The 101,735-nt window shown below is 48.5% G+C and overlaps 3 protein-coding genes across 5 annotated transcripts; 1 reads left to right on the top strand and 2 right to left on the bottom strand.

Moving 5' to 3' along the window:
* Nucleotides 1-6,860: 6,860 nt before the first annotated feature.
* Nucleotides 6,861-30,482, bottom strand: ccdc124 (coiled-coil domain containing 124). The gene is made up of 5 exons (XM_072482352.1): nt 30,417-30,482; nt 15,319-15,491; nt 10,468-10,657; nt 9,134-9,245; nt 6,861-7,195 (listed from the first exon to the last, which is right to left on the bottom strand). The coding sequence occupies exons 2-5, from the start codon at nt 15,475-15,477 to the stop codon at nt 6,994-6,996; spliced, it is 663 nt and encodes a 220-aa protein (XP_072338453.1). The 5' UTR covers nt 15,478-15,491; nt 30,417-30,482; the 3' UTR covers nt 6,861-6,993.
* A 4,126-nt stretch (nt 30,483-34,608) lies between these two features.
* On the bottom strand, nt 34,609-86,463 carry LOC140395026 (colorectal mutant cancer protein-like). Of its 2 annotated transcripts, XM_072482349.1 has the most exons (16): nt 86,309-86,447; nt 83,281-83,449; nt 81,514-81,683; nt 76,407-76,549; nt 73,910-74,061; nt 70,197-70,403; nt 68,266-68,409; nt 67,920-68,068; nt 59,708-59,848; nt 55,395-55,501; nt 49,466-49,622; nt 46,428-46,725; nt 40,188-40,367; nt 39,441-39,514; nt 36,879-37,001; nt 34,609-35,879 (listed from the first exon to the last, which is right to left on the bottom strand). In XM_072482349.1, the coding sequence occupies exons 2-16, from the start codon at nt 83,284-83,286 to the stop codon at nt 35,705-35,707; spliced, it is 2,226 nt and encodes a 741-aa protein (XP_072338450.1). In that variant the 5' UTR covers nt 83,287-83,449; nt 86,309-86,447; the 3' UTR covers nt 34,609-35,704. The 2 variants fall into 2 exon arrangements, with proteins under 2 accessions (XP_072338450.1, XP_072338451.1); XM_072482350.1 differs by lacking the exons at nt 81,514-81,683; nt 83,281-83,449 and having other exon boundaries at nt 86,309-86,463.
* On the top strand, nt 85,862-101,023 carry babam1 (BRISC and BRCA1 A complex member 1). 2 transcript variants are annotated; one of them, XR_011936096.1, is made up of 9 exons: nt 85,862-86,493; nt 88,517-88,575; nt 90,246-90,366; nt 90,740-90,818; nt 93,121-93,145; nt 94,123-94,252; nt 95,768-95,837; nt 99,242-99,328; nt 99,944-99,985. XR_011936096.1 is itself a non-coding variant. In XM_072482351.1 (8 exons), exons 1-8 carry the CDS (start codon nt 85,894-85,896, stop codon nt 100,142-100,144), a joined length of 1,302 nt encoding a protein of 433 aa, XP_072338452.1. In that variant the 5' UTR covers nt 85,869-85,893; the 3' UTR covers nt 100,145-101,023. The 2 variants fall into 2 exon arrangements, 1 of the variants encoding a protein (XP_072338452.1); XM_072482351.1 differs by lacking the exon at nt 95,768-95,837 and having other exon boundaries at nt 85,869-86,493; nt 99,944-101,023.
* The last annotated feature ends 712 nt before the right edge of the window (nt 101,024-101,735 follow it).

The raw sequence follows: 101,735 nt of genomic DNA, 5'->3' as shown, positions 1-101,735 counted from the left end.
TCTGGTACGGCCGCATTTGGAGTATTGCGTACAGTTCTGGTCACCGCATTATAGGAAGGACGTGGAGGCTTTGGAGCGGGTGCAGAGGAGATTTACCAGGATGTTGCCTGGTATGGAGGGAAAATCTTATGAGGAAAGGCTGATGGACTTGAGGTTGTTTTCGTTGGAGAGAAGAAGGTTAAGAGAAGACTTAATAGAGGCATACAAAATGATCAGGGGGTTAGATAGGGTGGACAGTGAGAGCCTTCTCCCGCGGATGGAAATGGCTGGCACGAGGGGACATAGCTTTAAACTGAGGGGTAATAGATATAGGACAGAGGTCAGAGGTAGGTTCTTTACGCAAAGAGTAGTGAGGCCGTGGAATGCCCTACCTGCAACAGTAGTGAACTCGCCAACATTGAGGGCATTTAAAAGTTTATTGGATAAACATATGGATGATAATGGCATAGTGTAGGTTAGATGGCTTTTGTTTCGGTGCAACATCGTGGGCCGAAGGGCCTGTACTGCGCTGTATCGTTCTATGTTCTATGTTCTAGATGTGCCATAGAGAGCATCCTATCCGAATGCATCACAGCTTGGTATGACAACCAAGATCGCAAGAAACTGCAGAGTGTGGTGAACTCAGCCCAACGCATCACTCAAGCTTGCCACTCTCCCACTGATTCTGTCTACACCTCCCGATGCCTCAGGAAGGCAGGCAGCATCATCAGAGACCCCTCACACCCAGGCATTGCTTTCTTCCAGACCCTTCCATCAGGCAGAAGATACAGAAGTCTGAAGATCCGCACATCCAGACATAGGAACAGCTTCTTCCCCACAGCTACTAGACTCCTCAACGACTCCCCCTCGGACTGATCTGTTCCCTGTAAGAACACTATTCACGACACCCTATGCTGCTCTTGCTCATGTATTTGCTTTGTTTGGCCCCTTGTTCCGCACTGTAACCAATCACTGTTTTGTTGATGTACCATTTGTCAATGTACTCTTTGATTATTCTTTTTGTCTACTATGTACGTACTGTGTACATTCCCTTGGCCACAGAAAAATACTTTTCACTGTACTTCGGTACAATCAATCAATCTGTCGCTGGGTCAAATTCCTGGAACTCCCTCCCTGCCAGCAGTGTGGTTGTACTTATACCACATCGACTCCAGCAGTTCAAGGAGACAACTCTCCATCATCTTCTCAAGGGCAATTAGGGATGGGCAATAAATGCTGGCCGAGCCAGCGAAGCCCACATCCTGTAAAAGAATAAAAAAAGTTAGAGCTAAATATCCCTCCTCTCCACCAACCCCAAATAGGTCCGAAGTGTAATGGAATACTCTCCACTTGCCTGGATGAATGCAGCTCTGACAACACTCAAGAAGATTGATATCTTCCAGGACAAAGCAGCCCGCTTGATTGCTCCTCCTTCCACAAACATTCAAACCCACCACTGGCGAATAGTAACAGCCATGTGGACCATCCTCAAGATGCACTGCAGGAACTCATCAAGGTGCCTGAGTCAGCGCCTTCCAAACCATGATCACTACCATCTAGAAGGACAAGAGCAGCAGATACCTGGGAACCCCACCACCTGAAGGTTCCCCTCCAATTGTTCACCATCCTGACTTGGAAATATATCGACCGTTCCTTTACTGTCGCTAGAGCAACATCCTGGAACTCCCTCCCTAACAGCACAGTGGGTGTACCTACACCTCAGGGACTGCAGCGGTTCAAGGAGGCAGCTCACCACCTTCTGAAGGGCAATTACAGATGGATAATAAATGCTGGCCTAACCAGCGACGCCCACATCCCATAAATTAATTTTTAAGAATGCAGATGTGAATTAGGGCAATCCATCTGAAGCTGGACTTTGCAGCTGTTTTCCGATCATTGGGGGAGGTTGTAGTGAAGAGAGCCAAGCATCTCATAGCAAGTCTGTCACTTTGCATTCTGCTTTGATGCTCAGTGGTCCATTAATAACTCAACGCCCAGTAAATCATGTCACGTTTCATATAATATATATTTATTTAGATATATATATATTAGTTGAGACCTCAAGCAATGTCCTGACATACATATCCAGGAATTAATGGAGATATTTTCAGCCTCTTTCTTATTCAACGTCTCATTCACAGCCAGCTCGTTCCAGGCGATAAAACAGGAAAGCAGCAACAAGGGCAAAAGGACTCACACATGAACCGAATGGCAGCTATTCTGTATTTGGACCAGGAAATCGGTTCCATTACTTCACTGATTAGTTTACAATAATTCCGCAGAACAGTTCCGACATTCTTTCCCACTTTTCTACCCCATACTCTGCAGACTGCAATTTTACTCTGTATCTAACCCTGTGCCGTACCTGTCCTGGGGGTGTTTGATGGGGACAGTGCAGAGGGAGCTTTACTCTGTATCTAACACTTGCTGTACCTGTCCTGGGAGTGTTTGATGGGGACAGTGTGGAGGGAGCTTTACTCTGTATCTAACCCCGGTCTGTACCTGTCCTGGGAGTGTTTGATGGGGACAGTGCAGAGGGAGCTTTACTCTGTATCTAACCCTGTGCTGTACCTGGCCTGAGAGTGTTTGATGGGGATAGTGTGGAGGGAACTTTACTCTGTATCTAACCCTGTGCTGTACCTGCCCTGGGAGTGTTTTTGGGGACAATGGGTCCCTGAAATAAGGACAGGCTTCCATTCTGCTTCCTCAGCATGCCTCGTTTTGATAATTTACCAGAAAATTCCTGGATTTGAACTGAAGATTGTGTTTCAGTTTTGTTTCTGCCTGATTTCAAGTGCCTGTTCATTTGGCATCCACATAATGACAATATCACACACAAAGATCAGTTTGTTCGCCTTAGTATTTAATTTCATTTTGGAATCTGTACACACCAAACATCCTCCGAGCTCTCCACTTCACCCCCCCCCCCCCCCACCCCCCCCACCCCCAGTGAGATGTTCCACAATTTTGACCAAAGCAATTACCTTATCCTTTGCAAACCAGTTGCATTCTGAATTTTGGCAACACTTGACGAATTTATGGGCTTGTTTCCGACCTCTGCCCATTCCATGGGTGGGATTTCCCGCACCCATCCCGTTATCCGATGGCTGAGGCGGCTCGCCATTGGGATCTTCGGATCCCACTGATGTTTCTGGTGTTTTGCGCGTGTGTGTGTGTCCCCCGCCCCGCCGCTGGTGACCCCGCCACAGGGGGTCACCTTCGGTCGGACTGGATGGTCCCTCTGGCGGGGAGGGCCAGATAAGCTCGCCCATCAATGTATACGTGGTTATCCATGCGCTGCTCCTCAACCACATTGTACAGATTCAAATCAAGTGTCAAAAAAGATCCAGCACTCTTCGGGACTAACACAGCAAATAAAAAAAATAAAAAACATCCAACTTAGAGACAGTCACCAAACAAGTGCCCAGGTTTTGGGGGCGGCAGAACGAGGAGCAAGTCTGGACAACAGTAAACGCTGACAGGGTGCTGGAGGAATTTGCGAGGCGTGGGTGACAGCCCAAAGAGATCTGGGCAGACGCAGGTCTTACTTTGGATTGGCCTCACCTAGAATCTGGAAGTAAAGTCAGCTCCCCGCTATCCTCATGAGACCCCGGTGATTTAGGATGGCCAATAGATTCTCAGCAAAGTTCCAATCGCAACTCAAAGCCTCCCCCCCCTCACTCTTCATCCCCCCCTCTTCATCCCCCCCCCAACTCTTCACCCCCCCCACTCTTCCTCCCCCTCCCCTCATCCCCCCCACTCTTCACCCCCCCTCTTCATCCACCCCCACTCTTCATCCCCCCCACTCTTCCTCCCCCCTCTTCATCCCCCAACTCTTCACCCCTCTTCATCCCCCCCACTCTTCCTCCCCCTCCCCTCATCCCCCCCACTCTTCACCCCCCCTCTTCATCCACCCCCACTCTTCATCCCCCCCACTCTTCCTCCCCCTCCCCCACTCTTCATCCCCCCTCACTCTTCATCCCCCACTCTTCTACCCCTCCCTCTTCATACCCCCCTCTTCATACCCCCCCACTCTTCATTACCCCCCCTCACTCTTCCTCCCCCCTCCCCTCATCCCCCCCACTCTTCACCCCCCCTCTTCAGCCACCCCCACTCTTCATCCCCCCACTCTTCCTCCCCCCTCCCCCACTCTTCATCCCCACTCTTCTACCCCCTCCCTCTTCATTACCCCCCCACTCGTCATACCCCCCCACTCGTCATAACCCCCCCACTCTTCATACCCCCCCCACTCTTCATACCCCCCCCACTCTTCATACCCCCCCCCACTCTTCATACCCCCCCCACTCTTCATTACCCCCCCCCCCCACTCTTCATACCCCCCCCCACTCTTCATACCCCCCCCCACTCTTCATACCCCCCCCACTCTTCATACCCCCCCCACTCTTCATACCCCCCCCACTCTTCATACCCCCCCACTCTTCATACCCCCCCCACTCTTCATACCCCCCCACTCTTCATACCCCCCCACTCTTCATACCCCCCCCACTCTTCATACCCCCCCACTCTTCATACCCCCTCCACTTCATATACCCCCCCACTCTTCATATACCCCCCCACTCTTCATTCCCCCCACTCTTCATATCCCCCCCACTCTTCATATCCCCCCCACTCTTCATATCCCCCCCACTCTTCATATCCCCCCCACTCTTCATATCCCCCCCACTCTTCATATCCCCCCCACTCTTCATATCCCCCCCACTCTTCATATCCCCCCCACTCTTCATATCCCCCCCACTCTTCATATCCCCCCCACTCTTCATATCCCCCCCACTCTTCATATCCCCCCCACTCTTCATATCCCCCCCACTCTTCATATCCCCCCCACTCTTCATATCCCCCCCACTCTTCATATCCCCCCCACTCTTCATATCCCCCCCACTCTTCATATCCCCCCCACTCTTCATATCCCCCCCACTCTTCATATCCCCCCCACTCTTCATATCCCCCCCACTCTTCATATCCCCCCCACTCTTCATATCCCCCCCACTCTTCATATCCCCCCCACTCTTCATATCCCCCCACTCTTCATATCCCCCCCACTCTTCATATCCCCCCCACTCTTCATATCCCCCCCACTCTTCATACCCCCCCACTCTTCATATACCCCACTCTTCATATACCCCCCCCACTCTTCATACCCCCCCACTCTTCATACCCTCCCACTCTTCATATCCCCCCCCCACTCTTCATATCCCCCCCCCACTCTTCATATCTCCCCCCCCACTCTTCATATCTCCCCCCCCACTCTTCATATCTCCCCCCCCACTCTTCATATCTCCCCCCCCACTCTTCATATCTCCCCCCCCACTCTTCATATCTCCCCCCCCACTCTTCATATCTCCCCCCCCACTCTTCATATCTCCCCCCCCACTCTTCATATCTCCCCCCCCACTCTTCATATCTCCCCCCCCACTCTTCATATCTCCCCCCCCACTCTTCATATCTCCCCCCCCACTCTTCATATCTCCCCCCCCACTCTTCATATCTCCCCCCCCACTCTTCATATCTCCCCCCCCACTCTTCATATCTCCCCCCCCACTCTTCATATCTCCCCCCCCACTCTTCATATCTCCCCCCCCACTCTTCATATCTCCCCCCCCACTCTTCATATCTCCCCCCCCACTCTTCATATCTCCCCCCCCACTCTTCATATCTCCCCCCCCACTCTTCATATCTCCCCCCCCACTCTTCATATCTCCCCCCCCACTCTTCATATCTCCCCCCCCACTCTTCATATCTCCCCCCCCACTCTTCATATCTCCCCCCCCACTCTTCATATCTCCCCCCCCACTCTTCATATCCCCCCCCTCCACTCTTCATATCTCCCCCCCCCCACTCTTCATATCCCCCCCAACTCTTCATATCCCCCCCCACTCTTCATTACCCCCCCACTATCTTCATCCCCCATCCACTCTTCATCCCCCTATTCACTCTTCATCCACCCCATTTCTCAGACTCAGCCAATGATAGCAGATCTCCAAAAACACAGCCACCGTTTGACCTCCCAATGTCAGAATCTATAATTGCCCGACGCGTTGATTTGCAGAGTCCTGGGGAAATAATGTTCAGCCTCAATATCTGGGAAGGAATTGCAAAGGAGCTCATTAACCAACTTCATTGAAGCTTTAGGGAGAGGTTTCCCCTCACACATTTCATGCTGCAACCAATAGAATAGAAAGTCAATGGTGCATCCTCCCCACCAAACCCTTCAAATAAAATCAAACTTCAGCAGCTGTGACCCTGAAAACCCCAACACTAACCAGCAGCTGACGTCTGAACTCCTTCAACTACCCTGACCTTCCCCCAGCACCGACCACCCACTGACCCCTGAACTCTCCATATATCAACCATCCGCTGACCCCTGAACTCCCACACCAGCCACCCACTGACTCCCCCCAAACGAACCACCAGCTGACCTCGGAACCTCAATCATCTGTCCAAGTTTATCTTTAAATTGGGAAATAAAATGCAAGTTTGGATTGGCAACACATACTCTCCAGACACCGGTCAGGTCCTTGAACTTGCCACGCATGTGTCAGCTGTAAATCAGGGTCAAATCTCCCTTTTACCCCTCCCCACCTAGGCTTAAATCCCAATTCCCTCCCCGCAACCCCCATGTCAAGTGCAGGTGATCTCCTAGCTGGGGATACATGTTTTGCTGCCTTGCCCAGGGAATCAACACTGATCTTGAAACCAGTGCTGATGTTTCTGGCATGGGGGATTGAGGATGGAGGTGGATGGAGGGTGTTTGCAGTGGAAGGTATGTTTTGGCAGTTACAAATACACCGGTCACAGCTTGGCAGCAAAGGATATCTGGGCTGTAAACTGATGGTTGATAGGGAAGCTCAACCACAGGCATAGCCAGGCAAGTTTATTTTATTTGATGCTGTATCTTTTTTGAATGACGATACCCAATTGATATCACATTCACACTACCAGGTCAAAGTTCACACTTAGGTTAAAGTTCACAAGAGACGTTTTCTCTTGGGCTTGCTACTTGGTGTTGTAGGCTCCGTGGAGCTGGTTCATCGGGTTCTCGGGCGATTTCATCCACTCCTTCTTCAGCATCTGCTTAAACTGAGACAAGCGCATGTTGGGATTCTCCATTTTCAATCGCGCCATGTTTGCCTCTTCGAAGGTGGCGAAGGCAGCTCGTAATCGTCGTTCAGGGTGATGGTCCACACTCTGACCCGTGCTAGAGACAGAGCGGTGACAATTAATAAGTGTACATTTTTGCTCTGAGAGCACATGAATACAAGCATTTGTAAGTACGCATGTGTGTACACATGTATGTGAATGTGTGTGCACAAGGATGTGTACATGTGATGTGTGTGCATGAATGCATTGTCAGTGTGTGTGTGTGTGTGAGAATGGGGGTGTGAGAATGGGGGTGTAATCATGAGTGTGTGTGCTGGTGCATATGAGTGCAGGTTTGTGCAAGGGTGCAAGTGAGTGAATTTGTTACTGCGTGAGCGTATGTTTGCGTGAATGTCTCATGTATGCCAGCGTGCGAGTAAGTGCAAGATTTCTGCTCTTGTTATTCGCTGTTTTTACCACCAGTCATTTAGTGCATTGAAAAATCAGAGACGAGAGAGTGCGGAATCAGGAAACCTGATCTCCAAGTCCACAGTGGAGTCACTAGGGTTACAGCAGAATAAAAGTGATAGACTTTGAGGGGCGGAGGCGGGGGGGGGGTTGAAGACAGATTAGTGAAATCAACAGAATTTAACACAGAGGTGTGCTTGAAGGAAGAATTAGCAGGAGCAACATAAATGAAAGATAATTTAACAGAGAGACCCGGGGTGCGTGTAACAAATCTTTTGAGGCTGGCATGGCCATTTGAGAAAGCGACTTAAAAAGAAATTGGATCCTTGGTTTCATTATTAGAGGAAAAGAGCACTAAACGCAAAACTTTCATAAAAACATTGCCTCGGTCTCAGTTGGGAGTACTGTGCTCAGTTCTGGACACTGCACTTCAGGAGGAAGGTCAAGGCCTCAGAGAGGATGTCAGTGGAGATTTACCAGAATGAAGTCCCTCATCCTGGTACCAGTTATGTAGAGACTGAAGAAGCCGGATTGTTCTCCTTGGAGCAGTGAATACTATGGGAGATTTAATTAAGGTTTTTGATAAGAGTAAATAAACAACTTTTCCACTGGCAGGAGGATCAGTGGCTAGAGAACACAGGTAAAATAACTGGCAAAATCTCCATGAGGGGTATCAATCCGCACAGTGATTTATTGGGATCTGGAATGTGCTGCCTGATTCAGTAGCTTTCAAATGCTTGAGGGGGAAACATTTGCAGCACTGTGGGGGAAGAGTGTGGAGTGGAATTAATTGAATCTGTCTTAAAGAGCCAACAAAGCTTAACCTTCAGAATCCAGGTATCGTTCTGGTAAAGTTACACTGCACTCCCTCCAAGGCCAGAATATCCTTCCTGAGGTGCGGTGCCCAGAACTGTTCACAGTGACTCCGGGTGTGGTCTAACCAGGGTTTTATGTAGCCGAAACAAGACTTCCACACCCTTGTACTGTAGTCCTCTAGAAGGTAGCATTGTGGTTAGCACAATTGCTTCACAGCTCCAGGGTCCCAGGTTCGATTCCTGACTTCGGTCACTGTCTGTGCGGAGTCTGCACATCCTCCCGTGTGTGCGTGGGTTTCCTCCGGGTGCTCCGGTTTCCTCCCACAGTCCAAAGATGTGCGGGGTTAGGTGGATTGGCCATACTAAATTGCCCATAGTGTCCAAAATTGCCCTGAGTGTTGGGTGGGGTTACTGGGTTATGGGGGTGTGGACCTTGGGTAGGGTGCTCTTTCCAAGAGCCGGTGCAGACTCGATGGGCCGAATGGCCTCCTTCTGCATTGTAAATTCTATGATCTAAGTGGGTAGATGGGTTGAGAAATATGGGGATGAAAGGTGGTTGAAAGGGTTAATCTGGGAGGGCGAGGCAGGTTGGTTGGGAAGGAGTACAGGCCTCTTCCCACCCCAAAACCCCCGAGCTTTTTGTCTGACTGCCAAAACAGTTTGAGGCTATTTCTGACCTGTGCTGCGTCCCTCACTTGCACGACGCATGATGTTTAAAGCCAGGAAGGATATTGCCGATCCTGCTGTAAATCAGCCGACAAAACAGAACTCACCTCAATGCAGCAATGGCATCCTCGATGGTCCTGGCATCTACATCATCCTCGTTGGGTATAATGTGATTAATATTCTCTTCCAATGGCATCTCTAGGTGGCTCAACGGTTTCACTGCAATTCAAAAATCAATAACTACCAACAATCAGACCCTGTTTATGACAGGTCACTTTAACGGGGGGGGGGGGGGAAAAAGACATGAAATTCCCTTACTCGCTTCACTGTAAGAATTAATATTGTGCCGATCAGAGTGAGGGACGTTAATGTTGGGGAAATGTTCCCTGAGCAGGTAATGCACGATTTAAGAACAGAATAAAGCTCTCTCTGTTCGCCTCACACTGGGTCATCTATCTTATTTTGCCTGATGCTTTCAGAAATATGCTGAGGTGAATCAGTCGAGGAATCCCAGGAACTATGTTCCTGTAGAGGTTCTGCAGACACATGAGTAAATGCATTCTATCATCAGAAAGTTGAGGCAGCTCGATAAATCATTCAATGTGAAGAAAGCAATGGTTCCTATATCAGGCCAGACAGAGTAGTTGACGCACCCTCTGATGAGTGTCGGATGGAGTTACTTAGTACACCGATGCTTTTCTTTAAATTTAGAGTACCCAATTATTTTCTTTTCCAATTAAGGGGCAATTTAGCGTGGCCAATCCACCTAACCTGCACATCTTTGGGTTGTGGGAATGAGACCCACACAAACACGGGGAAAATGTGCAAACTTCACACAGACAGTGACCCAGAGCCGGGAGGCAGCAGTGCTAACCACTGCACTACCGTGCCGTCTCGGTACACACTGATGCTTCACCTTTCGCATCTGAACTCAAATCCACCCAGACTAAGTCCTGCATCGAGGAAACAGCGCTGAACCCTGCCGCTAAACAACTTGCATTTATTTGGCGCTATTAATGTACTAAAGTTTCCAAAGGAGTTTCACAGGTGGGTCGTCCGTTTGACAGCGAGCCTAAGGAGACAGGGCGACAGGTGATTGAAAGCTTGAGACAGTGCGATTTCCTTCTAAAAGGGAGGAAATTCCAGGGCTTAGCCCCAGGCAGCTGAAGGCACAGTTGCCAATGGTGCGGCAATGGAAATCTGTCTAGCACAAGAGGCCAGAGCTCGAGAGGCGCAGAGGTATTGGGGGATGTAGGGCTGGAAAAGGACAAAACCACAGCAGGAATTTGAACACACAATTGAGGTGTTTGTGGATCCAAGGCCAGTGTAGGCTTGGGGGGGCTTACATTGTGACAGGGAATGTCACGCCTGTCCCAGAAAGGGACTGCCAAACTAATTTGAGTGTGCAGCAAGAGATCGATCCCAGGCACTACCACAATACCTTTTACTTCCTCTGTGCTTTGCTCTACATTTTCCTTTTTAATGGTCTCCTCGATCTGGGCCCGTGTTATCTTCGCTGGTATTACTGGTTTGGAGGCCTTTAGGTTCATGCTGCCTCCCTCCTCTTCCAGGAGTCGTTGGGTCTCTTTCTTGCGCTCCTGCTGGTCCACTCGCTTCTTCTCCTTTTCGACCTGTGAACAGAGGCCAAAAGGGGAAAGGTCGAAATGTCAATCGGCTAACAAGACAAAGGTGCAACAGAGGTCTCGAGGTCAACATGCACCGCAAAGGTCATTGGACATGTGGCTCACTTGACTTTTGTGGGGGGGGGGGGGGGGGGGGGGTGGAATAAGGCAGTCTTAAACTCCAAACAGTAGCAAGTGATAAAGGCAGAAATAAAGAATCCAAATAATCAGGACCTGCATCTTGTTTAAGATAAACGTAGAGAAGGTGCTTCCGACTTGTGCGAAAGCCCAGAATATAAAAAGCGACATCAATAAATCCAATCAGGAATTCAAGAGAAATTACTTTACCAGAGAGTGGTGGGAATGTGGGACTCGCTGCCATAGGGAGTGGTTTGGGTGACTAGTATGGATACATTTAAGGGAAAACTGGATAAACACATGAGGGAGAAAGGGTTAGAAGCACATGCTGATGATGATGCGGAGGTGATGGGTCGGAAGGAACTCATGTCGAGGATAAAGACCAGCAAAGATCACTTGGGAAGAACGGCCCGTTTAATGCTGTAAATTTAACTGTAATACTTTCATATGAAAACAGAGTACCTAAGGCCCTCTCCTACATAAAGTTCCTCTGGTCTCCGGCATCGTTATCATGTTGAGTATAAACAATGCATGGAATGGAAGATCTTCAACCACAAGATACAGAAGCAGAATTGGGCCAGTTGGCCCATTGAGTCTGCACCGCATTCTTCCACCTTCCATCTCAGGCATACAGTCTCCCATCAAACACTCCCAGGACAGGTACAGCACAGGGTTAGATACAGAGTAAAGCTCCCTCTACACTGCCCCCATCAAACACTCCAGGACAGGTACAGCACAGGGTTAGGTACAGAGTACAGATCCTCTACACTGTCCCCATCAAACACTCCCAGGACAGGTACAGCACAGGGTTAGATACAGAGTAATGCTCCCTCTACACTGTCCCCATCAAACACTCCCAGGACAGGTACAGCACAGGGTTAGATACAGAGTAAAGCTCCCTCTACACTGTCCCATCAAACACTCCCAGGACAGGTACAGCACAGGGTTAGATACAGAGTAAAGCTCCCTCTACACTGCCCCCATCAAACACTCCCAGGACAGGTACAGCACAGGGTTAGATACAGAGTAAAGCTCCCTCTACACTGCCCCCCATCAAACACTCCCAGGACAGGTACAGCATGGGGTTAGATACAGAGTAAAGCTCCCTCTACACTGTCCCCATCAAACACTCCCAGGACAGGTAAAGCATGGGGTTAGATACAGAGTACAGATCCTCTACACTGTCCCCATCAAACACTCCCAGGACAGGTACAGCACAGGGTTAGATACAGAGTAATGCTCCCTCTACACTGTCCCCATCAAACACTCCCAGGACAGGTACAGCACAGTGTTAGGTACAGGATAATGCTCCCTCCAATTAATCTCAATGTGTCCTCGTGCCTTTCTGGAAGGAGCTGCTCCTACTTGACTCTGAGATATTTTACATACTGCCTCAGTCCCTCCAAGCAAAGTGATGATTTGGTGCTAAATTAATTATTATTCATACGTGGGAACCAATGAAAAGATTGAAACTGTTCAAACTTATTTCACGTTCTCCCACGTATCCTGGGGCCAATATTTATCCCTCAAAATTGCTGCTAAAAGAGATTAACAGGATATTATTGCTTCACTGTGAGTGGGAGCTAGCTGTGTGCAGGTTGACTGCTGTGTTTTCCACATTACAGCAGGGACTACACTTCAAAGAAGTACTTCATTGGCTGTAAAGCACTTTCGGACATCCTGAGGTCTGTAAGCCGCTATAGAATTTCAAGTCTTTCTTTGTATGAAAACAAATTGGGGCTGGATCATTCCTGGGTGAATTTTAACTTGGTGATGGAAGCAACAAGCAGGGACGTATTGCCGGAGGATGGGTTAGCGATTCTAGAAGGGCAGAGTGCCCAGTCTAGGTTAGATTGCACCTTTTTAATTTGGTGAAGAGGAAATGTGGAGAGGGTTTGTTGGAATCTGCATTGTATATTCATGAAGGAAAGGATCAGTTGCACAAAAGGTTGGACGTAATACGAGACTCCTCTCCCGGATTCACTACTTCTTAAAACCCAAGGCTATGGAGTGATTAAGGAAAAGCACCGGTCAAAGCTCATTAGTATAACAAGGAGCACAAGGGGCAGCTTCCTGAAAAATTCAAGAGCGACATGGTTAGAGGATCAGCATTAGTTGTTTACTGTAACATGGAGCCAGCTACTGCTGCACCTTGCGATATCCGAACTTGATGGGACAGCCACTCTACTCTTAGCCTCCAGCCCGGGAACGGGCAGAATAAGTGCATCGCTCACTCCGTTGCTAAATTATCTGTAAGAAGTCTCACAATACCAGGTTAAAGGCCAACAGGTTTATTTGAAATCACAAGCTTTCGGAGCACTGCTCCTTCATCCGGTTTCATCAGATTTCAAATAAACTTGTTGGGACTTTAACCTGGAGTCGTGAGACTTCTCACTGTGCCCACTCCACTCCAGTGCCGGCATCTCCACATCATGGCTAAATTATCAGACTGTACATCCGACATCCAGCACTGGATTAGCAGGAAACTCATTCAATCAAAAACTAGGAAGACTGGGGGCGGCACGGAGGCACAGTGGTTAGCATTGCTACCTCGCGGCGCCGAGGACCCAGGTTCGATCCTGGCCCCACACATTCTTCCCGTGTCTGCGTGGGTCTCACCCCCACAACCCAGAGATGTGCCTGGCAGGTGAATTGGCCACGCTAAATTGCCCCTCATACTTTAATTTTTTTTTTAAACTAGGAAGACCAAAGCCATTGTTTTCAATTCTCATTTCAAACTCCGTTCCCTGGCTACAAACCTCATCCCTCTGCTTTGCGGAAAGGCAGTCTGTTCGCAACCTCAGTGTCATGTCTGATCCCGAGATGAGCTTTCACCAGATTCATGGCACCACTAAGACTTTTTAAAATAAATTTAGTGTATCCAATTCTTTTTTTCCAATTAAGGGGCAATTTAGCGTGGCCAATCCACCAACCCTGCACATCTTTGGGTTGTGGGGGGTTAGAACCATAGACTAGGGGAGAATGTGCAAACTCCACACGGACAGTGACCCAGAGCCGGGATCGAACCTGGGTCATAGATTTCATAGAACTTACAGTGCAGAAGGAAGGCATTCAGCCCATCGAGTCTGCACCGTCCCTTGGAAAGAGCACCCTTCTTAAGCCCACACCTACACCCCATCCACATAACCCAGTATCCCCACCTAATCTTTTGGACACTCTGGGGCAATTTATCACGGCCAATCCACCTGCACATCTTTGGACTGTGGGAGGAAACCGAAGCACCTGGAGGAAACCCACGCAGACACGCCGGAATTGAACCCTGGAGCCGTGAGGCAGCAGTTCTAACCACTGTGCCACCGTGGTGCCCGTGGCATCACTAAGGCCACTTGTTTCCACCTCTGTAATATCTCCCAGCTTTAACCTTCACAACTCATCTGCAGCTGAAACCCTCATTCAGGCCTTCAATGTCACCAATAGTTGAAGCAGCTCTGCCACCCAGTGGCCATTGCCTACAGCTGCAAATATTCACAACCTGACATGCAGTTAATGATACTGTAAACCCAATATCTGCAGCAGTGGGTTTTCTTAACTGCCTCGGGTGTTTCAGATGTGCTGCCTCTTGGGTGTTTGTATGTCACAGGCAGCCTGTGCTAAAAATACTCTGCAGCTGACAAGAACGGGCTTACATTTATATAGAGTTGCGCCTTTCATCGCTTCAAAGCAGTTCGGAGACAACAGGTTTTTAAAAAAGATTTTTTAAGTTGTTATGCAACGCAATTATGGCAGCCAAATGGTGCACGGTAAGAGCAGATAGATAATGATGAGGATGTTGGAGGAGGATGGTGTGGGTCAACTGTGTCACAGATAGAAAATGAGTGAGTATTTTAGAGTTCCTGGTTGAGAATAAATAGACATCAGGACTGTGTGTGGGTTTTGGGGGGATTTCACCTTCCCTTCTTTGAAATAACATCTTCTGGTCTTTCACTTTTCATCCAAGAGCGCAGATACAGCTTCAGTATAACATCTCATCCAAAAATGGTGCTTCCTGCAGTGCTGCACCCTCTCTGTATTTCTACTGTCTTGGGAGTGTTTGGTGGGACAGTGCAGAGGGAGCTTTACTCTGTATCTAACCCCGTGCTGTACCTGTTCTGCGAGTGTTTGGTGAGACAGTGTAGCGGGAGCTTTACGCTATATCTAACCCCATGCTGTACCTGTCCTGGGAGTGTTTGGTGAGACAGTGTAGCGGGAGCTTTACCCTGTATCTAACCCCATGCTGTACCTGTCCTGGGAGTGTTTGATGGGGACAGTGTAGAGGGAGTTTACTCTGTATCTAACCCCGTGCTGCACCTGTCCTGCGAGTGTTTGGTGGGACAGTGTAGCGGGAGCTTTACTCCGTATCTAACCCCGTGCTGTACCAGTCCTGGGAGTGTTTGGTGGGACAATGCCACACTGGGTGAGAACAGTTAACTTCACAGACACTGGAAACTGGGCTCACTCGGTGTGGGGCTCAGCCTGGAACAAAAAAACAAAAAGTGTGAGTTTGATGGGAGATTTGCGACCAGATAATGCACCTTTCGCTGCTCTTTCCTCGCCACGTGTTTGTCATCATCTTTCCAGTAAGCGTCTTCAAGCTCCTGCTGCCGCTTTGCATCCGCTGCTGCCTTCTGCTCTGCTTTCCGAGCCCGGGCAGCTGCTGATTTACTGTTTTCTCCCTGAAACTTCTTGGGCATCCCTCCGCCGCCACCTGCCAAAAGGAAGGGAACAGGATTCAGACCAGAAATACCGGGGCTGGCAAGATAACAGGGAACACTCTTTTGTTGTGTTGGGCACAAAATCAGAGTCATGACCACACAGCATTTGCTTAGAAAAGAAAGACCTGCATTTTTATAGCGTTTGTCATAGGGGGCGGCACGGTAGCACTGTTGCTTCACAGTGCCAAGGACTCCATTCGATTCCCGGCTTGGGTCACTGTCTGTGCGGAGTCTGCACATTCCCCCCCGTGTCTGCGTGGGTTTCCCCCGGGTGCTCCGGTTTCCTCCCACAAGTCCCGAAAGACGTGCTTAAGTGAATTGGACATTCTGTATTCTCAGTGTACCCAAACAGGCGCCGTAGTGGATTTTCACAGTAACTTCATTGCAGTGTTAATGTAAGCCTACTTGTGACAATAAAGATTATTATTATTTTCCATCAACCACTAAATGTCTCAAAGCGCTCTGCAGCCAATGAATGCTTTTGAAGTGTACATAGAACAGTACAGCACAGAACAGGCCCTTCGGCCCTCGATGTTGTGCCGAGCTTTGTCCCAAACCAAGATCAAGCTATCCCACTCCCTGTAATTCTGGTGTGCTCCATGTGCCTATCCAATAACCGCTTGAAAGTTCCTAAGTGTCCAACTCCACTATCACAGCAGGCAGTTCATTCCACACCCTAACCACTCTCGAGTAAAGAACCTACCTCGGACATCCCTCCTATATCTCCCACCCTGAACCTTATAGTTATGCCCCCTTGTAACAGCTGCATCCACCCGAGGAAATAGTCTCTGAACGTCCACTGTATCTATCCTCCTCATCATCTTATAAACCTCTATCAAGTCGCCTCTCATCCTCTTTCGCTCCAATGAGAAAAGCCCTAGCTCCCTCAACCGTTCCTCATAAAACCTACCCTCCAATCCAGCTGTAGTCATTCCACAAATTCCTTTTCTTGCATCCACTACCAACCTGATTTTCCCAGTCCACCTGCATATTGAAATCCCCAATGACTACTCGCAGTTGTAGGAATCATGGCAGCAAATTTGGAGACTGCAAACCCTCACGGCAACGTGCTAATGACCAGATGGTCTGAATGTACAATGTTGATCAAGGGATAAATGTTAGCCTGAACACTGGGGGAGAAGCTCCCCCTGCTCTTCTTCAACATTGAGATCTTTTACTTTCACTGCAGTGGACAGACTGGTTTTAATGTCTAATCTGAACTACCACCTCCAACAGACAGGCTCAAGCCACACAGCAGGATTTGAGCACAGCATTTAAGACTTACACTGCCTCATTACTGCAACGGAATGTCAGCCCTGGATTCAGTGCTCAAGTCGTGAAATGGAGCCCGAACCTGGAATCGCATGACTCTAGAGGCAAGTGTGATACCAATTGAACAACAGCCGGTATAAAACAGCCAAAATTAAAGCAACCACACAGATGGGGAGGTCCAAGAGGATGTAGTGGCATGCAGAATGTGAAGTCATCCCAAGCCCGCCACAACTCACAGGGAAGGGGTCAGGAAATGCCAGATCCAGAAGTTTTAAAAAACAAGGAAGTTGTCATTGTTATGATCCCAGCTAATGTTAGACTGTAACTTTTTTTAAAAATGTATTTTTATTACAAACATGTATCAAAACAGGACGGTGCAGACTCGATGGGCTGAATGGCTTCCTTCTACTGCAAGTTCTATGAAATCTATGAAACACAAACACCACGGGAAACACACTTCCCAGCTATCAACTATAGAGTCGTACAAGTTTTTCCCCTTCCCCCCACTCCACCCCCTGCATAGAACAGCTCCTCAAACAGACACAAATATCACCCACCTTTTCTCAAACCCCTCTGCAGAGCCCCTTAACTCATACTTTATCTTCTCCAACAGCAGGAAATAGTACAGATCACCCAACCAAGCCGCTACCCCCGGTGGCGATGTCGACTGCCACTCCAGCAAAATTCGCCGCCGTGCAATCGGAGAGGCGAAGGCCAAGACATCCGGCTTCTCTGAAACCTCAAATATCGCCAAAGGGTCTGGGTCCACCTCCTCCTCCAATATCCTGGCCAAGACCGCGAACACTCCTGCCCAGAATCTTCCCCAAACGTGTGCGCGTGATTCACTGGCCCCCGCCCACATCTCTCTCACTCATGCTACCCCCTGGAAGAACCCACTCATTCTCGCCCAAGTCATATGCACCCTGTGCACCACCTTAAACTGTATCAGGCTCATCCTTGCACAAGAGGATGCTTACCCTAAGCAGTGCCTCACTCCATACTTCCCAATTGATCTCTCCTCCCAACTCCCCATCCCATTTCTCCTTGATTTTGATCGATTATTATTTTTGGTTTAGCAAGGTTGATGAGTTGCAGGACTGCCGATTAACTTTTAACAAAAGAATAAAATATTTATTAAACAAGAAAAGGTTAACTCGAATGCACTCCTCCTTTGCCCCAGCTATATCTTTATAAGGATAACACTCAATACTAAATATGTCTTATCCTCTAATGTTCTAACGTTTGAAGTACACAGTCCATGTGAACCAATAGGTGAAATGTGGTCAGACACACCACACTCTGAAACCAAGTGACAGACATCACCCAAAACAACTATGTGGATTTCTCATCAAATTCCAGCCCCCTCCCCGCCTGCCGAAATGCTTGTCGCACTGTGATCTAACTGGTCTCACTAGAACTCTGGCATTCGCATGAGGATTTCTAAACTCCACTCTCGAAGAACACACTTTGGAATTTTTTCCCACACAAGGCTCTTCTGAGAGTTGATTTCTTTTGGGTTATTTGCTTCCAGCTGAACTCAAATGCTCCTGCTTTTCAGTCTCTTTTTTTACCCCCGTGATTGCTTTTATGTCATAAACCCTTAATTACAATTCAGGCAAAGTTGAAAGTGAAACTAAAACCTATGGACATGCAAGCATTTTTGTTTAAGCTGAAGTTAACGGAAGTTTTAACCCTTTCTTAGCACACAAATTAAGCTAAACTTATACCGTATTTCCGATACTCACAATACAAATTACTTAAACCAGCTCTATTTCCAAACATAGTAAACCTTTTTTAAACCACTGGGTTTGATCCCCGCTGGATGATGTCCAAATCTAGGCTTTAAGAAGGCAAAGGGCTTGGAGAATATGCAGAGGAGATTTACTAAAACAGCACTAGGGATGGGGAACTCAAGTTATAGATTTAGATTTGTCACGTGTACCGAGTTACAGTGAAAAGTATTGTTCTGCGTACAGTCTAGGTAGATCGTTCCATGAATGAAAAACATAGGATATAAATACACAATATAAATACATAGACATTGGGCCACGCATCGCACCCCCCCCTCCCTCTCCCCCCTCCCCCCTCTCTCCCCGAGTTCAAATCTGGAATGCATTACCTAAAACTTTGGCGAAATCAGATTCTATTGGAACTTTGAAAAGGGGGCTAAATATGAAACATTGAAAATAGGAGCCATTCAGCCCTCGTGAGCCTGCTCCACCATTCAGTATGATCATGGCTGATACTCTATCTCAACACTATACCTCTCCACGCTTTCCCCATAGCCCTTGATGCCTTTGAAGAGGATCAATTTGCAGGGTTATGTGGAAATGTTTGGGGTGAGGGACTAAATTTGACATCACAGACAATGTTGTATTTATGTGCTACCGTTAAGATAGTGAAATAATCAACAGCAGACTGATGATTAGTTATTTTTGTTCATAGAAATTTAGAGTACCCAATTAAGGGGCAATTTAGCGTGGCCAATTCACCTACCCTGCACATCTTTGGATTGTCGGGGTGAAACCCACGCAGACACGGGGAGAATATGGGAACTCCACACGGAGAGTGACCCAAGGCCGGAATCGAACCCAGGTGCTCAGCGCCTTTGGCAGCAGTGCTAACTACTGCATCACCGTGCCGCCCGACTGATGTTTAGTCAGGTGAAAATTTGAGAAAAACAGTATAAAAATGCAAGTCATACCCCGACCTGCTGCCGGAGAAGAAACTCCAGGAAACATAGCACAGCCGGAGGTCAGAAAGCATAGAATGAGTTGGCACTATTGACAAATTAGAGACTGAAAGTAGAAAGGGTGGGTCCAGACGAGAAAAACACAAACCGTAGAGAATCTTACTCTGCTGTGCAAACAATATAGATCAAACATTGTGAAAGAAATGGAAAGTATAGAGGAGATGGATAAAACAGAATTTTACGGGACGAGGCCATTCGGTCCTTTGTGTCTGTGCTGGCCCCAGTGCTGTACTCCAGTGCTATACAGCGACAGACCCGTCCCCACCAGTACTGTACTCCAGTGTTATACAGTGACAGACCCGTCCCCACCAGTACTGTACCCCAGTGTTATACAGTGACAGACCACTCCCCACCAGTACTGTACCACAGTGTTATACAGTATCAGACCCCTCCCCACCAGTACTGTACCCCAGTGTTATACAGTGACAGACCCCTCCCCACCAGTACTGTACCCCAGTGTTATACAGTGACAGACCCCTCCCCACCAGTACTGTACCCCAGTGTTATAGTGACAGACCAGTCCCCACCAGTACTGTACCCCAGTGTTACACAGTGACAGACCCATCCCCACCAGTACTGTACCCCAGTGTTACACAGTGTCAGACCTGTCCCCACCAGTACTGTACCCCAGTGTTGTACAGTGACAGACCCGTCCCCACCAGTACTGTACCCCAGTGTTATACAGTGACAGACCCCTCCCCACCAGTACTGTACCCCAGTGTTATACAGTGACAGACCCGTCCACACCAGTATTGTACCCCAGTGTTACACAGTGACAGACCCATCCCCACCAGTACTGTACCCCAGTGTTACACAGTGACAGACCCATCCCCACCAGTACTGTACCCCAGTGTTATACAGTGTCAGACCTGTCCCCACCAGTACTGTACCCCAGTGTTGTACAGTGACAGACAAGTCCCCACCAGTACTGGACCCCATTTATACTGTGACAGACCCATCCCCACCAATACTGTACCCCAGTGTTATACAGCGACAGACCCCTCCCCACCAGTACTGTACCCGTGTTATACAGCGACAGACCCCTCCCCACCAGTACCGTACCCCAGTTATACAGTGACAAACCCATCCCCACCAGTACTGTACCCCAGTGTTATACAGTGACAGACCCGTGCCCACCAGTACTGTACCCCAGTGTTATACAGTGACAGACCCCTCCCCACCAGTACTGTACCCCATTTATACAGTGACAGACCTGTCCCTACCAGTACTGTACCCCAGTTATACAGTGACAGACCGGTCCCCACCAGTACTGTACCCCAGTGTTATACAGCGACAGACCCCCCTCCCCACCAGTACTGTACCCCCGTTATACAGTGACAGACCCATCCCCACCAGTACTGTACCCCAGTGTTATACAGTGACAGACCCGTCCCCACCAGTACTGTACCCCAGTGTTATACAGTGACAGACCCTCCCCACCAGTACTGTACCCCAGTGTTATACAGTGACAGACCCCTCCCCACCAGTACTGTACCCCAGTGTTATACAGTGACAGACCCCTCCCCACCAGTACTGTGCCCCAGTGTTATACAGTGACAGACCCCTCCCCACCAGTACTGTACCCCAGTGTTATACAGTGACAGACCCCTCCCCACCAGTACTGTACCCCAGTGTTATACAGTGACAGACCCCTCCCCACCAGTACTGTACCCCAGTGTTATAGTGACAGACCAGTCCCCACCAGTACTGTACCCCAGTGTTACACAGTGACAGACCCATCCCCACCAGTACTGTACCTCAGTGTTACACAGTGTCAGACCTGTCCCCACCAGTACTGTACCCCAGTGTTGTACAGTGACAGACCCGTCCCCACCAGTACTGTACCCCAGTGTTATACAGTGACAGACCCCTCCCCACCAGTACTGTACGCCAGTGTTATACAGTGACAGACCCGTCCACACCAGTATTGTACCCCAGTGTTACACAGTGACAGACCCATCCCCACCAGTACTGTACCCCAGTGTTACACAGTGACAGACCCATCCCCACCAGTACTGTACCCCAGTGTTATACAGTGTCAGACCTGTCCCCACCAGTACTGTACCCGTGTTATACAGCGACAGACCCCTCCCCACCAGTACCGTACCCCAGTTATACAGTGACAAACCCATCCCCACCAGTACTGTACCCCAGTGTTATACAGTGACAGACCCGTGCCCACCAGTACTGTACCCCAGTGTTATACAGTGACAGACCCCTCCCCACCAGTACTGTACCCCATTTATACAGTGACAGACCTGTCCCTACCAGTACTGTACCCCAGTTATACAGTGACAGACCGGTCCCCACCAGTACTGTACCCCAGTGTTATACAGCGACAGACCCCCCTCCCCACCAGTACTGTACCCCCGTTATACAGTGACAGACCCATCCCCACCAGTACTGTACCCCAGTGTTATACAGTGACAGACCCGTCCCCACCAGTACTGTACCCCAGTGTTATACAGTGACAGACCCGCCCCACCAGTACTGTACTCCAGTGTTATACAGTGACAGACCCCTCCCCACCAGTACTGTACCCCAGTGTTATACAGTGACAGACCCCTCCCCACCAGTACTGTACCCCAGTGTTATACAGTGACAGACCCCTCCCCACCAGTACTGTACCCCAGTGTTATACAGTGACAGACCCCTCCCCACCAGTACTGTACCCCAGTGTTATACAGTGACAGACCCCTCCCCACCAGTACTGTACGCCAGTGTTATACAGTGACAGACCCGTCCACACCAGTATTGTACCCCAGTGTTACACAGTGACAGACCCATCCCCACCAGTACTGTACCCCAGTGTTACACAGTGACAGACCCATCCCCACCAGTACTGTACCCCAGTGTTATACAGTGTCAGACCTGTCCCCACCAGTACTGTACCCCAGTGTTGTACAGTGACAGACAAGTCCCCACCAGTACTGTACTCCAGTGTTATACGGCGACAGACCCATCTCCACCAGTACTGTAGCCTAGTATTATACAGCGCCAGACGCCTCCCCACCAGTACTGTACCCCAGTGTTATACAGCGACAGACCCCTCCCCACCAGTACTGTACCACAGTGTTATACAGCGACAGATCCCTCCCCACCAGTACTGGACCCCATTTATACTGTGACAGACCCGTCCCCACCAATACTGTACCCCAGTGTTATACAGCGACAGACCCCTCCCCACCAGTACTGTACCCGTGTTATACAGCGACAGACCCCTCCCCACCAGTACCGTACCCCAGTTATACAGTGACAAACCCATCCCCACCAGTACTGTACCCCAGTGTTATACAGTGACAGACCCATGCCCACCAGTACTGTACCCCAGTGTTATACAGTGACAGACCCGTCCCCACCAGTACTGTACCCCAGTGTTATACAGCGACAGACCCCTCCCCACCAGTACTGTACCCCATTTATACAGTGACAGACCTGTCCCTACCAGTACTGTACCCCAGTTATACAGTGACAGACCGGTCCCCACCAGTACTGTACCCCAGTGTTATACAGCGACAGACCCCCCTCCCCACCAGTACTGTACCCCCGTTATACAGTGACAGACCCATTCCCACCAGTACTGTACCCCAGTGTCATACAGTGACAGACCTGTCCCTACCAGTACTGTACCCCAGTTATACAGTGACAGACCGGTCCCCACCAGTACTGTACCCTAGTGTTACACAGCGACAGACCCCCTCCCAACCAGTACTGTACCCCCGTTATACAGTGACAGACCCATCCCCACCAGTACTGTACCCCAGTGTTATACAGTGACAGAACGGTCCCCACCAGTACTGTACCCCAGTGTTATACAGTGACAGACCCTTTCCCACCCGTACTGTACCCCAGTGTTATACAGTGACAGACCCATCCCCACCAGTACTGTACCCCAGTGTTATACAGTGACAGACGCGCCCCCACCAGTACTGTACCCCAGTGTTATACAGTGACAGACCCATCCCCACCAGTACTGTACCCCAGTGTTATACAGCAACAGACCCGCCCCCACCAGTACTGTACCCCAGTGCTATACTGCGACAGACCCCTCCCCACCAGTACTGTACCCCAGGGTTATACAGTGACAGGTCTGTCCCCACCAGTACTGTGCCCCAGTGTCATACAGTGACAGACCCTTCCCCAACAGTACTGTACCCTAGTGTTATACAGCAACAGACCCCTCCAACAGTACTGTACCCCAGTGTTATACAGCGATAGACCCCTCCCCAACAGTACTGTACCCCAGTGTTATATAGCGATAGACCCTTCCCCACCAGTACTGTACCCCAGTGTTATACAGCAACAGACCCCTCCCCAACAGTACTGCACCCCAGTGTTATACAGCGATAGACCCTTCCCCACCAGTACTGTACCCCAGTGTTATACTGCGACAGACCCGTCCCCACCAGTCCTGTACCCCAGTGTTATAAAGTGACAGACCCCTCCCCACCAGTACTGTACCCCAGTGTTATGCAGCGACAGACTTGTTCCCACCAGTCCTGTACCCCAGTGTTATACAGAGACAGACCCTTCCCCACCAGTACTGTACCCTAGTGTTATACAGCGACAGACCCCTCCCCACCAGTACTGTACCCCAGTGTTATGCAGCGACAGACTTTTTCCCACCAGTCCTGTACCCCAGTGTTATACAGTGACAGACCCATCCCCACCAGTACTGTACCCCAGTGATACACAGTGACAGACCCGTCCCCACCAGTCCTGTACCCCAGTGCTGTACTGCGACAGGCCCCTCCCCACCAGTACTGTACCCCAGTGTTATACAGTGACAGACCCCTCCCCACCAGTACTGTACCCCAGTGTTATACAGTGACAGACCCGTCCTCACCAGTCCTGTACCCCAGTGTTATAAAGTGACAGACCCCTCCCCACCAGTACTGTACCCTGGCGTTATACTGTGACAGACCCGTCCCCACCAGTCCTGTACCCCAGTGTTATACAGTGACATACCCCTCCCCACCAGTCCTGTACCCCAGTGTTATACAGTGACAGACCCTTCCCCACCAGTACTGTACCCTGGTGTTATACTGTGACAGACCAGTCCTGTACCCCAGTGTTATACAGTGACAGACCCCTCCACACCAGTACTGTACCCCAGGGTTATAGTGACAGACCGGTCCCCACCAGTACTGTACCCCAGTGTTATACAGTGACAGACCCGTCCCCACCAGTACTGTACCCCAGTGTTATACAGTGACAGACCCGTCCCCACCAGTACTGTACCCCAGTGTTATACAGTGACAGACCCGTCCCCACCAGTACTGTACTCCAGTGTTATACAGTGACAGACCCGTCCCCACCAGTACTGTACCCCAGTGTTATACAGTGACAGACCCGTCCCCACCAGTACTGTACCCCAGTGTTATAGTGACAGATCCATGTTGTACAGTGACTGAACTCTGAAGTACTTTGTAACAACTCAATGGTGTGAAGGACTGTGTTTTAATGAAAGTTTGCTTTTTGAACGTAAAAATACTGAACAGAAGAGCATGTGACGCCCCAACACTGGTGCTAATGTGCTTATGTTTGGAATATATTGCGCACTGCTTTCTAATCCGGATTGCTTTCACTGACAAATGCTTACTCATCTCCTTTGTGATATTTTAAACACCATATGCCTTACAAACATTGTTAAATAAATTCAGCAGCTTTGTTAAAATCCCCCATTGTAAGACACACCTGGATGTGGTGTTTGCCTCCAGTATGGGCTTCCTACCACATGTCTGCACCATCACCATGATTGTCCGCTCCCACCTCTGTAACATTGGCCAGCTTCATGTTTGCCTCAGATATTCTTCCTGCTTAAACCTTCATCCGTGCCTTTGTTACCCGAGGGTTTGACGATTCCAATACTCTCCTGATTGGATTGGCCTCCCATCTTCCATTCTCCATAAACCTGAGCTCACCCAAAACATTGTTGCCCCTGCTCTTACTCGCGCTAAGATTTGTCCATCCGTCATTCCCGTGCTTGCTGATCTATAGTGACTCCTGGTTAAGCAACAACTTGAATGTGAAATTCACATGTTGTTTTCCAAATCCCTCCATGATTGCTCCCTCGCTACCTCCTATTTTGACCTCTTGCAATTTTAATTGCTCCATTATTGGAGGCTGTGTCTTCAATTGCCCTGGAATTCCCTCCCTAAACTTCTTCCCTCTCTCCTCCTTTAAGACACGCCTTAAAACTTACTGCTTTCACCATGCTGTTGGTCATCTGATCGAATATCTTCCTTTACGGCTCAATGTCAAATTTTGTCTCAGTGCCCCCTGTGAATCACCTCAGGGTGTGAAAGGTGCAATACCAATGCGACTTATAATACAGAGTTATTGAATTGCTGCATCAGACTTCAGTCTCTTGTTAGAAAATGGGATCTTGCTCCCAACCTCCATGCAAGTCTCAAGGAATTGCCAGATTTGCATTGTGAATACGAATTAAACCTGGAACAGAAAGCCAAGGCTGGTATTTCACAGCGGAAGGACCTTGTCAATCATGTATGTTAGGCGACTCATTCTGAGAGGCCCAGAAGGTAACAAATGAAATTGTACGGTCTCACTCCTGCAGTTAGGAAATTATTCCTGGAAGATTTAAAAACACATACTTTTTAAGTCTTTCTCTGCTTAATTCAATATTTCTTTCTCTGCTTTTTATTTAGTTTCTGTGTCTAATCTGACACGATTTCAGGCTACTCCAACCCTTTCGCTCCCAGGACAATATTTGCATTTTTTTCATACTCAAGGGGCTGATGTGTAAATTCCAGAAAGATAAAAGTTTGGCAAAACAATGAAGTGAATTTCAGAAAAAGCTGAGGTTCTAAGGGAAGAAACAATTGCTGGAACTAGTTTAAAGTAATGTCGTAGCAATAAATTGAGTTTTTAAAAAGTAAAAGCAATAAAAATGACCAGAATGTTGGAGGTTCAGTGTGAGGGCACGTGCACTCACCCCCAGCCACTCACTCTTTTAACACCCACACTTACAGTCACCCCAACACACGGTCACCATCCCTCTTCTTCTTCCCATCCCCCCCCGGTCACCACCAATTAGAGGCTGTTTCGCTCGCTCAATGCTGCTAATAGGTTCCCTAGTCAGCTTATCTGCAGCAATCGCGGGGCAAGAACCAGTCTGCGGTTGGAGGAGCAGGTCCAAGAGGAATCTTGCATTGAAACTCAACTGGTTTACAGGAATTTGAAAAACATGCCTCAGCGGAGCAGAGTGGCTTCGGAATCTGCACCCCAGCCTCTGAGATCTGATTTCCTTCTCTATCTTTCTTATGTTTCTTTCTCCATCCTTCAATCTCATGGGCTAGGAGACCTGCTAATGGTCCTGTTGTTTATGAAGATCTCAGATGCCCTATTAACACACCTCCCGCAAGTTACACTGCAAATGTAGAGCTGATGGGAGGCAATTAATATCCACTTCACAAACTGACTATCTCCAGCAAAATCTTGAGCATTGTTTGACTTCTATATATTAATAACCTTTAAAATAACAAGACCCAATAAGACCTCTCCTGAGCCTTATATCTCCAACATCAGCACTTGGAGCGAATGAAACAAAGTGTCTGCTTCATCATTCAGATTCTGATCTAAAGCTTAGTTGGCCCGTCAATTATCTCCATCTTTGTCTACTTCTGTCTGATTATGTGGAACACCAGGAAGCGTTTTCTACTTTACAGGCACAAAACAAAAACTAGCTCTAGTTTTGGAAATTTGCTGCAGAACCTGTTCTCTACAAAGCACTGTGCTGTGGAATCCCAGAATTACTTAAGGTCTAAGATACAGCACTAAGAGAGCAGAAAGAAAGACTTGCATTTTTATAATGACTATTGTAATTTCACAATATCCCATTACAGCCTCCCATATGAAGCGTAGACACTGTTGTAATGTAGGAAACACTGCAGCCAATTTTTACACAGAAAGCTCCCACAAATATCTAGTCATTGATTTTTTTACAGCACAGAAAGAGGCCCTTCGGCCCACCATGTCTATGCCAGCCATCAAGCACCAATCTACTCTAATCCCACTTTCCAGCACTTGGCCTGTAGCCTTGTATTCTACATTTCAAGTGATTATCTAAATACTTGTTCCCACCTCCATCTTCAGACAGTGAGTTCCAGATTCCTAGCACCCTCTGGGTGAAAACGTTTTTCCTCAAATCTCCTCTACATCTCCTGTCCCTTACCTTAAATCTATGCCCCCTGGTTATTGACCCCTCCGCTAAGGGAAAAAGTTCCTTCCTATCCACCCTGCATGTGCCCCTCATCATTTTATACATCTCAAGAGGTCCCCCCTCAGCCCTCCCTGCTCCAATGAAAACAACCCCAGCCTATCCAATGTCTCTCGATGGCTGAAATGCTCCAGCTTAGACAACATGCTGGTGAATCTCCTCTGCACCCACTCTCGTGCAATCACTTCATTCCGATATAGTGCGGCGACCAGAACTACACACAGCACTCCAGCTGGGGCATTTTATACAGCTCCATAACCTCCCTGTTCTGATATTCAATGCCTCATCGAATAAAGGCAAGAATCCCATATGCCTTCTTAACCACCTTATCTACCTGTTCTGCTGTTTTCAGGAATCTATGGACATGCACCCCAAGGCCACTCTGGTCCTTTGTACTTCCTAAGGTCCAACCAATTATTGTATATTCCCGTGCCTTATCAGTGATCCCAAAAATGCATCACCACACACTCTTCAGGGTTAAATTCCATTTGCCACTGTCTGCCCAGCTAAACAGCCCGCCTATGTTGTCTGTAATCTCAGACTTTTCTCCGCGATATTTACCACAACATCAATTTTTGTGTCATCTGTAAACTTACTGATCATACCTTCTACATTCACATCCAGATCGTGAATATGCACTACAATCAGCAAGGGACACAGCACCGATCCCTGCAGAACACCACTGGACATAGGCTTCCAGTCACAAAAACAAAATTTGACCATCACCCTCTGTCTCCTGCCACTAAACAAATTTTGGATCCAATTTGCCAGGAATCCCATGGGATCTTAACTCCCTGACCAGTCTCCCATGCAAGACCTTGTCAAAAGCCTTACTGAAGTCCATGTACAGTAAGAAGTCTTACAACACCAGGTTAAAGTCCAACAGGTTTGTTTCAAACATTAGCTTTCGGAGCACTGCTCCTTCCTCAGGTGAATGAAGAGGTATATTATATACCTCTTCATTCATCTGAGGAAGGAGCAGTGCTCCGAAAGCTAGTGTTTGAAACAAACCTGTTGGACTTTAACCTGGTGTTGTAAGACTTCTTACTGTGCTCACCCCAGTCCAACGCCGGCATCTCCACATCATGAAGTCCATGTAGACCAAATAAACTGCAACAATCTCATCTACACACCTAGTCATCTCAAAAAATTCAATCAAATTTGTAGGACATAATTTCCCTTTGGCAAAGCCACGCTGACTATCCTTGATTAATCTATGCCTCCCAAGTGGAGATTCAGTCGCTCAGAATTTTTTCCAATAGTTTCTCTTCCCCTGAAGATAGACTCACTGGCATGTAATTTCATGATGTGGAGATGCCGGTGTTGGACTAGGGTGAGCACAGTAAGAAATCTTACACCAGGTTAAAGTCCAACAGGTTTGTTTCGAATCACTAGCTTCCGCAGCACAGCTCCTTTCACCCGAGGATGTAATTTCATGTTATATCCCTACCACCCTTCTTGATTAATGGTACCACATTAGTTGTCCTTCAGTACTCTGGCACCTCTCCTGTGGCCAGAGAAGATTTGAAAATTGTCAGAGCCTCTGCAATCTTCTCCTTTGCAACCCACAACAGCCAAGTTTACATTTCATATGGGCCATGGGATTTATCCACTTTTAAGCACACTAAATTATAACTCCTCCCTCACAATGTTAATTTGCTCAAGTACATCACAGTCCCCCCCCGCCTGATTGCTATACCTCCACCATCCATGCAAAGTACTCATTTAAAACCGCCCCCATTTCTTCAGGCTTCGCACAGATTCACGTTAGTGCCTAATGGGCCTGACTCCTTCCCTGGCATTTGTCTTGCCCTTAATATACTTATAAAACACCTTTGGATATTCATTTAATTATTTTTTTTTCCAATTAAGGGGCAATTTAAAGTGGCCAATCCACCTACCCTGCAAATCTTTGGGTTGGGAGGGTGAATTCCAGTACTGGACCCGAATCCTCACCACCGTTAACCAGCAGCGCTAGCCACTGCGCCACTTTGCTGGCCTAATATTCTTTTATTTTACATGCCAATAATGAAATATGTGTAATCAGTGTTAATGATGTTGATTGAGGGAGATTGGGGGCAACTCCCCTGCTCTTTGAAATAGTAACCATGGGATCTTTAACTTTGCCCGAGATGGCAGACAGGGCCTCAGTTTAACACCTCATCTGAAAAAGGCACCTCCAACAGTGCAGCGCTCCCCAACACCACTTGGGAGTGTCAGCCTGGACTATGAGCTTAAGTCTCCGGAATGGTGCTGGAACCCACAGCCGATTGACTCTTGAGGCGTGGCAGCAACCCGGTGAATAATGCTGAGCAAGTCTGAGCTGCAACCAAGAGGGGGAGCTCACTGGTGGCCAGACGTGGAGGAAGGGGCAGGAAGACCCCTCGCCTCCCTGCGCCCTGACTGCACCACCTTTGGCATCTTGTAAAAACTGATGGGGGTCAGAAAGGTAGTTCCCATGCCAACCAGTGCCATGGCAGTGATGAAGCAAAGAAGGATCTGAGCTGAGCCCATCTGATAACCATGGCAAAAACTTGCCCTCCAGAGTGGGGGGAGGAGGGATATTAGAGCTAAACCTGATGGTACAGCAAATTATCCCAAAAGAGTGAAGTTAAAGGTTAGAATTTGGACGTATCGACAGGTTAAATTACTCACTGACTCAAGGCACCTCAGCATCCGGCAGCTGACCTCCTGTCACTGGCGCCTGTTGATGACGACATGACGCTGTCTATTCTGCTGCCGGCGCGCGCAATAACCACAGCCCAATCAAACAAGGCTTTTGTTCTCATGCGCGTCTTCAACTGATCAAAGCAATAAAAAGAAACGCAATAGGCTGTTTTATACCTGGATGTTTGTTATAAATTTGTGCTTAGTCCTCCTGAAGGTAACGAGGTGGCGCGCAAATTTGGGTCCTCAGGGAATCCGCGGCTTCGTCGGTGTGGTCATCTTTGTGAGGGGCAGGTCTGAAAGAAGCCGCCATGTTGGGGAATAGGCGGCCATCCTTTTGAGAGACGGGGTCTCCGAGGGAAGTCGCTGTGCCATCGCATATGCAGCCATCTTTGTGGGGGGCACCCAGGGAAGCCGCGATCCTGGGGACTGGCGCCGAGCTTTGTGAGGGGCAAGTTGCGAGCAAATCGCCATGTTTATGAGGGGCAGTGTATGGCGTCTTACAATATGTTTAAAGTATATCTCTGAATCACTTATTCACAACTTCAAATGAAATATATTGCCCCTCAACTGAACCTTTTTATATTCTATGTGTTTCTAATTGCTGGTGACATAAGATGAACAACTTCCTATTGTAAAAATTAAATCAAAAGTTTGCTTTTGCTAAATAAATGAAAAAAAACCTCGAAAAGAATGATCAACATCGGTCATATTTTGCTTCCCTTACAACAAATAGATGTTTCTGTTCCATTGAAAGTTTTATTTGAGCACTTCCGGTCGTTTCGCCCCGCACAGAGATGGCGCCCATTTCAACAAACTTTATTGACAGCGGCACTGGCCTCGCCCTGGCTGGAGATGGAGAGGACAATGGAGGAAGACATGAGCAAGGGCGATGCACAAGAGGGCTCCAGGCCTCCCTGCAGCAATGACACCAAGAGACACAAGGAGATGGAAAATGTAGCCCTTCAAACAAGCCTCAACCTGGGCCACGGGAAGGCTGGGGACGAAGAGCAGAGGCCAACCCAAGGAGAGCCAGAGGAGAGCAGACATGGGCCAGAGGGGGAACTGGAGCTCACTCAAACAGACCACCTCAACAAACGCCTGCTCACCTCCTTCCTGGAGAAGATCAACCAGCCCAACTTCAACTTCCCCAACCTGCAGCAGCTCAGTAACCAGCCTGAGGACTCCAACAAGATGCAGGAGGATTGGTGAGCACCAAGAGGGAGAGCTGGACGTCTGGCTCCCAAATTAAGCTCTTGTGGGTCATTAAAAAATCTTTATTCCTTGAGGGGGGAGGGGGGGCTGATGTTCCTTTGGACTGAGCAAGACAACAACTGCAGCCCATGTCCGAAGTGAACTACTTAAACTTATCAACTGTTTGTGTACAGATGCTCAAAAATCCCACAGCAAAGTGGCTATAGCCAATGGATAACTTTCACACCACAGTTCACAGATGGGTATCAGAAGACTTATGAGATTCCTTTTCATCTTGAATGTCTTGCCCCTCGATCTGTTTCCAACCACTTTATAGTTTGGGTCACTGGATCCAATTGCTGAATGCTCCAAGGGGTAGTTTTAAAGTTTTGCCTGTGTTTTTTAAAATATGATTTTAATATTGTATTTTCATAAGCAAAGCTCCTGAAAGTTTGATCATTTTTGCGGAAAAGTCACAATAATAAATGTTTTATCTAGTATTTGAAGCTCTCCATTTTATCAAATGAATTATTAGTTTGATCTGATGAACACTTTGCTTTTAAGGTGTTTTGAGAGAGTACATGGGGGTAAAATGTTTCCGAGGCGTCTGCTGTGGCTCAATTGATGGTGTACTCACTTGAGTCAGAAAGTTGTGGATTCAAGACCCATTCGAGGCCTTGAACACACAACTCCAGACTGACACTAGTGCAGTACTCCCTGGTATGTTTCAGATGAGATGTTACATCAAGATCCTGTCACTCAAGTGGATGTAACTTATTTTGAAGAAGAACAGGAGAGGTATCTGAGGGCCAGTATCAACCCCTCAATCAAGATCTTAAAAAACAGATGTTTGGTCATTTGCGGTTTGTGGGAGCTTGCTGCGCACAGATCTGTTGCTGCATTTTGTACATTACATCAGTGTTGTACATCACTTCAATGTTCTTGTGATGGTGTTTGAGGGATATATGTTGGTCTGAGGACACCAGGAAAAACTGCCCTGCTCATCTTTAAAATCGTGCAATGGAACCTTTTACATCCATCCCAGTAGTCAGACTAGGCCTTTGCTAAACATCTTGTTGGAAAGCCAGCACCTCTGACAGTGCAGCACAGTGTCAGTCTAGCATTTTCGTTTTGCAAGCTTTTGTTTCCCTTGTTATTAAATTAAACCTCAGGTTATAAACATTTTTATAATTATAAAAATGGTCATGGGAGTGAGGATTTAACTGGAACATGTGCCATGGGCTCACGGTTTAGATCGCAAGGTGGTTCTTGATGGAATGTGTGAGTAGGCGGCACGGCAGTACAGTGGTTCGATTCCCGTCTTGCGTCACTGTCTACGGATTCTGCACGTTTTCCCCGTGTCTGCATGGGTTTCGTTCCGGGTGCTCCGGTTTCCTCCCACAAGTCCTGACAGATGGCTTGTTAGGTGAATTGGACATTTTAAATTCTCCCCTCAGTGTACCAGAATAGGCGCCGTAGTGTGGCGACTAGGGGCTTTTCACAGTAACTTCATTGCAGTGTTAACGTAAGTCTACTTGTGACAATAATAAAGATTGTTATTATTATTGGAGAGGAAGCTGCAGCTGAAATCCCTCGCGAGCTCTCCAAATCACTCAATTATTCTGACCATGAGACAGCTCAGCTAATCCAACACTCAACATCCAGACAGCATGGCTGCTCCCTCACTGGCACCCAGAGAAACATACCATCTTTCTTTATCAACTCACTCCAATTAACCTAGCAGTAGGTTCAATGTAGAGAGGAGTATGCACCTCTGGATCATTTTCCTTAGAGCAGAAGAGAGATGGTCTAAATCAGCAGGAGAGTAAATAAGGAGTAGGTGTTTCCAGTGGCAACGAGCTCCGGAACCTGTGGGGAGGTGGTCTAGTGGTTATGTCATCCAGCGGCCCAGGACAATGCTCTGGGGATGAAAACCGAGAATGCTGGAATGACGCAGCAGGTCTGGCAGCATCTGTGCAGAGTTTCTCTCTTCCCAGATCCTGCGAGACCTGCTGGGGCTTTTTTCCAGCATTCTCTGTTCCTATTTCCGATTTCCAGCATCCACAGTATTTTACTTTTGTTTCATTGATCTAGGGACTGGTGGAATTTAAATTCAATTAATAAAATCTGGAATTGAAAGCTAATCTCAGTAATGGTCATCAAAGGGCAGCCACGGTGGCGCAGTGGTTAGCACTGCTGCCTCACAGCGCCGAGGTCCCAGGTTCGATCCCGGCTTTGGGTCGCTGTCTGTGTGGAGTTTGCACGTTGTCCCCGTGTCTGCGTGGGTTTCACCCCCACAGCCCAAAGATGGGCAGCGTAGGTGGATTGGCTACGCTGAATTGCCCCTTAATTCGAAAAAATGTATTGGGTACTCGAAATTTATTTTGAAAAAGTAATGGTCATCAATCGTTGTAATAACCCATCGGGTTCACTAATGTCCTTTTAGGGAAGCAAATCTGCCGTCCCTGCCTGGTCTGGCCTACCTGTGATTTGCTGACCCACAGCAACTGCCCTCTGAAAATGACGCGGCAAATCACTCGTTTCTATTAATTTTTTTAATGAATTTAGAGTACCCAATTATTATTTTTTTCTAATTAAGGGGCAATCCACCTAACCTGCACATCTTTGGGCTGTGAGTGTGAAACCCACGCAGGCACGTGGAGAATGTGCAAACTCCTCACAGATTGGGCCGGGGTCGAACCCGGGTCCTCAGCGCCGTTGGCAGCAGTGCTAACCACTGCGCCGCCGTGCCCCCCCCCCCCCCCCCCCCCCCAAAATCACTTGTTAGGAATGGCGTCAAATGCTGGCCTCGCCCAGTGGCGCCCCGTGAAGGAAAAAAACAGAGAGGGACACAGATTTAAGATTCATTCCCAAAAGCACCAGAGGGAGGAGGGAAGTGTGGATGGTGAGGAAAAATGTATCAATCCAGCAGGTTGTGATGTGGAATGTCTGAAAGAGATGCAGATTCAATAATAACTTCTGAGGATAAATGCTGAAAAAGGGAACATTTATTGGAGAGTGCGACTAATTCAATAGTTTTTTCCAGAGTTAATGCAGACACAATAAGCTGAATGGCGGCCTCCAATTCGATTGTGTAAATACAAAAGAAAATGGAGAAAAGAACTTTGGAGGTGGCAAGGAATCTATTATTTTTTTAAAATAAATTTAGCGTATCCAATTCATTTTTTTTTCCAATTAAGGGGCAATTTGGCGTGGCCAATCCACCTGCCCGGCACATCTTTTGGGTTGTGGGGGTGAACCCTAAGCAAACACGGGGAGAATGTGCAAACTCCACACGGACAGTGACCCAGGGCCGGGATTCAAACCTGGGACCTCGGCGCCGTGAGGCAGCAGTGCTAACCACTGCGCCACCGTGCTACCCTAAGAATCTATTATTTGTTTGTGCACAATCTCCCTCTGAATCCTCGAACATCACTTTAGTTGTGTACCTGAATTTGGGGTTTTAATTTTGCACTTGGATTTACAATGGAAATTTGCACACACCCAAAAGTTTTAGGATTAACTTTCCTATAAATTGTGAGCATTTAAATTCTTCCATAGGTTGTGGGATTTGATGCGATCAGATGCCCCCTCTGAAAAGTTACCCAACCACGTCATAAACCCCTTGTAAAATTTATATAATTTACCTGAATTATACGAAGCCTTAAAAGAGTATCTCACGCCTATGGCGACTGAGGAAGGTTGGTAAAACAATCGTAGTATGAAATCACTTTCGTGCAAGACTGAAGTAGACCGATAGAGATCTCATTGGAAAGTGAGAGCTGGGAAACCGATTTACCCGAGATTCACAATGAGCTTTGGGAAAAGCACTGAATGAAAAGAGACCATTCAGGCAATTAAATCCAATCCTTACCCAGTTAGGATGTGCTCTGCCCTATCATGGATTCCACCCAACCATGTGATCTCCCCCCACAGTCCACGTACACTCTTTTCCCCTCGTGTGGAATCTACCCATCCATTTCACCCCCTCGAGGGTAGGTTCTGTGTGAATGCTCTCTCAACACCAAAGATTTTGACAAACGTTTGTGGAAATGCAGATTGTCCTGATTCTGAGATCTCTGTTACAATGGTGTGCCGTTGGCATTGTCCAGCTCCTCTTGAAGCCTCCTCGCTTTGCCCTCCAGAGATTGTATCTGCGCAGCCTGTCGCTCCGACATGGTGCTGACCTGCGACTCTAGTTTGCTCAGCTGGTTCTCGTACTTCCTCTTTGTGTTTCTGTACGCAGTTGACAAGTTGCTGCCCCAAGGAAATGAGAGTTTTAATCAGAGCAATTATTCAATCTGATCATTCAATTCAGAAACTACACAAAATGGTTGGTGGACAGGTACAAAAATATCTTAAAAGGCGAGCATTCCATTAGCTTTTATCTAAAGGAAATTGGAATATAAAGGGATGACATCATTGTCTAGAGGAACTGTGTTCAGTTCTGGGCAATGCACCTCACAAAGGAGATATTTGCCTTGGTAGGGTGTGCAGCACAGATTCACAGTGATACCAGAGCCAAAAGGGTTTAATTATGAGGCCAGGTTCAATAGATTAACCTTGTATCCCCTCGGGTTTAGAGGATGAAGGGGCGACCTATCAGAGATGTTTAAGATGATTAAAGTATTTGATAGGGTCAATAGAAACTATTTCCTCTGGGGGGGTGGCCAGAACAAGGGGACAGAATTTTAAAATTTGTGATGTCAGCAATTGCGTCCACACATAATAGTGGAGTAGAAATCTGGAACTCTCCCGCACTCCCCTCAAAAAGGCTGGGGGGGGTCTGAGACTGATAAATGTTTGTTGGGATACCGAATGGCCTCCTTCTGCACTATAGGGATTCCATAATTTTAGAGGGATTAAGGATTACACCACCAAGGTGCAGGGGGTGGGGGAAGTGAATATACAGATTAACCATGATCTAATTGAATGGTGGGACAAGATAGAGGGGATGAATGCAGATTCCTCCTGTTCCTGTGTAGATTCAGATCCAGATTACTGGACATAAGGATTGAGAAGAGTGGGAAAGAGAATGAAAGATCGAAGGAAGTGAAGTCTGGTTGAACCCCTGCCCCTTGGTCCTCATCAGCTGCTGAGCTTGTTGAACTTGGCAGGAATAATACCACCCTCTCCATGCTCAGACCTGCAGACGTCGTGCGGTTCGACCACTGCTAGAACATGATGCATAGTTCTGGTGTACATAAAAGATAAGCAGTCCCCTTTTTAGCCCATTCACCCTGTTTCCCCAGATACCTGTATGTTTTCCTCAGCTCACTGATTAGTTCCTCGGACTGATCCTTCTCAATATTATTGTTTCTTATCAGTTTTTCCAGTGATGTCACCAGTTCCTCGATATGTTCTCTCAGCTGTTTCTCTCTGTGAAACAATTCACATCAGTTTTACTCATGAAACTTTCACAAACATCACGTTAAACACAGCAACCGTACTCAGTGAGTGGCTGCCCAAGAGTGGGCCTGTATCTCACACTGTCCCCATCAAACACTCTCAGGACAGGCACAGCACGGGGTTAGATACAGAGTAAAGCTCCCTCTACACTGTCCCCATCAAACACTCTCAGGACAGGTACAGCACGGGGTTAGATACAGAGTAAAGCTCCCTCTACACTGCCCCCATCAAACTCTCCCAGGACAGGTACAGCACAAGGGTTAGATACAGAGTAAAACTCCCTCTCCACTGTCCCATCAAACACTCCCAGGACAGGTGCAGCACGGGGTTAGATACAGAGTAAAGCTCCCTCTACACTGTCCCCATCAAACACTCCCAGGACAGGTACAGCACAGGGTTAGATACAGAGTAAAGCTCCCTCTACACTGTCCCCATCAAACTCTCCCAGGACTGGTATAATTTTTATTCAAAGAGCTATGGGTCTTTATAACATTCCCAGTGCAGAGGATCATCACTACTTTGTATCAGCTTTTTCTTTTTGTTTTATATTGCTCCTCATCCTTTGGTGAGCAATGACTTCAGCCTTTGCAGTATTTGGTCGTGGAATATTTCTGCTCCGATACTGGATGTCAGACAAGCATTGTGATAAATCAGAGGCAATGGAGGGGTGAAGAAAGTGACCTCCTCCTGATGTTCGGGAACATATTCAGAATGGAGCAATACGGAGGGTCAGGAGAGGTGATGGAGAAGGTAGGGTTAAGCATCCTGAATAAATCAATGGTAGTTCAGCTGGGAGCTACATATAATGTCACCCAGGGACAGACTGTGGGGGAACGGTTAAGGGCAACAAGCTGACTTACTGCCTCGCTAATAATGGTCACCTTACTCTGTACTTCCTTTACACCGCTGGAGAGGGCAGGATAACCCTCAAGGGAATGCAAATAACATTCAAAATTGAGAGATGTTAAGAGCCCAGCTGGCCATTCAAATATCCCCCGCACACAATGGTGACCTCTCTCTCCTCTCCCCTGCCATTTAATCTCCTTGGGGAGGACACAAAAATCTCAAAAAGCAAAAGCCAGGGCCGAATTGGGAATAATTACTTGGGAAAATTCTCTCTTGGCCCTCTCACGCAATGGAAACCTGTACAGATCACATGGAGCAAATGTTATCGACCTTCTCTGTGGTGCAATCTCTGCTCCAGTCAGAAACAGTCCTGCTCCCTATGGAAGGTACAGAGTCAGCAACCAACACTGCAATCAGTAAGTAAAAGTCACTCCAACACAAGTGCCAGGTGATGACCATTTCCAACAAGGGACAGTCTAACCACCTGTTGATTTTCAATGGCATTACAATAATTGAATCTCCTGCCATTATCATCTTGGGGGTCATCATTGACCAGAAACTGAACTGGACTAACAATATGAATACTCTGGTTACAAGAACAGGTCAAGAAACTGGGTGTTCTGCAGAGAGTAACTCACCTTCTTGAACCGCTACAGTCAGTCCATGGTAGGTACACCCAGAGTGCTATTAGGGAGCTCTAGCATTTTGACCCAGCAGCAGTGAAGGAACGGTGATATATTTCCAAGTTGGAAAATGTGTGGCTTTGAAGGAAACCTGCAGGTGATTGTGTTCCCAAGTACCTTGTTCTTCTCGATGACAGCGGAAAGCTTGAAAAGAGCTGTCGAAGGAGTCTTGGTGAGTCCCTGCAACGCGTCTTGTCGATGTGTACTCACAGCTGCCACTGTGCACCAGCATTGGAGGGAATCATAGAATTTACAGTGCAGAAGGAGGCCATTCGGCCCATCGAGTCTGCACCGGCTCTTGGAAAGAGCACCCTACCCAAGGTCCACACCTCCACCCTATCCCCATAACCCAGTAACCCCACCCAACACTAAGGGCAATTTTGGACACCAAGGGCAATTTATCATGACCAATCCACCTAACCCGCACATCTTTGGACTGTGGGAGGAAACCGGAGCACCCGGAGGAAACCCACGCACACACGGGGAGGATTTGCAGACTCCGCACAGACAGTGACCCAAGCCGGAATCGAACCTGGGACCCTGGAGCTGTGAAGCAATTGTGCTATCCACAATGCTGCCGTGGATGTTTGTGGACGGGGTACCAATTATGTGGGCTGCTTTGTCCTGGATGGTGTCAAGCTTCAAAAGTGTTGTTGGAGCTGCATTTAGGGGAGGCGGTGGCATAGTGGTGATGTCACTGGACAAGTAATCCACAGGGTCAGGCTCGTGCTCTGGAAACTTGAGAAGTGCCTCCAGTCTGTTCTGACTCAGAGTTTAAACTCCCTCTCTAATAAACTGGGATAATCAATAGGTACACTGTCCATCTCTATCGTGATTTAATTTGCGGGTCACCTCAACATCTAGTATATTCTGTGCTTACCGTGTGGAGGCTGCAGTGAGTTCAGACACTCGCTGGTCACCGCAGATTGCAAGAGCTTCTGATGGTGGAGTCTCCTGAAAATGGAGCAGAGTCAATCAGACCTTGACTAGAAACTCAATTAAGAGTATACAATTCTGACTGCTCTGATTTTATTTTGTTGTTTTCACTTTCTTCCTGCCCTTGATATACGATCTCTGACTGGGACCCACTGGGGGGTCCAGCAGTCAACTGCGCCAATCTCGTCACGTGGCCAGGTTTTGTATGCCAGACCAGTTGGCAGGATGTCTTACCGAGCATCCTGTCAAAGCCACAGGCCGAAACGCTCACACTTGCTGGCAGATAGTGGTCAGGAGCAGGAATGCTGCTGCAGCATTAATCGGATAGCTGGATGCCGACTGGTATCTCTGTCCATAGAATTTACAGTGCAGAAGGAGGCCATTCGGCCCATAGAGTCTGCACAGGCCCTTGGAAAGAGCGCCCTACTTGAGACCACACCTCCGCCCCATACCCGTAACCCAGCAACCGCACCCAACCCCTTTGGACACTAAGGGCAATTTAGGATGGCCAATCCACCTAGCCTGCACATCTTTGGACTGTGGGAGGAAACCGGAGTTCCCGGATGAACGGGGAGAACGTGCAGACTCTGCACAGACAGTGACCCAAGCCGGGAATCAAACCTGAAATCCTGGAGCTGTGCAGCTACCGTGCTAACCACTGAGCTACCGTGCTGCCTCTCTATGGACGTACCTCCTTGACGCAGTCCGCGATGGACTTCCCTTGCAGACACTCCTCACGCTCTGCTTGCCAATGTGCGAGGAGGAGGATTGCAGCCACCTCTTGAGATTCCTGGGATCGCAGACTCTGCTCCAGGTCCCTCCTCTCCTTCTTCACCCAACTCAGTTGACCTTTCAGCCACGACATCTCATCCTGATAATTCATCAAGGAGGAGCAGGTCACAGAGACTCAATATATACTTAGACATGTGATAACAAATATATACTTAGACATGTGACAAGTAACTAGGACAATGAAGAGCAAAGGTCACCCAGATTCGACAATGATCATTGTAAGAAGGGCATTGACCCCCTTTAATGTTTTCCACCCCCTCAAACCGCACTACGATCCCCCTGACTGTTACTGAGATACAAATTCCACCAATCACCTTGCACTACTTCAGCCATGTGTCACCTTGGCTCAGTTGGTTCCACTCTCGCTTCTGGGCCAGAAGGCCACGAGGCTTTAGCGAGTTAAGCCCCCAATGTAGGCTGCATGATGAGTGCCAGTGCTGACGGGAGTGCTACACTGTTGGAGGCGCTATCTTCTGGATGAAATATTCAACCGAGGCCCTGTCTTCCGTCACAAATAGGCATTTAAGATTGCATGGCACTGTTGGACAAGAATGGGGGCTTCCCCCTTTTGTCCTGGGGCTAATATTTACCCCCCCCCCAACTGTATGTTGCTACGTTGAAGTATGTTTGGAATAAAATATTACTTTTTTAAAAAAGTCATAAAGGGGTTTTGATAAGTAAATAAGGAGAAACGAGAGGGTTGGTAAACCAGAGGGAGACAGATTTGAAATAATTGCCAAAAGAACCAGAGTACGATGTGAAGAGAAAGCTTTTACACCAAGTTGTAGTGAGTTGCTAAGACCGGACTGTGCTGCCTGAGTTGCTGAGACCGGACTGTGCTGCCTGTAAGGGCAGCAGAAGCAGATTCAGTAATAACGTTCATAGTGCTGGAGAAACACAGCAGCTCTTCCCCGGAACTGAAGCAGAGTCACACTGGACTCTGGTTTCTCTCTCCCTCGGACGCTGCTGGGGGGTTTTTCCAGCACTTTCTGTTTTTATTTCAGATTTCCAGCATCTGCAGCATTTTGCTTTTTCATTGAAAAGTGAATTGAATTGCAGCAAGTTGCAGAGCTGTTGGGGACGGGGCGGGGTAGTGGGAGCTGGCATCGGCACCATGCACCGAATGGCCTCTTTTTCTGCTGGAAGCTTCTACAATCCAATCGGAACAGGAGGAGGCCATTCAGCCCCTTCATCCTGTTCTGCCATTAATTTAGATCATGGCTGATCTGAATCTAAGCTCCGTTCACTCAGCTTGGTTCCGTAACTCTTACCCAACAAATTTATCAATACTGATAAATTATTGATTTATCATAGTTTTAGGTGCTAATTGATGTAGTAGAGAGGTAAAAATTATTTAAAGTCTCTTGACTGTGGGAATCCAGACATTGTTTCAGTCAATGTTTCACACAATGGCAGATGGTATACTTGTTGGAAGGGGCTGTATGTATAGTGCTGTTACTAGGGAGGGGGGGGGGGCAAATGTTCTGCTGATGGGGGAGGGACATTCGCGGTGGGACAATAGGAGGTCGGGGGCGGAGGCTGCCGGTGGCGGGCCTGCAGATGCGTGTGGCGCGGGCTGGAGACTGGCCCAAGAAAGGTGATGGCTGATCCGGGGGGGGGGGGGGGGGGCAAAGCCCCCCAACCAGGCTGATCACCTGGAATGTAAGAGGGCTAAATGGGCCGGTTAAGAGGGCACTCGTGTTCGTGCATTTGAGGGGACTGAAGGCGGACGTGGCAATGTTGCAGTAAACGCACCTTAGAGTAACTGACCAGGTCAGACTAAGAAAAGGGGTGGGTCGGACAGGTTTTCTGCTCGGGGCTGGACTCTTAAGACTAGAGGGGTCGCAATCCTGATTAATAAGCGAGTGTCATTCGAAGCGGGAAGAATAATTGCGGACGTGGGGGGTCGGTACATTATGGTCAGTGGAAAGCTGGAGGAGCTGCCAGTGGTAATCGTGAATGTGTACGCCCGAATTGGAATGATGTGGAGTTAATAAGGAGGATGTTGGCGAAGATCCCGGACCTGGATTCGCACCAGCTGGTTATGGGGGGGACTTCAACACAGTCATTAATCCAGGGCTAGACCGGTCTAGCTCAAGGACAGGCAGGGTGCCAGCAATGGCAAAGGAGCTAAAGGGGTTTATGGAGCAGTTGGGGGGGGGGGGGGGGGGGGGGGTAGGGGGGTAGACCCATGGAGATTTGGGTGGCCGAGAGTGAAGGAGTTTTCCTTCTACTCGCACCTGCATAAAGTGTACTCCCGGATTGACTTTTGTATCCTGAACAGGGCTTTACTGACGGGGGTAGTGGACACTGATTACTCAGCGATCGTGGATCATGCCCCGCACTGGGTTGACCTACAGGTGAGCAAGGAGAGTAGCCAGCACCCGCACTGGAGGCTGGACATGGGACTTTTAGCTGATGAGGAGGTATGTGGGCAGCTGACAAAATGTATCCAGAACTATCTGGAAGTCAACGACACGGGGGAAGTTCCGGCTGTGGTGGTCTGGGAGGCGCTGAAGGCGGTGATTGGAGGGGAGCTGATCTCGATACGGGCCCACAGGGAGAAGGCAGACAGAGCAGAGACGCACCGACTGATAAAGGAAATACTACAGGTCGACAGGAGGTATGCGGAGACCCCAGAGGCAGGGCTTCTAAGGGAACGACGGAGGCTTCAGGTGGAGTTTGGCTTGTTAACTGGAGGGAAGGCGGTGGAGCAGCTGAGGAAGGCGAGGGAGGTGATCTATGAATATGGGGAGAAGGCCAGTGGAATGCTTGCGCAGCAGCTTAGAAAGCGGAAGGCGGCCAGGGAGATTGGGAAAGTAAGGGACAGGGATGGGAACCTGGTCGGAGATTCAGCTGGGGTCAATAAGGCGTTCGAGGAATTCTACAGCAGACTATGAGTCGGAACCCCCAGCTGGGCTGGAGGGGATGAGGCAATTCTTAGGAGGGCTGAAGTTCCCGAAGGTTGATGAAGACTTGGTCGAAGGGCTAGGGGCCCCGATCGGGTTGGAAGGGATGGCAGATATGCTGAAGACCATGCAGTCGGGTAAAGCCCCGGGACCGGATGGGTACCCTGTGGAGTTTTACAAAAAGTTCTCTGGGATGCTGGGGTCGCTGCTGATGAGGACATTTAATGAGGCAAGGGAGAGATGGGGGGCTTCCCCCGACGATGTCACAGGCCACTATCTCATTGATCCTGAAGCGGGATAAGGACCCGGAGTTATGCGGGTCCTATAGACCGATCTCGCTACTAAATGTAGACACCAAATTGTTAGCTAAGGTCTTGTCCTCAAGGATTGAGTACTGCATCCCGGACGTGATTGGGGAGGACCAGACGGGATTTGTTAAGGGGAGGCAGTTGGCGGCCAATGGAAGAAGGCTGTTGAATGTTATCATGATGCCCCCAGAGGGTAGGGACATAGAGGTAGTGGTCGCAATGGACGCAAAGAAGGCATTTGACCGGGTGGAATAGGATTATCTGTAGAAGGTACTGGGGTGGTTTGGATTTGGGCGGGGCTTCATTGACTGGGTCAGGCTGCTGTATCAGGCGCCCGCGGCAATTGTTCGGACGAGCAGGCTGAAATCGGACTATTTTAGGCTGCACTGGGGGACGAGGCAGGGGTGCCCCCTCTCCCCGCTGTTGTTTGCACTGGCCATAGAACCGCTGGCAATTGCACTGAGAGCCTCAAAGGGCTGCAAGGGACTGGTCCGGGGGGGGGGGGGGGGGGGGAGGTGGAACACAGAGTCTCGCTATATGCGGATGATTTGCTCTTTTTTGTGTTGGACCCATTGGAAAGGAAGAAATTATGGGGATTCTGGGCGATTTTGGCCGGTTTTCGGGCTACAAATTGAACATGGGGAAAAGCGAGATGTTCGCGATCCAGGCAAGGGAGCAGGAGAGGCGATTGGGGGAGCTGCCGTTTAGAGTGGTAGGGGGAAGCTTTCGGTAACTAGGCATTCAGGTGGCACGGGAATGGGAACAGCTGCACAAGCTTAATCTGGCCCGACTAGTAGACCAATTGAAGGAGGATTTTCGGAGGTGGAACATGCTCCCGCTGTCACTGGCTGGGAGGGTACAGACAGTGAAAATGACGGTTCTCCCGAGATTCCTGTTTGTGTTTCAGTGTCTCCCCATCTTTATTCCGCGGTCCTTTTTTAAACGGGTCAACAAGGTGATCTTGTGATTTGTATGGGCAGGTAAGACCCCGCGAGTTAAAAAGGGGATGTTGGAGTGCAGCGGGGGGGGGGGGGGGGGGGGGGGAGTGCGAGCTGGCATTCCTGAACTTTAGTAATTATTACTGGGCGGTGAATATAGCCATGATTAGGAAGTGGATGGTGGTGGGGGGGGGGGGGGAGGTTGCGGCCCTGAGAGTCTGGCGGCAATGGAGGGGACATGTGGGAGCAGAGGGAGCATCGGTCTGGTCCCCAATTTGCAATAATCACCGGTTTACCCCGGGGAGGTTAGATGGAGGGTTCCAGAGGTGGCAGAGAGCAGGGATCGAGAGGATGGGCGATATGTTTATAGAACGGAGCTTTCCTAGCTTGAGGGAACTGGAGGTGAAGTTTGAACTGACGCGAGGGAATGACTTTAGGTACCTGCAGGTCCGGGACTTCCTACGCAGGCAGGTCTCAACTTTCCTGCTCCTACCACCAAGGGGGATACAGGATATGGTAGTTTCCAGAGTGTGGGTGGGAAAAGGGAAGGTTTTGGATATTAAAAGGAGCTAATGAGGTCAGAGGAGACACAGACCGAGGAGCTGAAACACAAATGGGAAGAGGAGTTAGGAGGAGAGTTCGAGGATGGTCTCTGGGCGGATGCATTGAGCAGAGTCAACGTGACCACAACATGTGCCAGGCTCAGCCTGATACAATTTAAGGTCGTTCATCGGGCTCACAGGACAGTGGCCCGGATGAGCAGGTTCTTTGAGGTGGAAGACAGTTGCGCAAGGTGTGCAGGAGGACCAGCGAACCATGTTCACATGTTTTGGACATGTCCGAAGCTTAGGGGATTCTGGCAGCGGTTTGCGGACGTCATGTCCAAAGTATTGAAAACAAGGGTGGTACCGAGTCCAGAGGTGGCGATTTTCGGAGTGTCGGAAGATCCGGGATTCCAGGAGGAGAAAGAGGCAGACGTTATGGCCTTTGCCTCTCTGGTAGCCCAGAGACGGATACTATTAGCTTGGAGGGACTCAAAGCCCCCGAAGTCGGAGACCTGGCTAACTGACATGGCTAGCTTTCTCTGTCTGGAGAAAATCAAGTTCGCCCTGAGACGGTCAAAGTTAGGGTTCGCCCGGAGGTGGCAGCCGTTCGTCGACTTTGTTGGGGAAAATTAACCGTCAGCTGGGGTGGGTGGTGGGAGGGGGGGGGGGGGAGGGGGGGCTGGGGGGTAGTTTAGTGTAGAGTAGGGAGTTAGAAAATGTGGGACATGTGAGAGAGGATGATGGCTTTTGCACTATATTTATAATTGTATATACACTGCTTCTTCTGTTACTGTTATAAAACCATAAATACCTCAATAAAATGTTTATTAAAAAAAAATGTTTCTCACAATTAATTCCAGTGTATTCAGCAATAAAAATGTGTCAACTAATCAGTTACAGCAAGGTCTCTGGGCCGAGCTGCGGGGTAAGAAACATCTCCAGTAATTTTCCTAAGACTGTGCACGCAGATGCTGAGCTAGTCTTGATAGACACCAGTCAATCTTAAGTAATGTCCAATGCTTGATTAATAAATCATCCTCTAAGTAACGGACAACCATTTGAACAAACCAGGAGGTCTCGGCTGAGAATTAGAAACCAATGAGAGCAAATGAGGGATTAAACATGAGATAAGGATTCCCTTAAAAGTAGGACCTCGTGGTCGAGGTCTTGCTCCTGAATTCCTGCATTCCTGAATTCTTGAATCATCTATCTGTTTTTTGTGTTCGTGATTTCTTTATGTTTTTTGCCATGCGTTCGATCCTTTCATGTATCGTTTGATATTTCATTTCTAAAGTTTTGATTCAGTTCTTAACCAAGTGCAATCAAATGACTAATTAGCAATAAAATCGTATTTTGATACCTCCAATCAATCGGACTATCGACTCTTATTAGAAGGTAAAATAAGATCCCCAACAAATACCCTCACCAGGGGCACTTACACGGACGGTCACAAGTTCTTGCAGAACTTCCTTCTTCGTCTTCTTACGTTGGTGAACCGCCTTTGGTGACGGCGTGCTGATGCCAGGCACCACCAGACCCTGTGCGGCCGCTCCAATCTCGCTGCTTTGTGACCTCGCCTCACCATCCCAGGGTTTCGGGAGGTAGTGCTTCAGATGGGGAGGTGTGTCTCCCAGTTCCAGGACGGTCAGCATTACCGCGGCACAGCTGACTCGGAGACCTGTGACGTCTCTTCTCCGACGAGTTGTAGCTTCATCAACGTCCGGCTCCCCTGCGATACTGAAAGGCCCGCAAGTTAGAATGTAAGAATTAAATCTTGAGTAGCCCATTCAGCCCTTCAATCTTTTTTTTTGTTCGTTTACAGGATGTGGGTGTGGCTAAACTAGGCCAGCATAGGTTGCCCATCTCTAATTGCCCCTGAGAAGGTGGTGGGGTGAGCCACCGCCTTGAACCGCTGCGGTCCATGTGGTGTAGGTGCACCCACAGTGCAGTTAGGGAGGGAGTTCCAGGATTTGGGCCCAGCAACAATGAAGGAACCGCAATATATTTCCAAGTCAGGATGGTGAGTGACTTGGAGGGTGTAATAATTCCAGCAGGTGCAGAGTGTACGGCCAAACTGGTTTACTTTAAATTAAAATAAAGCTGCTATCGCGACACACACAACAACCGTCCCAGCCCAAGACTACCGGGAACTGCCGGCCCGGGTCTGGGAGCCATATTTAAACATCCCACCAACGAACCCCAGCTGGGGGGGCCTCCGCTCGCTCACCACGGGAACTCGTATTCTGCAAAGTCAACAGGGAGATCAATCAGCGATCGCCTGGGGTCCCCGTGTGGGTTAGCACAGAGAAGAACCTGCAGGCGGTGGGGTTCCCAGATATGTGCCACCCTTGTCCTTCTTGATAGTAATGGCCTTGGGTTTGGAGCCTTGGTGAATTACTGCAGTGCATCTTGTAGATGGTACACACAGCTGCCACTGTTCCGTGGTAGTGAGGGGATTGAAGGAGTATCAATCGTGGGGCTTATTTGTTTAATCACCAAAGTTGCTGCTCTCCTCCAAATCCGGCCTATCGCGCATCCTCAATTTTAATCTCTACACCATTGGTGGCCATGCCTTCAGCTGCCTCAATGTTTGGCTCGAGATTTCCCTTCTTAATTCTCTCCAAATATCGCTGCTCCTTTAAGATGCTCCTTAAAACCGATCCTCTTTTTACAGGCAGGGGACCAAGAAAGAGGGATAGGGGACCTACCGCTGAGGAGGGCGGAGGGGAGCTTTCGGTATCTGGGGATCCAGATAGCCAAGAGTTGGGGGCCCTACATAAACTGAATCTGACGAGGTTGGTGGAGCAAATGGAGGAGGACTTCAAAAGATGGGACATGTTACCGCTCTCCCTGGCGGGTAGAGTGCAGTCGGTCAAAAGGGTGGTCCTTCCGAGGTTTCTGTTTGTGTTTCAGTGCCTTCCCATCGTGATCACCAAGGCCTTTTTCAAGAGAGTAGGTAGGAGTATAATGGGGTTTGTGTGGGCGAATAGGACCCCGAGGGTAAGGAGAGGGTTCCTGGAACGAATTGGGACCGAGGAGGGTTGGCGCTGCCAAACCTAGGGAGCTACTACTGGGCAGCAAATGTGGCGATGATCCACAAGTGGGTGATGGAGGGAGAGGGGGCGGCATGGAAGAGGATGGAGATGGCGTCCTGTAAAGGAACAAGCCTGAGGGCGTTGGTGACGGCACCGCTGCCGCTCTCGCCGACAAGGTACACCACGAGCCCAGTGGTGGCGGCAACGCTAAGGATCTGGGGCCAGTGGAGACAGCACAGGGGTGCAATGGGAGCCTCGGTGTGGTCCCCGATCAGGGGTAACCACCGGTTTGTCCCGGGGAAGATGGACGGGGGTTCCAGAGCTAGCAGCGGGCGGGGATTAGAAGAATGGGGGGCCTGTTCATTCATGGGACGTTTGCGATCCTAGGGGCACTGGAGGAGATGTTTGAGATACCCCCGGGAAAGGCCTTTAGATATATGCAGGTGAGGGCGTTTGTGAGGCGACAGGTGAGGGAATTCCCGTTGCTCCCGGCACAAGAAATTCAAGACAGGGTGATCGCGGGTGTATGGGTCGGGGAGGGCAAGGTGTCGGCAATACACCAGGAGATGAAAGAAGAGGGGGAAGCGCTGGTAGAAGAGCTGAAGGGTAAATGGGAGGAGGAGCTGGGGGAGGAGATTGAGGAAGGTCTGTGGGCTGATGCCCTAGGTAGGGTTAATTCCTCCTCCTCGTGTGCCAGGCTCAGCCTGATATAATTTAAGGTGGTTCACAGAGCGCACTTGATGGGGACGAGGTTGAGTAGGTTCTTTGGGGTAGAGGACAGATGTGGAAGGTGCTCAGGGAGACCGGCGAACCATGTCCATATGTTTTGGTCATGTCCGGCACTGGAGTGGTTCTGGAGAGGAGTGGCGGGAGCAATATCTCAGGTAGTGAATGTCCAGGTCAAGCCAAGCTGGGGGCTAGCAATATTTGGAGTAGTGGACGAGCCGGGAGTGCAGGAGGCGAAAGAGGCCGGCATTCTGGCCTTTGCGTCCCTAGTAGCCCGGCGAAGGATCTTGCTAATGTGGAAGGAGGCGAAGCCCCCCAGCCTGGAGGCCTGGATAAATGACATGGCTGGGTTCATAAAGCTGGAGAGGATTAAGTTTGCCTTGAGAGGGTCTGCGCAGGGGTTCTACAGGCGGTGGCAACCGTTCCTAGACTATCTCGCGGAGCGTTAGAGGAAGATCGGTCAGCAGCAGCAGCAACCTGGGGGGGGGGGGGGGGGGGAGGGGGGGTGGTTATTGTTTGTAAGGGAGAAAAATTGTGTTAAAAAACTTTAATAAATATATATATTTTTTTAAACCGATCCTCTTTGGCCAGGTTTTTGGCCAGTTGTGTTGACATCTCCACGTTTGGCTCCTGTGAAGCACCTTGGGACGTTTTACTGTGTTGAAGGCAATAAGAAAATGTAAATTGTTGTTGAGACACACAGTATTGAATCTCACCTGCACTGCGTGTGTTCTGGCAGGGCCTGATGTTGAGGATCAGCAGCCATTGAATAAATAACATGAACGTTCTCCGCTGGTGTTCCAGCATCAGCTGCGGGCACGCCTTCTGTGCCCTGACTGCCAAACCTACCAACGTTGCCCATGCTCCAATGTGCTGAAGAGAAAGTGGAGAAAAACAATAAGTCGTGACAAGCTCCCCAACCACACCCCAGAAACAACAACTTGTGTTTATCTGAGAGAGACAGAGAAAGAAAACTCGGCGAGAGGTTACTACACCCATTGTGTCAATGCCAACTCTTCAAAGTAACTAATAAAACATCCAAGGGTATTTCACAGGAGCATTATCAAACAAAATCTGGATTCCACTGCTCTTCTAAATATAGTAGCCTTGGAATATTTGACGTCCCTCAGACTAACATCTCAGTCAAAAGATAACCCCTGTGACAGTGCAGCACTCCCTCAGTACTGACCCTCTGACAGTGCAGTACTCCCTCAGTACTGACCCTCTGACAGTGCAGCACTCCCTCAGTACTGACCCTCTGACAGTGCAGCGCTCCCTCAATACTGACACTCTGACAGTGCAGCACTCCCTCAGTACTGACCCTCTGACAGTGCAGCACTCCCTCAGTACTGACCCCGACAGTGCAGCACTCCCTCAGTATTGACCCTCTGACAGTGCAGCACTCCCTCAGTACTGACCCTCTGACAGTGCAGCACTCCCTCAGTACTGACCCTCTGACAGTGCAGCACTTTCTCAGTAGTGCAACACTGTCTCAGTACTGACTCTCTGACAGTGCAACACTCCATCAGTACAGACCCTCTGAAATTGCGATACTCTCTCAGTACTGACCCTGTGACAATGCACCACTCCCTCAATACTGACCCTCTGACAGTGCAGCACCCCCTCATTACTGACCCACTGACAGTGCAGCACTGTCTCAGCACTGACCCTCTAAACGTGGGGCACTGTCTCAGTACTGACCCTGTGACAGTGCAGCACACCTTCAGTACTGACCCTGTTACAGTGCAACGCAGCCTCAGTACAGACCATCTGGCAGTACAGCAGTACTCAGTACCAACCCTGTGACAGTGCAGCACTCGCTCAGTTCTGATCCTCTGACAGTGCAGCACTGTCTCAGTACTGACCCTCTGACAGTGCATCACTCCCTCATTACTGACCCACTGACAGTGCAGCGCTCCCTTAGTACTGACCCTCTGACATTGCAGCACTCCTTCTGTACTGACCCTCTGACAGTGCAGCACTCCCTCAGTACTGACCCTCTGACAGTGCAGCACTTTCTCAGTAGTGCAACACTCTCTCAGTACTGACCCTCTGACAGTGCAGCACTGTCTCAGTACTGACCCCGACAGTGCAGCACTGTCTCAGTAATGACCCTTTGACAGTGCAGCGCTCCCTCAGTACTGACCCTCTGACATTGCAGCACTCCTTCTGTACTGACCCTCTGACAGTGCAGCACTGTCTCAGTACTGACCCCGACAGTGCAGCACTCCCTCAGTATTGCCCCTCTAACAGTGCAGCACTCCCTCATTACTGACCCACTGATAGTGCAGCACTCACTCAGTACTGACGCTCGGACAGTACAGCACGCCCTCAGTACTGACCCTCTGACAGTGCAGCACTGCCTCAGTACTGACCCTTTGACAGTGCAGCACTATCTCAGTACTGACCCTCTGACAGTGCAGCACTGTCTCAGAACTGACCCTTAGACAGTGCAGCACTCCCTCAGTACAAACACTCTGACAGTGCAGCACTCCCTCAGTACTCACCCTCTGACAGAGCAGCACTCCCTCAGTACTGACCCTCTGACAGTGCAGCACTCCCTCAGTACAAACACTCTGACAGTGCAGCACTTCCTCAGTACTCACCCTCTGACAGAGCAGCACTCCCTCAGTACTGAGTCTCTGACAGTGCAGCATTGTCTCAGCACTGACCCTCGAACGGTGCAGCATTGTCTCAGTACTGACCCTCTGACAGAGCAGCGCTCACTCAGTACTGACCCTCTGACAGTGCAGCGCTCCCTCAGCACTGACCCTCTGACAGTGCAACACTCCCTCAGTACTGACCTTCCGACAGTGCAGCACTCTCAGAACTGACCCTCTGATAGTGCAGCACTCCCTCAGTACTGACCCTCTGACAGTGCAGCACTCCTTCAGTACTGACCTGTCGACAGTGCAGCACTCTCTCAGAATTGACCCTCTGACAATGCAGCAGTTCCTCAGTACTGACCCTCTGACAGAGCAGCACTTCCTCAGTACTGACCTTCAGACAGTGCAGCACTCTCTCAGTACTGACCCTCTGACAGTGCAGCACTGTCTCAGTACTGACCCTCTGACAGTGCAGCACTTCCTCAGTTCTGACCTTCAGACAGTGCAGCACTCTCTCAGTACTGACCCTCTGACAGTTCAGCATTGTCTCAGTACTGACCTTCTGGCAGTGCAGCATTCCTTCAGTACTGACCCTCTGACCGTGCAGCACTCCCTCAGCACTGACCCTCTCTCTGACAGTGCAGCACTCTCAGGACTGACCCTCTGACCGTGCAGCACTCCCTCAGCACTGACACTGTCTCTGACAGTGCAGCACTCCCTCAGTCCTGACTCTCTCACAGTGCCGCACTCCCTCAGTACTGACCCTCTGACAGTGCCGCACTGTCTCAGTACTGACCCCGACAGTGCAGCACTCCCTCAGTATTGACCCTCTGACAGTGCAGCACTCCCTCAGTACTGACCCTCTGACAGTGCAGCGCTCCCGCAATACTGACCCTCTGACAGTGCAGCACCCCCTCATTACTGACCCACTGACAGTGCAGCACTGTCTCAGCACTGACCCTCTAAACGTGGGGCACTGTCTCAGTACTGACCCTGTGACAGTGCAACGCAGCCTCAGTACAGACCATCTGGCAGTACAGCAGTACTCAGTACCAACACTGTGACAGTGCAACACACCCTCTGACAGTGCAGCACTCGCTCAGTTCTGATCCTCTGACAGTGCAGCACTCCCTCAATACTGACCCTCTGGCAGTGCAGCACTCCCTCAGTACTGACCCTCTGACAGTGCATCACTCCCTCATTACTGACCCACTGACAGTGCAGCACTCCCTCAGTACTGACCCTCTGACAGTGCAGCGCTCCCTCAGTACTGACCCTCTGACATTGCAGCACTCCTTCTGCACTGACCCTCTGACAGTGCAGCACTCCCTCAGTACTGACCCTCTGACAGGGCAGCACTGTCTCAGTACTGACCCCGACAGTGCAGCACTCCCTCAGTAATGACCCTTTGACAGTGCAGCGCTCCCTCAGTACTGACCCTCTGACATTGCAGCACTCCTTCTGTACTGACCCTCTGACAGTGCAGCACTGTCTCAGTACTGACCCCGATAGTGCAGCACTCCCTCAGTATTGACCCTATGACAGTGCAGCACTCCCTCAGTACTGACCCTCTGACAGTGCAGCACTCCCTCAGTACTGACCCTCTGACAGTGCAGCACTTTCTCAGTAGTGCAACACTGTCTCTGAACTGACCCTCTGACAGTGCAGCACTGTCTCAGTACTGACCCCGACAGTGCAGCACTCCCTCATTACTGACCCACTGATAGTGCAGCACTCACTCAGTACTGACGCTCGGACAGTACAGCACGCCCTCAGTACTGACCCTCTGACAGTGCAGCACTGCCTCAGTACTGACCCTTTGACAGTGCAGCACTATCTCAGTACTGACCCTCTGACAGTGCAGCACTGTCTCAGTACTGACCCTTAGGCAGTGCAGCACTACCTCAGTACAAACACTCTGACAGTGCAGCTCTTCCTCAGTACTCACCCTCTGACAGAGCAGCACTCCCTCAGTACTGACCCTCTGACAGTGCAGCACTCCCTCAGTACAAACACTCTGACAGTGCAGCACTTCCTCAGTACTCACCTCTGACAGAGCAGCACTCCCTCAGTACTGAGTCTCTGACAGTGCAGCATTGTCTCAGCACTGACCCTCGAACGGTGCAGCATTGTCTCAGTACTGACCCTCTGACAGAGCAACGCTCACTCAGTACTGACCCTCTGACAGTGCAGAGCTCCCTCAGCACTGACCCTCTGACAGTGCAACACTCCCTCAGTACTGACCTTCCGACAGTGCAGCACTCTCAGAACTGACCCTCTGATAGTGCAGCACTCCCTCAGTACTGACCCTCTGACAGTGCAGCACTCCTTCAGTACTGACCTTTCGACAGTGCAGCACTCTCTCAGAATTGACCCTCTGACAATGCAGCACTTCCTCAGTACTGAGTCTCTGACAGTGCAGCACTTCCTCAGTACTGACCTTCAGACAGTGCAGCACTCTCTCAGAATTGACCCTCTGACAATGCAGCAGTTCCTCAGTACTGACCCTCTGACAGAGCAGCACTTCCTCATTACTGACCTTCAGACAGTGCAGCACTCTCTCAGTACTGACCCTCTGACAGTGCAGCACTGTCTCAGTACTGACCCTCTGACAGTGCAGCACTTCCTCAGTTCTGACCTTCAGACAGTGCAGCACTCTCTCAGTACTGACCCTCTGACAGTGCAGCACTCCCTCAGTACTGACCCTCTGACAGTGCAGCACTGTCTCAGTACTGACCCTCTGACAGTGCAGCACTTCCCCAGTTCTGACCTTCAGACAGTGCAGCACTCCCTCAGTCCTGACCCTCTGACAGTTCAGCATTGTCTCAGTACTGACCTTCTGGCAGTGCAGCATTCCTTCAGTACTGACCCTCTGACCGTGTAGCACTCCCTCAGCACTGACCCTCTCTCTGACAGTGCAGCACTCTCAGGACTGACCCTCTGACTGTGCAGCACTCCCTCAGCACTGACACTCTCTCTGACAGTGCAGCACTCCCTCAGTCCTGACTCTCTCACAGTGCCACACTCCCTCAGTACTGACCCTCTGACAGTGCCGCACTCCCTCAGTACTGACCCTCTGACTTTGCAGCGCTCCCTCAGCACTGACCCTCTGACAGTGCTGTATTCCCTCAGTCCTGACCCTCTGACATTGCAGCACACCCTCAGTACTGACCCTCTGACAGTGCAGCACACTCTCAGTACTGACCCTCGAACGGTGCAGCGCTCCCTCAGTACTGACCCTCTGACAGTGCAGCGCTCCCTCAGCACTGACCCTCTGACAGTGCAACACTCCCTCAGTACTGACCCTTTGACAGTGCCGCACTCCCTCAGTACTGACCCTCTGACGATGCAGCACACCCTCAGTACTGACCCTCTGACTTTGCAGCACTCCCTCAGTACTGACCCTCTGACAGTGCAGCACTCCCTCAGTATTGACCCTCTGACATTGCAGCACACCCTCAGTACTGACCCTCTGACAGTGCAGCACTCCCTCAGTACTGACCCTCTGACAGTGCAGCACTCCCTCAGTACTGACCCTCTGACAGTGCTGTATTCCCTCAGTACTGATCCTCTGACAGTGCAGTGTTCCCTCAGTACTGACCCTCTGACAGTGCAGCACCCGCTCAGTACTGACCCTCTGACAGAGCGGCACTCCCTCAGTACTGACATTCTGACAGTGCAGCACTCCCTCAGTACTGATCCTCTGACAGTGCAGCACACCCTCAGTACTGACCCTCACACACACACACGCTGACGCACTATGGCATGATGGATCAGGATCTGAGGCAGAGGATGCACAGGTTCACAGCCCTGTGAGGAGTAGGATTGTCCTGTACCCACAGAGGGGAAGGAGACCCTCCCCCTTCCCAGCTACCCATGTCGCCCTCTGCTGCTTCACCTGGACTCACGACCTCCTCCCATTCTTCCAGCGAGCGGGATGTCTGTGCAGAAATTGATTATTTAAGTATTGTGGACCATGTTAACAGTGTTTCTCTGGTTAAGACCACAGTTCTCAGATGTGTTTCTTTGCTTTGCTTACCCAGCTCTTCTGAGTCCCAGCTTCCTGCCTCTAACTTTCCCCGCATGGAGCTCACTTCAGTTTCAACCTCAGCCAGTAGTAATTCATAGGCATCAACACACTCCTCACTACAGGAAACAGAGATTCAAATGGTCATTTCGACAAGAAGATCATTGAAAAGAGGTTATGTTAAATACGGGCAGCACTGTAGCACTGTGGTTAGCACTGTTGCTTCACAGCTCCAGGTCCCGGGTTCAATTCCCGGCTTGGGTCACTGTCTGTGTGGAGTCTGCACGTTTTCCCTGTGTCTGCGTGGGTTTCCTCCGGGTGCTCCGGTTTCCTCCCACAGTCCAAAGATGTGCAGGTCAGGTGGATTGGCCATGCTAAATTGCCCTTAGTGTCCAAAAATGTGAGGTGGGGTTACTGGGTGATGGGGATAGGGTGGAGGCGTGGCCTTAAGTAAGGCGCTCTTTTCAAGAGCCGGTGCCGACTCGATGGCCCGAGTGGCCTCCTTCTGCACTGTAAATTCTATGATCCTATCAGGCCATGGAGCGCAGTTTTGGTCTCCATATACCTTTGATAGATCCGGTCTCTATATTCAATAAACAAATTTTTAAAAAATAAATAAATTTAGAGTACCCAATTCATTTTTTCTAATTGAGGGGCAATTTAGCATGGCCAATCCACCTAGCCTGCACATCTTTGTGTTGTGGGGGCAAAACCCACGCAAACACGGGGAGAACATGCAAACTCCACACGGACAGTGACCCAGAGCCAGGATCGAACCTGGGACCTCGGCGCCGTGAGGCCACTGCACCACCATGCTGCCCAGAAAAACAAATATAAGGGCACGTGTGAATGTGCAAAAAGATTTACAAGGACAATATTAAAATTACGAGTTTATAACATCAGGATTGACTGAACAGGCAAGGGCATTGTTCTCTGGAAAAGAGAGGGCTCAGGAATGACCTGCTGGTGCTCAGACCAGGTTCGATGGGCCGAACGGCCTTTTCCTGCTCCTCTGTCTTATGGTCTTAACATCGGGTAAATGTAAGGAAAATGTTTCTACTTGTGCAGGAATCCGAACGAGCATCCTAAATATTGGATAGTCACTAATAGAGTTCCACGACAGTGGGAAACGCACCATCATGGCGATTGGTTGAGGAGACTGGTAAGAGGGTGCAGGCTAAACACACGAGGGAGAAAGGAATCAAAGGAAATGCTGATCGGGTGAGATGATAAGGGTATCGGCAGAGGTTCTGATGGAACACAAAAACCCAATGTTGGCGGGACTGGGCTGTAGCTCCTTTGAAAACCCGGCACTAAGGTTCCACACTGCGCAGCCTGGATTGAATAAATTGATCGGCGCGTGAGGGGTGCAAGTCTCAGATTCTCTGGGTCACCATCACTCTACAGAGTGATTGAGGGACAAGAGGCACGAACTAAGGTCCACAGTGGTTAGCACTCCTGCTTCACAGGGTCCCAGGTTCGATTCCCGGCTTGGGTCACTGTCTGTGGGGAGGCTGCACGTTCTCACTGTGTCTGCGTGGGTTTCCTTCCACAAGTCCCGAAAGAGGTGCTGTTAGGTGAATTAGATATTCTGAACTTTCCCTCTGTGTACCAGAACAGGCGCCGGAGTGTGGTGACTAGGGGATTTACACAGTAACTTCAATGCAGTGTTAATGTAAGCCTACTTGTGACACTAATAAAAATTATTATTATTAAATAGTCACCATCTAAAGTGACACCGCACGTGTGAGCACCTGGCTGAGGTGCCAGACAGAGGTCAGCAACCCAGGGAAATTCAGTGAGAGTCAATGCCATTGAGTGAATCGGAGAGTCTCACAGCGAAGGAGACCATTTCGCCCACCATGCTAGTTCCAGCGCTTCAACAAGCTTATCAAATTAGTCCCACTTGCGTGCTCCTCCCCATTGTCCAGGAAATGTTTTGTCTTCAACTGTTTATCCTAATCTTTGTTGAAAGTGATGATTGAATTTACTTCACCTTCCTCTAACTAGATTTAAAGGTTCTGCAGTTCACACCACTGCCTGAATAAAGAGAGAACTTGTATTTCTGTAGCGCCTTTCCCCAATTTAGGAGAAAGTGTTTAACAACTAATTAAGTACTTTTCTCAGGTGCAGACATTCTTGTAGGAAACTCGACAGCCAATTTCGACACAGCTAGGATTTCGGACAGAGGGATACGAACAACTGGAGAGTCGGCTTTTCAGTGATGTTGATTGAGGGGAAACATTTGCCAGGAACCTGGGGAAAAGTCCTCGGCTCTTCATTGAAACAGGGGCTGTGGATCCGTTTAAGTCCAACAGAGCAGACAGGGGGGGGGGGGGGGGTCAGAGTTATCATTTCAACTGAAAGTGGATACCTCCAATAGTACTGCACTCCCTCACTGCTGACCCACCGACAGCGCAGCGCTCCCTCATTACCGACCCTCTGACAGTGCAGCGCTCCCTCATTACTGACCCTCTGATAGTGCAGCGCTCCCTCATTACTGACCCTCTGATAGTGCAGCGCTCCCTCGTTACTGACCCTCTGATAGTACTGCACTCCCTCACTGCTGACCCTCCGACAGCGCAGCGCTCCCTCATTACCGACCCTCTGACAGTGCAGCGCTCCCTCATTACTGACCCTCTGACAGTGCAGCACTCCCTCACTGCTGACCCTCCGACAGTGCAGCGCTCCCTCATTACTGACCCTCTGATAGTGCAGCGCTCCCTCATTACTGACCCTCTGATAGTGCAGCGCTCCCTCGTTACTGACCCTCTGATAGTACTGCACTCCCTCACTGCTGACCCTCCGACAGCGCAGCGCTCCCTCATTACCGACCCTCTGACAGTGCAGCACTCCCTCATTACTGACCCTCTGATAGTGCAGCGCTCCCTCATTACTGACCCTCTGATAGTACTGCACTCCCTCACTGCTGACCCTCCGACAGCGCAGCGCTCCCTCATTACTGACCCTCTGACAGTGCAGCGCTCCCTCATTACTGACCCTCCGACAGCGCAGCGCTCCCTCAGTACTGACCCTCTGACAGTACAGCACACCCTCAGTACTGACGCTCTGACAGCGCAGCGCTCCCTCAGTACTGACCCTCTCATAGTGCAGCGCTCCCTCAGTACTGACACTCTGACAGCGCAGCACTGCCTCACTGCTGACCCTCCGACAGCGCAGCGCTCCCTCAGTACTGACCCTCTGATAGTGCAGCACTCCCTCACTGCTGACCCTCTGACAGTGCAGCACTCCCTCAGTACTGACCCTCTGACAGTGCAGCACTCCTCAGTACTTACCCTCAAACAGTGCAACTCCTCAGTACTGACCCTCTGACAGTGCAGCACTCCCTCAGTACTGACCCTCTGACAGTGCAGCACTCCCTCAGTACTGACCCTCTGACAGTGCAGTGCTCCCTCAGTTCTCACCCTCCGATTTTGCAGCACTCCCTCACTACTGACCCTCTGTAGTGCTGCATCTCCTCAGTACTGACCCTCTGACAGTGCAGCACTCCCTCAGTACTGACCCTCAAACAGTGCAGCACTCCTCAGTACTGACCCTCTGACAGTGCAGCACTCCCTCAGTACTGACCCTCTGACAGTGCAGCACTCCCTCAGTACTGACCCTCTGACAGTGCAGCACTCCCTCAGTACTGACCCTCTGACAGTGCAGCACTCCCTCAGTACTGACCCTCTGACAGTGCAGCACTCCCTCAGTACTGACCCTCTGACAGTGCAGCACTTCCTCAGTACTGACCCTCTGACAGTGCAGCACTCCCTCAGTACTGACCCTCTGACAGTGCAGCACTCCCTCAGTACTGACCCTCTGACAGTGCAGCACTCCCTCAGTACTGACCCTCTGGTTGTGCTGCACTCCCTCAGTACTGACCCTCTGGCAGTGCAGCACTCCATCAGTACTGACCCTCTGACAGTGCAGCACTCCCTCAGTACTGACCCCCTGACAGTGCAGCACTCCCTCAGTACTGACCCTCTGACAGTGCAGCACTCCCTCAGCACTGACCCTCTGACAGTGCAGCACTCCCTCAGTACTGACCCTCTGACAGTGCAGCACTCCCTCAGTACTGACCCCCTGACAGTGCAGCACTCCCTCAGTACCGACCCTCTGACAGTGCAGCACTCCTTCAGTACTGACCCTCTGACAGTGCAGCACTCCTTCAGTTCAGGAGACATTGAAAGTATCAGTCACATTTTGTGCTCATATTTCTGGGCTGAGACATGAACCCACATCCTTCTAACTTGGAGGTTGACAGGTTGGGATGAATGAGTCGCTGGATAGGATGAGTTGGGGGTGCAGGAAGTCAGCCTTACCTGTACTGCAGGGCCAGTCGGAGTGCGGTGCTGTTGGACTCATGTTTCCCCAGTAGCATGCTCAGTCTCACGCAGTCGCCCTTACATTCCTGCAGGACTGCTGACAGCTGTTCATTGTGGCCTTTCCAGTGGTCAATGCAGCTGCAGCAAAAGCAAATGTGACAGCAACAAAATAACGATTAAACTTTGCCCACTTCCAAAGCCCCTGCTTGGACACATCTCAGCCATTCCTTCATCATAGTTGTTCTGTAATGTACCTAACAGCACAAAGGGAGCATGTTCACATGTTCACCAGAGACTGCGTGCATTAAAATTGGGGAAAAAAATAATTGGGTATTCTAAATTTATTAAAAATAAATAAAAAGAAGATACATGGAGACAGTGAGGAAGGAGATGAGGGAGGTTTTGAGTGTGCTGGTGGAGGAGGCGGTTTCCCCGGTGAGGACGGAGGTGCTCACCGCAGTGGCGGAGGTGCGAGAGCAAGGGGAGGCGCTGAAGGAAGTGGAGGGGACGTTATTGCAGCACGGTGAGCAACTTGCCTCGGTGGGGAAGGAGATGCCGGAAGGTGATGGACATTAACAAGGATCTGCGAGGAAAAATGGAAGACCTGGAAAACAGATCCAGGCGACAGAATTTGAGGATTGTGGGGCTGCCCGAAGGAGTTGAAGGACCGAGGCCGACTGAGTATTTTGCCGCGATGCTGGCGAAACTATTGGGGGAGGGGGAGGACCCCTCCCGATATGAACTGGATCGGGCTCATCGGTCGTGGAGGCCTGTACCAAAGGCGAGTGAGCCGCCAAGGGCAGTGACTCTGTGCTTCTGTAGGTACAGTGTGAAGGAGAAGGTCCTGAGCTGGGCCAAGCAGAAGCGGGGGGTGCAGTGGGCTGGAGCTGGTATACGTGTATACCAGGACTTTACGGTGGAGCTGGCGAGGAGGCGGGCTGCCTTCAACTGGGTGAAGAGGGCACTGTACATTGGCAAGGTGCAGTGCAGCATTGTATATCTAGCAAAGCTGAGGGTGACTGACAAGCTCAGGGACTTTTATTTCGGAATGGCGGAAGCAGCGGAGGAGTTTGCGAAGGCAGAAGGACTGTGGCAGAATTGAGAAATAGCCATGTGCCGATGTAACCTCATAACTGTATTTTCTTCTTTTTTTGTTTCACTGCGTGCGGGTGTACGGGCTAAAGGAGCCAATGTTGTATATATTTGGACAACGGAAGTGATGGGACTTTCACTCGAAATGAGGGCTCTTTGGGGTGTAGGTGGATATGTGGGGTGTGTGTTATAAGGAGATTTCTGGGCTTTCCTAGACCCGGGCGGGGGCCTCCACGCTGGCCGGTTTGAGCCGGCCAGTGAACGGGAGTGAGGTGGGGGGAGGGGCTGCGGCCATCAGAGCCTGGCAGAACAGGGTCCGAGTGGTCTAGCCGGGGTGGAAAGTTGGGGGGAAGGAACCGAGGTTGGGGGGAAGGAACCGAGGTTGGGGGGAGGAGTTTTACAAGAGGCAGTGGACGGGAGGAGCTGGAAACTTTGGGGGGGGGGGGGGGGGGGCTGGTGTACAACTCTTTGGTATCATGTACGGTACTCTTTCAGAGGTTGGATGGCATTGAGTGTAGGGGGGGGTGGGGTGGGGGGGGGAGTGGACTCTATAGGTCAATGGTGATCATGGGCAGTCCCGGACTCCTTTTTCTTTTTCTCCTTTGTTTTTGTTGCCACCGTGGGAGGGTTTGTTTTATTGGATGCATATATTGACAGGTGGGCTGTTGTTTGTGGTGGTGGGAGGATGGGATCGTTGGTATTGTTAAGGGGATTGATTTTGTATTTGTTATCATTTACTGTTTGTGGGTGGGGTGTAAAGTTTGAAGGAAAATGTGAAAATGGAGAATAAAAACATTTTTTTTTTAATAAATAAAAAGAGCCAATTTAAAAAGGCCTACTTGAGTTAAAGAGTGAGTTTATTAGCTACTAAACACATGGAAAATAATAAAACAAACGCACATACATTCACACTGATTACAAATTAGAAGTGAATGCAAAAATAAGAAAAAGAGATATACAAATCAGACTTTGACTTGCCCGTGAGGAATAGGTGGTGAGACGGTTGTGGCCGTTTAAAATTCATGACTCCAGTAGCACTAACTTCGGCAGTTGAATAGCTGCTTTAGGGCGGCATGGTAGCACACTGGGTTAGCACTGCTGCCTCACAGCACCAGAGACCCAGGTTAAATTCCAGCCTTGGGTGACTGTTTGTGTGGAGTTTGTACGTTCTCCCCGTGTCTGCGTGGGTTTCCTCCGAGTGCTCCGGTTTCCTCCCACAGTCCAAAGATATATGGGTCAGATGGATTGGCCGTGATAAAAATGCCCTAGTTCCCAGGGATGTGCGGGTTAGGTTATGGGGTTAGGGCTGCGTGCTTGGGTGAGTGGGCATGGGTGGAGTGTTATTTCGAAGGGTCGGTGCAGATGGGCTGAATGGCTTCCTTCTGCACTGTAGGGTTTGAGAGAGAGAGTGAGACTTTTATATTTTCCTGCCAGATCAGGGCTGACTGCTGCTATCTTTCCTTGCACCTGTGTCACATGTTCTGACACACCGAGTGCCAGTCCACACGTCAAGCTTTGCACCTGGCTTTTTAATCTGACTTCTGTGTATTCCTGGGAGGGGAAAACCCACAAAATAGTTCTGGGGCATAATTTCCAAGATCTAATTCCTGCTGAGATGACAATCAGCTTCCATTGTCTCCACAGGAAATGGCAGTTGAAATTTGCATGGCTTCTTCCATTGGAATATCTGTTTGAGATAGGGCGTGACATTCCATTTTCTCTCTCGTTCTTTATATTATCCGCACAGGGGCCTCTCAGACAATCACTAACATCCTCAGAATTTACATCCTCAGCCATTTTTGACTTGTATGTCCATTTTAAAAACAACGTGACTTATTTAAAAGTCTTAATACGTCCGTACATAATTCATAGCTTTGCTCCACCATCATGACATACAAAACCTGGAGATAGAATAAAGAATTGAGGAGAATGGTGAGGAGAATGGTGATGTGGGCAGAATAACAGCAGATAAAATTTAACGTGGAGGAATGTGAAGTGATACATTTAGGTTGAAGAAGGGGAACAGGCAATATAAACTAAATGGTAGAATTTTAAAATGGGGGCAGGAACAGAGAGATTCCGGCAGTGTGTTCACTCAAATCTCTGAGGAGCGACAGCACAAGTTAAGAAATCTGTTTTAAAAAGTGTCATGTGAGAGTACCCTTTAAGAAATGGGTGTTTAAGAAATGTACCTTTAAGAAATGGAGCTGCTCACGTTACTGGAGTGATGTCAGAGTATGGGTGGAGCTGAGCTCCACTTCTGCTTTTTAGTTTCAGTTTGAGAAAGAGCTTGGGTGTGTCTGTGTTTTTCAGTGAGCTGAATCTGAAGTTAAAAGTGAGCTGCACTGCTGTTGATCTCTGCCATCCAAAGACTATCTGGGGATCATTTGGGTGAACTCAGAATTGTAAAAAGGTCTCAGTATTGGATATAAATCTAATGTGCTCCTGATTGAAGGTTTGTTAAGTCTTTTGGATGTTAAAAGGACAGCATACAGGTTATTTAGTGTTGTATTCTTTGGGGGGTGTATTTGATTTGCTGGTTGCTAAGATATTCACTGTTTGGTTTAAAAAGGTTAACTTGAGTTCATAGAATAAACATTGTTTTGCTTCAAAAAATACTTTTCCATTTCTGCTGTACCACACCTGTAGAGTGGGCCGTGTGCTCCCCATACCACAATCTATTAAAAGTTATGGGTCAGGTGAACTCCATGATACACCTTGGGGTTCTCTAAACCCTGGCCCATAACAAAAGCATTTGGGATTCTTGGCATAATTAGAGGCATAGACTAAAAAGACAAGAGAGTTACATTAAACCTGACTGGTTAGGCCTTGTCTGGAGTATTGCATTCAATTCCAAACACCACACTTTTAGCACAGTGGGCTAAATAGCTGGCTTGCAATGCAGAACAATGCCAGCAGCATGGGTTCAATTCCCATACCGGCCTCCCCGAACAGGCGCCGGAATGTGGTGACTCGGGGCTTTTCACAGTAACTCATTGAAGCCTACTTGTGACACTAAGCGATTATTATTATTATTATTATTATTATAAGGTGCAGAATGGTTCCAGACATGAGCAACTCAGACTGAAGTAGCTGGAATTGTCCTCCTCGGAGCTGGGATGGTTACGAGGAGATTTAATAGAGATGTAGAAAACTATGAGACTTTTCAATAGAGTAAATAAGGAGAAACTGTTTCCAGAGGGCAAGAGGGACACCGGTTTAAGGTTGTTAACAAAGGACCAGAGGGGGAGATGAGGAACTATTTATTACGCCCCCAGTAGTTCTGGGATCTGGGAATGCGCTGCATGAAAGTGCGGTGGAAGTAAATTGAATAACAAATCTCAAAAGAGAATTGGATAAATAAATGCAGAGATAAATATTACAGGGTTATGGGTAAAAAGTGGGGGAAAGGAATAAGTGGGGGGACAAGGGGACTAGTAAAGCAGCAGCTTGGTATGGCCAGACTCACAGAATCATACCTTAATGCCAGTGTCCCAGGCATTACCATCACCATCCCTGGGTATGTCCTGTCCCACTGACAGGACAGACCCAGCAGAGGTGAGGGCACAGTGATATACAGTCAGGAGGGAGCTGCCCTGGGAGTCCTCAACATCGACTCCGGACCCCATGAGGTTTCATGGCACCAGGTCAAACATGGACAAGGAGACTTCATGCACAGTGTTCCCTCCTCAGCTGATGAATCAGTACTGCTTCATGTTGAACAGCACTTGGAGGAAGCACTGAGGGTGACAAGGGCACAGAGTGTACTCTGATGGGGGACTTCAATGTCCATCACCAAGAGTAATGGGAAGCACCAGTACAGACCAGAGTGGCCAAGTCCTAAACTACTAGATTGAGTCTGCAGCAGGTGGTGATGGAACCAACAAGAGGGAAAAACATACGAGACCTCATCCTCACCAACCTGCTGCTGATGCATCTGTCTTTGCCAATATCGGTAGGAGTGACCACCACATAGTCCTTGTGGAGACAAGGTTATGTCTTCACATTAAGGATGCCCTCCATCGTGTTGTGTGGCACTAACATTGTGCAAATTGGGACAGATTTCAAACAGATTTAGTAACTCAAGACTTGCCACCCATGAGGCGTTGTGGACCATCAGCAGGAGCATAATTCTACTCAACCACACACTGTAACCTCATGGCCTGGCATATCCCCCACTCTACCATTATAAACAAGCTAGGGGATCAACCCTGGTTCAATAAAGAGTGAAGAGAGCATGCCAGGACCAACATCAGGCAGATCGAAAAATGAGGTGTCAGCCTGCTGAAGCTACAACACAGGACTACTTGTGTGCAAAACAACATAAGCAGCAAGTATTGGACAGAGCTAAGCGATTCCACAACCAACGGATCAGATCTCAGCTTTGCAGTCCTGCCACATCAAATCATGAATGGTGGTGGACAATTAGACAACTCACTGGAGATGGAGACTCCACAAATATCCTCACCCTCAATGATGGAGGAGCTCAGCACATCTGTGCAAAAGATAATGCTGAGGCAGTCACAACAATCTTCAGCCAGAAGTGCCAAATGGATGATCCAACTCTGTCTCCTCCAGATGTTCCCAGCATCACTGATGTCTTCAGCCAATTTGATTCACCCCACATGCTATCAAGAAACGGCTGAAGGCACTGATTATTGAAAGGCTATGGGTCCTGACAACAGTACTGAAGATTTGTGCTCCAGAGGTTGCCGCGCCCCTAGCAATGCTGTCCAAGAACAGCTATAACACTGACATCTACCCAGCTAGTGGAAGGTTTCCCAGGTGTGTCCAGTGCACATGAAACAGGACAAATCCAAACCAGCCAATTATCGCTCCATCAGTCTACTCTCGATCATCGGTAAAGTAATGGAAGGGGTCATCAAACGTGCAATCAAGCGGCACTTACTCAGCAATAACCTGCTCACTGATACTCAGTTTAGGTTCTGCTAGGGTCACTCAGCTCCTGACCTCACGACAGCCTTGGTTCAAACATTGGGCAAAAGAACTGAACTCCAGAGGTGAGGTGAGAGTGACTGTCCTTGACATCAAGGCAGCATTTGACCGAGAATGGCGTCAAGGAACCCGAGATAAACTGGAGTTAATGGGAATCAGAGGGAAAACTTTCCACTGGTTAGAGTCATACTTGGCACAAAGGAAGTTGGTTGTGATTGTTGGAGGTCAATCATCTCAATCCCAGGACATCACTGCATGAGTTCCTCAGGGGAGTGTCCTAGGTCCAACCATTTTCAGCTGCTTCATCAATGACCTTCCTCCCATCATAAGGCCAGAAGTAGGGATGTTCACTGGTGACTGCACAATGTTCAGCACCATTCATGACTCCTCAGACACTGAAGCAGTCCATGTTTATCTGCAACAAGACTGGACAATATCTAGGCTTGGGCGGATAAGTGGCAAGTTACATTCATGCCACAGAAGTGCCACACAATGACCATCTCCCCTTTACATTCAGTGGCATTATCATTGCTGAATCCCCCGCTGTCAATATCCTGGGGGTTACCATTGACCAGAAACTGAACTGAACTTGCCATATTAATACTGTGGCTACTAGGGTGGCACATGGCACAGTGGTTAGCACTGCTGCCTACAGCTCTGAGGACCCGGGTTCGAATCCCAGCCCTGGGTTACTGTCCACATGGAGTTTGCACATTCTCCTCGTGTCTGCGTGGCTTTCACCCCCACAACCCAAAGATGTGCAGGTTAGGTGGATTGGCCACGCTAAATTGCCCCTTAACTGGAAAAGAAATAATTGGGTACTCTAAATTTATTTTTAAAAATTAATTTTAAAAAATATTGTGGCTACAAGAACTGGACAGTGGTTGGGAATTCTGTGGTGTCATGTGAGAGTACCTTTATGAAATGGGTGTTTATAAATGGGTGTGTATATAAATATCTGTAGTGAGAGTACCTTTAAGAAATGGGTGTTTATTACTGCAGTGATGTCAGAGAGTGGGTGGAGCTGGGCTGTCTGTCAGCTTTTTACTTTTGTTTTAGGTTGTTTGCTGCAGGGTGTGTTTTAATTTCGTTTTCAGAGCTGGATAGCTGCAGTCACAGCCAGAAGGGGTATTAGTCTCTCTCTCTCTGTAATCTAAAACTGTAAATCAATCCTTTGGTGATTTAAAACTATTAAGTGCTCTCAGTAGTGACTTTAACCTGATGTGCTTCTGTTAAAAGTTCTTTCTTAAGTCTTATGGATGTTAAAAGTACAGCTTAAGGATTACTTAGTGTTGTATTCTTTGGGGGTTATATTTGAATTAATGGTTGATAAGATGTTCACTGTATGTTTTAAAAAGGTTAACTTGAGTTCATAGAATAAACATTGTTTTGCTTTAAAAAATACGTTTCCATTTCTGCTGTACCACACCTGTAGAGTGGGCCGTGTGCTCCCCATATCACAATCTATTAAAGGTTGTGGGTCAGGTGAACTCCATGATACACTTTGGGGTTCCCTAAACCCTGGCCCATAACAGTGGGAAAAAAATCAATTACTGATTCCCTTTCAAGCCTGTTCACTATTTACAATGCACAAGCGTTGGAATACTCACCACCTGTCTGGATGAGTGCAGCTCCAAAACCACTCAAGGAGTTCGACACCATCCATGTCAAAGCAGTCCACCTGAATGGCACCCCATCCACCACCTTCAAAATTCACATCCCTCCACCACCGACGCACAGTGGCACTATCTACAAGATGCACTGCAGCAACGCACCAACAGGTGCCTCGACAGCACCTTCCAAACCCATGATCTCTACCATCTAGAAGAACAAGAACAGCAGGTACATAGGAACACCACCACCTGGATGTTCCCCTCCAAGTCACTCACCATCACGACTTGGAAATACATCGCTGTTCCTTCACTTGCGCTGGGTCAAAATCCTGGACTCCCTCCCTAACTGCACTATAGGTATACCTACAGCTTGTTCTGCAGTAGTTCACCATCTTTTCAAGGGCAATTAGGAGTGGGTAATAAATGTTGGCCTATTCATTGTAGCCCGTATTCCATGAAAGGATCATTTTTTAAAACTTGCCCATAAAATATTTGAACAGGATTATGTGAGAGTCACAGTCATCCCAGTGCTCAGGTTTCCAGCTTACTTCCTTAGTTGATCCTCATCGATTTCTGAATCCCGGATCCTTCCTCTGGTCACATTGGGTCCATGCGCATGAAGGAATCGGAAAAGATCTTGGATGCTGGAGCAACTCTGGAATGACCGGGTTAATCGCTCGACCACAAACCTTGGATCCTGCAACAGAGGCAAGGAATGAAGGCATATATTCCGGGAATGAATGACTCTGGTTTCTGAAAGGACCGACTCACGGCCCATTCCCCCAGGCTGCTGTACAAAACCACAGCCAGTATCTTCAAAGTCACTGAAACTTTGATTATTCTGAAATGAACATTTCTCAAAACCCTTGTTCCCTTGATATTCCAGAGACTTACAGTGTCTACAATCGCCTCCAAATTGGTGTCGACAGTGCTGGATCCAGCTGTCATTGCGCCCATGATACTGGGGAATGGCCTGGGAAGTGGGGAGACCGTCACGTTTTGCTGCAGACTCTGGAGACAGGTGAGCAAATCACCAGCCTAACATAGGAACCAGAAACATCATATCACACACATGCACACATGTACACAGGAGCGCATATCCGCCAGAAAACACACAACATGCAAACTCATATAAACATGCAAAGCATTGAAAATATTGTTCTACAAAAACCTGTGAGTGCACTGATTTGGATTTGCAAACTGATGAGAAACTACCGGTCAAATCTTGATCGGATCGTGTAGAGGGAGCTTTACTCTGTACCTAACCCCATGCTGTACCTGTCCTGGGAGTGTGTGATGGGGTCAGTGTAGAGGGAGCTTTACTCTGTATCTAACCACATGCTGTACCTGTCCTGGGAGTGTTTGATGGGGTCAGTGTAGAGGGAGCTTTACTCTGTATCTAACCCCGTGCTGTACCTGTCCTGGGAGTGTTTGATGGGGACAGTGTAGAGGGAGCTTTACTCTGGATCTAACCCCGTGCTGTACCTGTCCTGGGAGGGTTTGATGGGGACAGTGTAGAGGGAGCTTTACTCTGTATCTAACCCCGTGCTGTACCTGCCCTGGGAGTGTTTGATGGGGTCAGTGTAGAGGGAGCTTTACTCTGTATCTAACCCTGTGCTGTACCTGCCCTGGGAGTGTTTGATGGGGTCAGTGTAGAGGGAGCTTTACTCTGTATCTAACCCCGTGCTGTACCTGTCCTGGGAGTGTTTGATGGGGTCAGTGTAGAGGGAGCTTTACTCTGTATCTAACCCCGTGCTGTACCTGCCCTGGGAGTGTTTGATGGGGTCAGTGTAGAGGGAGCTTTACTCTGTATCTAACCCTGTGCTGTACCTGCCCTGGGAGTGTTTGATGGGGTCAGTGTAGAGGGAGCTTTACACCATATCTAACCCCGTGCTGTACCTGTCCTGGGAGTGTTTGATGGGGACAATGTAGAGGGAGCTTTACTCTGTATCTAATCTTGTGCTGTACCTGTCCTGGGAGAGTTTGGTGCGGACAGTCTAGAGGGAGCTTTACTCAGTATCTAACCCTGTGCTGTAGCTGTCCTGGGAGTGTTCCATGGGTATTGTGTAGAGGGAGCTTTACTCTGTATGTAACCCCATGCTGTACCTGCCCTGGGAGTGTTCGATGCGGACAGTGTAGAGGGAGCTTTACTCTGTATCTAACCCCATGCTGTACCTGTCCTGGGAGTGTTTGATGGGGACAGTGTAGAGGGAGCTTTACTCTGTATCTAACCACATGCTGTACCTGCCCTGGGAGTGTTTGAAGGGGACAGTGTCGAGGGAGCTTTACTCTGTATCTAACCCCGTGCTGTACCTGTCCTGGGAGTGTTTGATGGGGACAGTGTAGAGGGTGCTTTACTCTGTATCTAACCCCGTGCTGTCCCTGTCCTGGGAGTGTTTGATGGGGACAGTGTAGAGGGAGCTTTACTCTGTATCTAACCCCGTGCTGTACCTGTCCTGGGAGTGTTTGATGGGGACAGTGTAGAGGGAACTCTACTCTGTATCTAACCCCGTACTGTACCTGTCCTGGGAGTGTTTGATGGGGACAGTGTAGAGGGACCTTTACTCTGTATCTAACCCCGTGCTGTACCTGCAAGTAGTTACCAGTTCCATTTTGAAAATTCCTATTAAATCTGCTTCCACTGCCCTTTCAGGCAGCGCCTTCCCGATCTCAGCGACCTGCTGTGAATTAATTTTCATTGATTCTATACAGTTTGTCATTGTGTGCTTGTGATACAGCACAGAAGCAGGCCATTCGGCCCATCATACTTGCACTGGGTGACGGTGCCTGGGGGCAGATGGGAAACATGACAGCAAATAACTTGCCTTCAGTCGGAGCTTGTCTCGTTCTTGCTGAATCCCACCGAGAGCAGCTGTGACTCGCCACAGTTCCTGATCCTTCTCGAGGAGTTGGTCTGCAAGGTGCTGATTTTTCTCTCTCAGACAATCCAGTTCAGCTTCCCACTGACTCCTCTCCTCCTGTAGCTCTGGGCTCAGGTCGACACCCAACTCCTGTTCCACCTCCTCGATCCTCTGATGTGGGGGGGGGTTTGAGGGGTGGGTGCGGTTACAGTGTCAGTAGCACAAGCATCAGTACACAGATTAGCAGAGTCATAGAATACCTACAGTGCAGAAGGAGGCCATTTGGCCCATCAAGTCAGCACTGACCCTTTGAAACAGCACCCTACCTAGGCCCAATCTCCACCCTATCCCCGTAACCCAAGCCACCCATTGGACACTTAGGGGCCAATTGATCAGGGCCAATCCACCTATCCTGCACATCTTTGGACTGTGGGAGGAAACCGGAGCACCCGGAGGAATCGGAGACTGGGGGAGAATGTGCAAACTCCACACAGACAGACACCCGAGGCTGGAATTGAACCCGGGTCCCTGGAGCTGTGAGGTAGCGGTGCTAACGCACCGTGCCACCGTGCCGTGGGTAATCCGAGCTCTTGCTTTTTAATGAATATCCCAGCTCTCCAGGGCCGGTGAGGGGAGAGGGGCTGCTCACAAACTTCAGTCGAAGCTACTGCCGAGGTTGGGGCAGGGCCACAGTGAGAAGGGGGCAACTGCTCCAAGGAAAACCAAAACAGCCCCCCCGCTCCCCAATCCCCAACCCCCCCTGGGTGCTGGGAGAATGGGAATGAGGATCTAAAGATCTATGTGCAGAAATCTTACATCAGAATAAGATGAGGCCATTCAGCCCCTCTATCTGTTCCCGCATTCAATGAGATCATGGCTGATCTGTGACCTAACTTTATATACCCACCGTTGTTATTCCCATGTTGATTAACAAACATCTATCAATTTTTAAATTATCAATTGATCGGGCACCAATTGTTGTTTTTGGAAGGCAGTTCCAAACTTCGACCACCCTTTGCCAGGAAAACCCTTTCCTAATTTCACTCCTGGAAGATTAAGCTGTATTTTCCAGACTCTGCCCCAGCCCTAGACTCCCCAACCAGCTGAAATAGTTTCCCTCCATCTACCCTATCTGTTCGCCTTAACATGTGGGGAAGCCTCAGGGCGGCACGGCGGCGCAGTGGTTAGCACTGCTGCATCACAGCGCTGAGGTCCCAGGTTCGATCCCGGGTCACTCTCTACGTGGAGTTTGCACATTCTCCCGTGTCTGCGTGGGTCACACCCCCACAACCCAAAGATGTGCAGGTTAGGTGAATTGGCCACGTCCCTTATTTGGAAAAAAATAATTGGGTACTCTAAATTTATCTTTTGAAACATTTCAGAGAACCCTAACCCGAGAATCGAAAGCAGAGGAACTGGCTATTCGCTCCAATTGCTTTGTGGTACCCCAGAGGCTCCTGTCACATGAATGACCTCCTCCAATCCTGCTGCCTCAAATCCCCCCATTCCCTTCTCCATGTTCTACTTCAAAGTGGTCCCTTAAATACACAATCTTCTCTACCTCAACCATGCCATGTGGCACTGAGCTCCACATTCTCACCACACTCTGTGTAATCACATCTCCTAAATTCTTCATTTGATATATTACTCACCATCCTTTATTGTCACTCCCTTGTACTGGCCTCTACCGCAAGAGGAGATAGCTTCTACAAACCTTCTCTGGTGCATAAATCCATCATTGGAAAGGCCTCTAACTGAATTCTCTTAATTATCACCTTTCCAGCCATTCCGAGTGACATTGGAGCAGTAATACTTCAAACAGTATACAGACACCTGACCCAGTCTGAAGAATTTGACCCAGTGTTCAGATCCCTAGCCCACTGCTTAAACCCCTGACTCACTGTCCTAACCCCTGACCCACTGTCCAGACCCCTGACCCAGCATCCAGACCACTGACCCAGCATCCTGACCCCTGACCTAGTGTCCAGACCCCTGACCCAGCATCCAGACAACTGACCCAGCATCCAGACCCCAGACCCAGCATCCAGGCCCCTGACCTAGTGTCCAGACCCCTGACCCAGCATCCAGACCACTGACCCACTGTTCAAACCACTGACCCAGCATCCTGACCCCTGACCCAGCATCCAGACCCCTGACCCAGCATCCAGACGCCTGACCCAGCATCCAGACGCCTGACCCAGCATCCAGACGCCTGACCCAGCATCCAGACTCTGACCCAACATCCAGACCACTGACCCAGCATCCAGACGCCTGACCCAGCATCCAGACGCCTGACCCAGCATCCAGACCTCTGACCCAACATCCAGACCACTGACCCAACATCCAGACCACTGACCCAGCATCCTGACCCTGACCTTGTGCCCAGACCCCTGACCCAGCATCCAGACCCCTGACCCAGCATCCAGACCACTGACCCAGCATCCAGACCCCTGACCCAGCATCCAGACCCCAGACCCAGCATCCAGACCCCTGACCCAGCATCCAGACCCCTGACGCAGCATCCAGACCACTGACCCAGCATCCAGACCACTGACCCAGCATCCAGACCACTGACCCAGCATCCTGACCTTGACCTAGTGCCCAGACCCTGACCTTGTGCCCAGACCTCTGACCCAGCATCCAGACCACTGACCCAGCATCCAGACCCCTGACCCAGCATCCAGACCACTGACCCAGCATCCAGACCCCTGACCCAGCATCCAGACCCCTGACCCAGCATCCAGGCCACTGACCCAGCATCCAGACCCCAGACCCAGCATCCAGACCCCTGACCCAGCATCCAGACCCCTGACGCAGCATCCAGACCTCTGACCCAACATCCAGACCACTGACCCAACATCCAGACCACTGACCCAGCATCCTGACCCTGACCTTGTGCCCAGACCCCTGACCCAGCATCCAGACCCCAGACCCAGCATCCAGACCCCTGACCCAGCATCCAGACCCCTGACGCAGCATCCAGACCACTGACCCAGCATCCAGACCACTGACCCAGCATCCAGACCAATGACCCAGCATCCTGACCCTGACCTAGTGCCCAGACCCCTGACCCAGCATCCAGACCACTGACCCAGCATCCAGACCCCTGACCCAGCATCCAGACCCCTGACCCAGCATCCAGACCACTGACCCAGCATCCAGACCCCAGACCCAGCATCCTGACCCCTGATCTAGTGTCCAGACCCCTGACCCACTGTTCAAACCCCTGACCCACTGTTCAAACCCCTGACCAGCATCGTGACCCCCTGACCTAGTGTCCTGACTCCTGACCCAGTGTCCAGAACACTGTCCCAGAGTGCAGAGCCCTGACCCAGCATCCAGACCACTGACCCAGCGCCCTGGCCCCTGACCTAGCGTCCAGACCCCTGACCCAGCATCCAGACCCCTGACCCAACATCCTGGCCCCTGACCTAGTGTCCAGACCCCTGCCCCAGCATCCTGACCCCTGACTTAGTGTCCAGACCCCTGACCCAGCATCCTGGCCCCTGACCTAGTGTCCAGACCCCTGACCCAGCATCCTGACCCCTGACTTAGTGTCCAGACCCCTGACCCAGCATCCAGACCCCTGACCCAGCATCCAGATCCCTGACCCAGTGTCCAGTCAGTGACCCAGTGTCCAAATGCCTGATCCAATGTCCAGACCCTTTGACCCTTACTTGAGTGACCAACTCCCAGTGGGCGAGCGCTGCGCCCTCTTCCTCGGCAGGGTCAGTGCAGGGATGTGGAATTTCCATCCTCCGGGTGCGCACTCTGTCCTCGAGTTCCGTCAGCACCTGGTGCAGTTTCTGTGACAGCTCACATGGTTCGCCTGCGGCAGGAAGCGGAGGAGGGGTGACAGCGGTGAGTGAGGAATGCGAGGCTGGACATCAGGAGCACAAAACCCAACCTCATGGTGGGAGTACACGCGTTTCACCACGCTTCAACCCTCAACAACTTACATTTATATAGCACCCTTAACATTGTAAAATGTTGTAAGATGCTCCACACAATGTTGTCAAACATACTGAGCCCCATAAGGAGATACTTGGGACAGATGAGAAAACATCTGGTGAAAGCGGGAGGCATTAAGGGGTATTGTAAAGGATGTACGATAGGGAAAGAGCAGGAGGGGTTTGAGGAGGGAATTCCGGAACTTCAGCCCAGGCAACTGAAAGCTTGGCCGCCAATGACGGAACAATGGAAACCGGAGATCTTGTAAGATTGTGGGGCTGGAGGCGATTCCAGAGATCGAAAGGGACAGATCCTGATCGGCTGGAATAAAGGCCGAAACAGTGACCTAGCTTCACTCTCAGAAAAATCAAAAAATATTTCAGAAATTCTCAACACTTTTTCAGTCTTCCTGTCAAGGGGGAACCACTGGAGTGAGTGTAGGTGGCTTCGAGTTGATTTGTTCCCTGTGGGGGATAGATACCAAACTGGCATCCACTATTCCAGTAACTGATCGTTGCGCCTAGTCATCTCCAGTTCTGTTCAGAATCATTCTCACTGGTTTACCATGTGGGGCTTGGTTATTTGACATCTGACACGGTCAAGGGGCTTAAAGTCGCAGGTGTGTGGTAGTCTGTGTTAGAAGGATTACGGTACCTGGTAATGCCGGAATACCATTGGTGGAGAATGTACTTGTTCCCATTGGTTAAGCTAGTATGTTAGCTCCGCCCTGCAAGGTGGGGTATAAGAGCCCGTGCCGCCTCAGCAGCTTTTTTCTGTACCTGCGCTGCTGGGGGAAACGTCTAGCGTATTAAAACCTTCAATTGTCTCCAATCTCGCTTCTGGAGTTAGTGATCGCGCATCAATTTAATACGCTAGTTTTTAAAGAATGGAGCTCCGAATCAAGCCGGAGTGTCTGCAACTCAGCCCCCACGCGGCAAACTCAGCGGCAACCTTCAAGCACTGGCTGGCGTGCTTCAACGGATATCTCGGGACGGCCGAAAACACACCCACGGGAGAACAGAAACTACAAGTTCTGCACTCGAGGGTGAGCCCAGAAATCTACACCCTCATCGAGGACGCGGACAATTTCGATGCCGTAATGGAGCTGCTGAAAGGACATTATATTTGCCCTGTAAACCTGTATACGCCCGACATCTACTAGCGACGAGGCGACAAATCCCTGGGGAATCACTGGAAGAATTTTACCCTGCGCTCCTGGTGTTGGGGAGAAACTGCAGCTGCCCGCAAGTTTCGGCGAGCGACCACACAGAATTTTGATCCGGGACGCTTTCGTTGCAGGTATGTTGTCCTCCCAAATCCGCCAGAAATTGCTGGAGAAAGAGACACTAGGCCTCAAGGAGGCACGGGCCCTTGACGGCTTCCTGGATGTGGCCTCCCGAAACACCCGCGCTTATATCCCCGACCGCGCGGCAGCCCCTTGGGCAGCGTGGAACCCCTCCACGGCCGACCCCAAGGCATCTCCCATCCCCCCCCCACAAGCTTGTGCTGCGAGACGGCTTGGCAACTCTGGGGGCCCCGCTGCTATTTCTGCGGGTTAGCCAAGCACCCCCGACAGCGCTGTCCGGCCCGTTCATCCATCTGCAAGGGATGCGGCAAAAAGGGCCACTTCGTGGCGGTATGCCAGGCCCGGGCGGTCGCTGCGGTCGCCTACATGGCGGGACACGAAAATTCTGGCCACAGTCTCTGCTCCATTCCCAGACACCTGCTTCAACACCAGGATTTGTTTTGAATCATCTGCCACAACGACAGGCTGAAATATGACACCATTGCAATTAATTTTCTATTTACCCTTTGCTTCTCAGCTTTTCATCCCCCGAGGCAAAGCCAGGTGATATGGGAATTTCTTGAAATTAAGCTTTCTGCTAGAAAATCTACTTACCCCTTTCCGAATATCCTACAGTCTCACTTTGGTCTTAAAGGGTACATTGCACAAAAAGAAAATACAGGCGTTTCCCAAACGGCATGGGTCATCAGAATAGCTAACTCCCACAAAAGCAACGTGATAACGACCATACAATCTGGTGTTGTGATATTGGTTGAGCAATAAATATTAGGACACTTTCTTCTTTGAAATCGTGCCATGTGATCTTTTTAATCCATCCAAATATGCAGATGAGGCCTTGATTTTAGGTCTCATTGAAACGTTAGCACCTCTGACGGTGCGGCACTCCCTGATGCTCATGGATGAGCTTGCCGACTGACCTGTGATCCTCGATATTTGACAAGGTTGTCCTGGGCAGTCAGAGTCCATGGGTTGATCTTGGTCTGAACACAGACACGTGCTGGTCTCCAGGTAGTGACTGTCACTGAGGTCCGAGCAAGTGTCCAGATATTCATCTTCCTCCCTGCAAAGAAAATAAAGGGGCTGGTTTAGCACAGTGGGCTAAACCGCTGGCTTGTAATGCAGAGCAAGACCAGGAGCGCGGGTTCAATTCCCATACCGGCCTCCCTGAACAGGCGCCGGAATGTGGCGACTAGGGGCTTTTTACAGTAACTTCATTTGAAGTCTACTTGTGACAATAAGCGATTATTATTATTATCAGTATCATTAAAGAAGTGATAAGAAGTCGGCAGAGTGACAGTGAGCAAAGTGCAGGGGTTCCGGGGTTCCTTCGAGACTGGTAACCAGCCATACTGAGTCCATCGGGATTCTGACCAAAATAACAAGATGCTCAGACTTGTTGGAGCACAACCTGCAGTAAGCAGCTTCCACCACAGGGGGCTGCTGTTTCTTGTGATCTTTGCATTGACCCGGCCGGTGGGCTGGGGGGGATCTTTGTGAATGCAGTTATCATTCTGAGCTTGTCACTACTGGTCAGTCAATCTCGGTCAGCTACTCTGTATTGGTCACTGCAAAGGAGAATGACAGTAAAAGTAGTTGGGTATATCAGGGGGAGTTGGCGGTTAGGGGTGGTCTTACTCAATGGGGATGGGATGGTTTATATTTTGCATGAGCGAGGGGTGGAGCTCCTGGTCAGATTCTTGCTGTCTTTCCTTTCTGTTGGACTCACCAAGGAGAGCACTGAACAGCAACTCTACCATTTCCTGTTGAATTTACCTGACTCCCCAAGAGCAGGTCAGAGGCTGGGAATTCTGAAGCAAATAACTCACGTCCTGACCCCCCCTAAAGCCTGTCCAGCATCTACAAGGCACAAGTCAGGAGTGGAATGGAATATCTCCACTTGCCTGGATGAGTGCAGCTCCAACAACACTCGAGAAGCTCGACACCATCAGGACAAAGCAGCCCGCTTGATTGGCACCCCTTCTACAAACATTCACTCTCCCCACCACCGATGCACAGTGACAGCCGTGTGTACCATCTACAAGATGCACTGCAGGAACTCACCAAGTCTCCTTCAACAGCACCTTCCAACTCTACCACCCAGAAGGACAAGGGCAGCAGGCACATGGGAACACCATCACTTGCGAGATCCCCTCCCACCCCCTCTGCCCCCAAGTCACTCATTCTCCTGATATGGAAATAGATCGAAATATACTGGCTGTTCCTTCACTGTCGCTGAGTCAAAATCCTGGAACTCACTCTCTAACAGCACTGTGGTGTACCTACACCACAGGGGCTGCAGTGGTTCAAGAAGGCAGCTCACCAGCACCTTCTCAAGGGCAATTAGGGATGGGCAATAAACGGTGGGTGAGCCAGCGATATCCACATCCATTGAATGATTTTTAAAAAGTGTCCAGTAGAGATTACTGCTTTCCCAGTGTGATTATTCCACTGTAAATTCTCGAATAGTCACTTGGTAGCACTTAATACATTAATGATCTGGAAGAAGGAACTGAAGGCACTGCTGCTATGTTTGCAGATGATACAAAGATCTGTAGAGGGACAGGTAGCATTGAGGAAGCAGGGGGGCTGCAGAAGGACTTGGACAGGTTAGGAGTGTGGGCAAAGAAGTGGCAGATGGAATACAATGTGGAAAAGAGAGAGGTTATGCACTTTGGAAGGAGGAATGGATGCATGGACTATTTTCAAAATGGGGAGATGCTTAGGAAATCAGAAGCACAAAGAGACTTGGGAGTCCTTGTTCAAGATTCTCTTAAGGTTAACGTGTAGGTTCAGTCGGCAGTTAGGAAGGCAAACGCAATGTTAGCATTCATGTCGAGAAGGCTAGAATACAAGAGCAGGGATGTACTGAGGCTGTATAAGGCTCTGGTCAGGCCCCGTTTAGAGTATTGTGAGCAGTTTTGGGCCCCATATCTAAGGCTGTGCTGGCCTTGGAAAGGGTCCAGAGGAGGTTCACAAGAATGATCCCTGGAATGAAGAGCTTGTTGTATGAGGAACGGTTGAGGACTCTGGGTCTGTACTCGATGGAGTTTAGAAGGGTGACGGGGGAATCTTATTCAAACTTATAGGATACTGCAAGGCCTGGATAGAGTGGACATGGAGAGGACGTTTCCACTTGTTGGAAAACTAGAACCAGAGGACACAACCTCAGACTAAAGGGACGATCCTTTAAAACAGAGATGAGGAGAAATTTCTTCAGCCAGAGGGTGGCGAATCTGTGGAACTCTTTGCCGCAGAAGGCCGTGGAGGCCAATTCACTGAGTGTCTTTAAGACAGATGAAAATGAAAATGAAAATCGCTTATTGTCACGAGTAGGCTTCAATGAAGTTACTGTGAAAAGCCTCTAGTCACCACATTCCGGCACCTGTTCGGGGAGGCTGGTACGGGAATTGAACCATGCTGCTGGCCTGCCTTGGTCTGCTTTAAAAGCCAGCGATTTAGCCCAGTGTGCTAAATCAGATAGATAGGTTCTTGATTAATAAGGGGATCGGGGCTATGGGGAGAAGGCATGAGAATGGGGATGATAAAAATATCAGCCATGATTGAATGCGGAGCAGACTCGATGGGCTGAGTGGCCTAATTCTGCTCCTATGTCTTATACAAAAGAACAAAGAACAAAGAAAATTACAGCACAGGAACAGGCCCTTCGGCCCTCCCAGCCTGCGCCGATCCAGATCCTTTATCTAAACCTGTCACCTATTTTCCAAGGATCTACTTCCCTCTGTTCGCCGCCCGTTCATATATCTGTCTAGATGCATCTTAAATGATGCTATCGTGCCCGCCTCTACCACCTCCGCTGGCAAAAGGTTCCAGGCACCCACCATCCTCTGCGTAAAAAACTTTCCACGCACATCTCCCTTAAACTTTCCCCCCTCTCACCTAGAAATCGTGACCCCTTGTAATTGACACCCCCACTCTTGGAAAAAGCTTGTTGCTATCCACCCTGTCCATACCTCTCATTATTTTGAAGACCTCAATCAGGTCCCCCCTCAACCTCCATCTTTCCAACGAAAACAATCCTAATCTACTCAACCTTTCTTCATAGCTAGCACCCTCCGTACCAGGCAACATCATGGTGAACCTCCTCTGCACCCCTCTAAAGCATCCACATCCTTCTGGTAATGTGGTGACCAGAACTGCACGCAGTATTCCAAATGTGGCCTAACCAAAGTCCTATACAACTGTAACATGACCTGCCGACTCTTGTACTCAATACCCCGTCCGATGAAGGCAAGCATGCTGTATGCCTTCTTGACCACTCTATCGACCTGCGTTGCCACCTTCAGGGTACGATGGACCTGAACTCCCAGATCTCTCTGTACATCAATTTTCCCCAGGACTCTTCCATTGACCGTATAGTCCACTCTTGAATTAGATCTTCCAAAATGCATCACCTCGCATTTGCCTGTATTGAACTCCATCTGCCATTTCTCTGCCCAACTCTCCAATCTATCTATATTTTGCTGTATTCTCTGACAGTCCTCCTCGCTATCTGCAACTCCACCAATCTTAGTATCATCTGCAAACTTCCACACAGACCACCTATACCTTCGTCCAGATCATTTATGTATATCACAAACAACAGTGGCCCGAGCACGGATCCCTGTGGAACACCACTAATCACCTTTCTTCATTTTGAGACACTCCCTTCCACTACTGCTCTCTGTTTCCTGTTGCTCAGCCAGTTCTTTATCCATCTAGCTAGTACACCCTGAACCCCATACGACTTCACTTTTTCCATCAACCTGCCATGGGAAACTTTATCAAACGCCTTACTGAAGTCCATGTATATGACATCTACAACCCTTCCCTCATCAATTAACGTTGTCACTTCCTCAAAGAATTCTATTAGGTTTGTAAGACATGACCTTCCCTGCACAAAACCATGCTGCCTATTACTGATAAGTCTATTTTCTTCCAAATGTGAATAGATCCTGTCCCTCAGTATCTTCTCCAACAGTTTGCCTACCACTGACGTCAAGCTCACAGGTCTATAATTCCCTGGATTATCCCTGCTACCCTTCTTAAACAAGGGGACAACATTAGCAATTCTCCAGTCCTCCAGGACCTCACCTGTGCTCAAGGATACTGCAAAGATATCTGTTAAGGCCCCAGCTATTTCGTCCCTCGCTTCCCTCAGTAACCTGGGATAGATCCCATGCGGACCTGGGGACTTGTCCACCTTAATGCCTTTTAGAATACCCAAAACTTCCCCCTTCCTTATGCCGACTTGACCTAGAGTATTTAAACATCCATCCCTAGCCTCAACATCCGTCATGTCCCTCTCCTTGGTCTTATAACTTGAGTATTTCTGAAAAAAGAGGCAAGTTGTTGAAGCTTTTCTTCTGGCACTCATCAGGACAGGTGCACGAATGCCAAATTTCAAAGGGAACGATAAATTATGCTGCACGAGAAAAGGATGCTGGTTGGTTGGCAAGCCAACTCTGATTGTTTGAGGTGTTTCAGTGGAGATCGGATCAGGGAGCCACGGATATTACCCCACAGGATAATGGCTATCCCATTACAGCAGTGCTTGCTGTGTATTGTACATATTCACAAATGAAGCTAAGGCCACCACTTTCAGACCAGCAGTGTCCAGTTTATCTCAACTTACCCTGGAAGGGTAAAATATTTCAAATGTTTGAGCTGCAGATGAAGCTAGCCATTTCACACTGCTACAAAGCAGTGGAAACACAAGTACTACACTGGCTGTGCAGTCAATAAAATATCCTGATGTAATGAAAGGTGCTATAGGAATGTGCATCTTTCTTACAGGTCTGACATTAAGATTTGACTTGCTATGCAGCTGAATCAGACATGAGGGATTAAATTGGTGGAACTTGGGTCATTGAGTTGAGAAAGGAGGGGGAGTGAGCTTTGAGGTTTCATTATCAACTTGACCCCTTCCTACCCATGGGACTCGACTCTCATCAGCCGAGCCCAGGTGGAGCGACCATGAGGAAAGGAGAGGGACAGAAATCAGGAAGAATCATTTTCTGTGCACACCTGATGGTTGTCACTGTCAGTCTGTCGATCTTCCTGTTCAGCTCAGCAATAACAACAAGTAACTCTGTAATCTGTTCTTCATAATGTAGCACAGCTAATGCTTCCTCTTCCTCCTCTGGCACCTCCACTTTCAGCTCTGTATATTCACTGGTCAACAGAGAGTCCGGACACTGTACAAACGGGAAAAAAAAACATTCACACCACTACACAACATTATGTAATGATGCCATGTGACAGAGGTGTGTGATGGATCTATGTTGACTGGTCCCTGGGACTGATCCACGTGTGACAAGTCAATATGGCGCGTTAGTGTGTAACAAGTATGCGTCTGATGAGTTTATGTGTGACCGATCTGTGTGTGACAGGTCCATGTGTGACAGATCTGTGTGCGACAGATGTGTGTGTGACAGATCTGTGTATGGTGTGTCCATGTATGAGGGATCTGTGTGCGATGGATGTGTGTGTGATGGGTCTGTGTTTGACAGGTCCACATGGGCTAACCACCAGGGGCTGGTTTAGCACACTGGGCTAAATCGTTGCCTTTTAAAGCAGACCAAGGCAGGCCAGCAGCACGGTTCAATTCCCATACCAGCCTCCCCGAACAGGCGCCGGAATGTGGCAACTAGGGGCTTTTCACAGCAACTTCATTTGAAGCCTACTTGTGACAATAAGCGATTTTCATTTCCATTCATGTGACGGTTCTGTGTGCAACATCACACTGCACTGCCTGGAATACAAATACTGCTATTAAAATATAAGTTGTTATTGTCCATTGTGACTGGTTGTTGTTAGGGGGCAGTGGCTGCATTAAACAAAACAGGAGGCTCTTTAAAGTCACTTCGCTTTGAACAAGTCGCTTCATGATTGGCAGGTGCTGACTTTGGATTTGTTTTGGAACCTGATCCACAATAAGATAGGATATGTTTCATATCGAAGCTCTCTCCACTGCTCCTCCCCACAAGAGAAAAGATTCTCTCTGTCATCACTCTCAAACTTCAATCACTTTAAAGTCCTTGCAGCCATTTCTTTCAAGAAAAAAAAACTCAGCTTGAATTGAATAACCCGATAAATGTTTCTCCTTCAATTATTCAATTCTCTTTGGAAAGTTCCTATTGAATCAACTTCCACCACCCTTTCAGGCAGCGCTTTCTAGATCACAATAACTCGCTGCGTAAAAAATTCTCATTTTTCCCCTCTGGTTAATCATCTAATCTGTGTCCTCTGGTGTATTTACTCTATCTAAAACATTCATGATTTAAAACATCTCCATTAAATCTGCCCTAAACACCCCCCCCCCCCCCCCCCCGCCCCATCTAAATAGAAGACCTCAAATTTAAAATGTTATTGAAAAACAGATTATCTGGTCATAATAATCACATTATGGGATCTTGCTCTGTGCAAATTGGCTGGCATGTGTCCTGCATCATAACGCTTTTAAAAGTAGCTGTAAAACCCTTTGGGACTTCCTGAGGTCATAAAGATGCTCTAGAAATGCAAGTTTTTCCTTTTTCTAGATTCTTCATGTGACCGAAGCCACTGTCTGCACAAGCGCTAAAAAGGTCCTCCAGACCCTGACCCATTTCAAAGAGCAGCCACAGGACATAAAGATTTGAACAGTCCCAGGTGAACATTCTCCTTCAGAACTAACAGGTCTTCACATTGCATCTGAATGTGCTCAGTGTCACAGCTTAGGGATCGAATGGTTCATTTATTGAACAGATCAATGAATTTGAAGGCGGGATTCAGCGTTTATCGATAAGACTGTACCTCCATTCCGGAACAGCAATTCCACCTCCGAAAGTTCTGACTTTTCCTTCCTTTCTTTACAGAGGTAGCTATGCGATGGATGGTGAAGGGTAACGGCTGGGTGGGAACTTGCTAGTCTCTCACCGTTCCTATTCCTTGGCTTCGCTGACTTTAGGGTTGTGTAGTCAAACTTGGGATTTTAAAATAAAACTTGGCATGTAAGATCCTGGGAGTTAGCAGTCTCCGAGATTTCCTGCCGGTATCGCCCTTCCTCTCTGGTGCTGCTTCCTTTGAATTTTTATTTCCTCTTTCAGGTTAACCCTCAAAGGCTGACAGTCACCACATGAGAAGCACGTCAATGTAGCATTTACACAACAGAACCCGACCATTTCACCCATCCGCTACTGTTGCCAGTGTTTAGGCTCCACATGAGATTTCAGCCACCCCATCCCCATCTCACTCGATCAATATCTCCCTTTATTCCTTTCTCACCCATATCCAGTTTCCCCTTAAATGTATATCTGCTAGGGCAGCATGGTGGCGCAGTGGGTTAGCCCTGCTGCCTCACAGCACCGAGGTCCCAGGTTCGATCCCGGCTCTGGGTCACTGTCCGTGTGGAGTTTGCACTTACTCCCTGTGTCTGCGTGGGTTTCACCCCCACAACCCAAAGGATGTGCAGGGTAGGTGGATTGGTCACGCTAAATTGCCCCTTAATTGGAAAAAATTAATCGGGTACTCTCAAATTAAAAAAAATTGATATCTGCTATTCACCTTAATCTTGTGGTAGTGACTTCCACATCCTCAACACTCTCTAGGTAAAGACGTTTCACCTGAATTCCCTGTTGAATTTACAGTGACTATCTTGTATTCATGGCCCCTAGTTCTAGTCTTCCACATGAATGGAAACATTTTCTCTGTATCTAACCTATGGAACCCAACTATGAATGGGAAAACCTTTATCAGCTTTTTATTATAGAATTCCCACAGTGCAGAAGGAGGCCATTCAGCCCATCGGGTCTGCACCGACCCCCTAAAAGAGCACCCCACTTAGGCCCTCTCCCCCACCCTATCCCTGTAACTCCACTTAACCTGCAAATCCCTGGACACTAAAGCACATTTTTTTTGATCATGGCCAATTCACCTAACCTTTAGACTTGTGGGAGGAAAACAGAGCACCCAGAGGAATCCCACACAAATAGTCACCTGAGGCCGGAATTGAACCCAGATCCCTGGTGCTGTCAGGCAGCGGTGCTAATCACTGTGCCACCGTGCCGCTCCGAGAGAAGGTGGGCCCAATCCATTCAGTCTATCCAGACGGAACCTCTCAGTTCTGCTATCATGCTTGTGAATCTTTTTGCACCTTCTGCAGTTCCTCTGTATCCCTTTTCTAATTTTGAGACCAGATGTGTGCACAATATTCCAGGTTTGGAAATATCCAAAATGTGACCTTATACACCCACGAACAGCCACTTAGTTCTGTTCATCCTTCAACCAACATAAAAATGTTTTACCAGAAAACATTCACCTCATTGCCCAATATGGCTAACAGGGTGACGACTGCCTGTTTTGATTCTTCTGGATGGCAACCATACCTACACTTCAGAAGTTACTTATCAGTCATGTGTTTTAGGATGGCCTGATATTGTTGAAGGTGCTATATAAATGCAGGTTCTCTCTATGTAGAAAGGAAGATGAAAGCTGAATTTGATTGTGCGACATGACTGACATGCAATGTTTAGTTGAAGCATGTAAGGCTACCGACTAAGTGCTGGAAACTGAAATGAGGATAGGTGCTTGATGGCTGGTGCAGATATACTGGGCGGAAGGGCCACTTTCTGTAAAACTCTATGATGTTGTCTTATTTATTGATGAACTGCATCATCACATCACAAACAGCAAAAATGTAATTAAAATCCCTTCAGTAGAGACGGTGAGATGTTTCTTCTCCATCATTGCCTCAGGCCAGAGTGGAGAAAGAGTCCAGTGGGGCCCATCATGTTGTTGAAAGAGCTGCCCACCTGCTCTCTCCATATATCCCTGCTAATGTATATCTTCAACTCTATCACCCAGCAAACGTAGACAGGCAGAGGAGAATGAGGGTGTAAAATAATAGGTGGTTGAGATGCAGGCGTAAGATAGTGAACAGACATAGAAACAGCTAAAACTGTGAAAAATAACTTGCCCTACCCATCCCTTATTGACAACAGTATAGTCTAGGAAACAATAAATCAACCTTCCTGGTCCATTCGAATGGAAATAACACAGTAGTTCCTTCTTTGCCAAAACTTATTGATAGTTTATGCTGTAATTAATAAAGTGCATTTTAAAGAAATTGATTTTGTAGGGACTTATAATCATTTGGTCAGATATATATTAATGCCAGGGAATTGGACATGGGCAGCAAGTATCTTCTGGGAACTGTAGTTTATTTGCCATTGGCTGCAATTGACGGAAGCGGATTAGGGACTACATTACCCATACCGCCTGGCGGGCGGAGCTCCGCTGCATTCTGGGGTTGTAGTCCTTCCTGTGCAATCGCCGCCGGAAATGGACGGGCAGAAAACTACATACCCCAGAAAGCCATGCGCGTCCGGCTGCACCATCTCGTTTCCGGTTTGTGTACCCGCACCAAAGATGGCGGCGGCCGCTGAGGACGGGAGGGAGGCCCCGGCCGGCTCCGAACCCGAGCCCGAGGCTTCAGGCCCGATGGAGCAGAGACCCAGCACTCGCTCCAACCCCGAGGGGGCAGAGGACAGGCAGGACCCGCCCGGGCAGGGGGCGCAGGCCGGCAGCAGGGAGGGAGATGGCGAGGCCGGGACTGAGAGCCCAGGAGTCGTGGGGAGGACCAGGAGCAGCCGGAGGAGGCACCAGGAACAGGAGGCCCACACCCAGGCTCAAGCTCAGGCCCAGCCCCTGCCCCCATTCCAACCTCAACCACAGCCCCTGCCCCCATTCCAACCTCAACCACAGCCCCTGCCCCCATTCCAACCTCAACCACAGCCCCAGTCACAAAATCAACCCCAGTCTCAAAGTCAACCCCAGTCCTTACCCCAGTCTCAAAGTCAACCTCAATTTCAAAACCAGTCTGCGCCCTCAGGCCAATCTTCATTCCTGCCTCAGTCACAAAGTCAACCCCAGTTTCAATCCCAACTCCAGCTGCAGACACACTTCCAAAGCCCACCCCAGCCTGAGACTCAGATCAGGACTCCGAAGGTTAACTGCCCGGAGAAAGTGGTGAGTTTTGTTGAGGTTCTGCTGCACTGATTCACCAAAAAACACTGAATACATAAAAGGTCATAGAGGATTTGTGGATTTTCCAGATTTAAAAAAACCAATGTTCTGTGAAACATACCAGTTGCTGATGTGAGACTATTTGAAGATTGTACGGAGGAAGTTAAACTGCCAGAGATTTGTCATGTAGGAATTTGAAGTGCTTCTTTATTTATTTGGGAAGTGTGGCAGATCTCGGTATGAATGATTTATGTAGACCATTTGGAATTTGAATATCTGATTTGATTTATTGTCACATGTACCGAAGTACAGTGAAAAGTATTTTTCTGTGGCCGAGGAACGTACACAGTACGTACATAGTAGACGCAAGAATAATCAACAGAGAACATTGAGAAATGATACATCGACAAAACAGTGATTGGTTACAGTGTGGAACAAGGGGTCAAACAAAGCAAATACATGAGCAAGAGCAGCATAGGACGTCATGAATAGTGTTCTTACAAGGAATAGATCAGTCCGAGGGGGAGTAGTTGAGGAATCTTGTAGCTGTGGGGAAGAAGCTGTTCCTATGTCTGGATGTGCGAGTCTTCAGACTTCTGTACCTTCTGCCTGATGGAAGGGTCTGGAAGAAGGCTATGCCTGGGTGGGAGGGGTCTCTGATAATGCTGTCTGCCTTCCTGAGGCAGCGAGAGGTGTATACAGAATCAATGTGGGGTGGCAAGTTTATGGATGCGTTCGGCTGAGTTCACCTCTGGAAGACCATGGCTTGGTGACTTGAATGGGGTCCTTTCAGTCTATTTGTGTGAGAGATAAGGGAATAAATTGCAAGGGACTGGGCGGCACAGTGGTTGGCACTGCTGCCTACGGCGCTGAGGACCTAGGTTCGCTCCCGGCCCTGAGTCACGTCTGTGTGGAGTTTGCACATTCTCCCCGTGTCTGCGTGGGCCTCACATCCACAACGCAAAGACGTGCAGGTGGATTGACCACGAGGGAGAAAGGCAAGGGTAACTCTGGCAATCATGGCGGCAGAGTCACAATTACAGCTCTGTCTTGGGGAATCGGAACTCGTGAGCCAAATCCTTTTAACATCACCAACTTCTTGAGCTAGAGTCACTCACAAATGGTACCTGAACCATAAATTACAGTGTACTTCAAAACTTCTGTCTTTCAAAATGGAAATTATGTCTGGAGAGGGTAAGTTGAGCTGTTCAAGAGCATAAGAAATAGGAGCAAGTATAAACCATTCAGTTCTTTGTGCCTTCTCCATTTATTAAGAACATCGTTGCTTTCCTACCTCAATTCCACCATCCCACACTGTCTCATATCTCTGCTTCTCGTAGTATACAAAAATCTATTAAACTCTGTTTTGAAATTGCTGCGCATCCACTGCTTCTGGATTAGATAATCCTAAAGATTCATAATCCTTTGAGTAAAGAAATGTATCCTCATATCAGTCCCAACTGGCTGAACTCTTATTCTGAGACTGACCACTAGTTCTCGACTCTCAATTCAGGGGGAAACATCCTCGCAGCATTAATTCTGTGAAGCTATTAATTTTTCAAAAGCAAAATATTGAGGGTGCTGAAAATCTGAAATACAAACAGGAAATGCTGGAGCTACTTGGTTGATCAGGCAGCATCTTTGGAGAGAAAAAAACAAGTTGATGTTTCAGATGAACCTTTTGTCAGGACATATCTGATGGAAGATTGCAGACCTGAAATGTTTAACACTTTTTTTTTTTTGTTTGTTTTGTTTTGTCTCCTTAATAATTTTATGTTTCATTGCGCTCACCTCTCATTCTTCCTAAACTCCAAGGAATATAAGTGAAAGTTTGCACAATCTCTCCTCATAGAGTAATCCCCTCGACCCTGAAGAAGGGCTTGACCAGTTATTGACTGATGAATTCCTGGGTGGGCAATTTGTTTGGGTTATTCTGGTCAGTCTGTGTGTGTCTGTTTATCATGCGGGGGGGGTGGGGGGAACTGTAGAGAGACACATCTCAAGGTTTTCTTCATTCTCTTTACAGATCATCTGTTTGGATCTTTCAGAGGAGATGTCGCTGCAGAAGCTGGATTCCATGAATGGGTTAGATTGCTTTATGCTAATGTTTCAAACTCCCCTTCTATCATCAACTACTGAACAAGCTGGAGTTCTTTTCTCTGGAAAGAGAAGGCTGAGGGGGTGACCGAATAGAGGTCTTTAAAATTACAGAAGTGTTTGACAGGAAAAATGCAGAGAGCAAAACCAGAGCTCATAAATATAAGACAGTCAGTAATGAATCCACTTGGGAGAAATATCTTTTCCCGGGGAGTGATGAGAATATGGAACTCACTAGCACCGGGAGTGGTTGAGCCAAGTAGCATGGGCACGTATAACGCAAAGCTGGATAAACACCGAAGGGAAAAAGAGATGGAAGGCTATATTGGTGGAGTTGTCAGGAGGAGGTTCATTTGAAGCATAAAAGTGGCAGACCCCCGCCCTGTAAATATGATCTAATTATCGTTGCAGATGTGATTTGGGCGATAATGTTTAATATTTGATCAATCTGTGCCGTGTGATTTGGGGATTGCTTTTCGGATTACACTGGAGTTACGGCACAGAAACAGGCCAATTGGTCCAACCGGCCCATGATGTATTTCTGCTGAACTTGAGCCTCCTCTCGTCTTTCCTTATCCAAATCTATCATCACAGCCTTCTCCCTCAAATATTAGTCCAGTCTCTCTTAAACCAGGGACTGGTTTAGCACAGTGGGTTAAACAGCTGGCTTGTAATGTAGAACAATGCCAGCAGCGCAGGTTGAATTCCCGCACCAGCCTCCCCGAACAGGCGCCGGAATGTGGCGACTAGGGGCTTTTCACAGTAACTTCATTGAAGCCGACTTGTGACAATAAGTGATTAATATTATTATTTAATGCATCAAGTTGCTTCAACCACTTCCTTTAGTAGGGAGTTCCACATTCTCATCACTTTCTGGGCAAGCTTGTTGACGTGTGGCCATATGAATTACAAGCAGGAGAAGGCCACTTGGCCCCTCGAGCCTGCTCCGCTATTCAATAAGATCATGGCTGATCTGATAGTGACTTCAACCCCACATTCCTGCCCGATAACCTTTCACCCCTTTGTTAATCAAGAATGTATTCAGCTCCGGCTTAAAAAATATTGCCTTTTGAGGGAGAGTTTCAGAGACTCGTGACCCTCTGAGAGAGAGAAACTCTCCTCATCTTAAATGAGCGACCAGTTATTTTCAAACAGTGACCTCTCGTTCTGGATTCTCCATAAGAATAAACATCCTCTCCAAATCCACTCTTGTCAAAAGCCCTCAGGATCTTAAAGGTTATAGACTTTGATCGTAGTTCTAAATAGTCAGGTTGGGCTTTGGGGGTGTGGCAGAAGCCTGCTGCTGATGGGGAGGGCAGGTGCTATTGTGTTTAACTACAGAGAGGTTATTGTATTGCTGTTTTTTAAAATAAATTTAGAGTAGGAACTTTTAATACTCAATTGGATGAATACTTGAAGGGGAACATATTCAGGGCTATCGGGAAAGAGCAGCAGGGAGGGAGTAATTTGATAGCTCAGAGAGCCAGCACGATGGGCTGAATGATGTCCTATGTGGAAGATTCTATAGTAATGACTGGTTATTGGGTTTACAGTGCCTTTGGCATAGTGAGGTTATTGGATGAGGAGTGTTATTGGGCTGACTTTGATCAAGCATTTGGAATTGTTGAATTTGATTTTAGTTATTTTTCTCTGTTCAGTTCAAAAACGAATGCGCTAAACATCGCTCAGAAAATGATTGAAATGTTTGTCCGGACGAAGCACAAGATTGACAAGCGACACGAGTTTGCTCTTGTGGTGGTGAACGATGAGGTCACTTGGGTAAGAGCAATGTGCCAGTTTAAGATAGGGGAGGGGAACAGAGGGAGCCTGCACAATAGACCCCTACATATCTGCAATGTAATCACACCAGTGCTCTACATTAGAATGAACCTTACCCGATCATAGTTGACCAACAAACAAATAATTTGCTGATTGTTCTTGATTTTCTGTCTGTTTGTCTTTCAACTTTGCATTCAGGTTTACAATGTCAACAGTCACGGTGTATTGACAAGCTCAGGCCACTAGAAGGCATTAGAATGCAACTTTACTTGCATATCGGCTAAAGATCAAGTGTCATTGAAGCAAGTTGTCCTCTTTGTGTAGTACTGATTCGCGCTGTTGACTATTACATGTCCCTTTTCTCTCCTTCTAGCTGTCAGGATTCACCTCTGACCCCCGGGAGGTTTGCAGCTGCCTGTATGACCTGGATACGAATGTCTGTGAGTCCTTCAGTATCCTTTTGTAATGGATGTTGTTATGTCATCCTGGGCAAATGCGCGGTCAGTTCCAGCCCCACATGTCCCCGAGTCTCAAAACAAGTGAATTAACCAATAATTCTTATAAAAATACCCCAAATCTTTGGCCCTTGGCTGCCCAATAATTACAGTCACCAGATTTGTAAGTTTAAACACAATTTCAAATATGAAATATGCAGTAAATACAACTGCTTAACAACAAGCTAATACCTGACTCCCGCTTAAACTGCCGCACCCTCTACCGACACACATAAGACAGACAGACACAGAGGGGTAGAAAAGGTGAAAATGATAAGGATAGGAAGGTCAAAAGATAAGAGTCTTTATTCAAATGGTGGTTCGCAGCATGCTTTCTTCACAGTAAGCTTGTGGATTAAAGTCTCTGATGTACACCCTGCAATGATCTTCCTTGCAGTTTAGCTATGTTACTCACGGTTTCTCCTAGAGTGGCCACTTGGCTTCGCATTAAGCTTTGCTTCCAGGCCTCTGCCTTTTCTGGAGAAAGAATTGGTCGGTTCACATCAGCCTTTTCTGCAGAGTTATCAGATTATGAATCTTTCCTTCACATCCTGTAATGGTTCTCCTGTACACTAATTCATTCAGGCTTTCAAGCCAGTTCGGAAACACTGTCTTTCTGGAGGAAAACGGAGTGGAAAGAAAGTGGGTCTTCACTCTTAAGCTGCCAACACGAAACTGAAAGCTGCTTGGCTCCCTGAACCATTTCAGTGGGATCAGATCCAAACACCACCGATCACCTGGCAGAGCACAGCCTTTTGGGCCAATTCATTGGTCATCAGCCACATCAATCAAACCGAATCATCACTGATCTCTCCTGCAATCCTCTGCATTGAATTAAAGACACCGGCCACTTGCAAGCAGCTTTGCCTTAAAGTCACAGGTTCATTAATTCATCCATGGATCAAAAATGTAACCGCAAAATAAAAGAAAGGGAAAATAAGGGAAACAGGAGGGATCCTTACAATGTGAAAACCCCCCGGAATAGAGTCCAGTGTTGCAGCAGGTGCTTCCTAAAAGGGTTAGTAGGGGTGGTGGGGCCAGAGATCCTAATAACTTGTAAGAAGTACTTACATGTGCACTTGTGATGCCAGGGCACACCAGGCTATGGGCCAAGTGATAGAAAATGGGATTAGAATACATAGGTGGTTGTTTTTGACTGGCGGGGATCTGATGGGCTGTAGACCATTACAGTGCCTGGTATTGGAGAGTGCACTGACTTGAAGGTGTAGAAGCACCAGCTGTGGAATGCTGTGTGCAGTTGTTTTTCAGAGGGGAATAAACTGCCAATACATGTCAAAGCGAAAACAATAAAAATCTCCAGTAATATAATGATAGATTCTGACCTTCTGAACCTGTCTTGGGTCTGAAGCAGGCAATTTCAATGTTTTACTATATAACACTGGGGACAGGTCTTTCACTATAACAAAGGGGGTACAGTACACCCGGACAGGTCTGTCACTGTATAATAAAGGAGTACAGTACAGGGGACAGGTCTGTCACTGTATAATACATGGGTACAGTACAGAGGGACAGGTCTGTCCCTGTATAGCACTGGGGCACAGTACTGGTGGGGATAGATCTGACAATGTATAACATGGGTACAGTACTTGTGGGGGCAGGTCTGCCACTATAACACTGGGGTACAGTACTTTTGGGGGCTTGTCTCACTATAACACTGGGGTACAGTACTGGTGGGGCAGGTCTCGCTGTATAACGCTCAGGTACTGTACAGGTGGGGACAGGTCTGTCACTGTATAACACTGGGGTACAGTACTGGTGGGGACAGGTCTGTCACTGTATAACACTGGGGTACAGTACTGGTGGGGACGGGTCTGTCACTATAACACTGGGGTATAGTACTGTTGGAGTCGGGTCTGTCACTATAACACTGGGGTACAGTACTGGTGGAGACGGGTCTGTCACTGTACAACACTGGGGTACAGTACCTGTGGAGACGGGTCTGCCACTGTATAACACTAGGGTACAGTACTGGTGGGGACGGGTATGTCACTGTGTAACACTGGGGTACAGTACTGGTGGGGGCAGGTCTGCCACTGTATAACACTAGGGTACAGTACTGGTAGGGACGGGTCTGTCACTGTAACATTGGGGTACAGTACTGGTGGAGGCAGGTCTGTCACTGTATAACACTGGGGTACAGTACTGGTGGGGACGGTCTGTCACTGTATAACACTGGGATACAGTATTGGTGGGGGCAGGTCTGTCGCTGTTCATTCTTTTCCTTAAAGTCTATTTTCAGATTTGGATGGACTGTTCAATCTCATGTGAGTGATCTTGATTATTTAATGGAGTTTTGCCTGAATCTGGGTTTTGTTTGATGACATTTCATATTTAAAAACAGAATTGTTGACCTAATCTCTGGGTCTGTTGATCAGAGTGGAATTTGATGTGCAATTAATAACTGCCTCGGAATAGAAGATTCCCTGTTGGGATGTGGTGACAGGTTATTCTGCAACAGCTGCAAGGAAGACTGGATTGCATTTCTGTAGCACTTTGTAGAACCTCACGACGATTCAAAGTGCTTTATTGCCAATGGGATACAGTTAGTGTTGTAATGGATGAAACATTGCAGCCAAGTTGTGCTTTGTAAACACTGATTAAAAAGTAATGAAATAATGAGCAGATAGTCTTTGAAGTGATGTTGGTTAAGGGATAAATATTGGGAGAACTCCCCTGTTCTTCGATATAGAGGTGCATGATCTATTCCATCCATCTGGGAGGGCAGACTGGTCATCTGTCTAAAATCTCATCCGAACGACAGCATCTCTGACAAGACAACATTCCCTTATTACTGCGCTGGAGTGTCAGCCTAGCTTTTATGCTCAAGTTGGATTCAAACCCACAACTTGGAAGGGAGAGAGTGCTTTGCACTGAGCCACGGCTGATGTGACTGTGAATTGAATGAAAGAAATTGCAGAACCAAGTATTAATATTGGACCGGCCCAACCACAAGTATATAATTCAGCAGTATCGTTCAGCCCTCGGGTGAGGTTTCTAGCGATGGTTGTCTGGCTTTGCAGCAAATCCTGGACACACTCGTCACACCTGGATGATAAGTTGTGTAAGTTATTTGACATTAGGGGAGCAGGAATCCGAGCCTTAACAGCTCAGCGTCCCACCACACTCTTTGCTCTTGGGAAAGAAGTTAATAAATGTAGCTTTGAGATTAACTCTCTCAACAGTCAATTTTCCTCTGCGAGCTTATTGCTCTGATCAATTTGTTTTTCATGTGATCCCGCAGACAACAGAAGATTGAACTGCCAGTAACGGAAAATGTTCAGACTATCCCACCGCCATACATTGTACGGACGATCCTGGTCTACATTCGAACACCCTGCCACCCACAGTCCACCTCCATTGAGCGACTCAATGTGAGTAGGGAATGAGATTTCTCCTCCTGTCTGAACCTTGTGTTAATCATTACTTTGTCTCCCCACCTGCTTCAGCCAAAACCTTGGCTTAATGATGCTGGGACAGGGGCACTGTCTGCTCTCTGCTACTTCACTCAAGTAGCGAATCTTCATGCATGAGTGTAGAGGGGGAGAAAATTATCTTATCATTTATCTCACAACTGTTTTTGTCAGATCTTTCTGTTTGCAAGTGGCTGTCACTTTTCCTTGTATTATACCATTTCAAAAGTGAAGCTTGGGAATTTCGGGTCAATCATTTATCACAGTGGAGAGAAAAATAATTCTTCCCTTGGTGGTTTGTGAATCTGGGGAATTCTCTGCCCCAGAGAGTTGTGGATGCTCCATCCTTGAGTATATTCAGGTCAGAAATCAGTGGAATTTTGGGCACTTAAGGGAATGGTGGGATTTGGAAAGTGGGTAGGAAGGTGAAGTCGATGTAGAAGCCCAACCACGATTGTATTGAATGGTGGAGCAGATTTAAAGGGACAAATTGATGATCTGACTGTTTATGTTCTTCAGAAAGGCGCCATAGAAATGCAAGTCCATCCAGGGAGGGTTATAACCGGTCCCCCAATTTGTTAACCCTCTGTGCCCTCCATGGGAGCTGTCTTGGAATGAGCCCCAATTTATAAAATTCCAGTTGGGATACCCCTAAATATTTATGCTCCCAGGTGAGGAGTCATGAACTAGCTCCCTTCCATTATTTAACCCCCTCATTCGGTCACAACAAGATGACTTAAAAAATGAACCCTCTCCTTGTGGATCCCTTTTCCCAGTCCAAATGTTTTTATGTTTTAAAAGGAGTAAATTGAACCAGGCTGTCTTGAGTTAAAGAAAGAGTGAGTTTATTCGATACTAAACACCAGGAAAACAATAAAACAGACGCACATACATTCACACTGATTACAGATTAGAAGTGAATCAAAAATAAGTTTTTAAAAAAATATCCATGAGTGGACGATGAAACGTTGTGGCCATTTGAGATTTGTGATTCCAGTAGCGCTAAATCAGGATTTGAGTAGTTGGTTTTGAGATTTCAGGGTGTTGCAGTTTAGCGGAGAAGTTGTCCTGCTTCCTTTTCTGCTATGGCGTTGCTGATTTGGCTTTCTTACAGTAATAAGAGAGAGAGAGAGAGAGCAACTTTTATTTTTACTTACCATCGCAGGGGAGGGGGGTACTCTGCTGTCTTTTTGTTTCTGTGTCACACGCAAGGACGCACCCAGTACTCGTTCACATTGACCAAGTTTTGCAGCTGGCCTTTATCCCACCCTTATGTATATTCCCGGAAGGTAAAAATCCACAAACTGGCCTAGGACATAACTTGTATCATTGCTGCTGAAATTTTTTTTTTAATGTACAGTACTCAATTCATTTTTTCCAATTAAGGAGAAATTTAGCGTGGCCAACCCACATACACTGTGTTGCTAACTTGCTGTTGTCTCTTAATTTGGCTCTGTTTAATTACGTTTGCTCAAGAGTCGCCAGTTATCTTTTGATACCGCCACAAGGTTCAAAACCGAATACTGATCAAAGACTCGATACACCGGTTAGTAAGTTCAAAAGCAATGCTCATTTATTTACACACAGTCAGATCTACTCATGCATAAAACTCTACAACCTAAACTATCACTATTACTAAAAGCCTATACTTAGCTTCGGGTGCCCACCCAGTCAGAGGAACAATGGCCGTTGCCCGGTTCTGAGGCTGCTGGGTTGAGCTGTTTACAGGATAACAACTAGGAGCGGCTATCTCGTAGCATGCGTTGACTTGGAACTTACTTGGTCTGGTGTAGCTTTGGTGGGTCTCAACTCGCTGAGAGCCAAGGCCAAGAGTGCGATTCTCTCTTGGGGAATCCTTTTTATACCCAAAAGGGCTTCGCGTGCTTTTGGGCGGGCCTTGAACTTGGCCCCAATTAATTGTGCCGTTTCCCATTCATTCCTATCGATTTTCCTCCAATAGAGGGGCGGGTTCCCTGATTGCTGGGCATGTTCGAGGTGGCTGTTGGTTTGCTTTGTTTTAGTCTCCTCTGGCGCCGGGATGTCTGTCTTAGCATTGTTTAGCTAAATGTTGCCTTTTGTTCCCGGGGATGGCTCATTCGTTTGTAGATGGTTCTGCAGTACTGGTCCTGTCTGAGAGCTACAGCTCTTTTTTAAAAAAATGTTTTTTTTGAAGGGTACCCAATTCATTTTTTCCAATTAAGAGGCAATTTAGCGTGGCCAATCCACCTAACCTGCACAACTTTGGGTTGTGGGGGCGAAACCCACACAAACATGGGGAGAATGTGCAAACTCCACACGGACAGTGACCCAGAGCCGGGATTGAACCTGGGACCTCGGCGCTGTGAGGCAACAGGGCTAACCCACTGCGGCACCGTGCTGCCCCCCCGAGAGCTACAGCTCTAATCAACAGACAGACCTTGCACCTGCTTGCTTTTTTCTGTATTGTCCAATTTTCCCTGCATTCTTTGCAAGTGTCCATTTTGTAATCGGGACATGGCCATCCCAGAGAGCTACAACTGCATTTTGTTGGGTTGTGGGGGTGAAACCCACGCAAACATGAGGAGAATGTGCAAACTCCACACAGATAGTGACCCAGAGCCACGATCGAATCTGGGACCTCGGCGCCGTGAGGCAGCGGTGCTAACCGCTGTGCCACCGTTGTGTCCCCTTGATGCTGAGATGATAATCAACTTCCATTATCTCCACAGGAGATGGCAGTTGACATTTGCATGGCTTCTTCTTTTCAAATACCTCTCTCTGAGACGGGGTGTGACATTCCATTGTATCTCTCAGTATCACCTGCTCCAGAGCAATTCAGACCACATTCTCAGTCATCTTTGGCTTGTATGCCCATTTTAAAAAACGCATCTTATTTAAAGGTTCAATATGTCAGTATGTAATTTGGGATTTTTCTCCATCATGATGACAGTAATTACCCGGAGTTGGACCTCCAGGCAGGTCTGCCCTCAGCTACTGCTCACACAAATACTTCCCAGCAACAAGACACTGGGTAGTGAGCACAATGAACCTGATGATTTCCCCTCTTTGACCCGGGGTACTGAGGTCAGAATTACCCCAGTATTGCCACCCCAGCTGGTATCGGCCAACCCGGCAAAGATAGAGAATCGCATCAATCGATTCAGGGGAGCATATTTGTTATTGGCCGTGCCCCTGATTGAAAATTCTATCTACACTGATAATGGGTCCAAATCCTGGAGATAGTTAGAAATATGGAAATAAAGATTACAATTCTTAATCAGTCTGGGGAATGTTACCAGGGAATGTGGTTGAAGTGGGTGTTTTGGGATGAACAGGCAATTGTGTGTTTCTGGAGAAAAATGAGATTGGGGAAATTAAGGGATATGGTTGTGGGATAGGATTGGGGAATATGATTGGGATGTGGGATTGGGGGTACATTGGGCAGCACGGTAGCACAGTGGTTAGCACTTGCTTCACAGCGCCAGAGTCCCAGGTTCGATTCCCAGCTTGGGGCACTGTCTGCGGAGTCTGCACATTCTCCCCGTGTCTGCGTGGATTTCCTCCGGGTGCTCCGGTTTCCTCCCACAAGTCCCGAAAGATGTGCTTGTTTGGTGAATTGGACATTCTGAATTCTCCCTCTGTGTACCCGAACAGGAGCCAGAGTGTGGCGACTAGGGGATTTTCACAGTAACTTCATTGCAGTGTTAATGTAAGCCTACCTGTGACAATAATAAAGATGAATTAAAATTAGATTGTGGAATATGATTGCGATGTGGGATTGGGGGTAGATTAGGGAATATGATTGGGATATGAGATTGGGGTGTGTGGTGAAAGGTGGGTTAGTTAGGCAATTGGACCTTTTTTGTTGCTGAAATTTCTTATGTGCAATGATAAATCTCCAGCTGCCCTGACCACAAACACTGCTCTGACAAAACCCGTCACTCCAGATCTCTTTGTTTTACTCAGCGACAAAGCTGTCTGGGGTAGGGAAATTAACATACTCCCACCCCTCTGAGCCAATAAATTTCTTCTCATCTCAGTTCCGAGTAGTTGGCCCCTTATCCTGACACCGTGGCCCCAATTCTACACTTTAGGCTCTCCAGCTGCGGGAAACAGCCTCCCAGCATTTACTCTATCAAAGCCCTTAAGAATTTTAGATGTTTCGGTGAGATCCCTTTCCATTCTAAACTCCAGGAAATATTGACCTTGTTTACTCAATCTCTCAGAAGACAATCCATGCTCTACATTAAATTTGAAGAGGTAAACCCTTGTTTACATCACTACATGTCCCACCACATCTCTGTGACCTCCTGCAACCCCTGTATCACTTTAGAACCCCTCTACTGTTCTTAAGGGTTTGAACTTTACATCAGCCCACATTGTCCAACAGCAGCAATAGAGCCTTTATCCCTGTGATCTACCCTTCCTTCTTAAATCATTCATTTTACACAAGACAAAACGGTAAAATGTTTTGCTAACACATCAATTAAGGGATGACAAACGATAAAGAGGTGGCAGAAATGTTAATAATTATTTCACTTTGGTATTTGCCAGGGAGTTAGAACAGGAATGTATGACATTGAATGACAACGTGGATGACACAATGGTTAAAACTGCTGCCTCAGCACCAGGGACCCGGGTGACTGTGTGGAGTCTGCACGTTCTCCCCGTGTCTGCGTGGGTTTCCTCCGGGTGCTCCGGTTTCCTCCCACAGTCTAAAGATGTGCAGGTTAGGTGGATTGACCATGCTAAATTGCCCCCTTAGTATTTATTTGATATCCGACCCCTTCCCTTGAGTGAAGCACTCCGGGACGTTTCACTGGATTGAAGATGTGACCAGCGTAGTTTCTACTCTTTTTTTTTTTTTTAAAAACAGCGCTTGTCGTAGGAGCCCGGTGGTTACTCAATGTGACGCGCTGCCCCACTCTCTGCCTGCTGTAAACCCTGCGTTTTCGCCACTTCTCTCCTCAGAAAATTCTGCAATCTCCTTACTTTTTCTTTGATGTGATTTACATTCACAATGGGACAGAAGAGATGGAAGAGGACACTGGCGGCAAGGTAGGGTGTGTTTGGTATTTCTCTGTCACACATGCACTTTTGTTTTCTCTCATGCTCTGGTCCTTGGCCTGTTTATATTGCAGCTTTTTAACCAAGTTAGTGCAGGTTCTCCCGAGGGACAGTAAAGAATGAACCTTAAGTTATATAACACCTCAGGAGGTCCTAAGGCACTTCACCACCAATGAGGTACTTTCCACTGTCGTCCCAATTGTAGCAAAATGCAGTGGCCAAATTGCAGCCAGCAAGATCTCTCAAACTATGATGGGATAAATAACCTATTTATCGCTTTTTGGCGTTTTTAGATAAGTAATAAATATTGGTCAGGTATACCTGAAAAAATGTAACTTTTCTGCAGATAATGCCATGGTATGACAAAACCTTGGTTTAATGATCTATCCGATAGACAGCACCTCTAACAGTTCAGCACTCCCTCAGTGTCAATCTAGACTTTGTGCTCGTGTCTCTGGAATGGTGCAGGAACTCATGATCATGTGACTTGGAGGCCCAGATGCTAAAGGGGTCCAGCCAATCTAATTCCAGACAATATAATTAGTGTAATTTTGTTTTCCAGATTTTGGAATGTATGTTTAAGTTTTGGTTTGTTTTTTTGTCCAGGAAGTTTATTCATTCTTCAGTAACTTGGATACAAAGGGGACCAGCTACAAGTATGATGTGTCACTCACCGGGCAAGCTGTGGAGCTGCATAACTGCATGGCCAAGTTACTTGCACACCCACTGCAGAGGCCGATCCAATCCCACGCGGTTTATAGTCTGCTTGAGGACGAGGAAGGAGTGGAAGTGGAAGCGACTGTTTGATGGAAGAACATTGGCGAGATAAATGAATTAAAACCCTCGCTCTATCTCCCTATATATTGGGGAAGTCCCCATGTGGGTCTGTGTGTGTGTAGAGGGTGTTGGTTACAATTAATCAGCAAGCATTCTGCTCCAAAGCAACCTAGCTCCTTAAAAATCTGAGTGGTCCTTGAGTTGAATTCCAGATAACACATGTTCAGCTTTATTAGTAAGCTGTCTCTACCCTCGAGCTCCAAGTGGACTATTTCACCTGTTGTCGTGGGTTGAATTCTACCTGCTCAACCTGTGACAACTGATGGCACTTTTTCTGTGAAATTGGAGAACAGCACAATTCAAACAAGGATGCTACTGGGAATTCATTCCTCAGTCAGCATCACTAAACAAACCTCGCTTCTCTACGTTACAACACTGACTCCGTTTCAATGGCTGTGAAGTGCTAGATGCCTCACCCTGAACTCCAGCCCATTCTGGCCTTTTGGCTTCAGGGCCCACTGCAGCAGAGACTTGAGCACATAGCCCAGTCTCACATTTTGTGCAGTACTGAGCGAGTGCTGAGTCACTTTAGGACATGATGTTCAAGCAGGATCTCTCCTGCCTATTCCAGTCGATGTTGAAGATTTCATGACACTTATCGGAAGCAGAGCATGGGGATTCTGGCCACCGACTCATCCCCAAAATTCATTCCGATATGTTTGTGACGTTACTGTGCATAATGACTGCTGTGCTTAGCAAAGTCTTCGCACTTCAGAGTAATTCATTAGATGTGAAGATTTTCAAGAGGTTTAAAACATAACTGGCAATGTAAATACAACTGTGTTGAAGGAAAACAATTATTGTCAATTTCTATTTGCTTTTAACAAGAAAATAAAGCTACTGAAAGAATCTTTTGTATCTTTAATGTTACATAGAAATGTTCAACACAATGATAATGTGAAGCCTCTTCATCTCACCCTATCTTTCTATTCCTTTGTCTTGTGTGTTTTATCTAGCTTGCGCCTCTGACTTATCTTGCTGATTGTTTACGGGGAAGATCACAACCACTTTGATATTTGGTCTGCAAGTGTGACCCAGGTATTGGGGCTGGCTCTTGGGGCTAAGGGATATGAGGGGAAGGAGGGATCAGGGTATTGAACTCGCTCGTCCGTGATCATAATGAATGGCGGAGCAAGCTCGAAGGGCCAAATAACCACCTCCTATATTCAATGTTTGTTTCGATGTATTTGTCCTGCTGGGTTCTGTCAGCAAGGGTGGTGGGGTCAGAAGTAAAGGAACCAAAAGGTTTTTTCTCTTTATTCTTTCATGAGATGTGGGGACCATTTCTGTTGCAAGGCCAGTATTTGTTGCTTATCCTTAATTGCCCTTGAACTGAGTGGCTTGCTTGGCTATTTCAAAGGGCAGTTGAGAGTCAACCACAGAACTGTGGGTCTGGAGTCACGTGTAGACCAGACTGGGTCCAGACATCATTAGTGAACCAGATGGATTTTTAACAATTGATAGTTTCATAGCTAGCTTTATATTAATTGAATTTAAATGGTGGGGTTTGAACCCATACCCCAGAGCATTAGCCTGGTCCTCTAGATTATTTTGACAAACT

Source organism: Scyliorhinus torazame, chromosome 18, assembly GCF_047496885.1.
Source record: "Scyliorhinus torazame isolate Kashiwa2021f chromosome 18, sScyTor2.1, whole genome shotgun sequence".
NCBI classification, from domain to species: domain Eukaryota; kingdom Metazoa; phylum Chordata; class Chondrichthyes; order Carcharhiniformes; family Scyliorhinidae; genus Scyliorhinus; species Scyliorhinus torazame.
The sequence above is the reverse complement of the archived record's forward strand: the minus strand, read 5'-3'. Positions and strand labels throughout refer to the sequence as shown.

Bases quoted from the DNA above. Each gene is read 5' to 3' on its own strand.
- LOC140395026 (XM_072482349.1), bottom strand. The intron at 70,404-73,909 runs GTAAGGGTCAAA...CCCCCACATCAG, and splicing joins ACTGGGAGTTGGTCACTCAA to AGGATCGAGGAGGTGGAACA. The intron at 55,502-59,707 runs GTAAGGCTGACT...TGTTTCCTGTAG, and splicing joins CGACTGGCCCTGCAGTACAG to TGAGGAGTGTGTTGATGCCT.
- babam1 (XM_072482351.1), top strand. From the start codon at position 85,894: ATGGCGGCGGCCGCTGAGGACGGGAGGGAGGCCCCGGCCGGCTCCGAA. The intron at 93,146-94,122 runs GTGAGTGATCTT...GTGATCCCGCAG, and splicing joins GATGGACTGTTCAATCTCAT to ACAACAGAAGATTGAACTGC. The intron at 94,253-99,241 runs GTGAGTAGGGAA...TTCTCTCCTCAG, and splicing joins CCTCCATTGAGCGACTCAAT to AAAATTCTGCAATCTCCTTA.
- ccdc124 (XM_072482352.1), bottom strand. From the start codon at position 15,477: ATGCCCAAGAAGTTTCAGGGAGAAAACAGTAAATCAGCAGCTGCCCGG. The intron at 10,658-15,318 runs GTGCATTATCTG...CTCTGTTCACAG, and splicing joins CGAGGAAAGAGCAGCGAAAG to GTCGAAAAGGAGAAGAAGCG. The intron at 9,246-10,467 runs GTATTGTGGTAG...TTTGAATTGCAG, and splicing joins AAGCACAGAGGAAGTAAAAG to TGAAACCGTTGAGCCACCTA.